The 120264-nt window shown below is 40.5% G+C and overlaps 2 protein-coding genes and 2 long non-coding RNA genes across 13 annotated transcripts; 1 reads left to right on the plus strand and 3 right to left on the minus strand.

Moving 5' to 3' along the window:
• Positions 1 to 1159: 1159 nt before the first annotated feature.
• CNIH3 (cornichon family AMPA receptor auxiliary protein 3) lies at positions 1160 to 56273 on the minus strand. 3 transcript variants are annotated; one of them, XR_010359565.1, is made up of 7 exons: positions 55871 to 56084; positions 34480 to 34548; positions 31156 to 31203; positions 15229 to 15341; positions 12619 to 12762; positions 10110 to 10946; positions 1160 to 7107 (listed from the first exon to the last, which is right to left on the minus strand). XR_010359565.1 is itself a non-coding variant. In XM_064415396.1 (6 exons), the coding sequence occupies exons 1-6, from the start codon at positions 55949 to 55951 to the stop codon at positions 10919 to 10921; spliced, it is 483 nt and encodes a 160-aa protein (XP_064271466.1). In that variant the 5' UTR covers positions 55952 to 56273; the 3' UTR covers positions 4021 to 10918. The 3 variants fall into 3 exon arrangements, 1 of the variants encoding a protein (XP_064271466.1); XR_010359564.1 differs by having other exon boundaries at positions 1160 to 9766; XM_064415396.1 differs by having other exon boundaries at positions 4021 to 10946; positions 55871 to 56273.
• Positions 56274 to 57549: 1276 nt separating this feature from the next.
• Positions 57550 to 89908, minus strand: LOC135297648 (uncharacterized). 3 transcript variants are annotated; one of them, XR_010359573.1, is made up of 3 exons: positions 89771 to 89908; positions 67880 to 67998; positions 57550 to 59010 (listed from the first exon to the last, which is right to left on the minus strand). It is a non-coding gene; the product is annotated as an uncharacterized LOC135297648 (long non-coding RNA). The 3 variants fall into 3 exon arrangements; XR_010359574.1 differs by lacking the exon at positions 89771 to 89908 and adding an exon at positions 68832 to 79810; XR_010359572.1 differs by lacking the exon at positions 89771 to 89908 and adding an exon at positions 68583 to 79810.
• On the minus strand, positions 80497 to 89207 carry LOC135297647 (uncharacterized). Of its 5 annotated transcripts, none has more exons than XR_010359569.1 (3): positions 88958 to 89207; positions 87644 to 87771; positions 80497 to 86451 (listed from the first exon to the last, which is right to left on the minus strand). It is a non-coding gene; the product is annotated as an uncharacterized LOC135297647 (long non-coding RNA). The 5 variants fall into 5 exon arrangements; XR_010359566.1 differs by having other exon boundaries at positions 88994 to 89195; XR_010359570.1 differs by lacking the exon at positions 88958 to 89207 and adding an exon at positions 88753 to 88951.
• On the plus strand, positions 89375 to 116856 carry WDR26 (WD repeat domain 26). Of its 2 annotated transcripts, none has more exons than XM_064415391.1 (14): positions 89375 to 90226; positions 91732 to 91831; positions 91948 to 92004; positions 98431 to 98567; positions 99135 to 99232; positions 100040 to 100196; positions 104709 to 104847; positions 108303 to 108443; positions 109737 to 109856; positions 110570 to 110715; positions 111204 to 111282; positions 111864 to 111993; positions 114583 to 114768; positions 116128 to 116856. In XM_064415391.1, exons 1-14 carry the CDS (start codon positions 89868 to 89870, stop codon positions 116151 to 116153), a joined length of 1875 nt encoding a protein of 624 aa, XP_064271461.1. In that variant the 5' UTR covers positions 89375 to 89867; the 3' UTR covers positions 116154 to 116856. The 2 variants fall into 2 exon arrangements, with proteins under 2 accessions (XP_064271461.1, XP_064271462.1); XM_064415392.1 differs by lacking the exon at positions 89375 to 90226 and adding an exon at positions 91197 to 91222.
• The last annotated feature ends 3408 nt before the right edge of the window (positions 116857 to 120264 follow it).

Here is a 120264-nt window from a genome sequence, read left to right on the forward strand (position 1 = left end):
TGGAAATTCATGCTTTAGCACATCCCTGGTGAGAATCACCGAGTCCCACCTTGGGAGCTGCAGTTCAAAATTCAGAGAACAGAACTAGAACATCTCCTTATGGACTTGTCAAGAGTTAAGCCAATCTTTCTGATAGCATAATAAATAGCCAGTATGTCAAGGGTTTTTTGTTTTTAACTGCAATTTTTTTAGCTAGAAATATAATGGAATTGCTATACCACTGCACAAGCCTAACTTGTCTAATAAATTAAATACTCCAAATGAAAATTAATGGGTTTTTGATCCACTATAAGAAATTGTTTCTGTAAGTCAGAACTCAACCTGCTGTGCTGCTGAGAGCAAAAAGTGCACTTTGGTAATTGAGATGACTGATCACTTGTCAGGCACCAATATTGGTTACGTGAGTTTTCATCCTCAGATGCTCCAGGGAATTGATTTCCCCAACCCAAATTACAGGAGCACTGTTTTACAGAGAGTCTTTGTCTCCCCCTTTGCTTGATGAATGTGAATAAAATGAGGTAACTCTGAGAACAGCCAGCCAAGTGTCATAACCCTGGGAGCCATCCTGCACTCAGACCTGGAAAACTTCTATGCCCTGTGGCACAACCCTGGTGTCTGTGAACTGCTCAGAACACCAACAAAATACACTGGTTTTCTTGCAAGCAGGATCTGAGCAGATGAACTTGCTGGGCTATTATGCAAATAAGGACTTGCAATTTATTAAAAACAATGCCATCATTTTCACAGTGCCATTTTTAAGACTTCTGCTGCCAAGGCAGTTTTCATAAGAAGACATGCAATTTGTTAACCATTCAAAATCCTCTGAAGGGTATGCAGCACTTCTGAGCTGTGATAATGTGCTTTCCTCTCTGGTATTCTCCATCTGGAAATTTCCTTATGCATTACAAAGCAGGATGTTTCAACACTCAACCAAATTTGGAGAGAGGGGGAAATCAGTGTCCTTAAAAATGAAGTGATGCCTCATTGACAATAAGTCACTAGGGTAATCAGAAATAAACCGAGGCTCCCCTGTGAAGTATTTGAATTATTAAAACATGTTGCCTCTCTTCATTAGAAAAGGATTTTTTTTTTACTAGTGAAATGTGCCACACTTGATGCATTCAAATTCTTTTACAAGCTATAGATGAACCTGACAATGTGGTGTCGAGACACTTTATTTTAATCTCCATGGCAGGGATGAAATAACAGCAGTGTAGAAATTTTAGGCCAGTTGGCCATCATCACACACTGAGCTTGTGTCAGCGTACAATAGCTCATCTGCTTCTCACATTTGCAGCAATGACACAAAAATTCTACCCCAAAAAAGGTTTGGTGGGCCTGTTAAAATGACCACCTACCCATAACATTGATTATTAAAACAAAGCAGCCTCCTCAGATTGGAGGAACAGAACTGGCTGTTTGAGAAGAACAGATGTTTTGCTTTTGTCATGCTGTCCTGCTTCCCTTCAAGGTTAATTTTCTTCATCCACTTCTGTGTTCCTCCTCTCCCTTTCCCACTCCCAAATCTGCATCTCCTGGCTTGAGGAATTGGGATGAGCAACATTTCCATTTGGGGGTGTACTTGTCTGCTTCTGCAGAATCAGAGGCCAGAGCAGAAATTGCGAGGTATTTCAGTTTTAAAAGTAGCTGTTTTGGATTCCAAATCCAAGTAAGGAATTGGTCCAACTGGACCAATCTCAGTTCAATCTGCCCAGCTGGGTATCTGCCCAACTGGCTGTCAGAGTTGGAGAGCTCAGGGAAGACTCCTGTATGACAGCTGCAATTCAAACATTAAAAAAAGAAAACCACACACAGTTGCATGTGAAGTAGAACAATGAATAACAGAGAATACGAAAATGTTGCTCATATCACCCCAGCTAAAAATATAAGCAGCTATGGCATCACAGAAAGAGAGATGAGGCATAAAAAATAGGTGTAGAAGCACACAGAATTCTGGTATTGCTCACTAACAAAAGATGCTATTCATCACAGAATTTGATAATGAATATTGTAAAGGTGATACATCAGGATCTTCTGTCTTGCCAATCTCATAGCCAGATTACAAAGACCGACCTGTGAGAGTTTTCTGAACATTCTGGAGAAACTGCAGACTCAAAGTCAGGCTTAGAAGAGAACATAACACTCCCAGTATCATTTGGTATCATTTAGTCACCTCTTTCACCCACTACTGATGAAGAAGTTTCCCCGATATATTCACCTCTGCACATAAAGTCTTAAGTTATCAGTGACTGAAACTGAAACATTCGTATTTGGGTAGAACTGAGAAATATCTGCCTGCCCTGAGAGGATTTAAGGAGTCTGTAGCCTCACACCAACCAGCAGAAACCCACTAAACAACATGTATATTTTTCTGCACCTCTCCAATATTGCTCTATCCCTTTGATATACTGCTGAAGTGAACCACTGTAGAAACACAGCTCGAACTGGCAGAGCTGATCTCAGCCTGGCCAGCAGTTCCCCATTGGGAACCATTCCAGCAGCCAGAATCAGCAAGGCAGGATGGAGTCCAACAAAGAGCACATTGCCCTCAGTCATTGGCAAGGACGTGGCAAAGCAGCTCTGCTCCGTTTGGGCTTTGCAGAGCGCCAGGAATCTTCTGTGGATCGGTTGTTTTGTCTTTTGGAAAGGTTTGAAACAGCCATGCTGATGTGCCTTAATTCTGGAGAGAAACTATATCCAGAGTTTCTGCAAGTCATAAAGTCTCAGAGCAAACTTCTTTTAAAAGGACAAGTTATTTTTGTAGCCAGCAATACTGGTGACTGCAAAGGTTGTCTCAACAGTAAACAAATTTCCAGGTCTTTCAGTGCTCAGTAGTTCCGACTCTAGCCTCTAGCACAGCAAGGCACAAAACCAGGATGACAAAACAAGAAATGACAAAAGTAATGTCCTCATTTGAGAACACACTCTTTATCTCTTGATAAAATCTGCACTCTTATCTGCTGGAGATAGAAGTGTGTTTCATGGGTGTTGAAACATGCTGCAGAGAGAAAACAGAGCCCTACAATCCAATGAAAAGAATCATCATCAATTCATAATTGCTCCCAGTGCTCCAGATTGTCTCTAGATACTATCAGTAGATGTATTATATATATATATTTAGAGGGATCTCTGTGGTCTGGCAGCTTTTATTGGGATTTCTCTGGAAAATATACTTGTAATATATGTTACATAGGTTTTCATTTACACCAGAACCACAGGGACAAGACTTTCTAATCTGGTGATGTATCAGTGCTGGGCTGAGTGCTCATAGATTAAAAAAAAAAGTAGATACAGTCATAGCAAATTACTTCTGAACTTCTTTGAAGCTTATAAAACTGCTATTACAATCCAAAGGAAGCATGACAAGGTTCATCAAAGATTCATTGCTTGTTGTTGTAGACTTCAAATGATGAATGAGAGAGGGTACATTAAAATTCTGCTGCTGCCACTAGCACTTCAGGAAGCTTTTGGAGGATAAATACCGCTTCTACTTAAAGGCAACAGGTTTTGAAAGAATGAGTCACATTTTCCAATACAACTTAACAATCTTATTTAATAATTAACATAAAGGGGCACTGACTGCTCTCATAAGGCAAACACATACTAGAAAATACAACAGATTCCTCCACAGACATTCAAAGCCAAAGCATTGCATGCTGCTGGGATTGTGGCAGTGCTCTGGGTGACAGGCAGGACTGATCAGCTCTTGTTTTCTCCTGCAGAGACCTTGCTAACTGCATCTTGGTTTTCAAGGCCAAGGAGTCAGAGAAGGAGCACATTCAGGGAATATCTTTGACATCCCATGAGAAAAGGCTCTCAAATGACCTGAGGTGGCATGGCTTACAATGACCCCACAGCAGCAATTCTGAACCTGCAGCAGCCCTGTCAAAAATGTATTCTAAATTAACATGTTAGAAATACAGCTTCCTTTTCTTGTTTAGTGTAACCCCATCAGTGATGTTACTGTTTGGACCTGCTTTACGTGGCAGATAAAACACAACGATAACAGAGGAGCACTTCCTTTGTTCATTATATTAACAGACATGAATTTATTCAGCTTTTAGATGGCCTATGTGGGTATGTGCATATCAAGGAGCACATAATTAAATCCTGAAGTATTTAAAAGCCTATAAACAGACAATAAAGGGGATATAAAACCCACTTTATATTCCTTTAGAGTTCATCTCATGCAATGTCTTAGACAATATAAACATGTATCAATATGTTTTAAAAAAAGCCTGCTTCAGGGCTGAACTCCAGGATCTAGAGCCAAAATGTTAGGTGGCAAAATTCAAGGGTGATATAATCTGTAGTGGATGAAACAAGGGTTAAAACAGGCCAAATGCCCCCAGCAACCTGCACAACTCCACACCATGGAAGGCTACACCAGAGCCTGTAAATGGGACATGTTCCCCGCCTTGAACACAGATCTGCTGCTCTGCAGCCTACAAAAATTTATCATCCTTTGCCAGTTTGAGGCAACTTCTGTGCTGCTGATCTAGGCCAATAACAAATTTGTGCTGTTGCACCTTTAAACATCAAACTCCTGTATGAATGAGGTTTTATTCATTTTCCAGGAGGAAAGGATGTCTATCAAAATAGCTAATTTCCATTTGTACCTAGTTACATCTGAACTAGAATAATTTTATTCTCAAATAAATGTCCACATCAGATGAAGGATTTGGATTAGAACCAGTGCCACTGTTTTAGTCTGAGCTTGCACTGGGCTTGCTTTAAATGCAGCACTGAAAAGATGCATGAAAACAGGATCTAGTGTATGATAGAGGATAAATGGGTAAAGCCAAAACGAATCAGGAGGGTTCAAAATACTGAAATGGGGAGCAGTTTTGATCACTATTCTTTACATTTTAGTGCTTTCTGGCAGCATCAAATTACAGCACACTTATTCAGAGGCTGTAGCACACTTCAGTTTGTCAGTAGGCCCTGAGGCACAGCACCAGCCCAGGTCAGGAACCCATCTTGCTGGCAGTAGAACAAATGCATTTTGACTAATTCCACTGAATTCCATTGTTTCCTCCATGAGAAAAAGTATTCATTATTTAGAATTATAATACCATCTAGATGTGTAATTCCCAATTTCAGCTGTGCAGTAGCAGGCACTACTCAGAGAGAGAAATGCCTCCATCTCCCAAGAGTTCAGAGAACACTGAGAGAAATCCTGCTTTGCTTGTTCTACAAGACTAGTACTCTATTTTACTTGTACTATGAAGTGCTTGGTTCTTTACATTACTATGCACAGGTGAGAGCCATTCCATAAGACTGGATTACTTCTGTGTTATTTAAAATGTCTCCATAAATCTTGGGGTGCTCTGTAAAAGTTGTTTTTTCCAGTCAGTGTTTCACACTGATGATCAGTGGCTGCAAATCTGTTTAAAAAGACTGAAACTGTCTGAACAGTGGAACAGGCAAATTTCTTCAGGTCTGTCAGGAGACTGGTGGTATTAGGGATAATTTATAGGAAAAAAGGAGCAGCATCTCTTTGAGATTTAGACTAAACAAGATATTTTGGCTTTTAATGCTTTATTCTGTTGCCATGACATAGTACTCAAATATGAGGTTTCATTATTAGGAAAAAAAAATTAAAAAGCACTTTACATTCCTCAGTTTTACTGAGAGTTTGACTTCACAGAGAGTCATGGAGTTGGGCCACAGAAGCATATTTTCTCTTATATGGGAAGTTGGCCAGCAATTAGAGGTAATAAAATAACTACTTCACGTGTGCAAGCACTAAAAAATATTTCTAGACCTGTGGTTTATTAAATTGCATCAGAATATTGTCCGCAGCAAAGAACCTCATTCTTTGGTTGAGGTGTACCACTGAAACACATCATCAGAATTTTGTTACAGCATGTTCACATTTTCTGTGAGAAAATAAGGGGAATATTGTATTTCATGGGAGAATTTTCCCTTCTTCCCACCTGCAACTGCATTACTGAGCAGAACAAAAATAAATCAGAACAATGTGTTCATGAGCAATGGATGATGGAAAAACTCACCAGAGCAGGAATCTGGACTGAGATCACCAATGTAAAGTTCAGCAGAGCATGGATGGCAGCCTAGTATTTGTTGCTTCCCAAAGAATAAAAACCTCAACTCTCAGGTTTTTTTCACTTTGTCATCTCCTGTTCTATTTGTAGCAACTCAAGCTTTATCTAACACCCAATAACATTCTTGATTAACTAAATTTATTGTATTTGTTTGGGGTTTTTTCTGTTTATAACTTCCACCAGCCTTTTGGTAGAAATTGTGCAATGTTAAGTGGGGCTCACATGAAACTGAAGGTGTGATTTCCACCAACTTCCATGTAGCGAGATTTTCACCAAGTTGGTATAACTTTCTGTGGTAGCTTAGCAAGAGCATTAACATTTTACCCTTATCCCTCAAAAATGCAGGTTCCTTTTCCATTAGCATAATTCAGTTTAATGGATGTGGTACCAAGATCTAAAGGATCCTGCCAACAAAAGTCTAGAGACTTTCCAGTGTGAACCTATTCCCCACATAGAGGAAACAACAAATTACCTCCAGTAAATTCAAGGATTTTGGATCATGTGCTGTGATTTTTCAATTTTTTTTTGGCAAAAATACCTGTGTGGAGTTGGAATGGAGAAATGAAAAGCAATGGATTGCTAATACCCTCGCTAGCAATATAGAATTACTCATGACCCCAACAGCATTGCCAGATCATAACAACCTCAGAGCAGTTTCTGTAAGGTGTAGGCTGAAGAACTTTTTCTTTCTCTTTGAGGGGCTTAGTGCAAAAGGAAGAATATGGCTCAAGGAAGCAGATGGAAAAACATTTCTGACAGCTTAAGTACAGTTAATTATTTGTAGGCGAAGCATTCTGCGATCAGCACTGATTTGCTGTTCTTGAAACTGAAACAGTCAGAGCAGCAACAATTTTATTCAGCATCACTGCAATTACCTGACTATAAATAGGAGACCTTGCCTTTCATCCCTTCCAGGAACAGGCAGCTAAAGGCCAGCACACTGTGTAGATGCCTCTTTGGGTAAGCAGCTCATCCAGGTTTCATCCTCTCCCATTTTTTCCACCTCTTACCTTTTTCTTTTAAGCAGATTCAACAGTTACTGGAAAAAGAAAAAAAAAGAGTACAACATGTATGGGAAGAGCTCACAAGGCAAGTATCACCTCTTTCACTTCACAGATAGTGCAGCTGAGGAAAATGAATACTCATTTAAGAACGTGCTCATTTCACACCTTCTCCTGAAGGGGCAAAGGGTGATGATGTGTTTTCTTGTGTCTTCTGGGATTTATCTGTACCATCAGATAAATCCCAGAATATTCTTCTCTCTATGAGAGAAGAAAACTCCGCTCCTAAACAATGACATTCAGCCTTCTGGGAAAAGAGACAGGAAGAAAGAAGGCTTGCAGAGGAAATCTTCAGCCTTCACTAACCAACAAGGAGGAACTGGAGACAAAAAGGATAGCATAGATTATTTCTCCCTCAAAAGTGTGACATAGGGAAGACACGTCCTTGTGACCAAAGATTCTTTTCTATTCTTCCCTTGCTTTGGTTAAAGCAGAATCACAGAATCTCCTGAGCTAGAAATGACTCACAAGCATCATCAAGTCCAACTCCTGGCTCTGCATACTAAATTCAATGAAAGGGAACGTAATATTAATCAGCTTTTCCATCAGCTTTAAGATTTGTATCAAAGAGAAACAAAATGCTATTGAGAGCTGTGTGATTACTTTTTTGAATAAGTATTATTGGAAAGAACTGAGACTGTTAGCTTTCATTGTCCACTCACAGCAAGGACTAATTAGAGTAAGATACTCTCCAGAATACTCTGAACAGCTGTGATTATCCACTCTTAAGAAAGATTAATTTGACTGGAAAGACAACAGAGAAACCCTTTAAAGAAGACATGAAGAATAGAGTTTTCTATGGGAGGACATGAGACAGCTCACTTTTAACAGAATGGAGGGTGAAAAGGACTTCTTTGTCTATATATTGAAATCTTAAGCAGCATGAGAGAAAGTGTACTTAGGCTAATGTTGGCTCAAAACCAAGTGGAATAAATTATCTAAGAATAAATTTATTCTGGAAATGCAAAAATTAAAAAAAAATTAAAAATTCAAGTACCAGAGCAGTGAAATCCTGGAAACACTCACTCAAAGCAGTAGTGTTCTGTTTTCCAGTGGAGTTTGGTAAGTGTATTGATGAAGTTGTTTGAAATAGAGAACCTCTTTCAAATAACCAAGCATATCCACTCCAGTCCTTCAAGTACCCTGAGGTTACATTTGGAAGACCCACATAAACAACTGCTTTTTGTGCAAAGTCAAGAATTACAGGTCAATGCCAGTCACAAAAACTCACAGAGCTTCTACTCAGCCCCGAAGGCAAATAATTGACCTCTTACCAGTCCAGCTCATCCCTGAACCTCAGGATTTGAAAATTGTGAGTTTTCAGGCAAGAAGCCATCATACTTTCACCCATCCAACCTCACAAAATTCCAAGCCTTTCAATGAAATTGACTTGAAAGCATGTATTTGGAATATAGGGAACCTGAAGTAATTTCTTTTCATCTCCTATGAAATCCTAGGAGATGCATGGAAAGATTCAATCACCTCCTCAGAGCTCAGAGATGGAAGTTTTATGAGGTAGCTAGACATCTAGAAGTTATTCACTGTGACTTGTTCCTGTGAATTTAGTTCTTATACTGCTGTTAGGATGCAGAGAAGAAATTCAGTTACAATCATCAGCTTTTCATGGGTTGTGCATTAATTATTCCACTGCAGCAGAGCTTCATCAGTTAGCTCTGTAATGATGCAGTGAAGCTCCTTAGCTCAGGCTCACTCCAAGAGAACATATCTGTATTGCCAGCAGGGTCAGTATGATTTCAAAAGCAGTTCAGCCACCTCTGTGGTGGGTGCAAGCCAGATCTATGAACCATCAGAGTCCAAATCAGCTTCCCAACATCCATAAGGATTTGGCAGCCTTATGTTCTAAAACTGGGTATACTACAATACTACATGGTATGAAGATAAAATGCATCCAATAAAAACTACCGAAAATTAAAGAATAAAACTACTGTAAATTAAAGAATGTCAGCCCTTGGGACAACTTCATATAAATATTGTTAGAATGATCCCAGAATAATGCTTGCAAAGGCCAGCTAGCCCCATTCCAAGCAATGCCCAGGCAGGATTTGGGAGCTGGTGTGGTCCAGGAGCAGAGTTAGCATGCAGCCACTGTGCTTTGCTGGTTAACAGGATTTAATTTTGTTACTTTGCACAGACCAAACCAGAGTGAGTCCTGGCACTGCAGGCACACAGTAACTCCAGCTCCACAGGGAACATGGGATGACTCAGCAGCCATTGTGAGACTGCATCTCTCCAGCTGAACTGCTGTGCCCAGCCCAAAAGCACCTCAGAGCTTGGTACAGGATCAGTCTACTGGCTCTCAATAGCCAGACCAAAGGTGGTGATCAGTGAGCTCGTGCCAACAGGACCAGCTGTGAACAAGCCAGGGGACAGATGGGCCTCTCCACACTGTTCTCTGCCAATCTCTGGCAGAAACCCACCTTTCCAGCTCATTCCCAATGCAAGAGCTAAGCAGTGTCTGCGAAGGCTCTGGTGTTAGTCTGGAGTTTACAGCCTTGCTACTACCCACAGCACCAGTGACTTTGAGGGAATGAGTCTGGCTTCACCTGGATCAGCAATGAAATATATTTAGCAGCAGTTCTGGACACTTGATGCCTTTGACCTGTCAAACAGATGGACCTAAAATGCAAATAGATTGCAAGTATTTATATAGATATGTATTTGTATGTATATATATATATATGTATAAAGATATACAGCCCATATAAATGAATTCGAATACGAATTCTATGACAAAATTTTAAAACCTTTAAATTATAAAAAACTGAACATCTTTCAATAGGAACCTCATACAAGACAAAGACATTTTGTGTATTTGTTCCAGCTTAAATTTTACAGCAGAAGTAAAACTGCAAAACAGAATTACAGACCACAATTAGCTGGTCCAGTATTCACTATCCAGCATTGTGAAGAATATAATAGCTATGTTCTACAATCCTCTTTAAATATATGCAGCTTTTACCTGGTTTGGTTTTTTTTCAGTCAGAGGAACACTATTCTGATAAGTGCTTGGCCTGATTAGGTTAAACCCAATGTATTTCTACATCTCACTGTATGGTGGTGGCGCATCACAAATGAAGTACAGAAATATACTGGATGTTCACCTGCAGGAATAGCATATAGTTAGAATACAGAACACTGAAACTGCAAATTCTTTTGTTATTGTTGTTTTGGTTGCAAAAAAAAAACCAACCCAATGAACCAAAACCACGGAAGCAGTTCCATGAGATTCGACATCCCTGTTTGACTAGTGTCACCAGAATAGCCCTGCAGGACAGTCACACATCTCATCCAAAGTCCACTCACTGCTTGTTTTCAGAATGTTGTACAGCTCTTCTTTCTGTGTAAGATCATCTTGTCCTGTGCTTCCTCAGTCCAGAATAGTCCTTAAGAAAAGAAATGTTGCTTCCTGGAAGACAGCAGGGACTTCAGGCATTAGAGTTTTAATGAATCCACTAAACCAAGCAGTGTTATCCCTGGAAAGGTGAATAGTTGTATAATTTGGCCCACGTTGTAGCAATTTTTCCTGTTTGCTTGGGTTTTGAAAATCATTTGCTGCAATACATTGAGAAACAGGAGACAAACAGAATTAACTCAGCCATTTTCCCATGGTATTCTGCTTCTCTTTGCTGGATGTCTCTTTCATGTACTGTATTTACTGCTTGGGTTCAAAGTTTTCCTCTTTGCTTTTTTTAATCATGCATCCCTTGGTTCACTCGTCCTTGCACCTCCAGCCTTTGTTGTTTTCAGTCCTTAGTGATGATCTTTCAGTTAAGAGCTCACCAGAGTGTAGATCATGCTGAATGTAAAAGAAAGACACAATATGAAAGTATCCCTTTGAAGCATGCCGAGCACTTTGATTTTTATAACCCTTTGCTGTCTGTTCCTCAGGTCTGACTGTAATGACCTGTGCTTTCCTTTGCATTCCTTCTATCTCTCTAAAGCATCTTAATTACGGTGTATTCAAGATGGGTATCAAAAGGCACTCAAGAAATAACAAATTCATTATCGACATCCTACTGCACCACAAGCTGTGTTTGAGCTTTTTAAAGCTCAGTCTGATGTCTGGATTTGAACAGCAAAGAAACAAAACCATTTTGCTTTAGTGTGTTTGATCTTTAAAACTTCAACCAGCAACTCTCGGCAGGGCAGGCAAGGTTTTCCATAAAACTGCATTGTTTTGATTCCTTTGGAAAAAAACTTTGTGCACTAGAAGAAACATAAAATGCAGCCACCGGCTGGACTGAATCCATACATACTAAATGCAACTCTGAAAAGCAGAGAAAAACAGTATATATTGCCACAGCTCCATTTTGTTGCAATTCTAATTCTGCCAATACCCAGGAAAGCATTGAAAAAATGTCTGTAATTTATACTATTTTATCTAGCACCAGGCAGTGGATTTTGGATGGTGGCCATGTTTTAGATTGAAGGGCTCAGAGGAATCTGCACAGCAGTAAAGTCTCAGGAGAAATGCTACACCACACTCCTGAGCTGACTTTGATCCCAACACAAAAACGTGGAGTTAAAAAATGCTTTTTTCCCACAAACCTCAATAGCATTTAAAAGGAATATTGAGAAACAACAATGTGCAGCAGTGACTCCTCAAGAGAGGTGAACAGCAGAACAGGTCAGACACCAGTAATCAGAGGAGAAAAACACACTTTTCTTCCACCAGCACACAAACCAGCCTTGCAGAGGGATGACTACATGCAAGACTGGCTTGAAGAGGCAATTCTATGCAAATACATCATGGAGGAAGGAGTAGAAGAAAGACAGCTAAAACATCACCTCCATTTAAAGTGTGTTAGAGGTCGTTGTCCAGTAGTTTTTATGGTGTGATTACACTGGGATCCTGGCAAATGATCCTCATGTATTTTTACACTGGGCATTTGTGACTGTGCACTGAGGACATGTGACAGCTGCAAGGGCCAGGGGGACAATGCCCCATTGGTGTGCATATCTCCATGTATGTACTTTAATTAGGGGTTTGGATCATGCACAGGATTTGTCCTGTCATGAAAGGGAGACTGTAGGAATGACTAGGGGCATGGTGCATCCCATGTTCCCACCCAACATCTACCTACCCATTTATTTATCATCTTGAGTATTACTATACCAAAGGTATAGTATTTTTCTTATGATCCTCTTGAATTATAAGGAATTAAAGCTTTGTATTTGATGTAATGCCATTAGCACAACATTCACTATTTTACCATCCTAAAAGATCAGAGAAGCAAAAGTTATTTCCTTTGGTTGGTGCTGGGGCCTGCCTCAGGCCTTAGGTAAACACTAAATATTCTGTACTGAAGTGCCAGCAGTCAGTGGGAGTGCTTCCCCGAATCAACAGCAGAAGCAACCTTTTATGAGACTAAGGAAATTGTCCAATGGATTCCAGTCATTCCTAACTGTAATTCCACAAGTGAAATGAAAAGCAGCTACTGTTCTCTTAGTGAAATGGCCAGACTTACCAGTAGAGATAGTAGAAGAAGGAAAGGAGGTAGAAGGCCAGCTTACACCAGGCCTCTTTCTGGCAGTAACTCAAGGTATCTGCGTTCATCACTGCAGGTGGATCATAGGCCAGCTCTGAGCTATCTGCTGGGCAACGAAAATACCTGAAAGAGCCAGAGAAGACACCTGGAATGACTCTGTAGTAATCTGTATTCACTATGTGCAGATACACACCTGACTACCATCTTCCACAATACAGCAGGAATTCCCCTTTCTTTCCCAAGTCTCTATTTCCAGACATTGTAAAAATCAGGATGCCAGTCTAAGCATTCCTTTCTTACAGAACCAAGCAATTAATGAATGTGGATTTTCTGTGTTCTATTAATTCTTCAGTTCAAAACATTTGAACTTCCTACAGAGTTATTTCTGGCTTATCCACTCATAACTTATGCATTGTGAGTGACAATATATGGTGGTTTGTGATCACAGAGAAGAGGAAGGATTACAGGGCTTTTATTGCACCTACACAACTGATTTCAGACATGATGAAAGGTGACAGTCCCAACCAACTGGTAGCTAAGTTCCTCCAACTCTGAGAAGGAAAAAAGCCAATATGGAGTAATATAAGAAGTGGCTCACCAATATTTTCTACATGTGGCACTGCTTAAGAATTTATCATCCAAATATTTTTCTTAAAAATTTTTCTTAAATATTTCTTAAATATTTTTTTCTTACAAAATAAGACAAATTTCTAGCTATTCTCAGCAATGGCTGAGTGTTTGAGAAAATTGTGACAGAAGAACTTCTTTGGCAAAGGAGCTTTTGTCTCAGTCAGTTTGCAGTAAAAAGCAAAAGCAAACCCAAAAAGTCCTCAACAAAGTTAATTAACTGCTCTAAGATCAGCACAAATCACAGGAAATATTGTTATTTCTGCTGCTTTGACAAAGGAAGCAGAAGATTGCTGATTGCTTACAGATGGATATACAGATAGACAGGAAGATTTAAAAACACCAAGCAAGTGACCAGCAGCAAACTTTGAAAGGAGAGGTTCTCAAAATTACTTTGCCTTTTTCCCTTCCAGTGTTAGTCACATCCACTTACAACCTCTAATAAGATTGCAAGTTCTTTTATGGAGAACCACAGGTGGAATCTTGCTTAATTCTCTTTATTTGGATGAAGATATTAGTGTCTTCCCATGGTTCTGTGCAGAACTTTACACAACGAACCCAAACCTGCCTGTGGTTAAAGCAGGAATAATTATGGAGTATTTCTAGCAAAGCATATGAGCAATCACAGAAAAAAAAAAAAGAACCAAAAGTTTTCTCCAAAGGTTGACATCATTACTCAGAATCTAACCATTTTCCTCTTGGGAAAAAAAAAATAAATTGTTTTTAGAAAATTTTTAATGGGTGTCATTGTCACACTAAGGGCTGTTAACCCTTAGCAAAAGAGCAGCACAAAACATTATCATTTTTATTGCAGCAGAACAATAGGGAGAAAAGCACTTGTAGCTTCATTACATTTAGCTTTCTAAGAGCTATACTGGCACTCTAATTCCTGAATAATACACTTTATCATATGACTGCATTACGACCGAGCTTTTGCAGAAAAAAAAAAAAAGTTAAAAAGCTACTGCTTTTTAATTCCTGCTTGAGATGATGATTTTGACTTCTTTACAGAATTATTCTTCTGCTACCATATGTACCTTTGTAACACAAAGAGACCCTGACAGACAAAAATCATCTGTGCTTTTACAAACATTGTGAAAATGCGAAACTAGCGAAGTCTACAGACTGACAACCACAAAAACTGATGTCTTTTAGTTATTTTCAGAAGCAACAGAAGGCTGATCCTCCACTAGAATGCAGAGGGAGATGCAGCAGCAGCAGCTGCACTGCCTGTCTGGAAAACAACAGCAAGTCTTACATGATCAACTCTGGAAGCCCCTCGGTGAATATAAACACAATTCAGAGGTCCAGAGTGGGAACACTCCCCATCCTTCATATGGGGAGTGTAAAGAAACAGCTCTTCACTTACTCCAATCCCTACTCCACAATTCTCTAAAAGAAGATTCTCTTGCAGAACAGAAAATCCCTACTGTACAGAAAGAAACAACTTTACACTGAAAAAAACCCAAAAAACCAAAAAGCTGCCAAAGAAGATGAGACAAAAATCTGTCAAGCTTCCCAGTCTATTTCACAACTACAATGGAAAGGTTTCCTTGCTAGGGCTGAATGAAGAGGTCCAAGCTCTTTCAGATATGAACTGTCTTGCAACTCCCCATCTGTGAAGTATTTAGAGCCTCACCAAGTTCCACATTCAGATTCCAGCCTATTTCACTTCCATGTTTTCACTTGTGATGAGTGCATCCTGACACCCTTCAGAATATTCATCCAAGTAACTGAGAGCTACATTGTATTATCATATGTTTTCCTTAGCCATTCTAAATCATGAAAAAATTTCCTTTTTCTCTGGAAATACAAGTTTCAGCAGCTTATAGGCAAGAGCCTCTAGGCAAGTGAAGCTCATCTACACTCCTATCACTGTCCTTCATTGTTCACACAACCTGCATGTGTGCTGAGCAGACAAGCAAGGCTAACAAGCAGTCAGCATATAAAAGAAGGGCTTACCTCCAGAAGTGATAAAAAAGCAAAGGAACATTTAACCCCAGTGTGAGCCACTCCTGAGCACATAAAAACATTATGCAGAAAAGACTGTGGATGGAGTACTCTGGCAGCACCAGCTAAAAGGAAAGGAACAGAAAGAAGTCAGTAAAACAAACATCTCTTTGATTTTAGTCACCTAGGTAGTTTTTCAGAGAACAAATCAGCTCTGCAAGTCTTACAAGTCTCCTGTGTGTCTGTCCCTAGACACAGCTCAGCTGGCAGACAGTGTGGCTTTGAGCAAGGAGCACAGGACCCAGGGCCAGGTTTGTTAAGGTTCTACCCAAGTTTGTACTCCAAGAGCTTGTTGAGAGACATGGGATAAATCACTTACTGTCCTATCTGGTGTTCCAGATCTATGTCTACAAAACATACATTACATTAATGCCTCCCTCACCAAAGCATTTCGAGACTAAATGAATACCAGTAAAAGAGTTTGCAAAGAACGAAGTTTTATTACTGAAGCATTCAGAAAGGAAACAAAGCTATTCCTGAAGTTTTGCTTCTGCATTGGAGGAGTGTCTTTGGAAAAACAAAGTGCTGCTTATACCATTTTGATATGTTATATACACCATAAAGAGATCAAATCCATTACCAAGTCAGTCTTGCAAGCACAAAACCACTAAGACAGGAAACTCACTTCCTAAGAAAACCCATGGCTCCCTACACTCGTTGTTTTAGAACCATGATGATTCTTTCTATTAAAAGAGAAAATGAGTGGGCAGCTGGCAGTAGCAGAAATGTATGTGATGTTGATTCAGAGTAGTTATTTCAAAAGGCACTTTGCTTTCTTCACTGCTTTCCCATTTCTTAGCTGTCTTTCTTCTCTTGTTTTCTTCCCAGATCTTTTCTCAGAAATCCCTGTTTCTTTCTTCAAGTCAGAGAAAAGACTAATTTCCAGCAGTGCATATTTCTCAAAGCTAGACAAATTCAGACACAACTCATCTGCATCCACTGCTTCACCTTGGAGATACACTGACCAAAATTAAATCACAAAAGGCATTTGGGGGCTTTTTTTGATGACAATTCATTATTATCTGTCAAATAATTAAAGTGACCCCTATTGTTTTTTAAACAAGGTAAAATTTACTACACAGCTTCTCCAAATACCTACTCCCATACAGCTGTGCTGCAAGGAATTCCATAATCTTGTCTCTAGGAGTCTTTCCACCTCACATGGAACATACTGTTTTAATGCATTTCACTTCAGTACTTGAAGAAGTTAACAAATTTGGGTATCTCCGTGACTGTGCCTTCAACTTAAACATTCTCAAGGGCTTATTTTATGTGGATGAGAAATCATAATACAATTATATACTTCAGATTCCAGATGGTACTTATTTATCACTGCTGGATCTTTTTTTTTTTTTCAGTTTGAGAATGTGATTTACAACATGACTATAACCTTTCTCCAAAGAATGATTCATCTTCATAACAAATTGTAGACAAGAAAGGTCTTCATGATGTACGTCTGCCCACTGAACATCACAACACTCAAAAGTGTATTACATTCATTTTCACATATTTGATTTCTGGATCCAACACAATACACAAACTTAGCGAGACAGCAACCCTGGTGCCTGATCAGTGGGCTGGCAGGTAATAACAGGGAAGGAAACCCACGGTGAATACTTATGCAGAGCTTGAAAAACAAACCAAAAATCTGCAGTGAAATTAGAAAGGAAACAAAGAGGACTCTCAGAAGTAGGTTCACTTTCCAGTCACAGTTTCTGGTGTAAATTAAATCTATCCATATTTTTGGTAGAACAGCAAATGGGTAATTTATGTCTCTTCAACCTTTTCTGGGAGTGGCATTTTCCTGTAGACACAAATAAGAAAGGATCATTGCTAATCACTGTTTGTGGAGGGAATTCATGCAAAGAAGCAAACAAAACCCAGCCTGCAAAGCCAGTTACATTCAGCTTATGTACTTCAGAGACCAAATCTAAAAGGAGGTGAGAGACTTGGAAGCATAAAGTATAGAAAGACACTAACCAACAGCAAGGCTTATGAGGTCAAGTAAGTAACTAAAATAAAACACTGCCTCAGTTCTTGGCTGTAAGAATCATCCTGCAATTTGACACTATATCCTCTGAAAACAATGAAAACTTGAAATCAACTTCAGCAAACGTGGGATTCAGCTGCTGGAGAGAAGAAGGCTGGCTGAGAAACAAGCAGCAGTCAATCCTTGTTGTTCCTGCTGAGGTACTCATCTGAAAAGCAACTTCAGTGATACAGATAACTGCAACAGGAACTAAACCAATGTCTTTAATTCATTCCTGTGAGAGCATAGGAAGCTGTCAGATGGTAAACATGTTATGATATAAATAGTACGCTTCTATTTTGAACCAGGAACATCCTGATTCAAATAACGACCTCTGCTTTCTGACACAGCTCAAGATAAAGCTTGTGATGATTATGAAACATGGAGAAGAAGGAGAAACTGGCATAGCAGCACAACTCTTAAGGGAGGCAAGTTGGTCACTTTGAGTCCCAAGCTCAAATGACACTACAAATTTACCACCAGAAATTCAGCTGGCTGATATTTCCCTGTGGAAAACCACAGGAAAGCCTGAAAAGGAAGTCAGCTTCTAGACAAAAAAAAAAAAAAAAAGCTGCTAATCAGAAATGCCTTTTGCTACAACATAAGCAAGGGAAAAAGAAACCACTGTAACTTTGTTAGTTTTGTTCTAACTGTACAGTTAAGTAAATGTCCACATCAGTAAACCCTTATTCCCACTTTATCATTGACATTTAAAATGTAAAACCTTAGGTGGGTATCATGCTCATTGCCATCTCACCACAAGAATTCATTCTCATACGCAGTAGTACACACACACTGCACATGTAGATTGATCTTTCTCTCATTCCATAGAAAATAAAGCAGGCTTTGCTATGGATAGACACCTAGGTTTGGCTGAGCTAAAGAGCAGGAAAACAAGCACTAAATTTAAGCACCTATCAGGAGCTTATTTCTGTTTATAGGAATACAAAGACCTCTTTAGAGAAGCTCAGTCCCAAATAAAGTTATTCTGTTTCACATTTTCTAAATCTGTTCTGTTGATCTTATACAAAAGATAAACCTGTCTTTTTCTGTCTGTATCTTTTCTCCTTATTCTGTTTATTAGAGATGGATACCTCTTTCTCAAACGTAATTTTGATTTTACAGGACACTGTATCATTTTTACATGGAATGACTCTTACATTTTGTCTCACCAGTGAGCAGGGCCCAGAAAATACCTCACAGAAAACAGAACTGGGAAGATATTATAGCAGGAATAATAATATCCCTTCATCATTGGTATTAAATACTCACAGTTAGAAAATCAATTGCAATAACTGAATCAGTTTTCCCCACTCTGAAGCCACTGAAATGTCAAGAAGCCACTGAAATGTCAAGATGCTTCTTTCCAGCACTTTGCTTGGACCAATGCTCCAAGCTGAGTGCTACACACTAATATTAATAATTCTCACAGAATTGCTGTTCCTTCCTCAAAACACCCAAGAGTCTACATCAGTCTCCATCTGTGCCTGTCAACCTCCACATTGCAACCACAGATTTTACACTGCACTAGAAATTGCCAGCCATTACACACTCTACCCTACCAGAACTTCTGAGAGTCTTCATAACACTATTAGAGGCTGAAACAACTTCCCTTCTTAATGCCTGCCTTCTCCTCCTACAGATGGCAGGAAAATCCTGCAGAGAAGTGGGGGTTGAATCTCCTGGTGATTAGCCCAGTTCAAACAAGTTGTTCAGCTTAAAAACACATAAGACCCTTCCCATCCACCTGAAAGCAACAGAACACTGAAAGCATCATGGATGTGTGGAATCACTGCCAGGCTCCAGATGAGGTCTGACCTAAGTGCACACTGCTTTATTGCAGTGGTTATTGCTACTGCATCTGCTTGCACTAGAGGATGGCTGCAGCTTGTCACTGTGGGGCTCATTTGCTGCTTTTTCCACCACATCCCTCAAAAAAGCTGACAGAATCGGTCCTCAGCAGCAGCAGGGAAAGAGGGGGTGGAGGTGTACCCAAGGTTTTCAGGACACAGGAGTTATTTCAATAGCACTTTAAAGCTCATCCCTACAGAGCCTGCCAGAGCTAACCTGGGTTACTGGGGAGTGTCAGCTGAGTTAAAGACACTGTGAGATCAAAGGGAGATTATTTAATGACTCCGAAATTCCCCTAACTGAAAAGCATAGACTGGAAAAATCAGAAGTGTAGTGCAAGAAAGGGAAAAAAAGAAAGCAAAACCACACAAAAAATAGTAGTAGCATGTGCCTTAGCCCAGACTGTGTATGTGGAATGTACATACTCTGAAACAAATCATCTGTTTCCTCCTGCTGTTGCGCAAACCAAAGAAGAAGGGTCAACTATGTGTAATTTAAATACACAGACCATACATCTTAATAATTCCAACAGTTTTAAACATACTGTTTGCTCTGATCAAACAGACAAAAAACTATATTTTACTCTTAAAATACAAGAAGTCTTCTCACTTTTCTAATCTACTTTAAATGATTTGGGTTACTTGACTTCCAAAACCTCTTCTGAAAGGCTGCCCTAGAGCCCAATACAGTGCTGCCACAGTAAATATACTAAGGTTTTCTGTCCAAATATTCAGGTCCAATTTATTTCAATTCTCCTGTTAAAATCCACACTTGCTTGTGTTTCTATAGATTGTTCCTTAGTTGCTAATTCAGTAGCATCAAATTGTTATAACACAAACATGGAACAAAACCATTTAAAGTAATTCAAAACCATGTTATGCAAACCTCTAGAAGTATTTAGCAGTTTGGCAGGTAGATTTGTGCATGTAGTTCAGAAGAAAATGCTTAGGAGATGGATTCCAGATCATCAAAAGGACAATGTGCAGTTGAACCTACTAAATTCATATATGCAGCTGTACATTTTACCTGGGGGAGAGCAGCAGCACACACATGTAAGACTTAATGTCACAAACAAAATGCAGAGGACAAATTTTAAAAAAAAGGGATATAACATCTGTGTTTTCACCCCTCCACTCACTGCTCAGGATCACAATGAAACAAAGTAGCAAAAAGGCAGTGCTTTGTGAAGGTAATTTAATTATTCTAAAGAGCTATTGGAATTTCTTTAAACATTTCTCTTAAGTGGATGTGAACATAAGTCACTCCACAGCACAAATACCAGACAATGAAATGAATAACACAAAGAGCCTAATTACTATTCTCACTTCATATCCATCTGTGACACAGTACAAGATCTAATATTAAAATACAGGATTTCTGGATGCTTTTTCCATCTCAGCTACTAAACACATTTATATTTAGGCCTATCATTTCACTTCTCATTGTCTCTTTCTCTCTTCTGCAACATGGGGATAATTATATTCAATTCTATATATTCCACTGGAGCTAGTTATGACTAGAATATTTAAGCTTTTTCTTAAGACCAGTAATAATTTCAGCAGGAGTGACAGACGAGAATCAGGTCTTTACAGGACACCCATCGGGAGTATCCATAAATATTTCGGTATTGCAGAGCCCATGGAAGGTCATAGCAGCCAACAGGTAAAAAGGTTATGAAACGGATTTAAAAAAAGACTGAAAGGTCTGCAGGGCACCGGCACAATTCAAGAAGTGCCCCATCCTTGGAAGGCATGTCATTAGGGCAGATGTGCTGTGATCTTACAAGTGTATCTCCTCTGCAAACTGCTCTTTTCCACTCAGCAGGGATCAGGAGACATCTTTATGACCTTCCTTTTTCTAACGCTAATTCCGAACCAGCAACAGAAGCTGGGTTAGCAACCCCGGAGTGCAAACTCCTCTAATTTCCACAGTGCTGGCAGAAAACAGGGTAATAAACCCCTTCTTGTCCTACCTCACTTTGGTATTTCAGGCACAAGCAGCCAGGACACCCCGCAGCTGAGCTGCTCCAAGAGCTCCTGCCGCCTTTGTCTGCTCCCCCAAAACTGGGGAGAAGGGCAATTAGCGCGGCAGCTGTTCGTTAGGAGCTACAAAACCAACCCCAGCTCACAGGCAGGGCTATGAATGCACAAACCTCAGGGATGATCAAAATGAAGTTCAGCCATCTGCACGGCTCAGGAAGGGCCCTCGGGCCTTCTCCTGGGGGTCTGCCCAAGACTGACACTTCCATAAATGCTGAAAACGAAGTGTTTGCTAAAGGGCTGTTTCCATACCGGGTGTGTAAAGACTGGCAGTCTGAGGAAGCAGATTTGGTGCAGTGCAGACGTGGCAAAGACATTTCCCTCCCTGGCACTACAACAGCTTTGTAGAAAACATCAGCAACGAGATGCAAGGCAGGACATTTAACTCTCAGCAGAAAAAAACCTGCATCCATAAACAGGTATGGGGTGAAATCATTGTGCTCTACATTTAGGAATTATACTGCTTTTTGTAATTGCACAGTAGCTTTATAGGGTGTGATTCCAACTTAAAGCCACACTTAACATTCTGCCAAACATAACAGTGACCTCTGGTTTAACTTCCTTAGTTTTATTAAAATGCAAATACTTACTTTATTGCATACTGAATTAGAGCAAATATAGGCCATTAGCAAGTCAAATTCTGCCAATATTTCAACACAGCTCTGAGGAACAGATGCATAAATCGCGTCACCCCAAGTGGCTGAGAAGTACACTGCTCTCAGGAGCACAGTACAGATGACATTACACATCTACATTTTTGCTGCATCTTCAGCTTATTCCACTGTTACTTGTGATGTTCTCCCACTGTAAGGACTTATGTTTACAAACCCTCCAGAACAGGACTGGGAGAAGCTGAATTGTGGAGCAAGAGGTCACCAGTTACAGAGTGACACTTTGTTTGGCACTTTGATTATTGACTAAACACTTAGAGATGAGATTAGCAGCAAAATATAGTCAGTTAAGCTAAAATAGTTTCATACAGAAATATTTTAATGAGTAATAGCACTGTGAATATCTCTCTTCAAAAGATATTCCAGTTTTCATCAGGCATCACTCTGGCAAATCCTACCTCCCCCCTGGAGCAGAAGAGGAATAAGAACCAAACTGTGGCTGAGTCACAAGTTGAACTCTTCACTCTTGCAATAGTTTTTTCCTAACTTCTCCCATTACAAGCTCCCCCTGCTATGAGCACCTGGCAGACACAGCAGGACCTATCTTCTCATTATCCCTAGGTAAGCACACAGACATCCTTAGGCAATTATTGCTAAAAATAACAATTGTTACGTTCTAACTTTTCAAAAGTGCTGAATTCAGGAACTTGTAAAATTGACTAAAAATAGTGTTGGCACAATTCAGTTAATCAATGAGTGTCAGTAGTGAATGAATTGCCTGCCAGAAATACTACACTTCCTCTCAGTTCTTTAGTCCTATTTTAAGGACTTTCTTTCCAGATATGATACTGTATCCAAAGAAAGGACAAAAGGGATTATATTCTGTATTTTTACTGCAATAGTAATACTTTTTTAGTAAATATGAATGTAACCTCTTTAAAACAAAACAGTGTGAAGAAGAGATGCACTATCTCTTGTCAAGCAACATTTATGGGATAATTTGTGTACGAAGTATAAATGCCAGCTCTTTCATCCCAATTCTATTATCAGTTCTGCAAAATAGCTTCTGGACCAAGTTCCATTCTTTCTGATGAAATTCAGACTATGTGGGTGCCCAAAAGACTAACTGAATAGGCAATGCCCAATTTTATCCCATTCCACACTTCACAGATAACAAATGTAACAAAAAAGTAGGCAGAAAAGACTTAAAAGAGGGAAAGAGGGAGCCTTAAATTATCTGTACTGAATTTTCTGTCAGAGTGCAGAATTGAAAAAGGCAGCTTGGTAACAAAGGTACTGAAGGCCTGGAAATCTATTACAAGATTCAGGGAAAATCATTATCCTTCATCCTTCTGGTGCAAACAAAACCTCTACCAAGTGTGAATCACTGTGAATATATTAACTCCCTCCTCATTTAGGCAAGCTGAGGAAAACAATTAAACCAACACAGAGCTGGTGAAAGTGTGTCATACTTCAGCTACAAATATTTTACTTGCTTTTCTTCTATCTTCACTTCTCCTGCCATAATTCTTTTCTTTCTTTCCTTTCCTTCCTTTCTTTCTTTCTTTCTTTCTTTCTTTCTTTCTTTCTTTCTTTCTTTCTTTCTTTCTTTCTTTCTTTCTTTCTTTCTTTCTTTCTTTCTTTCTTTCTTTCTTTCTTTCTTTCTTTCTTTCTTTCTTTCTTTCTTTCTTTCTTTCTTTCTTTCTTTCTTTCTTTCTTTCTTTCTTTCTTTCTTTCTTTCTTTCTTTCTTTCTTTCTTTCTTTCTTTCTTTCTTTCTTTCCCTTGTACAACCTAAGGACAGCCTCACTGTTTACATGAACAGAAGATTCAGAATTTATCTTCTGCCTCTTTTGACTAGTGAGAGATGCTGTGTGAAAGTTGTCTAAAAAGAACTTCACCATAAGTCATGATTTTCATAAACTCATAATCATGTACTAACACATTTTTAGCTAACTTCACATTTTACCCTTGAAGTATAAAAAATATTCTCTCCTAATATAAAAATATCTTGTCAGAGCCACTCTGAAGGCCAGAATAAAGTTGGTTTTATCATGCAATAAAAGTTTAGCAGTACCATTCAAAGAAGAATGGAGTAATGAAATACAGACCAGTTTTAGGTTACTCACACATGTCTAGAGTCTGATGTATTTTAAAAAGTTTTGGGGCACTTCAAACAAAGGAGAACTTAAACGAATTTAGTTTTATAAAGCATGATGCAATCACAGTCCAAATCCTAACGGACAGAGCATGCAGAGCATGGCAAGCTTACACCATACAAAATCTGCAGGTATAACTAATGCCTTGGAAACAGCAATATCCTTTATTCCAGTGGCTACCTGCAAACTCTGGAATTTCTTCTGAGGCAGTTTGGAAGCTAATTTAGCGTGTGCATGTATAGCAGAGGGGTGTAGCTCACACTCAGTGTGACATTGCCAGAGATCTAGCTCATCTTATTGCCTCTGTTCATATTTCTGTAGAGCAAACATCCCAAGCCTCTAAGCGTACAACACCAGAAAATTTCATTCCCAGCAATCTGATATCAATGTGACCACAGCAGTTTGAGTCTGACTCCAAAATGGGCAGGATTTTAACAGCTGCTGTAGAGTTACAAGACCCCATGCAATTATTAACACAACAAAACATCAGACCCCTCAAAAACAGCAAGGAAATTTTTACCTTCAGTTAAAAATAAATGATTCAAGCTCTGCCTGCAAGCAAAAAAACTTAAGTAGGTTTCCAAAACCAAGATTTCTATCATCAGAACAACTGTGCAACACTTCCTTTCCTGTTGTGCACATGTCTCGTGAGTATAAAAAAATGTTCTTCATATTTATTACCAGGTTTTTGTAGCATCTGGCACAACCAGGCTTTACTGTTTACCTGAGACCAAAAGCACCGCTGTAACACAAACACCAACACAAACATTATAGAAAAGGAGAGCCAAGTCTTGCTCAAAGTCATCTCTCAACACAACCTTTAAAAGATCAAAGTATCCAACTAAGAGAACAGAATGAAAAATTCAAAAAGTGGCAAAATGTAAGACAACAGAATATCCACCCAAAGACAACAAAAGCAGAGCTGTATTATATTTTCTTCCAGAAAGGCAAATGTGTAACAGCCTAAAACTACCCTTTTGACTTAAGACAGTTTTCAAACATGAAGTTTTCATCTGATAATGTTAATTAATAATATCACTGTAATCTCAATAACAGATCATATGCTTAAACCTCTAAAAAAAGGATTAATTAACATCTGTTTCAGATTCACACTGCTTATCAGGCCAGTTAATAGCAAGTTCAGATCTTGAAAAAACTATCTAATGTGATCCAATCAAAAGCATTCAACTCTGTACTGAAATTTCAGTGCAAAGATTGGGGAGGAAGAAAAAATGAAGGCATTTGAGATGATAAAAACAATCTTTAAAATACATAGTATTTACCTAAATAGTTTTATACACTGCCTGAGTATAACCTTCTGTGTTGCTCTGAGTCACAGGGAGACACTGAATAACAACCTGGGTATCTGCAGTATTTTTTCTACCCCCAGAATTTTATATTCACTCTTCTGAAGATATCCACATTGTCTATTGATTGGGGTTTATGCTCCCAGTCACTCTGGGGAAGAGTCTCCTGACAGTTTTCCTACTGCCCAGAAGATTACTCAAAACTCAGCAGTTTCATCACATTGATGAGGTGTGAAAAGAGAGAGCATTAGATACATCAAGAAACATGACATGTACTGAGAAGCCAGCAACAATGATGAACTCTTTGGTCTCTAATGAGAGTGGACAAAGTTCATGTGCTCCATCATTGTAACAATCACTGCTAACAGGAAAAATGTCACACGCTGCCATTTTTTGTTCCCTTTTGTGATCTTTGTTTGAGCAGCAGTTTGTCAGAACTCTGGAAACATCAGCCTCTTTCTCCTGCAAGGCAGAATATCACTGTCATTTCCACAGCCCAAAAATGCCTAATTATTAGACTGAAAATTCTGTTTTCCTCTTAGATAACACAAGCACCTAAGCTTCACAGACTAGTCCACTACCAGGTAAGAGGAAACCTGGAATATATTAACCCTGCACACTTATCCCTCTAAGTGTGGTTATGCTGCAACATTTTCTTTTTCTGTTAAGTCCAACTTAATGAGGAATTAAAGCATTTTTATTGAGGTTGTAAAAAATGTAAAGCACTATCAAGGTAAAACTATTGCTGCTATTCCCAGTTTCACAACCAACTAATTGTCTTGCTGCTGGAGTTTCCACTTAGGAGATTTCTCAGCTGCAGGGAGAAAGTGTGATTCCTTCTTGCAATATGGATGGTTATACGCCACTTCCAAAATTCCTTGTGATTATGCATCAAATTTGCTAAATTTGCTTATATAAGCTCACATTAAGCATTTTAATGAGCCATGCTATAGGCTTACAGAAGGGCTCTGCTAATGACCATTAGCCTGCAGACTGGGTAAAAGAATATTACACATCCACAAATCCCTAAATGCATGATGAAGCAATCAACAGACAGACCCAAACCCATGCTCTTAAAATCCTTCACATTATCTCGGGCTTGCCAGTGACCATGAGGCAGAACAACAGAGAGAGTGATCCTGGCAATAACCAGCAAATATATCAAGAAGAAAAGAATGTGATCAGTCAGTTGAAATGAGCTACTGGTACACCTGACACTCCTCAAAGGAGAGTGGCCACTGTAGCTGCTGCAAGCAGGGAATGCTAGGAGCCACTGGAAGGTGAAGGTCTGGAGCCTATCAAGGTCCATGTTAAAAAAAAAAATATTTATTATGGCAATTACTCCAGTGCATATTGGTCAGTCTCCTCCAGCCAAAATATGGGAGAAAAAAAAGTCAACTGGATAAGGGTAAAAAAGGAAAGATGGAGCTTTCTGACAAGGTTGATTTCACATAACATTTAGAGATCTATAAAGGAAAAGAACCTCCATACTCAAATATTCCTCTTCTGCTAGTAAGGAAAAGCCTAAAAGCTAACTTTCCCTGTTAGCTGATCCAACAAGCTCAGTAATCTTTCATTGAACATATTGTGGGGTTTTGTCCAAACTTTGGGAGTCTGCATTCACTGCTGACAAGCAGGCATGACACAGACACAGGACCAAGCCTTATCTCCATCCTCACAATGCTCTGTCCACAGCTGAACCTGTGGTGTTAATCCAAAACTCTTCAAGCTCCTGTTTGCTCATGTCTCTGGATTACTGTTACTTGCACATATGTGAGTAATTTTAACTTTTTTTACAGAATATATAAATGTTGAAATGTACCAAAATAAAACTGTACAGACACTGTGTCTGGAATTCTGTATTCCACTCACTAGGTTTTACATTTTATTTACACTATCTCAGTGTGATTGGAATGACAATTTTACAATCACTCTTTGAGGTACTGTAGGTTTTGGTTATTTACCAAAACCTGTAAATACAGTAAAACATAACTATCACAGGTATTAGAACATATAAAATGAGATATAAATTTAAAATAGACATTTATTTCACTCTTGCAAAGTGGTAAAAAACAGAACTGAACCTTGTAAACACTAGAACTACTGAATACAGAATAAATTTCCACCATTACCACAGCAGATCCAGCTGCACTGGAAATCACAGTGACAGAGGTACAAGACCAGACCAAGCACTGGCACTGCCCAGCCACCTGACTAAAACATTAAAACCTGCTTCAAAAATGTTAGGTGAATAGGTTTTTAGGTTTGTTTTGTTTTAAACACCCCAGTTCCTGATTCCCTATCTACTATACTACTGCTAATATTGCAGTGCTGAATGGGCTGAGTTTGGTTATTTGAATACAGTCCCTGCAGGGGTTTTTGTCTGTGTGTTTGTAGTCTTCAAGACAGTTCAAGTTCATCTGGAACATCTTTGAGATTAATGTCACCTTGCCTGTGGTTAGAATTCTTGCTGAATTTACTCTCTTCCCATCATCCCTTCAGGATTTGTAAAAACAAAACAAAACAAAACAAAAACAAAAAACAAAACAACAAAAAACAACAACAACAAAAAACCCCAAAACAAAAACACCACCAAAAAAAAAAAGAAGCCAAAAAAACCCAAATAAAATAAAGAAAAAGAATTGAGCTCTGGTACAGTATTTTCTTACACTTGCAGTTTTAGGAATTTTCGGCATAACTTAACTAAAATGCTGCACTACATTAGAAAAATGAGTACAAGTCTGTCTTTTATCAACTTCAACTCCCTCTTGACAATGTTCCAGTTCTGATGTTCAGAAATCATTCCTACTTTAGCTTAATGGGCTTTAAAAATAAATATCTGCTGATAATTGGAGAAGGATTACTTAAATTGTTGAGCAGTGTCTGGCATGAGCAAACTGAAATGTGAAATGTGTTCATTGAGCAAGAAGTTCAATCAACTCTCCTCCTCAGTGAGGATTTATTGAATTAATTAAAAAATTATGATGCATAACCTAATCAAAATTTAATTTAAATTTCCTCCAAGGTAAAGTAATAATATTGCAGTGCTTGATTAATAAATTTGACTGTATTTTAATCTAGGAAATTCCTAATTGTCCTTAGTGTCAACGTAACTACCAATTAGGAATTAAAAAATAAGGAATCAATTGGTTAGCTAGATTTCTTGAAATACAACTGCAATTACAATTAAATAATATGGCTGTCATCAGTAACTGAACATATTTTAACAGCCCCACCAAAATATTTGACTGTAAAAGTCATGGTAGACTTCACAGGCACATCTTGGCACATCAGAGGCACCCTTCAGCAGGGCTGATAAGCCCAAGAAGCCTGAGCTGCTCTGTACTGCTCTGCTCCCACCCACCACTGGTTTGTGTGCTCTGGACAGCACTGCAGTGAGCCATGGAATCACATCCTTAGGGAAACAAGGGCACTTCAGAGGGAAAAAGCCTCCACAGCATTTGCTCACACTGGTGTGTCCTGTGCAAATCACCTGACACTTGTATGGAACCGATGTCCACATGATGGGATATTCCACGGGAACACAGGAATACAGGAACACTTGTGATGTTCCTGATCAGGGACACAGGAACACAGATCCATCCCAGAAAACACCACAGCACTGGGTAAAATGAGGCACCTGTAGCCTGACAGGACCTCACATGGTGCTGGGTTCAGAAAAGAAGCCTTCTTCTCATTTAGTTCAGGAGAGATCTGACTGTGGCTGTAAAATGTTCACAGCTTCTTTATGCTGAATCAATCATTCTTCAGTAACCAGAACATTTAGGTTTATTTAATCCTACAGCACTGTAGAAACAAGGACCCATGTGTTCCTGCATGTCTACATGCCAGAACCATACATACCTGCTTTACACAAACCCTGCTTGATTTAACGATACAGAAACATTTTCCCCAAACCAAACATCAGAAAATGCCTGGCTGCAGAACAGTTGCATGCTCCATTCTATTTTGGAAAATGCAAATTAAGTTACATAAGTATATATAATATCTGGTGAAATATCACACACCTGGTCACAGTTTCTCCATAAACTTCTCCAAGTATTTTGGATATAAACCCAAAACCACATCCTTAAAAAAGTCTTTGCTCACCGGAATCAGATTTCTATGACATATTTAACAATTCCCAAGAACCCCTTCTAAAATCAGTGTATAATGAAATTGAACATACTTTTATAGCCCACCTCTAACCTCTTTAAAACAACAAATTTACATCAGCTCTTAAGCATTAAGTTCTACTGTCATAAATAGCAAGATACCACTGTTTTCAATGTCCTATAAAAGAACTTCCTGACTTCAAAACAGGTATGCTGTTGTTTCATAAAAATAGAAACAGACCCTAAAGCCACACAATATTGAAGGATATATTTAGTACTTGCTGGAAGATTCCTAACAGCTACTTTCCTGTATCAATATAGCTGGCACTCAATCCTCTACTATTTTTTTCTCAATTTTCCTCTATGCTACAATAAAACACAGCTATTTTTAGCAGTTGTCAGATTTGAAGGCTACAAATCTCTGTAGTTATTGCACCCTCCTCTTCTTGCATATAATCTCTCAATTAAAACAAATGTCTCCCTAAAGAACTTTGAAGAAGAGGCTGAATTAACAAACCATTTAAGTGAACCAGAAGCAAGCCAATCCCTTATGAATACAGAGTCTGCAATTAGCCAAAACGCTCCATTTTGCTGTTCACAACAAGGCCAACGTGCAATAAAAATTAAACATTGATGCAGGCAAGGCATTCCCATGGGGCTCACATATATTAAACCATTACCACTCAACAGTTGCTTTATGTCCAAGAAACTGGGACACAGCTTGAGACTGGCTGGCTGCCTATTGGATAAAGTGGAAAGCGATTGGTGATAAGTATTTTCCCTTATTTTTGTATCCCAAGTGGCCTAACCAGGCTCAGGAAGTACTCAAATGTGGCTCCCAGCAGCCACATACTCACAGTGGTGCCAAACAGACATGACTCAGGTCCTGACTGAGCAGAGGATGGCAGCCCATAGGTTCTGCAGGGAGTCACAGTTATGCCTTTGGATCAGCCCACAGTGATAATCCCCAGCACTGGCTTTCCCTAAACCTCTTAGGATCATGTTTCTTAAAACCCTATCTGAATTTATGTCTTAGCTTGATTAGGGTGTGTTCAGCAGTCCCCACTGCAGTGGTGACCTTTTAAAGGAAAAATCCAGGATTTAGGTGGCTTTGTTACCCCTCTGCAGAACACAATGTATAGAAACTTGAACGCAGAATAAAATAGTTTGGAACCGTGATTATTTTTACTTCAATGGGACATAGTCAGGAAAAACAAAAATGGCTTATTAAAAATCCTATTTGAAGCCACAAATAAGTAACCCACAATCTATCAGCTCCTTCAGATGTCTCAGAAGCTGAGGCACTCAGCATCTCACCTGTGTCAAGCTGAAATACATAGCTACCAACTTTTCTATTCCATCAACCAGGAACCTTGAACATTAGATATGTAACTAATAAAAATACTAAGCCAGTGTTCAAAAAGAAAGGGTATTTTTAAAGCCTGTACTACAACAGTAACAGCAGTTTAATAGGACTATAAAAGAACCTCCAGCTGCAACTGTAAAAGGAGTTGCCACCTTGGAAAAGCTCGTTCCAAAATAAATGGGATGATGTTCTGAAGTTCAGTTTTTATCCATATCCTCTGTTATGTCAACCTTTTACAATTTGTCTTGCTCTGTCCTTACAAGGTCATCCTGACGTTCACTTCTCATTTGAATCCAGCTTTCCATCAACAGAGTGTGAGGATCAAAGAGAAAATAAATGCACATTGCCACTGGATGGCTTTAATTCTCATAAACTTCACGAATCCTTGGCTGGTTCACGCTCACCTTTCGCAGGAGGAAGCAAATCCGCTCAATATTCCTCAGCCGCTCCCTCTGGCAAGAGAAAAAGGGGGAAAGGCAGGAGATTAGCTGGTGTCACAAATGGAGACAATATATCACAATTACAGGGGGTCAATGTTTTAATTAATGGCTGCAGTGAAGCAGCACATGTTATTAATCTAGATTGACAGCATTCACTTCTTACCCACTGCTTGCAAACCCAATGATTTTCCCATTTTAAGTCCCAGTAAGTTATTTCTCATTTGTTATTGGGTGTAACAATATCAGCTGGGGATTCAAGCCTGTGTTAGCCTTCAGCCAGAGGCTGCAACTCTTTTAAGTCATCATTTGTGGCTCTATCCAGTTATACCAACTGATGCCACAGAGACTTGGTCTTGCATTTTCAGGCACCCAACCTCTGGCTTCAAGATAAACCTGAGTGGGAAAAACAAAGAAGTTTGCATAGCAGCTCTTCTTCTGTCACTAAGATGGTGCCTGAACACGTGATACTAGAATTTAACACATTTGTCACATTCATATTTTCTGAAAAATCCTTTTGCCCAGGATTTTTCTCCTGGGAAGCTGAGAAGCCTCAGAGAAAAACGAAAACAATTTTATCTCATTTGCTTCTCCTGTGTTTTGCTGCTTTGGAATGTGGTTGGAAATTGTTTCATTGGTTTCATGTGAATTGTTTTGACTCAATGGCCAATCAGGGCCAAGCTGTGTCAGGACTCTGGAGAGAGTCACGAGTTTTCATTATTATCTTTTTAGCCTTCTGTAAGTATCCTTTCTGTATTCTTTAGTATAGTATAGTATTCTTTAATATAATATAGTATCATAAAATAATAAATTAGCCTTCTGAGAACATGGAGTCAGAGTCATCATTCCTTCCTGCCATGAGGGCACCCCACAAACACAATACACATTAGTGAAAAATATCTGAAATGGCCTAGAAATGCCACTTTAAACAACAGATGCATTCATAAATACTGAGAATCACTGTAATTAAGCATTGTGACTCAAAAAAATGTTCTAAAAACTCAATCCAGAGAAAGAAGACAAATCAAAGCCAGGCTTTCTTTTCAATGGCTCATAATGAGAAGCTCACCAGCAAAACCAAATTTCACTGCATAGCCCCTTGACTGGAGTTACTGCGAAAGATTCTACTTAGTATTAGTTACACTGAAAAGGCAGTGTGGGTTTGCTGTCCTCAGAAGACTACCTGATATTTTCATTTAGATATGGCAAAAATATTCCAAACAACGAACATTTTTAAACAGGTAATGTACTATAACACTGTGAGAAGCCAACTCTCCCTAAGATTTTTGCTTTTCAAATGTTTTAAAACTCAAGGTTGTGGCAGATTTAATTATAGTCTCCAAATAAATGTCTTTTTAGCTTTTCCGTCCCCAAGTTTAAGCCATTTTTTAAAAAAAAGTATCATTTTGGAAAGACAATAAGGCAGTGGCAGCTTGATAGGCCCCAGAAAAAATACTGTGCCTCTTTTTGGAGTCTCTGAGCTAAAAGAGAGTCAGAAATTTTAGACTCACAGTTGCAAACATGAGAATGGATGTGTGTGGATGTGCCTGCGAAGCTGCAGAAAGCTCCCTTGCCTTCCAAAGTGGAGAGGGAAAGACAGATGCCAACTGCAGCTGGCCTTGGAGAAGTGGCAAGTCTGTCTCTGAACTGAAGGTAATAGAGAGCAAACCAGGTCATTTGAATTAAATTCTCAGTACTGACATTGTTTTTGCCTCTGATTTGTCTTTAATTCAGCCTCCTCTTGACAAAAAGGCTCTGCCCTCTGTCATGAAAACATTGTGGAGGACACATGGGTAAACTTCAGACACTTACAGTGCAATAAGAGAAAACTACCCCACCAAATAAATGGAATATGGGCACAAGAAATGGTGCAGAGGGAAAAAGAAAATACACTTGACCAAAGATATAAGAAATCCCTGCAAAAAAATCTTCCTTTTATGACAATATAAAAGGCATTGACCTGTGTACTGTGCAGAAAAAAGGCAATCTGAGATTATTGCTTGAATTATCACAGAAGGTTTAATGGAAGTCAAGTATGTGAACCAACCACAGAACACTCTGCTGTGCTTCACTTCATGATTCACTTTTTGATTCCTCGACTCATACGACTGCAAATGGGACTTGTTAATTTTTTTTATCGTGGAGACCAATTCCATTACCATTTTAAAATAAAATGTGATAATCTCCATAGAGTATCTCAAATTTTAGGAAGTGAACAATTTACTGGAATTTGGTACATATAAATTCATTGTGCAGTTCTCAGATAGGAAGTAAAAACAGATAAAGTAGATTGAAAATCAGATTACTTCCAAGAAAGTCAAAACCAGATTACATTCACTGATGTCCTCTATAGGATTTCTTCATATAATTTCTTTCTTTTCTTCTCATTCTTTGCTTATGTGTTAGTGAACAGTAAAAAAAAAAATATATTCTAGGATTATAAAGTTTATGCTTAAAATCACCAGTGGTCTAAGCAGTACATGTCCTCAGCTGAGTTATGAAACAAAGTTAAATGGCAAAGTACTAGCTACTGCATCTGGTTATCACTTGTAGGCAATTCAACAACTTGATACTCTGTAGAGATCTAATTCAGCACCTGTCATAATCCTTGTCATTCCCAGTGAGGTGATGAGGAGCCAAGTTCTGCTCTCAGTTCTGGTGGTACAAACTGGCACGTGCAGCTGTAGTCAGCTAAATCACCCTAGATTACAGCTTTAATTAACAGAGGAATTTGGATATGCTTAAATCCAGGCTGCATTTCTGGTTCATTATTTAAAGGTGAGTTTACAGTCCAAAGTATTTAATGCTGTCCTATAGCAGACACAGCAGAAAATAATATTTATTCCTAAAGCATAGGAGAATCTAGAGGCCTGCCATGGGACAGAGAGGTTCAGGCATGCAGCTCTTAACAAATTCTTTCAAGTTTTTGGCTCATTGATACAGGCAGTATGGGAGAAAGTGGTCATTCCATGCTCGAACACAAAGAAAAAGTATTTCAAAAAGGAAAACTTGTGCCACAGAATGAAAAGGTGAAAAAGAAAGCATTAGCATCACATGACATTCTTCAGTTTTTGAATTTCCAAATTACTTTCCTGCCTCCTTCAGCAAAGAGGAAAGCCATTAACATGAAAATCGCCATCTGGCTTCCTCAGACTGGCCCAATAAATCAATTTTCCAAACCACAGCTGACTTCACAAGAGACTCCCTGTTCATTTCCACACTCATCCTTCACCAACAGCTCAGTGCTCCCTGTTTCTGGAGCAGCCCAGCCCCCAGGCTGGCTGTACTCACTGCGTGGGCTGGGTTGCACTGGTCAATGGGGTTCTTGAAGTCTGTCCGAAGCTCATCGAAGGCAATTATCTGAAAAACAATTTTTTCAAGTCCTGTAATGAATGCTCCTTCAAACACTTATTTTCCTTAAGGCACTACTCAGATGCATTGCCTGCCTTCCTTGTTTTCCAGGGAAAATATGGAAAAATAGCTTCCCTGACACACTCCCTTTAGAAGTAAGTAGTTAAAACAAAACATGGGATACTCCTACGTACGACACCTAGAACTCATTAATCTGTCACTCTGCAAAATCATATCTATAGCCTTTTCAGTGCTGCTATTTTCCATATTTCTTCCCTCATATCAGCAAGATTTCTTTTTTCAGATTTCCACATGATATAAAACTACTTCACAAACGAATACGTCGCCAAATTTGATGGAAAAAGTCATTAGCTGCCTAAAACACAGAGATGCATCTGATACGATGTTCCAGGTTTAGTACATAAACAGCTTTTTTATTAGTTGTTAAATTTACCTCAAATATTAGTTCTGAATTAGTATCAGCTTCACCATTAAGCTGCTATTCATTAACAAGCACAATCCTCAAAAGGCAAAGCACTCTAGAGCCAACATGCCCTTCCTAAACTCTGGCAGGTTTTAGAACTTTACTTCTGACCTCATTAATGGAGAGATGCTTTTTGCTCAGGTCCTTTGGTTTCCTCCATTAACAAATGGATTGAGACATCCTGGTAATCACTGGTGCTTTTAAAGTTGTCTTTAAAAGAAAAATTGTCTATAAAAATAATAGTGTTTGATAGCATTTTCTTGGAAGATCTTGTGTTAGAGCTAGTGAAGAGCTAGAATTTCTTGGAAGACTGTTTTCTTGGAAAGAAAACAGCTGTAATAATCCTCAGCACACTTCATTCAAAGATCTCAAAGCACATTCTTAACTTGGTGTTTGCATTCTAGTAATACCTTTTCTGCTGCTTTTGTCTTGCTTCACCGAAGGAAGGAAAGCTCCCTGACAGGCACCACATAAACAGATGTTAAAACAGTGATTCCTTTTTAGACACTTTACAGCCTAAAGTGTCTGTTCTTAATAAAAGATGATGGAAGTACAAGGCAGCAGGTCTGGTAATTAGTAGATGAGTGCAACAGCCATTCCTTGATGTGTAACAGCGTGCCTCCAGCCTGGCTGTTCAGAAAGAAACCAACTGGGTGTCAGCACAGACCTGCTGCATAGCCAAAGCACATTCATTTAACAGAGATGGAAGGCAGGAGCAGAAAACCTGAAAATGGCCTGTTCTTGATTCACACTAATATGGTGAGAATAAAACCCAGAGCTACAATCCATGAATTTCAGCACCGCTCCACATCCTGCTCTAATGCTGCATTCATCCCACTGAAACACATTTAAAAATCAAAAGTGTGGCATTTTACAAGAGCACTCCACAGAATTCAATTTATTCAACTATGACAAGTCAAAGTGGCAGAATAAACCACAAAGGGAACTATAAAATGTGATTACAAGTGAAGCATTTCTCCCTACGGATGCAGTATCTTTCCAAGTTAGGAATTAGATCTGCAGTGGTAAAAGAGCAACTAAGAGAAGCTGTGAGGGGCTTGCAGTACATTTGTGAAGAATAAGGCTCATAACACCTCTGTATTTAATATTTCTTGGACTTCATATCCTCCAGCTGGACCAACTGCTAAGAGAGTTACACATGAGCATGTGAGTTAGACACACACAGAATTGGGTATCTCTGCAACTTGATATCAACATCAGCACTGACAGAAAGGGGGAAGGATGGAAAAGAGGTTAGCCTCAAATATACTGCATATTTATGTTTACTTATAGTTTTCTTTTTTTTTCTTTTTTTCCTCCTTTTATTTTTTAACTTCACCAACATTCCCAACTCTGTAGCCAAACCCCTACTCTTTATTTGCTGGCAGATAATTTATGTTATGCTTGCATTATACCTAAGTGCACTGACACACATCTGACAGGTATTTCAGCACATGGTTTTCACAGAACCAGTAAGTGTAAATGCAACAGTCTCACAGACAAACCTGCAAGTTATGACAATGTTAAGAGACATTCCTGCTACACCTGAAAGAGACTGAGGTCTGGTTCCAAGCACACATGAGTGCAGGAAAGTTTCTTCAATAAAAGTTTCCATGTCTCTCTGGAAGGAGGCTGACAAAAATAAATCCTCCTCAATTTATTTCAAAAAAAGTTCCATAATATTTTTATATTTTGTTAAATCTCCAGAAATAGAAGTCTAGCGATGACATGAAAATACCTATTTTAATTTATGAAAAAGCACATTCCTGTTTCTTATTTCTCAGTTACAGTGAAAAATATAAAGCATAGGCAGGGTCAGAATTAGAGGAATATAAAGAAACTCCAGAGCATTTTGGGGGCATGCTTTTCTTCTGTTTTGTTGTTGGGAGTGGGGTGTGTTGGGGTTTTTTTCATTGTTTTTAGATCTTACAGTGTGGTTTGTCCTAAATCTAAAGCCACAACTGAGTAAAACTGTAGATTCTTAAGATTAGCAGTTGCTCAAAACACACTGAGTAACTGTGCAACAAATTAGATTATATTATATTACTGAAAATACAGCTGGGCTGTGCTGCAGCAGGGTTTGCATAATTAATTAGGAAACATCTTCCTCTTTCAATTATAACTCTCATTCTGTGGCAGTTTAATGGCGTGGGGCGTTGAGTGGCTGGAGCTGCCATTTTTCCATCCAAACCCCAAATAACCAAGTACTTGCATCCATGAAGTATTTCACAGTGCTCTCAGGGGAGCTGCAGTGCTCTGACCACAGCCAGAGGACCAGCCTCGTGCCTGCTTCCTTTTGAGCTGGATGCAGCTGATCCTGATTCCCACAAATCTGCTGAGCAGAGCTGCTCCGTGCTCTGGGACACACCTGGACATGCTCAGGGGCTGCTTCACCTCAGAGCCTGCCACACTTACTGGGGCCACATTTCTCTCCACAGAGAAAAGCAAGGCACAATTTTTCCCAAGGATTTCCTAGGAAAGGCAGAGAGAAGCCTCAGAGAAGAGAAAAACAATTCTTATCTCTATTCTCTACTCCTGTTGTTTTACACAGGTAGAATGCGTTAGAAGGTTATTTACCTAAAAAAATTTAGTAATGAAATTCTAAAAATTAGTTTGTTTCCTCAACCAATCATCAAAAACTGTATCCTGACTGTCAAAAGACAGTTATGAGTTTTCTTTAGCATTTTTCAATAATTAGAAATATTATATATATCTTTAATCATATCATATCACATAATATGATATATTATATGATATGATATAATTTTAATAAAACAAGTGTTCAACATTCCAAAACCTTGAAATCAAATACCAATCAATTCCCTTCATTGGGAGTCACCTGATTTTACCATAACTTGCAGCATCTTGAGCTGAGCAGTTCATCTCATTTCACCTTGAGAAAATGAAATAGATCCCAGGCAGGGCACTTCATAAGAAATGACATCTTTTCACCTCTGTAAATGAATGTATTTTATAAGGCATTCATTATCTTTCAGCTATCCAATCTAATTTGATGGAGGGTGGCAATCAAGACTACAAATCATGCACATGCATGGACATCAGCAACCCAATCTCTGCAAAGGCCACACAATAAACAGACTGTTCCAAAGAAAAATGACCAGCCCCTGGTCACAAAGCTGAACAGAATTTGGAAACACGTGCTAGGGGCTGGTTCTCACAAGAATGAGAGATTTATTTCTAGTAGTAAACATTAATGTTGTACACAGCTTCATAGACAGAGAATAAGGACCATCTGACATTTATTTAGGAACTTGAAGGGAAAAAAAACCCAAAACACCAAGTTATCTGTTGACTTGCAAAGCCCCATGGGGGAAAGAAAAAGTGCATCATGTTTAGCAATATTTTTTATAATTACTGCAGAAACAGGCCAGGGATTGAATGGACAATGGATAGTTCATTACCTTTTGTCTTGGGGAATTTTCCCTGTGAATCCACATTGCAAATCACTGCAGGAAGTTTGTTCTGCCTCTGCCCTAGCCATGCTTTTTCCTGGTGAGAGAAGTATACTTGTGTGTGTTTTCCACCTAATAAAACTGAAGTTCTATAAAAATACTGCTTGCAGTCTCTGGTGATTCACACCATCTGCAAATCTCCAAACTCCCAGTACAAGCCAAGGATTTTGCCCCAGTTTATACACATAATGCATCAATGAGATCGGGATGACAATACATGTTTCAATTGCAAGTATATCTATAAAATTTGTTTTAATTGCCTGCACTCTCTCTGCTTATCAGAGAGACCACAACAGCTTTGAATAAGGAAGTATTCACATAAAACCAAACAAGAATTTTGCTTTCTTTTTATGCTTATGTACCCATCAAAATGAAAATTTCACTTGATGTTAGAAATTAGCTATGATATCTCATTTTTAGGGAAGTTTTTTTTTTTTAATCACTGAGCTCTTACAGAAATTTATTTTAATTGAGAATGTGGTGGTTTAGGGTGGCAGTGAAGTTGGTGTAGGTGTGAATGCAGTGACAGCAAAGAAGTTGGATATTATTGCCTACTGGCATCTCAGGAAAGTTAAGATAAAACAGAACTTGATGACAACCACACCAACCACAGAACAGAACACTAACACCTAACATATGCTTCCTTGCCACCACCCTGTCAATGCACCACCACTCCATATTGGAGGAACTGTCTTTAATGGCTCATTTAGATAATTTGTCTGCCCTCCACTCTCCCAGGCAGCTTTGACAGCACCCAGGGCTGCAGCTCACAGGGTGACTGCAAGTCAGCACTTGGACAGAAGGGAGGCAGGATTAGGAGCAGGCTGTGCTCCTCAACTTCATGCCTGCCCAGCACAGGGATATTAACTGTGTTGGGTAAATGTGTTTGAACCATGAGCAGACTGGCTGAGGTACTTTGCTGGATTTTGTTGGGCAGAAGCAGCAACTGAAAAAATGTCAGTCAGGTAAGAGTCAGTCAGGGAGGAATGAAAAAGGACCTGGAAGGGAAGATAAGTCACTGCCTTGCTGTGAGGGAGCCCATAAAGAGCTACAGAGAACAGGGACAACAACAAAGTGACAGATTGAGAGAATGTTTCTTTTGCTACCCAGTTCTTATCATGATAAAAAAATGAACCTGAACAAGAAATTTATCTGTGAGGTGTTCTTCATCTCTCTTTGTTCTTTGGTTGAATTGATCTACTTAATGTTACCAAGTGTGAAAGATATTTCAAAATTATATGAATGGAGGGGCAACCTGTCTGAAATTCCAGTGAATTTTATGCTTTTTATCATGTTGTGTTTCCTGTCTATATCCATTTGTTAAGCATCTCCTACTAAAAAAGGAAAGAAGTCTCCAGTCTTGGTTTTCATCATACCTCTCTATGGAACACAGTAGCTTCCCAGACCAGTGGATCTGACATGCTGGTGTTGAGGAGAGCCTTAGCAATACAGCCAAATCAAGGGCAAAGAAAAGAGTGAGATGGAAAGTATTCCTTTCTTCTCTTCTCTTTCATTTTGGGGTATTACAGTTATTAATTCACCACATATTAATAAAAGTGAACAATAATAAATAACAATGCTTTGCAGTTATAAATCTGCCTCCAAGGCAATGAAGGTCTTAACAAAGGAAAATATAATTTCCATTTTTTATACAAGGGAAACAATGAAGCTCAAAGAAATTAAATTATTTACAGAATCAGTGGCAGAAGAACCAAAGCCTCTGGATTGTTGCACCATATAAAGTTTAAGGGAAAGAGAGAATACTGTCAGTACACTAATAACGTGAGAAGTGAAACCATGCACTTCTGCCTGATTATTGTGCTGTTGTTCATCTCCAGAGCAGAACACTGCTTTAAGCAGAGCCTTTTTGGATTAAGGTTGCAAATGGATTTAAGTCATTCAAGGGTAGAAAATTGTTCTATTTGTCAGATTTCACACTAACAACTGTACGGCATTTCCTTGCTCTACTTAGCTTGAATTTCACATGCTGCCACCATAAAACAACCCTCCACACAGAGATCCAAAATGTGGCTCTAAGATCCAGTGCTGCACAAACACCTGAGCACCCAGTCTATATCACTTTAGTCAAGTTCTTTTGTCTGTAAAAGGATGCTACATTTAGGACAACATTATTTAAACCTTTTAGGCTCTAACTAGAAGTTTAAGCTAATTAAAGTCATGAAAATCTCAGTGTAGTTTCTCCAGTATTTAAGCCAGATCCTAAGGCTTTTCCAATAGAAAGTCCAGTATGCAAATCTAGAAATGCATAATCTCCATGCTGTAAACACAACTCAAAATTATTTTCCATCTACCAATAGAAATATAGAGGTATAATTGTACTGCTGTACGTAAATACTGATGAGAATCCATAGAGGAAGGCTCCTTTGCTGAGAGCATGCCAGCCTGCACTGTTATATTTACACCTCTGTTTTCCCCTGCATAGATAAAAGCTATGCAATTGAAAATGTAACAAAATTAAAAAAGAACACCCCAACCCTATACAGATGAGCAAAAGCAATATTACTGCATCAGCTACACAAAATCAGATTTCCAAGCCTGCAGTGAGGTGCAGGGGAAACCACTAAGAATTAAGGATAACTATTTGGCAGTCACCCAAAACAGTGTCCACAAGCACAAGCATGAAAAACTCCATCCACATTGGGTAAAAAAATACAGAAATTTGTCTTCAGGAATACAACCACACTGTACAAAGCTTTGATTGGAAAGTTACTATGTCCATGGTACCAGCTATTATAGCAACACTGCAGATCACAGTTTGGAAAAGCAACCTGATTCCTGAATGTAAAAAATTCATGTTATTAATTTTGACAAAACCACTAAAAAATCTTCAGCAACTGCAAAATTCTGTTGTGCACACAATGTTTCCAGAAGGATGATTTGACAAGCATCTATTGACAGATTTCTACAACTCATATAAAATGGGCATTTTAAAATAATTTCATCTAACTGCAAGGTGAAACAGTTTTTACTGGCTAACAACAGGATTCTGGCCACAGATTTCACCCACTCACCACAGATACTGAAATATCTTCCCCAGTCATCCTGAAACTGAGATGTCAACCCCCTCCTGCAGCAGAGAGACAAATGTCCCACTGATTCACCACAGACAGAGGTGACCTGTGCTTTTATCACAACTTTATACCCACTCGCTGTCTTCCAGTCTACACCAGCTGAAATCCAGCCAGACAAAATTCAGCTGTGCACATATAAAGTGCATTTTGTTAAGAGAAAGAAGACAAGCAGCAAGCTGTGCAGGAGGGATGATGCTAATATAGCTGTACAGAGCCTGTTTCTAAATAGGTTAATAGTTTTGCTCCCTGCAGCTAGAACACATTTCTAAACAGACCGCAAGCGGAGGAGGAATTTTTAAGGTATGTCCAGACTGCCATCCTTCTTTCCCTCCCAAAGGATTTCATCATTTTGTTGTCACGATTCTTCTTTTTTTCCCTTTTTCTTTTTTTTTTTTACACCTTACTTTACTGCATTCACTACAGGGAACCAGCTCAGAAACCAGCAGTGTTCTGTGAATCAAACACCACTCAACTCACCCCTCAGTGGGACACAGACACTTGCTACCAACAGGAAGAAAAAAAGCCCCACATTTTCAATTAGCACCTAAACTGGTGAACACACCACATTGTTCTGAACAGAATGGAGGCTTTTTTGGACACAGAGATGCAACACTTCCATTTAATTACATTCAGTATGGTAGAAACTACTCTTCTACTGTTCAGCTGGCTGACGACTCCACGGGTCAGTGGTGAAGTTCATGTCAGGGTCTGAACCAAAAGCAGCAGGTATGGGGTTGGCATTCCCAAGCACTTGTATGTGTGCTCTTCTATTTTTCCCAATAAAATCTTACAGAGGATTTGACAGTGTTTTCCACCAGCCCCAAAGGCATAAAATCTATGCATCATTGTAGGCTGGGGGAAATACAGGTGGAATCTCTGCAGCAATAGGGAACAGAGTATAAATCTCCCACACTTCTTGTGCTTTTGACACAAGTATGCCGCCAATATTTTCTTCATGCATATGGTCTCCTCCTCCTACGTGCACTGGGGTATTTAATGTGGATTCCTTATAAAACAAACAGGTTTTTCGATTTAGATAACAAGATCAAAACCTTTTAAACATTGCAGTCTCTAACTGCTTCTGATCTCTTCAGTTCAGCACCAAAACCCCACGATTCACAGAGCACCAGTGACATCAAACTGACATGTCATTACTGGGAATGCTGTCACGGCTTAGTTAGGTATTAACTTGATTTGATGGTCAGGACTTGAAAAGCAAACAATCTGCTACAACAAGGATTCCCAGTCACAGCCACACATTCAGCAGACTAAGAAAAGGCATCACAGAGTCACAGAATGGGTCAGCTTGGAAGGGACCACAGTGTGTCCAACCTCCCTGCTCAAGGAGGGTCATCCCAGAGCACACGGCACAGGATTGTGGCCACATGATTCTGCAATATCTCCAGTGAGGGACTGAATGTCCCTCCACACCTCCTCTGGGCAATCTGTTCCAGTGCTCAGTCACTGCACAGGAAAAAAGTTCTTCCTCATAGTCCGTCTGAATTTCCTGTGCATCAGTTTCTGCCCATTACCACTTGTCCTATTGACTGGCACCACTGAGAAGAGCCTGGCTCTGTCCTCTTGGCACCCTCCCTGAGATACTGACAGACATTTGATGAGGTCCCCCTTCAGCTGTCCCTTCTTGAGGCTGAACAGGCCCAGCTCCCTCAGCCTTCCCTCATAAGGGAGATGCTCCAGTGCCTTGATCAAAGCAAAGGTCATCGTAACAAAGTCATACAGATTCCTGCACCAGCTTTTTCTTCTGTCCTGGAAAGGATGTAAACAAGGATCACATCTGCAGATAAACTGAACAAGCCTATGTATAAATTTAGGCCAAGACTTCACCCCTAGTCTTGATCTCTTCAATGGGCCAAGAGGAAATGATGGGAGTTTGGATCCAAGCTTTACAGCTGCAGTGTCCAACTCAGATCATGGATGCAGATGAATTGGTGTGCAGACCCCCAAAGCAAGCAGGGGGAGATGAAAGCACTGTTATTTTCTATCCATGTCCAGGAGAGGCTGCAGAACTCTGCTTTCAGCACAACAGCACTGCTTTGCCTTTGCTTCTCTTTATACTAAACTCCATATCAACTAAGAAAACACAGTAAGAAATAAAACAACTCCAATGTCTTTCTCACAGCCTCTGTGTCACAGATGCATCAGTACAGATATGTGCATCTGCTATTTGCATAGGCCAAATTCTTCACAATCCAGTTTTTTCCACACCAAACTGGGGACAGGCTAGACATGAGTTGGTGAAAGACCTGTACAAGAGGCTGGCCAGGTGCAGAAGGGAGGAGGAAAGGTGGTCTGGTTACAGTGGACCAATAGCTGGTTTATTCTGTATGGAAGCAACATAACTGCCTACCTATGGAGGTGAGAGGGTTTATTCTTCTAACCTTGTTCTTCCTCAAAATTACAAATACTCCCTAATCTATCTCACCTTAAATTCATGTGCTCCCATGCAATGTTTCTACTTATCTTTTAATTCTCATCAGAATTATAGGATATGCAAGGAGAAACACACAGATGCATTACAGAAACAAAGCTCCATCCATCTTCATAAGTTATTCTCAAAATGAACTGAAGCACTTTTTCTATTATTTAACAGCTCAAAGCTGATAATCCAAAGCTAGGAATAAACAGACTGTTTCTGCAGAATAAATTCAGGGAAAGGCTAGTAAACAGATAGGAAAATGTACCAAAATAGGTACAACTAGAAAAAAATATTTGCCCCAAAGAAGATGGTAAGAGAATGAGATCAAAAGAGAAGATTCATTTCAGTATCAGTAGACAAAAGTCATGGGTGAGAGACTGGCCAGCTGGCTGGTGCTGTCTCTAAGCAAGTATCCAATCTTATCACCACAACACAATTTGTTCTTTTCTTGAGCTTCCTAAGACTCCTACATATTGCTACAAGTTATTATTTTGATATTTTAAAGTTCTGTTATGCTGATAGATGCTTGGGAGAAGCATTACCTTCCTTTCCCCCACACACTCCTTGGTTTTCCTCTCATTGCTGCTGGTATTTTTCCCCCCACTCCCGTGTTCTCCATTCCTATGAGCAGCAATTTATGCACATTCACCAAAACCCAGAGTCGCATAAAGGAATCTGGGTTCTGTCACTAAAAAATCTGTTCAAGCATGTCACACATTACACCATACCCACACAGAAGACTCATGACACGGGCTGTCCAAAACCATCCACCACCTGAATTAACCACATCTTCTGGCTTCAGGCAGCCTCCTCTGCCCAAATAATTGCCTCCCAAATGAAAATGAGAACACAGCAATCTTCCCTCTTGTTAGTCCCCTGGCTCATACATGGATTTTCTTCCTCTCATTTCCTCTTTCCTTCACATCTTTCTCCCTGAAGTCCTCCCTCCCACAGTTCCATTTTCCCCCTTCCCACGTCATTTTTATTCCCCATTACCCACTCAGCAGTGGGGTTCTACTAAAGCTGTCTCAGAAAGAAGCCCGTGGGAGGCAGAAATTCTGCTGGATCTGTGCTTCCTGACTTTCAGGGGCACAGCAGGAGCCCACCTGGACCAGCAAGAGGCAGGACAATGGAACAGGGGCTCTTCTAATGCAGGCAGCATCAGGCAGGGGTCACCACATTAAAGATCTTCTCAAGTTTTCTTTCTTTGCCAAAAAAGAGGCCAGGCAGAACTTGGAGGAAATAACTCCAAGGCCAAGACACACACACAGACACATGTGAAATGGCCTTCAGCCACACAGCTGTGTTTGCAGGGCTAAGGCAAGGGGAAGCAATAAAGCAGCACTGGAATTGTGGTTGCAAAAAAGAGGCAAGGGGAAGGGACACAACAATGTGTAAAAGTGATCAAAAATTGAGATTAAAAGAACAACACCCAAAAACATTCTCATCTGTTCAGCCATGTTCTCATAAAACTCCTTAGTTTAATTACAGGAGCATGATTAAGGATAAAGATACATTTCAGCATAGCTCCAAACAGGCCTGTCACTTGGATGATCAGCAAATCAATTTTCTAAAGGATGTGCTAATAGTGTTTATATAATACTGAGGGAAGAACAACTCTGAAGCACATGCAATCAAATTGATTTCAGTGGAGCCTTCATTATGTTTGCTTATAAATGCCCATTCTGTGAATGTATAAAGAAGTTTCTCGTTAGATGGTGATACAATGTGAACTATTTAGCCCAAACTCATAGCATGACAAAATAATAATGCAACAGAAGATTGACTAAACAATTACACACTTGAAACCGTGACTCACACACAGCGTGAAGATGGTTGGCATTTAAATGCATTTAAAAAATCAAATGTCATTCTATTAAAAAAATGGTGCTTGTATCAACAATGCCTGGCACTTGCACACTATCTGGTGTGAGATAATTGCAACGGCTATAAGTTACTAATTATTACCATTTTACTGCCAGTTTCCTTAATTCTTTAAGCTTTGGTTTCTCCAGCAATGTGCTTAGACTTCTGGATGTATTTAAAAAAACCCCAACCTATATTTGACAGCTGGAATATAACATGACCTGCAAAAGCATAGAAATAGAAAAGGACCCAAGACCAACTCAGATTTTTCATGACCTTTTACACTTGTGAGGGAGTTGCAAGCCATGTACAATGGAAGAACTCAGTGATGGCACTACCTCTTCATCTCCCTTACGTTCTGCTTCATGTGGTCACATTATCAAAACTGGAGCCACAAGTTCAGCACTCCTGCAGTATCTTGCTGAGAAAACCTACTTCCATTGTAAATGTTTTGTGATTTTAATGTAACTTTCCACAATGACAATCCTAAAATAAATCATTGCTTTATAGTGATACCTTTTCAATGGGAAGCTGAGAAAAACGTAAAGACTTTTGTCCTGCCTTCACAGGCTCTCTGAATTTAAAGCCATTCTGCCTCTTGTTTAAAGCCTCTGTTCAAAGCCATTCCCTCTTGTTCTGCTCCTTGTAAAAAGTCCCTCTCCAGCTCTCTCGTAGGCCCCATTCCAGTACCAGAAGGTGCTATAAGGTCTCTCAGGAGACCTTCTCTTCTTCAGGCTAAACAATTCCAATTCTTTCAGTCTTCTCAGGGTGCTCCAAACCGCTGAGCATCTTCATGGAACTGCTCTGGACCCACTCCAACAGCCATGTTCTTCTTATGTTAGGGATTCCAGAGCTGGGCACAGCACTCCAGGTGGGACATCAGGAGAGCAGTGTGGAGGGGGAGAATCCCCTCCCTTGACCTGCTGGTCACCCCTCCTTTGATGCAGCCCAGGACATGTCTGGATTTCTGGGCTGTGAACACACATTGCCAGGTCATGCTGAGCTTCTCACCAAGCCACACCGCCGAGTCCTGCTCAGGGCCGTTCTCCATTCACCCATTCTCCACCCTGTCTGTATTTGTTCTTGGGGTTACCTGACCCAGGTTCAGGATGTGGTCCTTGCCCTTGCTCAATGTCACAAGGCTCACAAAGGCCCACCTCTCCAGCTGTCAAGGTCCCTCTGGATGGCACCCCTTCCCTCCCACATGCTGACCACACTCCATGGCCATTGGGTGCCATTAAACCCACCAAGGGTGACCTTGATCCCACGTTCTATGTCACCAGAGAGGTTTGACAGCACTGGTTCCAATTCCAACCCCCAATGAACACCACTTGTCACTGGTCTCAACAATCAAGCTGTAGACAACAACTCTGAGAGTGCAACTATCCAGCTGATTCCTTATCCACTGAACTATCCATCTGTCCAACCCATGTCTCTCCAGTTTAGAGGCAAGGATGTCACTCAGGACAGTGCCAAATGCTTTGCACAAGTCCAGGCAGATGACACTGTTGCTCCTCCCTCATCCATCAACACAGTAACTCTGTTGTAAACGGTCACCACATTTCTCAGTGTGATTTGCCCTTAGTGAGGCCATGCTGGCTGTCACCAACCATTTCTTTCTTTTCCATGTGCCTTAGTATGGCATTTCGGAGGATTTGGTCCATGATCTTGCATTCAGTTTCCTGGGGTGAGTTCCACAGAAGTTAGCACAAAACTTTGCTCAGGGGAATGCACCATGAGGACAACATAAAAGTCAGAAGCTGCACCACAGAAATTACAGCCACGTGTAAGAAAACAATGTTCACAGTGCAATGAGAGAAGTACTGGAACAAGTTCTCAGACTTGCAGAATCACAGAGTGGATCAGGTTGGAAGGGACCACAGTGGGTTTCCTGGTCCAACCTCCTGCTCAAACAAGGTCATCCCAGAGCACACAGCACAGGATTGTGTCCACATGGTTCTGGAATATCTCCAGTGAGAGACACTCCACAATTTCTCTGGGCAATCTGTCCCAGTGCTCAGTTACCTGCAAGTAAAGTTCTCCTTTATCTTCAGGTGGAACTTCTGTGCATCAGCTTCTGCCCATTGCCTCTTGTCCTGTTGACTGGCACCACTCTAGAAGAGCCTGGTCCGTCCTCTTCACACCCTTCCTTCAGATACTGACATGGATGAGGTTCCCTCTCAAGGCTGAACAGGCCCAGCTCCCTCAGCCTTTCCTCAGAAGGGAGAAGCTCCAGGCCCTTGATCATCCTTGTAGCCCTCCACTGGACCTACTCCAGCAGCTCCACGTCTCTCTTGTACTGAGGAGCACAGAAGTGGACACAGCACTCCAGATGAGCCTCACCAGGGCTGAGCAGAGGGACAGGATCATGGACCTTGACCTGCTGGCAACAGTTTTCCTAAGGCATCCCTTGACACCATTCATCTTCTTGGCCACGAGGACAAACTGATGGCTCAGGGAAAGCTTGCTGTCCAACCACACCCCCAGGTCCTTCTCCACAGAGCTGCTCTCCAGCAGGTTGGCCCCCAGCCTGTACAGGTGCCTGGGGTTATTCCTCCACAGGGCCCTGAATTTGCCCTTGCTGAACCTCAGGCAATTCTTCTCTGCCCACCTCTCCATCCTGCCGAGGTCCTTCTGAAGGCTGCAGAGCCCTGTGGGGCATCAGCCACTCCTCTCAGCTTGGTGTCACCAGTGAACTTGCTGAGGATGCATCTGCCCCTTCATCCAAGTCATGAATGGATGAGTTAAACAACACTGGGCTCAGTGTCAACCCTTAGGGGACATCACAAGCCTCTCCTGTGCCATGGGTTACAACCCTCTGAGATGTGCCATTCACCAGCTCCAAATCCACCTCACTATCCGCTCATCCACTCCACATTTCCTGAGTTTACCTACGAGGATGTTGTGAGAGACACTGAGGAAAGCCTTGCTGAAGTCGAAATGGACAATATCCACGGCTCTCCCCCATCCATCCAGGCAGTGTTTCATCTCTCCACCCATGGAGAGCTCATAAGTGATCTGGACAGGACCTTGAGCAGCCTGTCCTAACTTTAAAATTAAGCCTGCCCTGAAGAAGAGATTTGACTGGATTATTTCCTAGACTCTTTCCAATCACAATTATTCTATGAACCTTTTACCATTTCTTTTAACAGGAACAAGACATTTCTGAAGTTGTAATTACTACCAAGGAATACAGGAACCATTCTGTTAATAAAATTGCTTCTTGCTCTATGCACACCATCGCGGTCACAAGTTGAATTTTTAATGGGGAACTTCCAACTGTGAAACCCTGGAAGGTGACCTAGTAAATCAAACAGTATTTGACATTCTTCTGCCTTTACCCCATCAGCTGACTCTGCCCTGTGACTTTAAGTGACTCTTTTCAGAGTGGAAATAATAATAATTCTTACCTGTTTCATATGGGAGAGATACTTTGTTTCCACAGAAATTGGAAGTGTTTTCCAAACTATCATCACCAGAAGAGTAAGCCTCCCAGTATTCCCAGTTGACAACTTAAATGAGACCTAGTTCCATTGCCTGGTAGAGTCACCTCCAGCTGTCAGCAGCCACGCTGGTTATAAATGAGAGGCATGTCACAGGCACTGACAAAGAGGAATGGGTCAAAGAGATATCTGCAATCTGTATGGAAAACATTCTCTGCTGAGCTTCCTCCTCCTTCTGAAAAATGCTTTGCTAAAAGGATATTTATGTTGGGGTGAGGGTAATCCAAGGATATTTATGTTGGGGTGAGGGTAATCCACTGAGCCAGAGGTCTGAAGGCTGAATTCAATGTTTTAAATTTGATTTAATGTAGTATGTGGTGACTGAATAAACAAACACATGTAATGAGCTATAAACTCATGCCTCCAACTCAAAATAAGAGTTTTACTCATGGTCTAACAAAATATGACAGCTATATTGCCTTGCTTATTAACAAGCATAGCAGTTACTTAAAAGCACTAGAAATACATTCTTTACCAATTTGGATATAAATCCCTTTAGTAAGTAGATTTTACAAGTAATCCTAAGACCAAAAACCCCTCGGATATGTGACAACCAAATAACATTTAAATAGCTCTCTGCACATATTGTGGGAGGCACGAGACTCCACAGAATAATTTATTTTACGCAGATAATGGAGTCACTGTGACTTGTGAAGCATCCAGAATTACAGCCAGTGGCAAACACACACAATTTAAAATCTTTCTCCAAATAAATCTCATCATGACAGTTCAAGCATATACAGAAATCCTGCTTAAGTCTGCGCTGGAGCCCATAGACTGACTTCTATGATCTTTTTAATTATTATTTAAGCATGGCAAGGTTACTAAACTGAGATATACCTCTTTGCCAATATAAAAGATACAGTTTGCTCCACAGCCTGTGCTGCCTGGCCTAATATCTGTCTGTCAGCATTAATGTGACAAACTTCTGAAAGAAAAGTTGTAAGGGAACTGTCAAGCTATGTTATAGCCAGGGCAATCTGGCTGTGCTCTGTCTTTAAAAAGAGTGGAAATATCAGACTCATTCCTTAAACTGTCCTGACTATAAAACCTTGAGGGACAATGTGCTTAGCTGCTTAGGCAAGAAAAGACATTTTCAAGAAGTATGTATAACACACAGCAGTAGCATTTGTGCTTCCCTTCATCAAGCCTTAATCTGATTTTATTTTTAAGCATGTAATTATCCAACATTCTCAGAGAAATGCATTAATGACTCATTAGAGAACAGTACTGCACTTCAATGTCTGAAAAAAAATCAGGCTTGACCAGAAGTCTGTAAGGAAATTGCTTTCTTTTCAAGACAGGCTCTAAAGCATTGCAAAGAGGTTGAACTGAGATGACTGATAGCCTTCACCAGAGAGAAGCACAGGTTCAAGTCAGATCACAGATCTCTTTACAGGTTTCAGGTAGGGCAGAGCTCTCCTCTAAACCTAAATTACAGAAACAATAAGACACAGACACACAGAGAACATTGATAGATCAGCAGTTTGTAACCAAAGTGTTTTGCTCAACTGAATGTGCTATCAAGCCAAGCTTATGTGCTTTTTATGTATCTTCAAAATTAAGGCTGTACAATTTACCAAAAATTAGGCTAGGATTTTTATGAGGAAGCCTAAGTAAGTCAGAAACCAAATACTCATCAAATTCTACATCCATAACTCTTGGAGAGCTTTTGAATTTTTTACCTGAGCTATTGAAACTTGAGTGCTAGTAAAACAGAGTCCACATCACTAGGATGCTACAGTGACAAAAACCAGAAATGGCAACATCTTACATGTGTATAGCACCTCCTGTCAGAAAGAAAAGACATTTTAGGAATAGTCTTAAATAAAGTGACAGGCAGTACTTGCAGTTTAGTTCCCTTACTCACACTTAGCAAATGAGAAAACAGCCCATAGATAACTCAAGGTATCTGACAAACAACACACAAAGCCATTATCAGAAACAACACTCAATACAGATCATAAGGGCTTAATTCCCTGGTGTTTGCCAAAAAAAAAAAAAAAAAGAATGCTTTGATGAAAACTACAAGTCAATCTTAGCCTATATTACTGTGTTCAGTCACAGCCTACCAGTGTTTGTAATTATACTTGTGAACTTGTAACTTTAAGTGAAGCTAAAGTTATATTAAGGTAGTTTATCAAGATTAATACTATCCTCACACTTCAAAAGACAAATAAGGTGGGGGGTGGGGATAAACCAAAAAAAGCTCCATCTTCTGCTGTGGGAGTCCCAGTTGTCAGTTTCTCTGGGGCTGGATTGAAGGCACTTGAAACAGTAGTTCACGTTCAGACTCAGGTGTTTATTTCTCACAACCATGAGTTTGGCAGCTTTTCATTAGCAAGACACAAAATGGCTAACTATCTCTTGGTACAAGGTCTTTTAAGACTAAACCATCCAATTAAGAACTGACACCTAGATTATTTTCCCTTTTAACCCAATAACTGATCCCTGGAAATCCACAATGTGGACTTTCCTGTCCAATTACAAAATGCCACCCAAACCCATGAAGAGGAAAGAAGAAAAAGAAACCCAGGATGATCCTGCGCCACAACATACTAAAAATCCCAAAAACCTAAATTTCTCACCCAAGTGATACACCTACACTACTCTCTGTAATCTATTTCACACTTTTGTGGATTCTAGTCTATCTTGAAGTCTAGGAAACTTTCTCCATGAATAAGGGCCAAAGTCAGTGCTCCCCTGGGGGTCTGGGCACCCCAGAGCAGACAGAGAAATATTCCCAGTGCCCTGGGTTTTCACATTCTGCTGCTTTATTCTCCTTATGCTTGGCTCAAGTAGCTGCCATCACTTTCAACACATGCCACTCTTGTTGTGCCAAAGGTCTGTTCCTGGATTCATCTGCATTCTCAACTGCATCAAAATACCCCAGAAAGCATCCAGTGTGGTAAAACTTCTCAGACTGGCACTGCCAATTTTTTCACTGGCACGATACCCCTGATACTTTCTGGCAATCCTTATGTTATGAAGCAGTCACATGTAAAGATATGCTTGTAGGACTTGAAAAAGAGATGTCCCACCACGGAAATTAATTTGTTTTTAACAGTAATGTTCTTGGTACTTATGAATTGTTTTGCCGTGGTTTTATAAGACGGACCACTTTGAAAAGCTCTTTTCTTATACTTTCCTTTAAATAACAAATCTCAAAGCAAGTCTTTTCATCTTAAAATATCACCAGAAGGGAAGGACTCAGATTACTCAAAACCAATATGCTTTAAGAGAACATAGTGCTGCAGGACTCAACACAAGCATATCCCTCTCTAACTGAGGAGAAATAAGGCACAGCTTGGTCAGCTTCAGTTAACTTCACTTGAGACACAACTCAGTGGAGCTACACTAGAAATGAATGTGGTGTGTCAAGTCTTGTTGGGAGTTCAAACAGACTTGATACGGCTCAGTTCAACGTAAATAAGAAGCTAAAATCTTAGTTCAAGATCATTCAGAAATGGGATAAAACTGATTAGTAAAAAGATGCACAAAAAGAAGAAAAAGAGCTGAGGACAGCAAAACAAAGTGCCTGTGATAGTTCGGAGGAAGACTAACACTGTCCTTGAGCTTACAACAAGATCAGATGAGAATATCAAATTATGTAGTTAGTAGAGCAAATTCTGCTGTTATCACACGCTTCTCTAGGGTGTTTCTAATACTGTGACATTACAGCTAAAGGTAATGTGGTCACTGAACAACCTAAATGCTGTAAAAAATCCTGCACCACAGAGTGTCCCATGGGTTTAATGTACTACATGAAGATTTTCAAGTCCTTTTCTTCCATTTAATATATATGAATTAAATTGCAGCAATAATACATTAGGATAATTCTTGTGCAGAGTTTAAACAAATGTTTATGATAATATCTAATTTGGTTTCGTTGGGAGGTTTTTTGTATTACAGACACCTCTGGCTACCTATACAAGAAAATCACTCAGAGGCAGGAAAAAAATTACAATATATTCCAGGTATCTGGAGGACTGTGTGCATTTTGTTTACAATTCCTTTAAAATGCTCTGACCAGCTTCATTCTATCTGTTTCCAAAGAGAAAGGAGCACAGGAATTTACAGACAGTGTAACTTCGTAGAGGAAAGGTACCAGAAAAGCACAGTGCCAAAAAATAAAAATTCTCATCTTACTGTCTTGTTTTGGTTGTACAGTTTTTATTAAACTTATTAGATCAATATGAATGAAACTCATAATTCATCTGACTTGCCAGCAGGAAGAAAATGAAGTTTTATTTGATTCTCTGTTAAATCATTCCAGATACATGCCCAAATCTCATTCAGCTTCAGGTTAGAACAATATCAAGTCGAAATGCTACAGTTTTTTCTCATCCTTTAATATAATTTACAAAATATAAATTCTTGTTCTCAGAAATCTTCCAAAGTGAGAGGACACTCAGATTATTTATCAACTTATTCTTAGCAGCAGAATGTCTTAAAAAAATAAAAAGAACAATATAATTATTGGAACACTCCTCTGCCATTATTAGAACCTATGTGCAATATATTTACTGTCCCTTACCAGGATATTATAGTGGAAGAAAAATCAGGTCACAGGGAAGGAGTAGGAGTTTTGTTTCTTGGGAAGATTTTCACTACTGAGATGTTTGAGGTGAAAGAAGCTCCTATGACTCAATACATAACTTAGAGAAGAAACCAGACTGCACCAGTTCTTAGAGAAAGGACAATAAAAACGCTTGTGTTCTGTGTATGTGGATGACATGGACGCCTAAAAGTTTATTTTGGCAGGGTGTTAAATCTGTTATTCCATGACTTTCCTTCACAAACCATGGATTTTAATAGAATTTTTCTATTTACTAGAAAAGATAGTGCCAATTCTTTCTCTCTTACAACAGAAGAGCATTTCCAGCCATTTTCCATTTCAATCCCTCAACAATTTTTAACAGATGTAAGAAACATGCAGCATAAACGTATGTGTTTCAAGAAAAGGTTTTCTTTCCTAGTTGCCTTTAAAGAGCTCTTGTACTGAGGGATTGCTCTTCATAAGTTTATAGACTGAAAGTTAAAAAAATGTTTCACTAAGAGTAAATTTGCAGTAACCGCAGTCATTTATGGGAGAATTATTTGCCAGATTTGCTATAAGTCCTTTATGAATTCACATGACATCAACTCCAGTCTCAAAAAAAGAGGACACAGTGGCAGACTTCAAACACATAAAACAACCATTAAAATTGCTGCAGTTCAGTTTGTAGCTAGAGATTCAAAGGAGAACACACTTCTAACTCTAAGCCCCTTGAGAAAGCTGTGGAATTCTCACTTTTGGAGACCTAAAGGTTTGCAGAAGAGGAGGAGAGAAAACATGAGTAATAATCTAAATTTTACTACTCCTTTTTTCAGAGTAGTGCAGTAGCTGGCTGCTAGAGAACCTTTCCAGCCTTGCAGTGCTTGACATCACAGCAGCACTACCATCACACCTTTGTGGTTTCCTTAATAAAAAAATAACAAAACAAGAACTTGTAACAGTCCCACGAAGAGTAAAAAATAATCAAATTTCAAAGCATTCTTCCAACAGAAGGATTTCTTTCAGAGTGCAAATACAGCTAAGCTAGAAGCTTTTATTTCAATTTATTTCAATAAAAATAAATTCTGCAGCTCCAGTAACAAGCAAAGAATAAATTCTTTGCTTGTTGCTCAAAGGAGGGTTTTCTTTTAATCATACTCCATCAGGTAGCTGTAGAAGCATCCGTGAGACTCGCTCTATATTCCAGGTTATCCTGCTCCATCCTGAATGCTTACAGCACGGAGTTATCGTGCAGCACGCACGAAGTGTAATTAATTCTAAAATATGTAACAGTTCAAAAGAATTGCAAGTTATGCATTAGAATGATCTCACATCTGCTGAGTTACACGTTTACGCCTACCACAGACACCCAGCGAACAGTAAGGAACAAACCCTGTGGTGTTAAATCAACCAAGCTGGACCACAATACGCGGGTCACGTATCAGAAGGACGACAGAGTTCCTCATCCAACTTTTTAGGAAGTTATTAAGGGAAAACACCGTTATCTGCCTCATCAGACACGGGGCGGTTTCCCGGCCACATCGCTCTGTTCGCAGGCGAGAGAAGCAGACGAGGAGGTTACCTGGAGAGCTCCCGCCGGGGCACGGCCGGCGCTGAGCCGCCACCAGCGGGCACCGGGCTGCCACGGACCCCGGGCTGCCACGGACCCGGGGCTGCCACGGACCCCGAGCCCCCACAGACCCACGGCCGCGGCTCCTTGCGCTCCCAGCAGGGCGATAAACACCGTCCCCCACGCAGAGGGACCACGGCCAGCCCCGCCCGCCCCGGCCCCACCGCGGGACGCTGCGCCCCGGCTGCCCGGGGTGCAGGGGCTGCGAGCGCCCGCCTCAGCCCGCCCCGCTCCCTCACGGCACCGGGACCCTGCACACCGGGGCTGGAGCCGCCTGCAGCGCGGGGGCTGCGCGGCTGGGGTACTCACATGCCAGATGGCGAAGAAGATGAGGGCGGCGCACAGGACCAGCGACAGCATGTAGCAGAAGGCGGCGAAGGTGAAGGCCATGGCGGGGAGAGCCCCGCGCGCCCCCCTCCGCGGGGCGGGAGGTGCCGTGAGGCAGCGGGCGAGCGGCGAGCGGAGCGGGCAGCGCCTCACGCAGCCGGGGCCGGGCAGCGCCTCACGCAGCCGGGGCCGGGCGGCCGCCGCCGCCCCCCGCAGCCGCGCCCGGGCCCGCCCCGACCCCCGCAACGCCCCCGGCCCGGCCCGGCCCGGCCCGGCCCCTCGATCCGCTCCCCGCGGTGGGCGGCCACCGGGGGCGGGTCCGGGGCGGGATGCGCTGAGGGTCCGGGGCTCGGCCGGGGGCTCCGGCTGCCGCGGGAGCGTCTGCAGTGAGAGGGAGCCGCGTGTTTGTGACTGAAATGCTGTCACCACAGCGTGAGAGGAAGGAGCGTGGGCTGGGATCAGTTCAGGCCAAATCTTGAGAAGATAATTATGTGCCTGAACTTGATGTGCTTTGATGTTTTTTTTTTTAAGTTTTTGGGGTTTTTTCCTTTCAGGGACAGCTACAGCGGGTGAAGCATCCCTCAGGATCAGTGGGTGGAGTGTCCATCCTCTGAGGCACAGGGGACAGGCACCCAGCCCATGAACCAAAGCAGAGCAGCTGGGCAAAGCAGGATCAGCCCGCCCTTTCCCATCAGGTGAAAAAGGCATTTACTGTTGGAGTAAATAAATAAAGCCTTTCTTAACTGCCGCTGCTTTCAGGTATATGCAATATCCAAATTGCTGAAGTACATATGTAAAATAACAAAGGAAGAGCAAGCTCCTGCCTTCTCTTATTTTTAATGGATGGATCCATTAGTACCTTGTCTTTAACAGCATCCACAGTGTTTCCAGACACAACTTAGTGTTTCTGCAGATCTGGTTTAAATTTACCATCAAAAGTTCTTCCACTTCTTTGGAGCACATCAGCTGGCACAACAGAGCAGGTTTGAAAGCAAAAAGTTTTCATGAGAAAATACCACAGAACTATCAGAAGTCCCATTTAAAAATATCTTGAAAACCATGGATGAAAGCAATGTATTTGAAACATCCTTACAAAACTGAAACAGAATTTCAGCTCACAGCAATTTTTTCACTCATTTTATGGATTAAAGGGATTCAGTAACAACACTGTTTAGAAATTTGCCAGTGGTCACCTGTGAAAGTCAGACTTCATGGCACAAGAGAACATAATTCCATCAAAGCCAAGTCCAGTGGAAGCTTTCTTTGTAAATGTTTCCAATATATTTGTGTTTAAAAATACAGTATATTTTTTGTAACATAGTAACCACTTTTATCCTGAGGAAAGAGTGTTGACTGGAATCAAGAGTCAAGGCCAGCAATTAATAAACCAATCAGGAATAAACTGATGGATCTAACCTTTTCATAATTGAGCTGCTCCAGTCTGTACGTGTGGTCTGATATTTTAATTAAGAAGGACAGGACATGGCAAATAGAAATGAGATTTATGTTATACAGGGATGCAGTAAACCTATTTATTGTAATTCTCTAACCTTTTAATTTTTTTTGTGCCTGAAATCCTGTAGAGCATATACTTGTGGATGTAAATGGTTTGTTCATAACCATACATTTTGAAAAGAACAGTGAATGAGGTACAGGAGTCATCTTTGGAAACATTTATTTATTTATTTTGCCATGGTTACTTTAATATCTGGATATATATTACCTGTGCTAAGATTCAACACAGAAAACACCTGATGCTTCCGAGGAAATGAAAACAAAACATTTCTTTCTGGAGCACTTATATGTATACACCTCCACAAATATATATGCATACATATGAAAAATATAAATTCACTATAGCTATCATAAAAGACTGAAACAGAAACAACCCTTAAATCTCAGTTTAGCACCACACTCTAAGGTGAATATTCCCCTGGTTTTCACTCATCTTCATTAATATTCCAGCTATTTATTTGGAGCTTTTCAAGGAGCACACAGGCAAAAAACTTGTTTCTGATTTTGCAAGGAGACAGTTCCACAGCCAAAGACTTCCCAGATCACAGAGGCTTTCCTGATACTGATTTTGAAACATACATTGCCCCTAGCCATATTGCTAGCCATTAATCACTGCTAGTGGCTGTCAAATTACAAAAGATTCTGACATACAGAGAAGGCAAGAAATCCATAAAGATGCATTTAGAACATTTTTGTCTTACTGAGTTCTTCTTACATAATACCAAGAGAATACCTTAAGTATCCTCAGATGTTTAAGCCATGGAGAGTGATGGAGAGACATACCCCTCACTCAGCACATCTCTGATTTGCACTCAGAGATTTGTCTGAGTAATCACAAAAAATCTTCCTTATCTCCATCTCGTTACAAACTCATTACAGCTCTCTGTGGTATGAGGACCTCACAGCAGGGAGCTGTTTCTTTGTCATTTATGAATGAGACTACTGCAAATCATGAAGCAAAAGGTGAAAATAATATGGATGTGCCTGACTATTTTCTCGCTGGTTTAAGCCCCCGTGAGCACAGCAGGAACACTGGTCTGTCTATTAGCTCCTCATGCACTTCCATGGTCTTGGTCCTAACCTTCAAATAAACTAATGGACTTGATCTGAGCTGCAGGAGAAATTACAGTCCAGCACCCAGCTGTGCTCCTCTGAAATGATGTACAGCACAGCAGCCAGGATGGAGGGAGCTGAGGGTGGGGGGTGTGGGAGCTGAGACTGCAGCATTATCTGCTCAGGGGACCTGGAATGGGCAAGACAGATAAACACAGAGCATAAGATACATATTTTATACATATAAAATATATTTTTGCCTTTATGAAAAACTGTTGCTTTCAAAACCTGTTATTTTAACACTTCTTGAGACCCATGTGGATTTCTACTACTAGAAATAAAAGGCTCAGAGGTTCTGCAGCACTCTCAGGAAATGCAGTAATTCCTGCTCTCTGATGTTCAGCAGCTCATTTTAGCAGCCACAGTCTCAGATTTAGCACTTCATCTTTCACTCTTCCGTCCTCAAAATCTCACCAATGCTCCTGCTTCCTCCATGGTATTCCCAAGCCATTTCCAGCAGGGATTGCTGCTCTCTGTCTCCCTGTGGCTCACACCTGTAACTCAGGAATACAACAGAAAACATAGTCAGAAAGCTGAACCATGAGATGAATTGCAGAGCAAGTAGCAAGTCGGTAAGAAATGGAAAGTAAATTCTGTTCAGACTGATTAAAAAAGGGTTTAATCTTTAACTAAAGGCTCTTTCTTTTAAATATATTTGATGGGTACACAAGGCATTTCAAGCTTGACAACAGTTCCTAGCACAAGTTTTCACATGTGCTGGCTTTGTCCCACAGTACCCACAAACAGATCGTGACAGTGCATATGTAAACTGTGCAGAGAAAAGGGTTTTACAAAAGATTGTGAGGGCTCTTGCTTTCCTTGAGCAGATTAAATTTTGGAATGCTAGTTATCCCTCTTTGGATCTGGTGCTTGTAAACTGAAAGAATTTCTCTTTATTTTGCATATTTGTTGAAAAATATGATTGCAGTACAGTCTGATCCCAATTTCACACAGAGTCATCACAAGCAGATAGATGGTGGTGCTGCATTTGTACAAGTAGTACTGAGATGCTGATTTTCAAAGCTATCACTCTGCAAACATGACCATAGCTCAAAGCACAGACAGGATCGGGGACTTTTTTACTCTAGGATGGCTTTTTACTTTGTGAGGACCTCTAAAAGAGGAAAAGACCACAAAAATTCAGTCACTAGATAAATAATAGCAGAGAACATCTGGTGAGCAGTAGACAGCCCTCAAAAACAAACAACGCCCAATTGTGAAAACAGATTGTGAAAACAGATTTAATAGATTCACGAGTTCAGGATGTCCTTACATTAGCAGGTCTCAGAGCACTTGATTTTATGTGAAATGACCTTTAGTGCTAGATAATGAAAGAATTCGAAGGCACTTAAAGAAATTTCCAGTGGCTAATTTACAGAACAGCATCGGAGATGAGAAGGGACTGCTAATGAGTCCTTTCAACTCCCAAATAATTACCACAACTGGATAAACCTAAAGGACAGTCTTTATAAGGCTTGCAGTCCCTGAAGTGGGAGGCTAAAATCACCATTAATCCACCCACAAGGTGATACACCCTCAGCCAAAGTAGTTCATCGTTTTAAGATTTATGTATTATTGCTACATTCTTGTTGTTTAAGTGTAACGTCACTGAATGCCTGTTAGAGTAAAAGCCATTTTGTTAATTATAGTAGAGAACTCTCATTCACAGATTATTTTTTAATAACACATGTGACTCTCTCTTTTGTGAACCTTAAGTAATACTAAATTATTAACAATGCTTATATACAAATTGCCATCATTGGGCTTTACTGCTAATATCCCACAGAGATTAATAGAAGCATTTCATACCCTTGTGCATTATTATTTCAGATTATCTGCAGATTCTAGATGAAATTACTCTGTTATTTCATGGTCAGTTCATTTTCAAAAGGTTACCTTTGCAATAATAAAGGCAAGTGACATTTTGTTAATGAAGTCTCATTTTCAGACACCAAGAATAAGATAGTTCACAAACCCACTGACAATAATCTCATTTTACTGCCAGCTGTTCCCACTTTTTTTTGTAGGACCTGGATGAATAAATTTTAAACATATTATCATAAGATCACAGGAAAGTTTATGTCAGAAGGGACTTCGGGCCATCTCTAGTCCAACCTCTTGTGCAAAGCAGTGACAAAAGCAAAGTCAGGCTTATTGCTCCTCAAAGCCTCCATGGACAGAGACAGTCCAGCTTCCCTGGGCAACCTGTTCCACCGCCTGTCTCAGGCCATCTCCAGCACAATTGTCAGATCCCAGCCTGTTTCATTGCCAAGGCTTATTCCCTGCTTAGTACACAACTTTACATTTGTCCCTGGTGAAGTTTGTAAGGTTCCTGTTAGGCTATAACTCCATATTATAGAAATCCACTCTTATAGAAATCCACTCTTAAATACCCTTCTGTATTTCATTAATATGAAATACAGAAATGTTCCTAAAGAGCAAGATAAGACTGTTCAGAGCATGACACTATAGTGTCTTTGCTTCTACTGTTCCCTTGCCTGCCCATATCAGAATTGCACAGAATCCCACTGGTTTCCACAATGGCCACTGGCAAAACTGGGGCTTCAGGTTTGCAGCTCAGATCACCCAGCTGAAAACAAAGTGATCTCAGTACTGTTCTGTGCCATGCTCTGATAACCAGCACCACAGAGGCAGGACACTCATGCTGATTCTTCATGTCACCAGTGATCTACTAGCAAACAGAAGAGTGTTTGTCATCAGGGAATCTGACTGCAGGGTTAGTGAAGCAACTTTGTGAGCATAGATGCCATTCCACCTCTTAATTCTTAAGATATTCTTTTCTCCTCTATTGCTCCAGCCTCCTCTGTCACTCTACTGCACAGTTCTTTCCCATTAGCCTGTTTTTCCCTTATCTTCTTCTTAGCTCATAGTCTCAGCCTGGTCCATCTACTGCCTCTCACTTCCATACCTCCTCCAAATCCAGCTTTATCTCCTGGGAGCTCATCAAGACTGCTTCCTCACCAGTGATGAAATATCTGACAGGATATTAATCCCCCCAGAAAGACAGGATCTCTGCCCTTGGTTCCAGGACAGAAGAGAAAAAGCAAATGGAAAAAGCAACTGCAGGGGAGGTCCTGCTTTAAAGTGAAATGGATTGGGGAAAGGATTTGCTTAATTACAACACATCTCTAATGACTATGTGTGGAATTTTCAGAAGGATTAGAATTAGACAAAACCATAATTATTCATGGTAACAGTAGATGTCATCTTCATGATACAAAAGTTACTTCCTTCCAGATGTGAAATCCTTCCAATACATGGAAGGCAGGAACCTTCCATAAATTAGTAATGAAATTTTCAGCACTGGCAAAATAGCATCTGTGTGCTTTTTTCAAGAAGATTTTTCTGAACTGGTCAAGACCTTTAGTCTGGAGGGGAAGCCAAACATAAAGATGGGAGCCCATGAAGGGAATAGAAAATAAGATCTTAACATGGAATATCTGAAACAGTCTTAATTGCCTTTGACATTACCTATTTTGCTTCAAATCAATACATGGAAAGCATACAGAAGTAATTCTTGCTAACATTGCTTAATCCTGCCAAGAAGGAATTTAATTTGTGTCTGTGCTGGGGAGAGAGTGGGTTACAACTTCATCAATTCTGAATAACTGAATTCCATCAAAGAAATGAAAAACGAATGACAAATTTTCTGAATAAGCTTTCTCATAAGAAATCCTTCATTAGTCACTTAAGACCCTGCAGACCTCTAATAAGACAATTTGCATAAGATATGCATTTGTCCAAACACTAGAAATAACATTCTGGGCCAGATTCCTCTGATTTTGACAATGTTTCATTTTTCCCACCCTGTAATACTCTGCTAATCTCCAAGACCTGCTGGTGCTCCCACCCACTGCAGGCTGTATCAGATCACACCCCATGGCTCCATCACTCTGAACAGAGATGCCAGAACAAAGTCAAATATGCAATGCCCTTCAAAAGTTCTCCATCTCAGAGGATGATTAAATTATCTCCAATTAAACCAAATGCTCTTTCTCTTTGTCTTTCTGTACTGAGACTGATACTGAATGCTCATCCCTGCTGTCCCAAAAATAACAATCTGTTGCAGAAAACCTAGACCTGGTGTCTTTGCTACAATTTAGGAAAAAAATCAGTATTTCACCAAACTGACATATGTGTTCTCAGTGAATTAATGGTCTTAGTCATTTTTAACTTGCAGGCATAAATGAATCGCTACAATATGGTCTGCATAACTAACAGTGTTGACTAATGAATATATAAACATTAAATTATGGCTCTATTAATTCAGAAAGGTTCTTTTTGATGCAGTTTTATGACAGGTGGGCTCATCTATGGTGCAAAAGGAAGGAGAGGCCATGCAGGTGTACAGCAGCATGTGCTGCAGTAACAGTAGGAATTATCTGGATGCCATCAGCTCAGGACCCCTATAGCCCTGTCTCCTTGTCCTGTAACTCATTAAATTAGTATCAGGTTTGACTGATCTCTATTTAAAGATAATAAATAAATCAATTGCCAAAAAACATGACTTGTATTATTAGCACATCAGCAATGCAACTCTTTATCAAACACTGAATTTAAGCCCTCTCCAAACTGATCCCCTAAGCTTTTGTAACTTTGGAACATATTCCTCATGTTAAACCAGAGAAAAGAGAAAACCCATAAATAGGGATATTTTTAACTGTAGGAGTAAAACTAATGATTATAGCACTCTGTATCACTTAGAATCTCTAGTCACTTCAGATAAAATCCCATATAGAAACTATTTTAGCATTTGACAACAAGTACTGAAGAATTCATATTGTAAATTGGAAAAATACCAGAAGAAAAGGTTGGAGGTGGCAATGGAGGAGTTGGGAACATGTTTAGCAAGAAATCTCATGAGAACATTGTGCTGAAAGATCATTTTTATTCTAAATATAAATCTTTAATACATTTAATACATCCTGGCTTTAACATCCTAATGTATTTTTATTGCCAGTCTGAAGAAGAACAAGCAAGACAAGGTGATTCTCTGCAATTTACCTATCTCTTACAAAGAAGAGAAGGTTTGAAATCCTGCTTAAAGGTTCCAGTGCATTTTGTGTTGCAAGTATTTCAGTTTCTGTTCTGCCTTCTACTGGTGCCAAGCAATAGGACAAGAGGCAAGAGGCAGAAGCTGGAACACAGGAAGGCCCCCCCCTGCAAATAAGGAAGAACTTTTTTACTGTGCAAGTGACAGAGCACTGGAACAGGTCACCCAGGGAGCTTGTGGAGTCTCCTTCCCTGGAAATATTCAAAAACCATCTGGACACAATCTACCTGCTCTAGGATGACCCTAGGGAGGTTGGACCAGATGACCCACTGTGGTCCTTTCCAACCTGACCCACTCTGTGATTGTTTTTCTTTCTGTAACCTTGAAAAGTCTAGATAAACTTCCCTAAAACACAAGTTTGGGTCTAGATCTTTAATATATTCCATATGCTCTCTGAAATACTCAGTTTAACTCAAGCAATAGTTAGGAGAAAAATAATTTCTGATGTCATAAGTAAAAAACCTGCCCTTGAGCCTATTTTTATTGTGTCATTCAAAGTCACCTTTTCCCCAATCCTGTATGTTTTGTACCTACACTAAACAGTTAGTACAAGCTTTCTTTTGTTAAACCAATTGTCACTTCAATGTGACAAAAGTGGCTGAGCAGTGACAGGTTCCAGCTCTAGTCATCTGTGCTCTCCAAATGGAAGGATCTGTGTTGTTTCCTAAAGCTTTCACATGTCACTCAGAGCTCTGAAGCAGCTGCTCACTGGAAGATCAATGAAAACACAGGTCTCAGAGATTACTAGAGAAATGGAAGAGCTAAATGGGATCTTAACTAGTCATTACCTGGGAAGAGAACTATGACTCACATCAACTTCAGAAAGTTAAACAGCCTTTTAGAAACTATCATGACTCACAAGCACTGCACACACACGCACTCATACACAGTCTTCTTCTCTGTTCAAGGCATTTAGTTCTTCTGTAGAGAAACTCAGCTCTCATCTCCTTGAACCTACAACATCCTTATATCAATGTAATTACCTTGACATCAGCCAGCTCTCTGATTCAGAGAAGTAGATGCTATATGTGTGTTTCTTGCTGACTGGGCTACATAAATTGTTGACCTATAAACTTCTGTGAAACAACACATAACAGAAATTAACTTTTTTTTTTCTTCCCAAAGACATTTTGTAACAGTTTGCTTTGGATTGCAAGTAAAGCAACTCTCAAAATCAAATGAATGCCAGGTAGGTTTTCTTTGAGGACATAGTGTTCTAAAAGAAAAAAACTTTTTCAACAGTTATTCCAGTGAGGGGTTATTTTGGCTTCTGAAGCATTCATTTTAGTGACAATAATTCTGTGTCCATTGAAGCAATTAACATAAGCGAAGCTATTGAGTTAAGCCAAGCTAGCCAAGCTGAGGGACTCAGGCTTGAAATGGGAGCAAATACGACATTTTAGCAGTACAGGTGTTTCCAATCCATCAGTTACTGCTGTAATTTACATGCATGCTGCCTTCTGAGAGGTACTTTGAACTTTCAGGGAACTGAAAATCAGAAAGCACTTTTGCTCATTTGAACTGCAAAAGGGTTTTCCACTGTGATGCTCTCAGTATGACCCACGTGCACTCAGTGGAGATCATCCTGTAGGAAAAGGTAAAACACTGGACAACCTTCTGAGTTTCTACACATATTTGTTCTGGCCCGGATGGAGAAGCTAATTTGTGATAATTAGGGTGTAAATTTCCAAGCACTGCAGCTTAGCTGCCCTAGTTCCCACTAAGGCCACTTTGTCTTGCTGGGAGAAAGCAATCTGGCTTTGAAAGTACTGTAAGCTATTTTTCCTTTCACACTGAAGTGTCCCCAGCAAGAATAGTGTGAATCAGTGAAATGGAAATTCACACCCAATATGAGTTTCTATTAATTTCCTTCTGAACTCCTCTCACCTTGAAGAGGAGGAAGTAGTGCATCCCAAGGAAGGAAGGCAGAATTACTGCAAATGACCTTAAGTAGCTGAGCAAAGAGTTTGATGTGCCTGCTAAGAAACAGCTCACCTGAGGAGCCAAGAGAGCTGAGCATGCACGGTGTGCTGGGAGGAGCTGGCTCTGATGGCTGTTAAGCAGACTGACTGAAATGAGCAAATTCAATTCTTATCAGAAAAGTGTCTGCCTTGCAAAACTCAGAAGTATGAGATTCCCCTGCTAATCGTCTTGGCGCAAGCGAAGAGGAACAAAAAACTTAATTATCCTTCTGCTCCAACAAATGGAACCTCCACACTAAAATCCAGAGACTGCACCGAGGACTTTCCATGCCTTTGCTCACTCCAGAATCATCCTACATGGATTATTTCATCCTGAAGGGTTGCCAGGCCTGAACTGAACCCAAACACATTAGACTGTTTGCAGTTCTTTGATTGTATTTATCAGTATTCTTTGTTGTCAGGTGTAGGACTTTATTTTAAATCAATAAGAATACACTCTTAACTACAAAAGCACATGGAAACTGCATGAAATCTTCCATTGTTCACCACTACACAGCCAGGGTCTTCTTTAAAAAGATAACTTTGAGTTTAGAAATCCCAGTTGTAGGAACACTAATTTAACAGTGCTGCAAGGCAAAGATACATTCAGCTTGTTTGAATTCTGAGGCAAGGTGTGAAACCAAACTGGGGGGTGTCTCCAGACAAACCAAGAGCAATTTCCTGACTGTATTTCAGTCCAAAGCTGCACAGATCATAGTTGTATAAACTCATTTTATGTCTCTTTTCTTAACTTTAGTGTCTTCTGTCTCTGAACATCATACGTGCCTTCCAAACCCTGCAAATCTGAGGTATCTGAATTTACTGTCACATTATGTTGTGAAAGTGGATTGCCACACAACTTTATATCTGAATATTTCTCAAATTCACAAGTGCAGCAGATATTCTCCCTTCTGTCCATACAACTTCTTCAATGAGATTCTGTTTCAATATGCAAGTTTTATGGCATCTCTATATACTGTGAAAATGTGCTTCTCCACAAAAAGTAATATTTTACTATCTTTGACAGCAATAAAAATGTTTCTTACATACTATGGAACATAGTGAGGCAGTCTGAGATATGCATGAAATGTCCCCCAGAAAAGTGAGTCTATTTAAGGAGGCTGGCACATATTTCCAGTCTGGTTTATATTTCAGAAGTTGCTGTAATCTCAGACTACATATTTGAGAAATCCTGAAAGACAGATGAGGTTCCAGAAGACGGGTAAAGATAAAAACTATCTTAAGAAAAACAAATAGCTGTAGAAGAGTCAACATTTTGGCATGTTTATTGTTTATTTCATTATTTTTCCTCTTGATTTAAATTAAACAAGTATCTAGAAGAGTGCAATAAAAAATAGCAAAGACCAATGATTAATCAAAGAGAATTTGTGTGAAACTAAACAAATTTCTTTCTATAACAAACTAATAGGTCTTGGGAAAAATAATGAGCAATTAAAGCCATATATGCTAGCTCTGAAATGTTTCACAGTGCTGTCTGATTGTTCCCCTTCTTACTATTGTGTATTTAATTATTCCTACCTAAATGAAGTAGCTCTCACTTTAGTTTGTTGTGTACACTTTTCACACTGATTTCTTGAACTCTCATGATGATTCTCAGTTTACATCCTCCCCTTTCACAGGGATCCTCTGCAGCTGATGGCTGGATGCTATTTAATAATCATCTCTACCATGTTATCCAAAATATTAATGGAAGTCTTGACTAGTGCTAGACCTGAGGTGGGATCCTGCAAGTCCCATGTGCAGAATCCTTTCATTTTGATGATGAATCATGGTTATAAAACCAGCTGCATTTTCCCAACACCATGCAGCAGTACTCAGAAAAATAACTGCATATTTTTTTCACAAATGGAACAAACAGAATGAAACCAATCCAGAATGAAAACAGAAAACATTGTACTGGGATGCATAAGCCAAAAAGTAGCACTGAAGATGTGAAGATGTGACATTTTGGGACATTACACTTTTGAAAGCTGCATGCACACATTTGAGATAAATCAGGAGATATTAAAGCTATTGGCCTTGGAGATAAGCCAGAAAGAACTGAACTCATTCCACCAAAAGAAAACTCTGCAGACACACATGAAAACATAAATGTAAAGTGGTAGCAATCGTGGAAATACAATATTCTCTATCCACCACAGACAGGGTAAAATGTAATGGTCTGAAACTATAAAAAGCAACTTAAATTAGGAGTTAAAAAAACTACAAAGAAATGAAAGTGAGAATACATCACTGAATTTGCATGTTCCCTATATAATGTTAATGGTAATTTAAAAATGCCAACCAAACCATGCTTCCATAACCCACCTTCAGATCTGTCATGCAACAGATCCAGAGATATCTTCTGCTTCATCAGGCTGTTCAAAGGCCCACCCAGCCTGACCCTGGATGCTTCCAGAGATGTTCCAGCTGACAAGGTTTAAGAACTATGGAGACACAAAAACCACAGAAATCCTACAGATGATTAAGGAACTGTACAAATCTATTATTTATAGTCTTAGACAGTTTTTGACAGGTGACTGTAAAATACGGGTTTGAAATCATTATTTTAACTTGCTATTGTGAGAAGCCAAAAGTTCAGGGGTGTAAATTTTCTCCAAAGAAACCAATGGCAATGGAGAGTCTACCTACACAAGATATTTATGCAATCCCCATTATGGCAATATTAGTACTCTTCCCAATATTCAATGTACTTCTCTTTACAATAATGTTATAAGGTCAGTGAATCTGTGAAATCACAAAATCCAAAATACAAGATTTGTGAACCCAAAGAGAAAATGCTCAGTAAACCAATCATGAAGAGTAATCCAGTTGTATCTCCTTGGAGGAAATCACACTTCTAGCTCCCGCTTTTAACATTTCAGATCTGCCCAAGTCACTGAATTCCAAAAAGCTGGACGGACTGTGCATGCAGAGCTCAGTGGAGCGTGTGCCATCAGTCCAGCACAGGGCAGGACAGGTGCTGTTAGACACTTACCAAGCTGTTAATATGCACATTATTTGCTCTCACCTGAGTCTTGGTCATCTGACGAGATGTTCTTTTCCTGCTGACTGAAACAATAGCAACTGCCTCTAAGAACATGCTGTTCTGGAAAGCTTAGCAGGTCTGTTGTTTGCCTGTTTTATCCAATGAGTGATTACATTTAAAGCAGATAAATAAGTCTGGAAATGCTACTTATTTAGGCATGCAGCCACACAGCTGAACTTACAATTCAAATAACCAAATTATTTTATGAATTTGACACTAAAATGACTTTACCAGAAGCTACAGGATGAGCAGTCATATCTCAGACCTAGGTTCTCTTCTTAGATGAAGAGACTCTTTCTGTTCTTTATGGTCTGATTTTTCACAGCAGGATTTTAAATTTAGGAGAATAGAAATCCAAGACTGGGCATGCAGGGCAGAAAAAAAAAATCATGTGATGACCATCTCAGCAAGGCTTGAGTGCATTACAGAAGTACACTACCAGTGGGTCACAATTAATAGATTTCTAAAAGCGTCTGTCAAACTGCAATGTTACTTTTCTTTGCATGTTATCAAATGAGGATCCAACCCTGAAGCACTTCCAAAGTACAAATGATACTTATGTGTTATATACACAAATAATAGGATTTACTACTTTGAGTGTACCCACAGCTGTCTCATGAGTGTGAACCACTCCATTTAGGAATCCATGCTCACAGATTACTTTTAAATCAATACTCAAAGTACCATTAGAGAATATATTTTGTGTTTCACTTTTATTTTGCAGAGGATTTTTTCTTAAAAAAACTGTAAGACAGTTGAGTTCCAGTTTCTCCAAAAGAACAGAGGCAGCTACATCGGTTATTCTGGGCCTGAAAACATTTTGCATGGCCATTGAGAAGTCCTTTAGCTAGTCCAACACTGATTTCAGCACAAAATCTTTTCACAATACAAATATCAGGATACTTTGGAGCTGAAAAGCAAAGCCTTCAGTTAATCCAATTCTGCTAATACAAACAGCTTCCTGAATTAAGTATTAGAGAGAGTATCTTCCTGGGCATGAATTCTGGAGCCTACAGCACTAAGCAGGGAAGGAAATGGGATGCTAACAGGCAGGAGAAAATCTGCTGCTGGCCTAAATGTATACTTTTGGGAAAATTCAACCCCAACTTCCAGCACTGCAACTCTTGAGAAGCAAGGAGATATCTTAGAAACTATCGGTGCTAGAATGAAATGACAGATGTTAAATTGAAGGTATGCATAGTAACTGTTAAACTGAAAGTATGCCTAATAACTTAAATTTTATGAGCACGGACCTAAATGTTGCATTTTAACAGAATTATGCAGATTTGGTGCCCCCTGCTGTCTTTTACTACCAGAGTGACCCATGAAAAATATGAGTAAGTGATTAAACACACTGAACTGCATAAAACACCCCCAAAGGGCAAATTAAGGATGCTGTTCAAAAAGGCACATTTAAACTAGAGTGAGAGTTCACAGACTGCTTTGGTGAAGCACCCAGGAGCTGAGAAGAGCAGAGCTCTATGTTGGGAATGACCACAAAGAGGAAAAACATTGAGTGCACCATGGCCAACAGGAGCCACACAGAGAGCTGAGCTGCAGCCTTGGCACATCTCCATTGCTTCAAACCAGAACCACAGAGAAAACTCATTTTCTTGTGGGGATAAAACCAGACTAAATCCCTGTGGTCTGTCTTTTCTTGCTCAACACCAGCTCTGCCATATTCCTGCCTCTCACCCCCAGACAGGAGAGTTTAAACAGACTCTAAATACTTCCATATGATGGGAGCATCTCGACATCTCAAAAAACATGAGTGCCAGTGGTGTCCCCAGGTACACACTGGGTGCATCTACACAAGTTTGTGTTATCAATTAAAGTGGAAGGGACACACTCCAGGAGCACACCCAGTACAGCAGGCACCTACAGGGACAAGCCCAGAGCTAACCTGAAGCACAGCCTCTCTCTTGTGCTGTGTGTGGCAGCACAACCTGCTTCTCCCTCCAGAGCAAACCTTGGGCCACACTGCATGCTAAAGGGACTTCAAGTGAGACTCACCTGCTGAATCCCACTGCCTCAGAGGTGGTGGTCTCACCTCTCCATCCCCCTAGATCCTTGTTGCCACTCCACCCCTTTCATAAGCCCCAGCAACCTTCTGGCTTCTTGCTCAACTTTCTGACTTAAAAAAGTAATGTCTCCCTCTTTCCCCCCACCCCAGGCTGGTTTTCAGATGGATCAGTTTATTGTATGGTCATGTGGGTGCCTGGTCTGATGTAAGAGGGGGAGGAATGTCCCTTTGGCAGCAGTACAGTCTCAGATTGGCTTAAGCTAATAGGGAACCTTCTGTCCTAAATCAAACAAGACCATGAGGTGCCAATGGGTGCAATGGCTTGTCCAAACTAACAGAGCACATTTCCAGCACAGCTGGGTTGAATCCTGCTATAATCAATGGCCAAGATATTATATCACTAACTTCTGAAAATTTCTCTGTTGGTCTCTTGCCCGTTCTTTGCACTCCTACAGGAATACTACACAATGTAAGGGATGATGAAGCAAAGCACAGTGCTCCATCTGAACTTCTGCAAAGCAGCAAACAGGACTTTTCCAGGAAGAATATCCATTTAAGTGATTTCCTTCTGCAAATCAACAGGCTATCAAGTGATGACTTTGTCTGCTTAAGCTCAAAGATATTTCTTTAAAGGCGCCTTCGTTCAGTAGTCACAAGTAATCAATCAGTCAGTTACTTCTTCCCTTGGCTATCTGTGCTTGAAGATGGAAAAAAAAACAACCAAAAAAACCCCAAAAAACAAACCTAAACAAAAAACTCTACAGAAAAGGGACAGTCCTGTCTTGCCACAACAGGGGTGTTCAGTGACTCGAGACTGGTGCCTGTGTTGCTGAAATCATGGGTGCTAAAACAGCATTATGCTGTACTTCAGGCATTTGTGCAGCAGAGGATGCTTCATCATTGCATATTCTCCTCAGGTTGGAAGGCTTTTAGGACTGACATTGAATCTGTGAGTCACTGACTGCTCTGGAAAGGCTTACTGGTGAATAAGATGAAATTTCTGTCATTTATAGTGTCTGAGAAGGTTTTTCAACTTCAAAAGAAAAGAATTTATTCAGTTTCCCTGACACTTATTTATACACACAAGTTTTAAATGGCCATTTTCAACTCTTGAACTCCTGTGACTTAGTGAGATGTTATGATCTGTATTACATCTCCTGTAGCAGTATTTAAACAAACATCCTTAATAAAATCTTGCTCACTCCCACCATCTAGAAATCCTATTTTGTACTTCACACATTTTATTTTCATACTTCAGAATTCAAAACACCAGAAGGCAGGAGTTTGGTCTGGTAACTATTAAATAAGTTCCACCCTGATACAAAACCAACTTGCTTACTACATCCTTTATACTTGTCAGTTTATTCAGTAAGCTGGCTGCAGGGACTGTCTAAAAATTTACTTCTATCTCCTCTAAATGTTATTTAAGTCAGAGGTCTGTCCTCTATTCACCTCTTTTCAGTGTGAAACACAGCCACACACAGCCATGCCAGGGGTTGTGCAAGAAGAAGATTATGAGGGTGGATCCACTTGTTTTGATCTCCCGACAGAGCACTGTGGCTCACCCTGCTACCACCAGGCTGTGGGGCTGCTCCTGCAGCCACCTTCTTGCTCCTTTTCCACCCCTAAGCTCTCTTCTTTCTCTCCTTTTCGTGTTTTCTCCCTGAAATTACTAAATTAATCTGCATGTCTAGCAGCCACCACTTGCAAAGAGCCAGACCTCGATGTTCTTGAGAGTGAGGAGACGAATTTTAACAGTTGAAATGAACTTGAGTGCTGGAAGAGCTGCGTGGACATAGAAGGGAGGCGTGCAGAGGGATGAGTGCGGAGGTTTAAGTCAGATCTTATTATCACAAGACCTCAGGGCACTGGCTAATCAGCAGGGGTGTAGCTTTATTGGGAAAAGTGTCTTTTATGATATTCATGTCTGTATCTGAAACATTCCATTTCAGTGAGACACCAGAGACACTTCATGAGCCACTGGAGTGCTGCATCACAGCCATAAATAACAATTACTGGGAGACTCTCTTCCAGGGCATGCCAAGCCCAGTGTGTGGGAAGGGATAAAGCACATCACTCCTCATGTCTTTCAGGTATGCTCTTCCCAACACAGAAACTAAGGTGAACATCAACATACATGGCAGACTTCTTTCTTCTCTCAGCATACTCTTTTTCCTGTAATCCAAGTATTGGGACACATTTCTTCTACCTACTGCATATCTTTTACCTAAAAATGCAGATTTGTGCACTGTGAGCTGTAGTTTTCTCCTCATAGGATAAGAAATCACTTTTGGGATAAAGAACACAGAACTGGGAAGCAAAAAACTCCAAATTCAGTTCATAGTGTAAACAGAAGACTGCACTTCATTTGTTGGACATCCTGTCTAGAATAGGATGGCAAATTGCCCTAGGCTTTGTTTATGCTGGCTAGCAAAATATGCCATAAACAAAGCAGAAGACAAACTGGTTTCTAACATGAATTGTCCAGTCTTTGAGGAATAAAACCAAACTTTTTGACACTAAAACCCAACACAATCAATTAGCCAAACTAGTGGAAGGGTTGAAATGAGCTATGTATAGTTCAAAAAACTAAACCAAGAGTAGGCATCAATGACCCGCAGCCAGAATTCAAGTCATTTGAGTATAGAATAAACAGTGGAGGGACACCAAGCAAAACCAAATTTCTGCATATTCGTATTTCAGGATTAGGTTAAAGAGCAAAAGGTCTGTTCACCATCTCCTGGAGACCAAACCAGGATTGAGCCAAGGATATAGATATGCTCGTATATCAGTAAGCATCAGGATATATTCCTCTGTTAGAACAACATTTTATCACATACATTTGTTCTTATCAGAAGCTGGAAGACAAAAGCACTCTCCATCCTGCACTTAACATCAACGGGTGACAATCTGTTAGCAACAGAGTAAACACTGCACTTTATCAAGCATTACTTCATTTTCACTCTTCTGTTTCCATCTTTTTGTGTCCTTGTAGAGACTGGGCAGCAGGTGTGAAACAAGGACTACTAAATGTTACAAATTCCAAGTAATAACATCCAAACCCTGCTTTTTTCATTATAAACAAGTTAAGCTCCAACATGTGCAGTTGTTTTAAGGTATTTTTATCCTGAATTCAGCATTGAAGGATCTTATGACAATTAGATATTTCATGTGATCCTATTAAATATGAAACACTGATGATCATAAAAATAGAGAAATAGTGTGAAATAGATAATACTGATGTTCTTCCAAAGTGATGCTGTAGCACAGCCATTCAGCTTGTGTTTCTGTGTGTGTGTGTGTCTTGGTTCTCTCCTCACCCTGATATGGCTGGACTTGCCAGAATGTCTCATTTCTGCCCTTCTGGCTGCAGTTTCCCTGCAAGAAAACTGGGTAGGGTAGAGATGAATAAAGGGTGGGAATACAGATGTCACCCCAGTTCTGGATGAAGACAAGACACACACTTGGGGAGCTGAAGAGCACTGCTGAGGCACGCAGTATAACCACAGCTGATGCAGCCAAGACAGGGCCTTGGGCAGCAAATGACTTTGCAGCTCTGTCTAATCTCCTGGCTTGTAAGGGAATGCCTTCTGACATTGCTCCTTTTGCTGTGCAACTCTTCCTACCTGTATGAAAAAGCTTCAGCAGTTCCCTGAGACATTCCCAAACAATAGATATAGTAATCTGTTTATAATGGGCACCTGCTGCTTGGTCCACTGCATTGATATTCTGAATTTTAACAGCATTCCTTTATTTTAAACATGCCACCAAGAGTAAATATTTAATAGTCAGTGATCCCTAAACAATAGGGTTTAATTTCTCATTTACCAGGTATATGGGAGTAAATCTGTATTCAGTGCCCTGTAATAAAACACAGCTCATAAAGTAATATTATGCTCTGGAATATAAATATGAGACATTATACACAGCATGTAACTTAATCATTCCTGACTCTGGCATAAACGGTTGGAGGTGAATGCCACCTAGATTAGTACTAATTACACCTTGCACCTTTATGAACAGACTGAAGCACTTATCAGCCATGCACACAAGCAATTTGTTCTAAGCCACACAATGAAGTCAGTGGCAAACAAAGGAGAGGAAACAAGGTTCCTTTATCTGCCAGACTTCTTCTGAGCCAGCTTCTCACCAACAAGAATTAAAAGCCATTTCATACTTCATAACTACTTTTTGTCAGTGTTTCACCAGAGTTATAAACTCAGCCTCACAATGTACTAAAAAGCTTTGTACAAGTAAATACATAAATATATTTATATGTGTGTATGTATATGTTTTAAATATGACAAAACATAAACCTAATGGATTAAAGCCTCACAACTCCTAAAGCAGCTTAAATTTAGTATCTGAACACATTACCAAAGGAAAGAGTACTACTCTAAAAGCACACATTTATTACATAAACCTCAGTATTTTGTGCAGCCTTTAGGTTCACTGCAATCCTACTGTACTACATTTTTATACTTCTTTAAATAACCACTGGGTGTCACAGTTATCAACAGAAAATGCTTGGGGGACTTTTCCAGGTTCATTTCAATTGGGATTCATATCATCAGAGTTAATCCCAATTCCTATACCTGTAATGTTAATACCCACTCCTATTCCAAGATGAGAAAATGGCTTCCTCAATTAAAAAAAAAAAATCAGAGTTAATACAAACTGTGTTCTTTCAGAAAATGTAGCAAAATGGAGATTTATTTTTCAAATTTAGCCTACAAGTAAGATTTTGCCATACTGCACATTTGTGAAGTTCACTACTGGAGTGGAATGAGGCAATTCTAGACTTCATGGACTTGAGGAAAAATTTCCATAGGCTTTCCCTTTCGAAAATTAAGTGACATGAGAAACAATTATTTCCTCTCCACTTCATAATAATCCCATTCACTCTAAATATTTTGGCATTATAAACAGCATTATAGCCTTATGCTTCAGGTCCCAGCTCTCAGAATCACACAACCAGCAGAAGAACATGAGTTTTCTTAATTTAAGAGTAAGAGAAAATAAAATGTGACCCCAGTAACTATTCAGATTTGCAAATAACAGCTTTAAATCATGCCAACTGCTCAGTGTCTTTGTTCAGCTGTCAGCCCCAAAGGAACAAAATGCTGTTCACCTCCCAAAATCCCCATGAGATGAGGATTTCACCCACCCACGTGTGTGTCTCACACCTGGAGAACTGGAGAGCTGCTCTGTGCACCCAAAGCATGGGCAGCACCAGGTAAACCAAGCACCAAGTGAACTTGCAATTTTAGAGGCTGTATCACCATATAGGTGATCCAAATGATCCATGAGGAAAGGCTGGCATGGCTGGGACACTCGGGAGAAGACAGAGTGGACAGCCAAAGGACTGGTGCTCCTAAGTGCCTGGGAATGTCTGCAGGATACTTGGGAAGCCTCTGTCGTACCCGTGCTAAGGGATCCTCCTCCCCTCTGGAGGAGATGCTAAGAGCACTCAGGGATTCATGTTTGGGATAATTCTGGACAGCAGAGTTTTGGGGATCTTTGCCAGGACCTGTAAGATGTGAAGAAAGAAGGAGGAGGGTATTTCATGGATATGTCCTGTATCTTGGAGTATGACATTTGAGGGCTGAATTAAGGAGTGTGGGTCAGTTACCAGCTGCCACATTTGTCATTCCCTACTTCTTCTTATCCATCTTCAAAAATGGAGGCAAATAAAAATGGAAGCACTGACCTAATCCCTGAAAATCAGGCTCCACAGAAGCACCTACAGTTCCTGGCCACAGTTCAGGTGAGAGATGCAGGCTGAGACATGGGCAGGTGAGACAGAAATGCCAAGCAGGCACTGTCATGAGAGATGTGCAACACATGGCAGGCACCAGCCTCTCTCTCTCTCTCGTGCCCTGTGTTTAGGGCCTCAGATTGCCTTAAGCAAATCACCCTGCCCTGCCCAGCATTTTCTAACTCCTCCATTTCAGCCACTTGCTGCCTGAGCAGCTAAAATGACTGTCTCAGCCAGAAATGTGATTTTTTTTTCTTTTTCTTTTAATCTATATTCATCCAAGTCCAGCTGCACAGAAAAAGGCACATGCAGGAGAATGCAAGCATTATCTAATACATAAAAGATGGATGCAGAGAGGAAGAGAATTAAGCTGTTCTTCATGCCCAGCATGGCACGATAAGAAGTAATGGGTGTGAACTGCAGGTGGGAGTTTTAGACTAGACATTAGAAATGGCTTATTTTACCAGTAGGCATAATAAGGACTTGAATAGATTTCTTGAGGAGGCTGCAAAAGACTTCAAAAACAGGTTAGACAAACATTTATCAGGAATCATATTGGTATGATTCATGTTTGCAGACTGGAGCGAGGAATGGATTGTTTACGGAGTTCTGTTCTGTGATTTTTTGATCCAAAGATGCCTAATGACTTTTTTTTTTTTTTTTTTTTTTGCTAGGGATTGGTCTTAAACAAATCTCACAATCTTAAAAACCTGCCAGCAAAATAATAAGAAGGACTTCTTAAAAAATAAACACTATTCCAATGCCTCTTAGTCAAAAAGCCCTCCCACTCTGCAACACATTCAACTACAAAGCTGAATACAGTCAGTAAAATGCTGAAAGCATTAGCAGCACTGCTAACACTGTGACAATAATACAGCAAGTGATCTGAAATCCCTATTTCTTTTGACCAACTTCTTGCCACTTGTACCTTTCTGTCCTTCTTGGCACCCCAACACAATGCATAATTTTCTAAATTACTTGAGCTTTTCTGCACACTTTCATTAACATAGCAGGTGCAGTTATTTAGACCATTAATGTCCTAGCAGTAGTGGAAGCTGGGAGTGACCCCACTGCAAATTAACAGTCCAGACACAAGAGGTGAATGGCGCTTTAAAATACAGCTGGAAATCTTCCACTGTACCCAAACAGGACTCAGTCCAAGGTCCTTGTCCCAAAGCTGCCCTCTTAACACAAGTCACTTGAGTTGGAGGAGAAAAGCATTACAGATTAATTCTGGTTTGTGGAGAAAAGAGGCTCTTTTCTTCCAGCTGAAGTTAAAAGCTGCCAGCAAACATCAGCGACCTATTTGGAAATTTTGGACTGACTCCTCATGTGATTTGACCATGGACTTTTTCTCCACTTTCTATTGTATTATTTCTATGAAGTCAGTCACCAAAAGCTTCTCTGAGTCAAATTCATTCTTTCTGCTCTTTCTCTTTACACTGCTGTGCCACTATTTGTCTTTCCTGTCCCATTCCCATCACTTCTCAGCAATAATTTCCCTTCCAACAGTTTGAAAGACTGATGCCAACATTAAGAATAAACCTACTGGGGGAGGGAAATCCCCCTATTCAACCTGTCCTGTCCATGTTACCTTTCCATTTTGTCTCCTCTTTCTAAACTGTAAGCTTGCAGGGGCATGGACAGACTTAAATTCAAACTAAATATCTACAAAAGTAGGGCTCACTTTGCCTGTGCCTTCTGGGATTACTGGTACATGGACATTAAAGACATTGCTTTTATGTACTGTAAATAATGCAATGTAATGTAATGTCAGACTGTGGCTACTACTGCATACCTCAGGAAACAGAGGGAATAATCGAGGCATTCTTCTTGGAATATTACAACAATTTATGAAAAAAAGATGCCAAAAAAGGACAGTGTGATAAAACATATTGAGAATGTGCTGGTCACATGTCAAACCACACTGACAATTACTGAATGCAGAACTGGCCACAGAGTGGGGTCCCACAGCGTGTGTTTGGTAATTGCATCACCTGTGCTACATATTCTGAATAACTTTGGTTGAACTGCCTGAATTATTACTCATGGAACCCCATAGTTAAATGCAGGATATGGCTGCACAGCTCAGCACAGCACTCCCACCAGGTAACTCCAAAACAAGATGCTGCAGAGGTGTGTCACCGGGGTGCTCCACCCCGGATAATGAGCACAGCAGCCAGCTGGGAAGGAGGGCTGAGGTGGGACATCTGCATCTTCCACAGCCCCAGCCACAGCCCAGGGTCCCTCTGGGAATGGGGATGAGGAACAGCACAATTGTTAGATCCATCTCACTTCAAAGACACTAAGAAACAGCCTTCTGATGTCTGTGTAGCATAAATGGATATAAAGATAAGATCTGCTTCTCTTTTAACTGAGAGACCTCGCTAAGATTCCAGTCCTTCTTGTTCACAACCACCCAAATTGCTCTTCTTCTGCAGAGCTGAAAGGATGGCAATGTGATCAGAAGTCACAGCAAATTGAGTGTTACATTATTATTGATTAATTACATCATTAAACGCATTCTAATTTGATTCAGTGGACCCTGGCCCCACACAGGTAAGAATCACAAAAAATGTGCACTGAAGCCAACAGGTGTAAGCCAGTCTTGAAACAATGTAAATCTCATTTAGGTAAAGAAACAACAGCCCAAATTTGTCATTACCTGAATGCACTAAAATAGCAGTCTGTACCAAATACTACTTGGACTAACCACCATGAGTCATACCCAGTGAACCTCATTTTGATATTCCTTGTTCTTCCTCACAGAAAACTTCTGCAGTGTAAAGAGAGCAGGATTAGGCCAAACAATTCCATGAGCTCATTAGCTTGACACCACAAACACAAATCAGACACGCGTAAGAATAAAGAGCCAGTTTGGCAAGATACCATGATGCCAAGTCAGGTCAGTCAGGTTATAATAATTCTTAATTAACACTCTTCCAAGTTTCAGTGTTATTTATTTGCATGCCAGTGTCACTCAGAACAATCCTCCTTCCTCCCTATGAAAACCTTGGAGAAAACTGAAAGAAAAATTTTCAGCCTGATCTGGACAAAGAAAAATCCAGTGTAATGACAAATGAAAATGATAGGTGAACTTGAAAACCTTTAACAAAAACATCTTTAGAAAGGAGAAGACTGATATCAGTCTGATATCCACTGATAAAGAAACAAAAAGCACAAATCAGCACAGGTTGAACACCACAGAAGACATGATTTCTACTACTCTATTTTTGATTATGTTTATCCAAGCAGCAAAAATTTCCCATCTCAGAGGTTTTATATTGCCTTGCCCCTGAAAATGCTCCCTTTTGAAACACTGCTAGTGTTACTCCCTAAGGAATACAGAGGTCTATGTAAAATTCAGCAGGTTGAGCATTCTAGATGGTTTCATTTAAAAAAAAAATTACTATTTTAATTATTTTTTGAAAATGCAATAACTATGCAATATTATTCATCAAGGCTTGTTTCAAAAGCCAAGTCATGGAAGCAGTTGTTGACAATCTGAATCTGCCTCAATTTACTGTCTTCTAGTCAAAAAACTTCAGACTGAATATCCATAGGGTTTATATATAATTATATATATTATTTACAATTTAAATTAATGTTTATAGGTATTTGTGTTATATAGGTAAAATGATAAAACCCATTAAAGCTGTTGAAAGACATAGCTAAAATTGCTATCCCTATGACAAACTTTTGAACATATGTGAAGTAGCATAGTCTTATTATTCACATAATATTTGCAATGTATTTCATTATCAATATTTTGTTAACAATATTGATAAAACACAAATATTTAATACATTATAAAAGTAAGATGTAGAGTAATATATTAGTTCTGTGTAGAAGACATATTATGGGTGTTTTAGCATCAAATAACTCACAAGATTTCAGGGAATCATAATGTGTTTATACAAGATATTTTAGGATAACTGCATATTAAAACTTTTTTAACAGTGAAGTAGATGATGCTAAGTCTCTTCTCAGGGTTGATATAATGCTACCAAAATACTGTTGAGGAGGCATGCAAGTTTGTGTTATGGGGTAATTGACCTTAAAAAATATAAAAATTAATAGGAAAAATGAATGGGCTTAGTGAACAAAAGTGCCTATTTTAGAGTTCTGTTGAAAAGGCTTTATTTTCAAGATGGATTACTTGTATTTCTTCCTTATTTTTACACAGGATGAGAGATGGTGAGGAGAGAAACTTCTGGCAGTTCTGTATACACAGAATGCTTACTGCACTTAATCAGGAAAAGTTTTTAAGCTTTCACCTTGCTTTTTCTTCATCTGATCATTATTTCCATAATAATTTTAATGGTGTGCATATTTTTAAAATTAAGCATCAGTGACTACTATCTAATGAACTGCACATAGGCTTTCTTTAGGCCCAAGGGTCACAAGATGCATAACCTGAAGAATCAAGAGTCTGGAGAGCCCTGGGAGCAGCTTCAAGATAAAATGTGGTAGGTCTAGACCCTCAGAGATCCCCAAAGGTCATCCTGGATCCTTCCTGCTAACATCCCTGGAGACCTTCTGCTTCTTCAGGTGTCCTGTCAGCACTGGCCTGAACATCCCTGGCTGGCTGGTTTCCACCCACAGCTGGGTTTAGGAGCCATTATGACCTTGAGGACAGATGATGACAGATCACCAAGAAGGGATGTGATGGCACAGCTCCACAATCCACGAGCCACAGGCTGGCCCTCCAGTAACACAGGAGTGAGTGCTCCACTGCCACAGCTCACTGCAGCTGTCAGTGGCATGCTGACATCTCTCAGCCAGTGTGACACTTTGAATTTCCAAATGTACAATCACAGTGGTAGAATGTAGGCCAGGATTCAGCTCTTTTAACTCTACTCACCTACAAGTTAGTGATGTGCTCTAATGTGGCTGGGCTAGGCTCCCACAGTGTCACTGCAAGACACCAGAAAGCAACACATCCCATCCTATGATAAGGATCTGGGATGAATCACCTTTGTGGCTGCCTCCACCTCTCCAGAGGAAGCCCAGGAAAATAGCTAGGCCAACTGCTTAACTTAGAGATGTACAAAGTCAGGCTAGATTAATGCCATGAACTATGCTTTTCAAAAAGAAAGTTCTATCAAGGTTTTCCTGCTCACACTGTTGTTACAATAACAGCAAAGCAGATTTATCAAGCTACCTACTTTGCATTTGTGTCAATGCTCCTGGCAAAATGAAATTAGTTCTGTTCAGCTGTGTCTTTGGCACGGCACATCCTTGGCAGGGGACTCCTAACAACACATGGGTATTCTTTTAGCTTCAGGGAGAGGAGTCTTTGTCTTTCAGGACAGAAAGCTTGAGCTCATTTCAGGATGCATTTGTGAGGTTTTGAAAGGCCATGGTGTGCAATATAATTAGTTACTCCAAGGTGACAGATTTGTTATAATCTATAAAACTAGGTTCCAACTGTGAAAACGCAGTAAACAGTGCTGCCCACAGAAGTATGTCTATGCATGCACTGAAATATTTAAAAGACCCAGCCTTTGATGCTAATTTTACAAAACTCCCCTTTCCTCCTTCCAGCTGGAACTACTTCCCACCATGCCTCCCAGCACTGCCAGCATCCAGCAGGACACACTCCTCACTCAGAAGAAGCGCCATTAAATCGGAGTTACTGACAAAGAAGGTGTTGGTATTTATAGAAAATGAGGAACTGCCTTGGAAATTCTACAGATGTAGTTGTGTCTATTGTATCAATGTGTCCTGCTGGATAAAAATAGGAATGACAATATGTAGGGTGTCCTGCCCATTAGTCCAACTGGTGATGAGTAATGCAGCCAAATTCATGTCAGTAAATCCTACCTACCACACCATGCTTCAGAAACCCTCTTGGCACTCTTCTCTAAGAGAGAAGACACAAAAGCATAAAGGTTTAATCTGCATGTATTTGAAATTATTACACAATTTATGAGGCAAAGATTCAAATAAGGTATATTAGTTGCTCCAAATACATCTCAGTAAAAAATTATCTCTGCCTACATTCCACAGATTGTACCCTCTTCAGAAAACCCCCAAGTGTTATAGAAAATTTGGTGAATGTTACACTTTCAATTGGAGAAATCAAGTTGGTTTAGTACAAAAGACCCAAATACACTAGACAAAGACAAAAAAAAATAAACTCTCTGATACTAAGAGCCTTTGGAAAAGGATCTGAAGAAACTCTTCTGGAAATCAAAATTTGATGTTTAAAAGTTATTGGATCACATGGATTTAACATCTTACTGTCTGGTGTTAGCCTCAGACAGAACTTGTGTCTTGCATGAGCATCCTCCTGAAAGCCTGAGTGATCAGTCTCCAGTACCATGCAATGCTCTTGCCCACTCCTGCATCTCAGGCCAGTCTAGTTCTGGAACACACCCTCTTTCAAGCATGCAGAAAAAGTATTTTTGTGCTGGACTAGTGCTGATGCCTTGAGTTCTTTATCAGAGCAGGTATTTGAAACTTCCTGAGGTCTTAAGTCTGAGAGTAAGAGCCAGAGCTGATGTACCAGAAAATATTAGATGAAGTGGTGAAGACTTTTTACTACATAAATCTATGGAGCCACAAAAAGGAATGTTTTTGTCTAATTTTGTGGCTCTTTATTTCTGATATAAATACTACTGACCAACAAGGGAGGAGGAGCTTGTACAGGAAGTTGTATTTTAAGTAAAGTTACAGTTACAAGAAAAACTAATTATTTCCATTAAAATAAGGGGCACTTAAATAGTGCAATGACATTCTTGTGACACTAGCTTTTCATCTCTTGCCCAGGATAGGGAGGGTCTGGTTCACTTGCTTTTTTAAACACGGACTTGGAACACCATATATTTTTGATTAAGAAGGGGAAAAAATTAGCAAGTAATCCCAGGGCTCCAAGGAGCTATTCACAAGCCTAATGTTAAGATGTAATCTTCTGGTGATTACGTAATAGTTTCCCCTCTGCCCATTCCAGAGTGGATATGAGATACTACAGTGTGCATGCCTGGTCTTGAATGTTTAGTTCCAGGTGTGAGAGCTTATTGCAGTTGCCTAGAGAAAGGCCAAGTGTACATATCATTCTGGGAGAGACAGGTCCTGATTCCAAGGATAGGCAATAGAAGGTGGTGTGCCACCCCACTCAGGGTTAGGCTCTAGGAGCTATGTGGGAGTTGGCAGACACAATTAACAAGCCTGAAATAACAATTACCTTGAGAGCAAGCACAAAATAAAAGGCAGGGAGCAGCCCTCAAGTAGGAAAAGTAAAATAACTGCAACAACAGCAGGACAAATCTAATCTCACGTAAAAACACTGAAAACCCATCTGAGACCTGGACATGAAATCAACACACTGATATTAAAGAACACAGACCACAAGAAACAAGAAGCTTGGAATCCTCCATGGAATAAAATCAGTGATTGGCTTTTCTGTGGAATATCTGCCAGCTCCTGCTGCACACAGTGGTCAGAAGGGGATTTCATAAGTGTTAGAGCGAGCATTTACATCTAATAAGATCTGGAGAAAAAAAGGAGAAAATCCAAGCACGCTGTTATTCTGTCCAGTGCAATCCATTGCAGCACTGACATGGTGGCCTACTGTCTTTTCAAATCCTGGCCACACCTGGCTTCTAAATAGATCTGAAAAAGCCTGATCCATCAGAGGACACATACACAGATTCTGCAAGGTGATATCTAGAATAGTCCCAGACAGATAAATCCTGCATGCAATGCAAGTCTGACATGTCAGGTTCACAGCATATGCACTATTGTCTTGCTCAGAGAAGTTCCAAACTAAGTACCAATCTGGCAGCACACCCCTTGCACATGCATATTTTATCTTACAGAAAAGTCTGAGCTCTCCCAATACATTCTGCACATCCAGAAAGACACCTATGGCAATGGAAATATAGAGAAATCCATGCCATGTATGCTCTTCCTATGAGAAACTGCACTGACCATGCAATGATACAACACACCCTGTGTTAAACAGGACATTCTGTACCACATGGGATCCCTGGCACTTTGTGACATTTATTTTTGTGACCACAGCACGCTGTGCTTACCCAGGAGAGTTCAGAGGTCAACATCAGTGTATGCACATGAATTTGGTGGACAGAAGACACTGTGTGATTACCTAATATTTAATTAGGTTGCAACAATAACATTACTGCCCTTATCCTCACTATGCAAGCTCAGCTACAAAGCAACATGATGGCTGTACTGAAGCTTTGGGATGTAATATCAGTAACCCCTGAGACATGACAATTATCCAGTCACCAATACTGTTCCCCACCAACACAAGGACAGTCTTGTAGAACGTATATTTATAATCACAGCATAATTAAAGCTGGGCAAGGTCACTGTTTCAACCTCCTGCTCTCTCCACAGCTATCTTCAATGATAAACTAGGTTGCTCAAAGTCTTTTCCTCTCTAGTTTTGTTTCCAAGGATGGAAAAATCCACAGCCACTCAGGGAAAATGTTCTGCTACTTGACCACTCTCACTTTGAACTTTTGTTTTCTTACACACAACTGGAATATCTCTGGGTGCAGCTTCTCACTTTTATCTGTCATCCTGTTGGTGACTGTCTCAGAGAGAAGCCTTGTGCCATCTTCCCTATAATTCTCTTTGGGAAGGTGCACATTGTAATTAGATCCTGCTGTGGCCAAACCCACTTCCTCACACAGCATGTGCTTCAGCCCCTTACAGCCTCAGCTGAACTGGCTGTTCCCAAACTTGACAGTGTGTATGCAGTGTGGCCTCACCAGTGCTGCACACAGAGCTCCTATCTGCTGGCTATATGGAGAATGCAGCCCTGCAGGTGTTGAAATCCCATGAGGAACTTCTTTTGTCCACCAGGATGGCCAGGCCCTTTTCTGCTGGGCTGCTTCCAAGCCAGCTGGTTCTCAGCCTGTAGCATCCTGTAGTCTGTCCCACATTCAGGACTTTGCCCTTGTCTCTGTTGACCAACTCAAGGCTCTCACTGGCCCACTCCTGCAGCTTGGCAAGCCTGCTCTGACTGGTGGCCTCCTGTGTATCCCCAGCTTGGCAAGGGGAGCAGCTGAAAACTTGCTGAGGGTGCACTCTGTACCACCCCCTGCACGGTGACCTTGTCAAACAAGACTCGCCCCAGTACTGATCCCTGACCCCTCCTAACGGGGCATCAGACAGGACTTCAAACCAATGACACACAACCTTCAAGCCTGGGGGTACAGCCAGTTTTCCACACCCAGGCTCTGCCCAGCTCACCCACATCTCCCCAGTTATAAGGTTATTGAGGAAGTCCCTCACAAAGACAAGCTTGAATGACATCCTCTGCTTTCCCCGTGCTCACTAAGCCCAAAGTCAGTGACACTGGGTGAGACACAACTGAACTAAAACATGTAACATTAGCCTTTGTTCAGTCACCTGCAGTCTTTTAATGCCATGGACTTTCCAATGTCACAGGGTGTGAGCACAAAAATAAACTGGCCAGCTCTCAACACTCAAATGAGTGTTGGTCATCTGGTCCAGTGGACTTGTATATGCCCACTCTGACAGAGTGGATGTTCTGTGGGGAATTTCCCTCCTCTGCCCAAACCCTGCTACCAGCCACAGGAGCTTGGGAGATGGGAAAGGTTTTTTTCCCAGCAAAGCCTAAGATGAAAGAGGTCTCTTCTTTTCCTTGACCTTTATGGCCAGTTTAATCACCCAGTCCTGCAGCAGGCCCACATATTCTTTATGTTGCCCTTCACGTCCTTCAGTTGCAACTCCAGCCAGGTTTTGGCTCTCCATATTCCACTCCTCCACCAAAATACTGACCATCCTCCTCTGCAGGAAGTGATGAAGAATCTCACACCAGTGTAATTTGCTTGCTATCTGCTGAATGATTTCTAAAAATGCTGTTTAAGGAAGGTGCTTATCTTTCATCCTTATCTCATTTTCTGGAAGTGGCAAGCATATCCAGGTGCCTGTTTGAGCATTTATTCAGCTGGTTCTGTGGAAAATGTGATTGTTCTAAATTATTCTTTCTTCTTTTGTTCTTTGTTGTTAGTTGGTTTATTTCCAGTAACCTCAAATTTGACGTAGAAGAAAAGGGAAAGTATACACACCTGATAGGGAATCAAACAATTAATTACCTTCAGCATTCAGCTTTGACTGCTAATCCATCTCCAACATTTTGTAGTATTACAGCTCTGCTGAAGCAGCCTCACATGGTTATTATCAAATAACCCAGGCCCTTAATGAGAGTTCCTTCCTATTATTCAGATCTGGACTATGTGCTCCATCCTCCACTAAAACAAAATGGTGGGGGAAAAAAGTTTAAAAAAAATACCTAAATTAGCCAAAGTTTATTAGTTCTAGCCAGCTCATAAACAATAAATTTAAGGGTTGTTTTTTCTGACTTTCCAGACCTAGAAAATAGAAGTGTTTCTTGCTTCTCAAGCATCTGTATTTAGTCTAGAATGTCCCAAGACAGGTTTCTTACACTTAAGAGTAACACTAGTTAAAAATATCATACACTGGTAATTTCATTTATTGTTTTTGACAGGAAGTGATTGGTCTCTTTGGTTTCTTAAACTATCACAATAATTAAGAAGTATTTCTGCAACATTTTTTTTCTATTAAAGATGTGGAACTATACAATAGGAAGTTGTCTGAATTACAATATAGTCAGAATTGTACATGTTCTGCACAGTTATGTATTGCAACTCTGCTTTAGTAACATGGCTGGTACTACAACTGTATTTAAGGTTGCCAAAATTTCTCTTCAAAATTCCTCTTCTGGGCGTTTATAAGTTTGTCATTTTTTATAGCTGAATTGGGGCATTAATTCTCTACTTTTGGGAAACTTTAAAGATGCCTGAATAGGATGAACTCATGCTTCTGTTATTGTAATAGAGTCATCTGTCACAAGTGAGACATGTTTTGTATTTACCAGTCGATTCTCTAATTGCTCAAAAAGCTGCACACTTATTTGGATTATTAAATTTGCCCTCTCTCATCTAGCTGCAGAATAGAATCAGATCCAAATCAGGGCTTAGCTGATGAAAAACTGACAAAGCATGGAGCCATTACCCCTTTCACAATTCTCTTTTTCCTGTGACTGTGCCAGCCCCAGATCTGTCATCCAAGATCCCCTCCTGGTGACTACAGCAAGTCTAGAAGTAAAAACCATCTCTGCAACTAGGAAAGGCATAGGTAACAAAGGACAACAGGAGCAGATGGTGGGAAGGGGTTTTGACCATCCCCTTCCCCTGGACTCTGAGGCACAGGGCAGGAAAGAACGATGAGCAACTTTACCTTCCTGGAAATCTAGTCTTGATCTTTAAAGTTCACTTTTAGGTGCCTTCACAGGGTCTGTGCTGCCCTCTGCAACTGTTCCTATCATCTTTACCCAAGTCTTTGAATTATGGATGCAGTGATGACATCTGGGGAAGACCAAGAAAGAACTCAAGAATGCTGAAAACACAAGCCTTGTGTTCTCCAGCAATGGTTGGTGAGCTAAAAACACAAAATCAACATTCCTCTCTCTGGAAGACTGATGTTGAATATAACCCTACAGCCACACCTGGGCAGAGGTCAGGGACAAAGCCCTTTCCAACCTCTCCCTCTGATGTAAGAGTGCTTTAGCTGTTATCAGCCAAACATCTTGTGCAGCCTCTGAACAGGGCCAAGGTATCTACTTCAGCTGGCCAGACCTCCATGAGGTCTCACGTCCTTCTCTGGTGTCACTCCTTTCATGCATTTTGTCCCTCCATGGAGTTCTCCACTGGTCTCGGGCCTGTGGTTCCAAAGTTCCACTCAAAACAAAGCACTGTTGTTCAAACTTACTCGTTTAACCTAAGCCAGTACTCCTAAAACCTCAGCTTCTGAAGGGGAAGATGTTTAGATATTAACCTCAGCTTTCAATGCGGAAAAAAGAGTTTTGTTATTTCCCTTTGGGTTTTGGAGAAAAGTTCGAGCATACCAAAGATAAAAATTCTAGGCTCTAAACCAAATAACATAAAACATATTATTTCAAGATGCTATTTTTAAAGACCAAGATTTCACTCATCTCATGACTTTTGACCAGAGGCTTGGCTCAGGATTTGAGTTTGCCTTCCACCACACAGGAGGGTTAGCAGAGAGAGACCACAGGGCAGAGATGGGGACCCTTAAAATTCCCACTGTGTGTCGTGACAAATGTGCCCCAACTCTCAACATTCCTGTGAGATCTACAGCAAAACTGCTGTAGATTTCCCCTCTTTTTCCATGCCCATGCATGCAGTGACTACAAGAGACAAGACTGTCAGCAGGTCTGAAACCTTCCAGTGACCAACCTGTGCAACACCAGGATGCGACTTTGTTAAGCATTTTCCTTTTTTACAAACTCCCAAATGCAGAATCATAAGATCAGGGTTGGAAGGGACCTTAGAGACCATCCTGTTCCAAACACCCCTGCCATGGAATGGGACACCTTCCACTAGACCAGCTTGTGCAAAGCTCATCCAGCCGGGCTTTGAACATCGCCAGGGCTGGGGCATCCAAACCTCCCTGGGCAACCTGCTCATCACTCTCATATAAAAGCATTTCTTCCACACACCCAACCTAACTTCCCCCTCTTTCAGTTCGCACCCTTTTCTCCCCGTCCAAACTGCATCAGGAAACCACCTGAGGCCGGAAATCACCCGGTCACCTCCTCGGTGCCACCACGGCCGGTCCCACCGGGACACGTCGGGGCAGCGGGCACCCACCGCACCTCCTGCGGGACCACCCTGGCCCCTCTCGCAGCCCGGCGCTGCAGGGCTCGGGCACACACCGGCCACAAGCCCGGGACCCCCGGCGGCCCCTCGGGCACGACGCCCGGAGCCCCTGAGGCGCCGCGGGACCCCGCGCGGCGAGCCGGGCGCTGCCGTTGGGGCGTCCCCGTCCCCGCCGGGGGCCGCCCCGCCGCCGCCCCCCGGCAGCCGTGGGGCCGTGCCCACCGCGGCCCCGGGCGGCGGAAGTGTGTGTAGGGGGCAGTGCAGGAATTTCCTGTGACGTCCCGGCCCGGACTCCATTAGGTGCAGCTGGGCTGAGAGGAGACAAACCCGGCGGGCAGCGAGCGGAGCGGGCCGGGCGCCTGGGGCTGCCGGGCGGGGGCTCAGGGCAGCGGCGGCCGCCATCGCCAGAGGGAGCCCCGAGCGGGCGGCGGCGCTGCCTCCGGGACCCCCGGCGGGCGCAGGGCCCCGCTCCGCCTCCCCTCGCCCCCGCCGCCTCCCCCTCCTCGCCCCCCCGGCTTCCCACCACGGCCGCTCTCGGCGAGGAAACTCTGGCCTCCGCTTCCTCCTCCTCCGACTCGGACACCGGCGGAGCCTCCCCGCCCCCGCGGAAGAAAGCCCGGGCCTCCCCGGCGGCGGCGGAGGGAGCAGGAGAGCCCGGGGCTTCCGCGGGCAGAGCAGGCCTCACCTCGTCCCAGTCCCCCTCGGTGCCCGCCGGGCTCGCCCCCGCCGCCGCCCCGCTCAGAGGCAGCAGCAGCAGCAGCGGCGGCATCGCCAGCAGCGCCATGCAGGCCAACGGGGCGGGAGGGGGCCAGCAGCAGCAGCAGCCGCCGCCGCAGGGCCCGGAGCTGGGCTGCCTGGGCGCCCAGAACGGCGAGGCCTCGGCGGGCACGGCCGCCGGTGACCAGCTGGCCCACGCCAACGGGCTGCTGCCCTCGGCCAACAGCGGCGGCCCCGGCGGCGGCAGCCCCGGCGGGCTCGGCGTCAACAACGGGGTGCCCGCCGCCGGGGGGCCCGGCCCGGCCGCCGCCGAACTGGGGGGCGGCGGCGGCGGCAGCGCCCTGAAGAAGAAGAAGCGGCTCTCGCAGTCCGACGAGGACGTGATCCGGCTGATCGGGCAGCACCTCCACGGGCTGGGGCTCAAGTAAGTGGCCGCGGTGGGCGAGGGGCAGCGCGGCCGGGGCGGGGGACAGGCTCCTTCCTTGCTTGGTTTCCTGCGGCGCCCTGAGCGGAGGGTCCCCCCGGGGCCGGGCAGCCCCGCCGGCCGCGGGGAGGGTCCGGGCCCCGTGGAGGATGGGCAGCCCGGAGCGGGGAGGAGGGGAGAGGAAGGGAGCCCCGGCGGGGAGGGGGGGGTTGGTGGCCAGAACTGCCCCGTCGCAGCCCGGTGGTCTCCGGCCGGGGGAGAGCAGTGCCCGGCTGCGGGGCAGAGCGGTGGGGCAGGCCCGCTCCCGGAAAAATGGAGCCGGAGCTGTGTTTTGCGAGCCCGTGCCGGTGTTGTCTAGCGAAGGGGCAGGACAGGAGGTTCCCTAGACAGGGATGGCAATATGGAAGTCGAGCTGCACACCGATAAGGGTAGATCAATACGAATGTGTTAGTGGGGGAGAAGTTATCTGGTAAACATAATGGAGCCCGCAGCTGGGCGTGGGGGGGCGGCTTTTCGCAGATGAGCTCCAAGATTTGGCTTGTCAGCTCGGAGGAAGCGACACAAAGTAAACTGCCGCTTAAGCAGGCCGATTGGTTTCGCTCTGGAAACCTTTGGCCCTCTAAACGGTGAAGGCCTCTCTAGATTTGTGCTGGACACGTGTTTTTGCTAATAATCTTACTTGTAAACAAGAAATGAGAATGTTGGCCCTTCCTTAAAGTCGGAATAGAGAAAATAATTTCCCCGTAGAATAGGGGAAGTCTTAAGTGTTTAATCATAGTGCTTTGTGAGTAAAGCTGAAGCTAGCCAGTATGTCATCATTTTGGAAGGAGGGTAGAGAAGTCCTGCGAAGTGCTCATGTAGCCACAAAAGAAGTCTTCAAAACACTGCAGAATGGGTCAGCTATAAAGAACATATTCCATAAAATAAATTGCCTCTGACACAAGAGGCAAGTTTACAGCAGCAGACAACTCGTGACTATTCATAGATGACACCACAGTAAATAAGCTATTTTTAGTATAAAAGGGGGAGGGCTACAGGTTCCTGAGTTTGTTTATTTTTTTTTAAGGAGGCAGTCCTTTAAGAAGTGATGAAGAAGAAAAAATTAGGCCTGTGCCAGATGTTGTAGCTCTCCTTGTTCTTTTAGGGGGGAGGTAGGGAGGGGGCAGGGGATGGCAGCCAGTAGCCAACAGCTTTTTAGACTGTGTCTTCCTTCATGAAGTTTATCTTCTGTGCAGGGCTGGCTGTTTGTGGTGGCTGGTAAGTCACATACTTTATGGTACTTCAGCAAAGCTTTCAAGCTCCTTGACAACTTGCCTTAGGTAGAGGTAGCTTTTTACATGTCTCAGGCCACTGAGATCACCTTCTTGAACAAGCATCTGAATCTGCTCATCATATTCTTGTTTTATTAAAGTTACTTTAAAGTACGGTAAACTGTTATCATGGCAGGCGGTGTATTTGTGAGGGTGAAACTGGTCGGGTTTTTTTACACTGTATCTCTCCTGCAGCCAGACTGTTGATCTCCTCATGCAAGAGTCAGGATGTCGTTTAGAACATCCTTCAGCTACCAAATTCCGCAATCATGTCATGGAAGGAGAATGGGATAAGGTAACGTAGGGCTTATAGGACTGTATTAACCACTGTTGAAATTTATAGTATCTATGAGAGAATTCAAAATTCATCCTCCTTATATACTTTTTTTTCTCTTATGCCGATTTCTGCAGGCTGAGAACGACCTGAATGAACTTAAGGCCTTAGTGCATTCTCCGCATGCAATTGTGGTAAGAGGCACACTTGAACTCTTTCAGAGCTCTGTAGTTGGACTAATTGTAGTGGTGTAATCTTTCGCTATGGAGTTGGTTGTCCATAGTTCTTGTTTTCTCTTTTTTGTTTACTTTAAGCTGCTTGCATGCTATCTCAAACGTCATACTAATCTGGACTTTTTTTCATTCTGTTGTAGAATGTGAGATAGGCAGCCCAAAAGTATTGAGGCTAAGATTTGGTGTACTGAATGTTAAAACTCTATTAAACGTACCTAACTGATAAAATATAAATCCTGTCACAGTCCTAAAATAGGTCAGTTTCTGTAGAAACTGCCTATGTTGAATACTAATTTCAACCTTGAAATACTTCTCACAATCTCTGTGTTTATAGGAGTTAGGTCTTCTTGAGGGAAGAGAAGTTTAGAAATAAAATGCACTAATAATAATGTGGAGTTGGCATTGTTGTAGCACATTACAAGAATATAGAGGCTGCTATAGACCATGAACAATACTGTTGCTTTTCCAGATGGCTTTTAAAGAGCAAATGCATTTGTATTGCTGTTTGGGATTTTATTTAGAGCTTTTTCTCTTTGGGTGGCTTTAAAAAAAAAAAAAAAAGATAAACCTAGAAATAGAAGGTTGGTGGATCCTGTGACTTGACACTACAATACGTGTTGTTATGATTTCAGTTGCTTTGAGTAAAGTGTTTCTTGTTTTGATTTTTGGATCTCAAGATATAAATCATCGCTTGGCTCTTCAAAGAGCTTGTTCTCTTGTGTGTGAACGTTTATTTTAATGAGATGAAGTTACAACAGCTATGGTCACTTAGGAAGCAAACAGTATCAAGGCTTTTTGAAGTGTCTGTGACTGTAAACAATGAGGAATCAGCTGATGGCTGCTTAGTTCCACTTCTAGCTGATTCATTTGTTGTCAAGACAATTTCCTGTCTGGTGGGGGAGGGAGAGAGAGAGAGAACAGGAAATGAAGTAGGAAAAACAGATGTTTAACAAAACATCAGCGGGTACTTGACAGAAGTTTACATTTGGTTCTATTACTTTGGTCAAAGCTTAGCACCTCTTAATTAGACCGGCCAGTAGTTCACTTTCTCTTTTGTCAAAGACCTGAAGGAGGGGAGAATATTGCATGCAGCCTGAAACTATGGAACTGATATATTGGAATATGAATGGTCATTTGAAACAAATTGTCATGTTTTTGACTTCTGAAGTTACAAAGTTTGTCTGTAGTATTCAAATGTTTTGCATATTAGTGAGTCAAGAGATATAATTGAGTTCTCAACACTGTACTCTTTGGAGACCTCAAGTTGAGAAAAAATAATGTTTTTCTTCTGTTGTTCTGAAGGGCTCCAAGAGCATTCTCTAATATTGATATATCTTAAGTGATTCCGTAAAGCTTGGTGCAGTAAACACATTGGTTTAGGCTGAACTTTACCTGAACCAATATTAACTGTTTTCTTTTTAAAGTTGATCTTCTTTATATTAACTTGATATAATTTAAAACAGATAACAGTTTTGAATATCTTACGTGTGCAAGACAGCGTTATTTGCGAGGATAAGTTGAGCTTGTGTGCATGGAGTCTCCTCCTCCCTCCCTGTCCAGCTTTTGTGCACATGGTTGAGGTTCTGGGTGGGTATTAGTGCTGGGAAGGTAGAGAAAGATCATTACAGGTAAGGAGGGATGCTTTATGCTCTGTAGGTATTCCCCACTGCACTAAAGTCAGAGCTAATGAAGGTGATAAATGTCTTGATCAGGAAAAGTCCAAACAAGGTGCTGCTGCAGGTAGCTCTTTAAAAATAGAAAATTGGATTTTGAGTTTCCTGACTTGTGACTCACGCTATGTGACTAGATGTTTTAAAAATGTGTGCATACAAGAAGAATGGGTACCTAAAAATTTAGATGACACAGAGAGTATTTAACTAAGTAGGGTGTGTGTTTTGTGGTTTGTTTTTGGTTTGTGGTTTGGGTGGGTTTGTTTTTTTTTTTTTTCTTACAGTTAATATGACCTGGACAAAATAACCAGGATACACAGTTGCTTTTGAAATGTCTGGTCAGTGAAGGGAGGTGCATATGTATTAAAAAAATCTTACTTGTGTTTAATTTCCTGATTTCTGCAAAATGCTTTTAGTTCTACTGGTGAAAACACTAAATATGAAGTGGCTGATGTTAATTTTTAAAGCTCTGATGCAGTGTGTTGATATGGGGGGAGGAGGGTGTGGCAGGACACAGGACAGTTTGCTATTTCTATTTCTGTTAACACATCTGAGTGCTGTACAGTATGTGATTAGTCATGTTTACTTTTCCAGCATATAAGATACAGCTGTCTTAGAAAATCTGTAGGAAAACTTTATAATTGAATCAAGCATGATGTTTTTTCTTCAGTAACAGTTAGAAAACATCAACTTCAAGCCAGCCTGAGGTTTTGGTTGCTTTGGGGCTACTCAGGCATGTGATGGCATCTGTCTTGGGTACTCAATTGCACCTAGGAAGAAACTTTGGGATTATTCCTCTACAGTTATCCAGAAAATACCTTCAGATTGTTCTCTTTACTTATTCCAGAGGTATACAGCCTGCAGCAGGCAATACAATCTCAAAAGTGAGTTAAATATTATCATTTGAGTAAAGTGCTCCACCTGCCTGCATGGTGTCCCTCTTGCTACCAGCATTAAGGGCAGCTCCCTACTGGAGTTAATTACTCCCTGTGTGGTAGGACTTGGTATGGTTGAAGCCTCATTAAATTCCTTGCTGCATTCTGCAGAGCACAATGTTTTCTGCCCTTTACATATCAGGGCATTTAAGTTTTGGATTTTTTTTTAAGTGCTTTCATCAGTGTTGTGTAAAACTATCAGGATAAAAGACTATAGGGTAGAGAGAACTGAGGTCTTAATTCTGCAGACTGTAAGCAGATAGCTGCTGTCTTGAGGTTGTTTTGAAAATCTACTGATAATTTCACCATGTATTTTAGTTACCTATTTAATTTCAAAGAGCAGTTCTTTCAGTAATGTTTACTTATTTTGGACTCCTAGTACATTAATAAAACTGTTGTGGAGCGTGTTAAGTTAGGCAGGTTGAAAATAACACCAAAATCTAGACATAAACTTATTTATTTTGCATTTTGTTCATTAAACTTGTGAAGATTCACTGCTGGTTACAGTTACTGATCAGAATGACCCAATTTCTTGCCTGTGGCAGTATGTTTGTCCTGTTCCTTTCACAGCTTTGGTTGCTGAGGTTTTCACCTTTGGGTAGGTAGTGATGGTGAGTTATGGTACATGCCAGACTTCATAGGATTTAGGATTCTGGAAGGGGTTTTCCTACTATCAGTTAGGACAGAGAAGGAGTACAGTACTAAGCATTCATGTTAGTAATCCAAGGCTGTAGTTTAAAGGAAGAAAAATGCTAATAGTTCATACATTGAAACAAACAAAAAACCTTTTAAATCTGTTAACTCTTAGTTTTGCCCCGGGGTAATCAGAGTTCAATTTACACTTAAATAATAGCTCATAGAAACAACAAAGTAATGCACTTTACCCTCATCCTTTCTGTAGAGGTGAAAGACAGGATGAGGTATAATAACTGAACAAAACCAGCCAGACTGCAGTGCTGACACTTGGATTGGGCTTTTCCAGGGGTCCATCAGGGTGAGGAATCTTGGCTATAAACTAAGCGAGGTGGTGTCTGAATTTGAAATTGTTCAGCAGTCATGAGTGTAATGATGTTGAATTTCCTTTGCAAACACTGAGATGATAACAAATCCCAGGCACTTGTGTTACTTTGGTATGGTTTTCATTATGGTCATTTTTATTTCCCTTCTTTGTAAGGCAGCTAAAAAACATGGAGAAAGAATAAGCTACTGAATCAGTGGAGTTTGTGCTTTTGCTTTACAGTTGTCAATATTTTAAACAGTTCTCATTCCTACTAGAAGAGCTTGTTTGGGCTTTAAAAGAGATGATGTACCCAAAATGGTCTTGGATTTTGTAGAAGGTGGTGTTGGAAGAAATTAGAAGTCCTATTAGGAGGATGTAAAGTAGTTGAGAGACATTTATTTGCCAGCAAAGTCACTAATTGCACAAAAATGAGACAGTGAGTGTCCCAATGTTAAAAAATGACCTGCAATGTAATATTACTGGAGTGTGACTCTTGCCTTAAGGAAATTCATGCCATTGTTTGAGTATGCTGTAGGGCAAGTTTTGGAGCAGTTATCAAAATAGCTTAGTAATTCAATTTAATTTCCCCATCAAGACTTTAGTCCCTGCCCTCTGCTGTCGATAAGTTACTATTTCAAGTTGCTTATCTCTTATTCTAATTCTCCATTATGGGAACACTAGATTGCTGCATGAAATGTATAATACTTTGTTTTTCTGGGGACCTTTATATTCCTAATGTGCCTAAGTCACACATGGCCTCTTTTTTTTAAGCCATACTTTGTAGCCTAGAACTGAAATTACACCTCTTTGGCAACAGCATTCTGAGTGGTAGTATTTCTGTAATGCTTTCATGGAATTGCTGGGACTGATGTTATAAAACCCATATTATAGGGTTTTTCTGCTCTTCTTACTTTTTCCTCTAACAAAATGAAAGTAATGTTCCAAGTCCTGAAAGTAAGGAGAGTGAGAAGGTAGGTTATCACATTTAATGGAAATATGATATAAATTAAGTATTCCACACAATGGATGGAGAAGGAAGGTAGGGAGGGATTACAGTTTTTATTACAGATAAATATCAGTCTGTTTTTGATCTGGTGGTGATCATCAGTGTGAGGTGACCAAAAGCAGTGAAATATAGTGTGTGTCTGCTACCTGGGCATTTCCATGTATTCTGGAGAGCATGTGCACAGCTGGTGGAGGAAGTTCTTATCCCTCCTGCTGCTGCTATATAAGCAAACAGCGTGGGGTCTGCTGGCCTGCTGCATGGAGCCAACCACTGGGCTTGTAAATAATTGGGATATCTTTCATTTGGTTTTTCACATGTCAGAACATCGAAAAAAGTTGTCTCACCTGGAAGAACTGTACAGTAATGGTGTAATAATTCCAAATTCAAATAAACTAAAGAGCTGGATTGGGAGTGCAATACAGGTTTGCCTGTCAGATACAGGACAGCAGAGCACTACAGACAAGTTTGAACATAAATCATCTTTACTGTGTCATGTTTTATGCTTCACAGAGCTGTGTGGTAAGTTAATAGCACTGTATGTGGAAACTTCCTTCTTTTGAAGAACTGAGTGTCTCTGGAAATGAAAATGGTTTATGTTTTAACTTTGAATTTAACATCTAGTGAGCCTTAAACTTTCATGTGAGCTTTAATAGGACAGGAACATCTTACACTTCCCAATTATCCCTCTACTTAAGGAGGCTGGCACTGTGTTGGAAACTAAGTAAACATTGACCAAATATGAGCATGAAAATAGTGAGGTGCCTGAGGTCTGGTGAAAGCAAAGGAAACTGGTAATTGAGCTGGTGGTGTATTCATTAGGAAAGCAAATGTAGTTTGCTACACTTTATCTCCAGTCTGTGTCTTCCCAGTTTGTCTAAGCATGAACATTTTCCTCATTTTTCCTCTTCAACCTGGTGAGTTTTGTGGACTAAACCTGTCATTTCTGGTAGCAGTAAAGAATGTGTACAAACACAAGATACTTGATTTCATTCAGAAACAGCCAAACTGTGTTTGTACTAAATTACTATTAAAAATTTTGATATAGTAAATTAATGCCTAATTTTTTATTTTTTTACCCACAGATATTTTTAGGTAGCAGGCTTGATTATTTTTTTGTTTAAAAAACTGTAAAAGTGAAAGGAGCACTATGAAATAACAGTGCTTAATTCAGAGTGTTGAAGTGACTTCTAAATATACGAAATTGTTTTTTTCGGTAATCCTGAAAACAACACTCAAGGAAAACAAGTAAACATGGCACTACAAAAAACCCCAAAACCTCAGGCAGTGTCAGCTTGTTACTGTTATATGTTATGCAGCTATGCAAACAATCCATGTCAACACCTCTGTAAGCAGCGTGAGAACTTGATGAGTTTTCCTTTTGTGTTCTGTGCTGTTGTGCAGTCTGAAATATGTGAATAGCTGATTTGGGGCCCTTTCCTTGGTAGAATCTTTCACTGGAAAACCTGAGTAATGCAGGGTTTGAAGGATGATGACTAAAGAGAGAGCAGGTGAAAGTGGGAACAGTTGCAAGGGAGATCTGAGGAATGAGATAGGAACTACTCGGAGCCCCATCAGGCAGGGAAGAAATTCATGGATAGCTTAATTGCTGCAATGTTGTTGAAAAGCCAACAAAAGAAATTGAGTAATGAAACATTACTTAGAGCTGTCTTTCTGAAGGGCATAGTAGAATGGTTTCTACTGTTCTGTTTAGGCTCAAACGTTTTCTGAAACTTCAGTCAACCTTTTTCCCCTGACTGCTGCTTTCTGTCATGTCAGAGGATGAAGTTTTTGCTGCTGCAGCAGAAGTACCTGGAATACCTGGAGGATGGCAAGGTCCTGGAGGCACTTCAGGTTCTACGCTGTGAACTGACGCCTCTGAAATATAACACAGAACGCATTCATGTCCTCAGTGGGTAAGTGTTTGGACTTTGAGAGCTCTTGCAGAGAAGTTTTTTAAGGAACTCTGTAGGTTTTGATAGCTGATATTGTGAAGACTCAAGCTGTATTAAAGCTACTGTCCTGGTGGATAATAAGCTGTACTGAGATGTGATAAAATGCTGAGTAAAGAATGCTGTTCAGTAGACAGTATTTTGTTTCAGATGCTTGAAAACAGCCTGGTGATGGATTTACTTTAATACTACTAGAACCCAAATTAATTCATATGTAGATATGTATGGTTATCTGATCTTGAGAATTATTAGCCAGTTACCTTAAATTTGAGTATAATCTAGTTTGTTCTTAGATGAAAATAAGACATTTCTACCATGCTAAAATTGCTTGTGTTTTGTTTTCTTTTTGTATGGGCAGTTTGCAGACATTTGTTCAGAAGATGTGTGTTTATGTGAAATAGTTCCCTGCCTTTTTCCCTGTTTGTCTCAAGCTTGTTCATTAAAAATGTTATGATCTGTAGCATACTTAGAAGTGAAAAGAATGATTCCAAAAAGACCTGGTCTGTTGGTGTATGTGCCCTTTTGAAACAGGTACCTGATGTGTAGCCATGCAGAAGACTTGCGTGCAAAAGCAGAGTGGGAAGGGAAAGGAACAGCTTCCAGATCTAAACTTTTGGACAAACTCCAGAGTAAGATTTTTAGATGTTTAGAATTTCTTCTCATCTCTGTTAAATCCAGTATAACTTACACATCCCAGGGAATTGACTGTGTTTGCTGGTTGTTTGGTTTTTTGTATTTCTTGGTTCACGGGGATACCTTTAGGTGTCTTTACCCTTTGGTCTTCTGTACTTAACCTTTTGCTGTCTCTGATAAACTGTTTGTAATAAATACTGTTACTTCTTAGCTCTGCTGCATGCAGTAGTGATATAACTTGGTGATTAAATGTGTGGTTTAGGGGAGGTGTGTGTGTTATAAATGAGTCCACAGTGAGTGGTGGAAACCACATGTGGCCTATAACCAGTAGTGATACTGGTGCTGGTTGATAGTGGTTTCATACTTTGCTCTGAATTATGGTTTCTCCTCTCTCTTGTGGCTGTTATAATACTCTGGACCAAAGTTATAAAACCCATGGTATTCTTTATTTTCATAGTGCTGCTAGAGAATTCCTTAAAGGAACCCAGCTGATGGTGTTGTTATGCAACATTATAGATAATGTAAAATACTGAGTTTTGAGTTAGCTTGTGTAAATGGTGCTTGTTGGCCAGGACAATGCACTCTACAACAACAAATACCTTACATACAGCTCTGCTTCCCAGGAGTTCATGCTTTAATTCCAGGTGTATAGCTGTACATTCAAATTCAGCAAGCTGTGTGCTATTATTTACTAAGGTCTCTTCCGAAACCACTCAAATCAAACTATGCTCTTACTTATAACTTGCTTTTGATAAGCCTCTTTTCCTTCATCTGTTTGTTTTCTCTCCCTAACTCCTCTGAAGCCTACCTGCCCCCATCAGTGATGCTTCCTCCGCGGCGTTTACAGAACCTGCTGCGCCAGGCTGTGGAACTCCAACGGGACCGGTGCCTATATCACAACACCAAACTAGACAGCAACCTAGATTCTGTCTCGCTGCTAATAGATCACGTTTGTAGTAGGTAAGAAACCTTCCTGACTTCTGAAATGGGCTGTCTTTTCAAATAATCTGCTTGTCAGAAAGGTGAAGACTGTTCAGAGCTGGTTTAACAGGATTTTAGTGGGAAAAAGCAGTTCTCACTAAATGAGGAGTGGGGAGTAAAGAAGGTGTGTACAAGAAATTTTGGTAGCGGGATGTGGGGTAATGGGATCAGACTGAAGCTTAAAAATTTTAATCAGGTTGGTGTAAAAAGAAGATACTGCTATGCTAATCCATAGCCATTTGTTTCTAGTCATTTTGGGCAGCCAGTCTGTTCATCAACATGGGATTCCTGTTTTTTTTCACTGGAGATTCTGTGTGCTTACCCAGACTGTCTTTAAGGTTACTGGAGTGTAGAAAGCCTGCTCAAGCATGCTCCTATGAACTCAACTTTCAGCTGTAATTTTAAGAGTGGACACAGGTGCTTTCAGACACTAAGGTTAAGACAGAGGAGGAATGTGCAGTAGATTTTTCTGAGTTACATAATATATAACATGAGCAATAAAAGGAACTATTTTCTCAGATTTGTAGTAAGGTAGTAAGAATTGTCTCTTATACCTTTGTATTGGCTCTTTAGACTGTCTGGGTAACTTTTTTTTGGTGACACAATGGACAAAATGGAGGCTGCTTCTGAACCTTCAAAATACTCTTAATAGACATGAAACAGGAAGATGTTTGTTTTTAACAAATGGCTGACTTGAGCAGTTTTTCCTCATCCAGCAAAACTTGGCTAAGGACCTAAAACTCAGTGTGGCTTTTATGGAAAACTGCTGTGCTGTGCATGGTGGATTAAGGGAATAAGGGCTGTATGGGATATCCTTATATATTTGTCCATGGAACAGGCTAACACTTGGGCTTTCAGGGGAATTATTTTCAGTTAAGTTTGGCTCATCTGAGGAAGTTAATTAAGAACTGATAAAATTGCTTACAGAAATTTTCTGAACTCAACTGCTTTGACTTGTATTCTTGGGTTACTTGGAATCAGTTTTTAAAGATGCAGACTTCCATAGTACTTCACTGTAGCCATCTTAAGGTTTGAAAATTGCTGTCTTTGGCACTTTATATATTTAAGTAGTCTTCTAGCTTACAGTTTTGCTGCATTGCATTGTTTCAGCAGTTGTATATGTGTGCACAGACATTTGAATGTTGCCCATTTTAAGAGCTATTGGAAATTATCATGTACTGGTATTGTGGCTTCCTTCCTTCAGAAGTGAGTCTTAAAATCAGACTGCCTAGAAGAGATTTAACCTTTAAGCAAGGCCATGAGTAATATTGGCTGTTGTGCAACAGGTTTGATATTACTAATCAAATCCCAAGGAGCATTCCAGATCACTGTGAAGAGCTTGATTTACTCAAGCCAGGCTACAGAGGGCCAGACAGAAAAGATACTGTATGCAACAATCTATTTGCTGATGTAAAAGTTTGGCCATAGTTTGGGTTTTTGTTTTGTTGGTTCCTTTTTTTTTTGGCTAAAGTAGTACTTCCTAATCTTGCATATTTGCTGTGTATATACATACCTAGATACTCATGGCTACTGTAATTAAAAAAACCCCAACATGAACCCCAACCAAAAAAAGGACCCAAAAATCCACTTGAAAAGAGAGGCTTCCATTCTGTCCTTATCCTGTTGTAGCTGCCTCTGGCAGGGGTCTGGCTCCAGTTTGTGGTGTGCTGTGCATGCTGCCATGCTTGGGCATAGTCAGGCGAGTTGGACAGTGGAAGCCAAATTTTGATGAAGGTGACAGAAGTAACAATAGTCTAAAAGCTTAGACAGTTGGAGTCCTGTGCTGCTTAATTGATGGAACACTGATAAGTTTCTCCTTTTTAGTTGGAGCTAATCCCTTTTGGACTTGTGGCAATATTTTGGTTAAGCATGCTTGAATTGCACTAATGGGCAAAATGATTTTTAACTACAAAACTCACTTGATAAGAGTAGGAGATATGAGTGAGGTACTGCTGGGAGTGAAAAGAGAAGAATTTCATGTTATTGTGCCAGAGGTTTTGATAGTAGGCAATTGATGCTCTTGGGGATGATGGTTTCTGGTTTTGAGAACCTTCAGCCTAGTTGGGTGTGTTGGGTTTTTGTTCATTTGCTTTTTTTTTTTTTTTGTTTTCTTTGTTGAGGAATAAATTGTTCATTGTATGTACAGGGAATAAAAAGGTAGCTATTTAATGTTTTATTCTGTGATTTTGAACTTGTGAAAATACAACATCAGTAAACTTTATTAGCTCCTTTATCCCAGTAAGTGACATAATTCAGGTGTTTTGTGCTGAACAGAACAAATTGTAATGAAACACTTCAAAAAAGATGAAGGCAAACCTTTGAGCTTCAGTAATATCTAATTACCAAAACCAGAAGCTGTTAAGACAACTGGTTCTGGTTTCTTGTTTCAAGACTGCTGCTATTTCCTTCTGCAGCCAGGTTATTGAATGTGGCTTTGCTGTCTGTGAAATCAAACTTGCTGAGTTCTGTTTCACTAGACCTTTTGTGGGAGCACTTTGGTCCAACTGGGTTGTGAGCAGCATAAATCAGTATTGGGATGTGTCTGCAGCAGCCCTAATAACTGTGTCACCCCTTTTAGGAACTGAAGGTATCTTACTATGAAAACAGTGGGCTCCAGCATTAACCTACTTGCTTTTCATGTCTACAAAACCCTGGCTGCTTTTCTTAAGTTTTAAGATGGAAGGGCTATTGTTCCATAGAGTATTATTTTGAAATGAAATGTGCTGAAAAGATTTTCCTGGGACACAGCGTGCCCCTTGTACTTCGTGTGAATTCTGGATGCAGCCTCACCTAGGGCAAGTTGCTGCTCAGAGCAAAAACATTAATTTATAACAGTATGGCTAAAATAATAATGGAACACTGCTCCTGTAGGTGCGCATCTCTGTGTAAGGGCTTGGCTGCTTCCCTCTAGACTTCAAGGGAAACAAAGTCTTCTTTCATGGGTGGGGCTTTTTTTACCTTGAGTTCAGTGTTCTTCCAGGGGCAGCCAGGCAGTTCCTGGTCAGCTGAAAGCAGGGGCAGAACACACTTGTGTTTCTCTATAAACAAGTATAGACATGTCCAAGGAAGCCACACATACATATATATGTACATTTTATCCTTTTCTACCATAAGACTGGAGATGAGACTGTATGGTTGTTCAATGCTGCTTGATAGTCTTGAAGTACAGACTAGGAAATCTCTTCTAATAGAAGAAAATGCACTGAGAGGGTACAGACACTATGTGAAGCAGAAATTTTTCTAGCTTCAGGGGAAAAAAATTTTTAGGTGTCTGTCAGCCTGGCTGCTACCAAACTGTACTTTTGTAAACATTAATGTGAAGGAAGTAAGTTTTCTGCTTAAATTAATTGGGGAGAGGGGTTGTTCGGTGGGTGGATTGTGATGTGTTTTTGTTGTTTTTTGATTGGTTTATTTGAGCCAGTTTATCTGCCATGATGAATACAACTGTACATTCAAGGGCACCATCATTCCCTTAGCATCACTGTGTCCCATTGGAGTTGTGTTGCACTGGGTTCTGTAGAAACTCAGCCTAAAACTAAACCATTTCAACATCTCTGCAGTTGAAGAAAATGGTCCATGGTTATAGATTATCTTTTAGTGCATCTGTACAATGAACTTGTACCTCTTGCAGTATTATTTCAAAATAAAGACATCTGCTGTAAAAGCCTACATTTATTTTATCTTAGCTCTGAAATTCTTATTTGAGAGCTTGTAGGTAAAATTTAAATCTTGTCTCCAGTTCTCACCTAATTAATAATTTGACTGTTAGCTTTTCTTTGTGTGTAACTAGAATATGAAGTATTGGCTCTAGAGGAATGTTTGGGTCTTCTGTAGTAGTTTATCATGTATTATTTTGTTTGATAAACTCAGCATTTTATGAAATATTTTAGATTTGTGAGAGAGAACTGTTCAAGCTGAAAGCTCAGTGGTATCTTGCTAGTTATGCTTAGATATTGTATGTGGTACACTGCAAAGGTGAAAAATGACAAAGGCAAAGAAACATCTAGTTTATTGCAAGGTCACATTCAGGAAAAGGAAGTTCTATGTAAGAATCATTTCTTAGCAAGATACAGCTGAGTTAGACACCTACAAAAACCTCATGAGTAAAAACATTGCACCTATTGTTCAAAGAGACCTATACTACAGGATTTTCTGTACAGTAGAAGATGATACTGTGATGAACTGTTACACTCCTGATGAGGTCAGTTTAATTCCAAGTTACATGAAAGAATAACAAATTATGTAGGTGAAATAAGAACAGTTCTATGTTCTTATGGTTAATTATGATGACTTAATGGTGTGAGCTTGTTGCCAGATAAGACACTTCATTCTGTACTTACTTGAAGCAGCTGTTAGTAGAGGGGTTTTCTAAGTTGTCTGGCCTTGCACTTCAATAAGGTTTTTGTTTAACTGTTTTTTTTTAATAGCTTGACTTAAAACAATCTTACTACTTTCTTATTAATCTGTGACTGCATCCCTTTGTTTTCCCAGGAAACAGTTCCCATGCTATACCCAGCAGATCCTAACGGAGCACTGTAATGAAGTGTGGTTCTGTAAATTCTCCAACGACGGCACTAAATTAGCAACAGGATCTAAGGACACAACTGTTATTATATGGCAGGTTGATCCAGTAAGTGTGAAAATGTGAATGAGCTTGTCTTGCCCTTTCCTTTCAGCTTTCTCCTGCTAGGATGGTGTGATTTTTGTAGGACAGGCTGACATGTACTGTAGCCCTGTTACATCCTGTTCCCTGGGATGTAAGTCTGGTAAATCTTGTAGCAGTAGGATATTTCTTACATATTTCCTACATATATCTATTGGTACTTAAATAAAGAGGTTGATTGATGAGTCTAAGCCTGTTTTGACTTGTAGAAGTCATTATGAAAGTGTGTCCATATATTTCATAATAATTGAAATTGAACATACACACACAGCATTTGAAGTTGCTAATGCTTGTGAAACTCTATCAGAAATAAGATCCTGCTGCAGGCTGGTATGTGAGGTGGAAAATGAAAGGTTTCTGCAGTTCCATACTGGTATTTGGTGGGGTTTGAATCTGAGTTTCTTTTCTTTCACTTCCGCTTAGGAAGCCATATAATCTAAGTCCTTTATCCTGTTAAAATCATGGAAGGACTTTAAACTCCTGTTCCATGTGCATAAATTTTATGTAGCCCCAGAACTAACAGCAGGCACCATGGCTTTCTCAGGCATAAGACTGCTGTGGTTTGTGTCTTACTGGGGCCAGTGTGCTCTGGGCCAGGAGCTGCGTAGCAGCAAAGCTGACTCCTGTTATTTAGTTTGGAAATTATCTGTGTTTTGTTTGTTGGTTTTGTTTCTGTCTTGTAATTTTTTTTAACAGAGTAATTTAGGTGAATTAAGGATCAAACATTTTTTCTGTTAACTTGTCAGTTGACTGTAAGTGCACACCTTCCTTTTATATTGATGGGTTTTAATACCAAACATCTTGATTAGTACATCTTAAAGTGATTTGTTAGCTAATAGCTGCTTACTAAGACCACATAAATGTTTTGTGAGTGTTTAGACTAAGCCTTTTGACCAAGTTGCTAAAGAATAAAAATATCTAAAAAATAGTTAGTGGGAAAGTGGTTTTGTAGAGTTTTATTGGTTTGTCTCCTTTTCTGAGTGCTTTAAGAAAAATTGCAATGCTTTCAAGCAGGTGGATACTTAAATAGCATTAGGCCACATCAAGTGATTCACTTTCATATTTGCCAGAACATGCTTCTCACATTTCCTGGAGCAGTTGACAAGGTCTTTTGACCCATAAATTTAATCTGATTTGCAAGGCTTTAGGTATACAAAATTATTCTAATTTGTTTGCATAAACTACATGGAAACAAACATCCAGCAATGTCTGGGCAAGTGGTGGGAGAGCAGTGTTTTAAATGAACAGTGTTTGATTTTTCCACACACACATCACATGTGTGAGTCCTTCATTTCTCCCTTTCTTCATTGCCCCTCTTGAAATGTAAGGACACTGCTCCAATGTCTTTTCTTACTGTCATACCTTGAATTTCTTACTCTTTTGTAAGACCCAGCCACATCTAGACTGCCTTAACCTGTGCGTCTGTTGTCGTTTCCGTGTGCTAATTTCAAAGCTCTAAGGAAGGCTCGGCAGCATTAAATGGTGTCTGAGTTGACTAGGTTTGTGTGGGATGCATTATTTGACTGTCAGGAAGTGTGGAAGAATCTCTGTGGAGCACAAAGGATGAGCACACCGTGCATCACCTTGTCTAACATGCATCTTCTTTGTTAAGAGTTCTTCCTTAACGGGCTCCTTAAAAAAATCCCTTCTGCGTTTTCTGAAAACTGTTGACAGGTTTTTGGTGTTTCAGCCAAGGAGCTCAGCTACTGCAGAATTGAGCTGATGCCTGAATAGTTGCTTGTCATACACAACAAAAATTTGGGAAGCTGTATGTAAGGGATAGAAGTGCTGATATTTCTTTTGGTGGTGGGTGGGAGGCAGGTTGACTGCATTTGGGGATGTTTGCCTGAAATACCACTGACTGCTGTTTTAGAGCAGCTTTATGGTATTTGGAGGGAAGTAAAGCAGTATGGAAGATAGTAACAGCCACAGAGTGCTATCATTAGAAGAGGAATATCTTATGTATCTTGTTCGTCATGAGTTTCAAATATGCTGAAGTGACAAGCTTTTTTAATCCTATTGTAAAAAAAAAAAGTGTCTGTTCCAGACAAGCTCCAGGATGAGATGATGTCAGACATGACTCAGTTTCCTTGAAAATCACTTTAGCTATAGACACAGCGGTGTCTAATGCAGTCTGGGAATAATTATTAGAATGGAAAAGGGGTCTTGAGGAGATCCATTCATTTGCCCCTCTTTCTCTGCACTCTGAAGATTATTCTTAGCTTACTTTGTTTTGAGGAATTTTCTTTTTCTAGCTAGCAGAACCCCCAGTGCTGCAGGCTGGCTAAGAGTCACCAAATCCCTCACTGCTGATCCCAGGAAACAATCCTGTGTGTCACTCTTCCTCTGGTCTTTCTCTTCAGAATCAAGAAGTGCTCTGTTGATTAATACTGAAAAAAAGAGAGAAGGGACAATTAGAGAAATCAAGCTAGATTTTCAAATTAGTCACGCTTTTTGAAAAAGAGGTGGAGATATTAGCATCTGCCATGCATAGAAAAAAACGGGGGAGGGTGGGTAGAGGAAGGACAATTTGATTGCCCTTTCCAAGAGGCTTCAAAATAATTATTGTCAGTGTTTTAACAAGCTCTGTTCTGCTTATGTATATGCTGTTACCAAGAATCAGTGCTAATACTGTACTGAAGCATGTTTCTGTATTTAGGAAGCCAGTGTGTGGTTGTTTCACAGTATCTAGCTGTACTGTTTATTTTTACAAGCTTCTTGAAAAGTCAAGTTCCTCTGACGAGGCAGCAGTAAAACAGTTGTAATATAGAGATGATACAAGATGCTGCATGTGCCAAGTATGCTTCATTCACTAAATCTGGCAGAATGCTGTAGGCACTGCTTCTGAAATAAGAACACCTCTCAAGGAAGATTTTAAAAATATCTTTCTGTATATCTCCTTCTTTGAGCAGCACACACAAGATACATGCAAGTTTATAAAAATCTTGGCACTTCAAGGTTTTCCCTTGTCAGCAGCTGTGAAGGTTTTGGTTCTCTGTTTAACCAGAACAGGTTTCCAACATGTCTTTACTTTTAAGAAAGTGACTTAATTCTATAAAATACAGATGATAGTACTTTCATATTCCAGTAGATGTAGAAAAACTTGACGCTACAGCAATCTTCTGTACTAAGGAAAATCTACAGAAATCTTAATTACTTTCTGTACTAAGTACAGAAATCTTCTGTTCTTCTGTACTGTAATATGAAACTTTGTACACAGTGGTATTTCTTGAGTTTTATGTTCAGAATCACAGAACATTGGAACAAAAGTACCTATGAGTGTTCTTGTTTTGAAGGTTGAAGTTAGGAGCTTTCATTTGCTGGCCCTGTAAACTGTCAAACCTCTCATGCTGTAGATGGATGCTGTGGAAGTGTGAAATGTGGTGGGAGTTGATTTGTCTCAAGAACCTCTCTTGTTCCAGGACACTCACCAGCTAAAACTACTTAAGACGTTAGAAGGTCACGCGTACGGAGTCTCCTACATTGCCTGGAGTCCAGATGACAACTACCTTGTTGCCTGTGGCCCAGATGATTGTTCTGAGCTTTGGCTCTGGAATGTACAAGTAAGTGGTGGCTAAGAGTGAAAAAGAAAACTTTGTGCTCAGCCTGCTGCTTTTGTTTCAATGTCTGAATACTGCAGGTGTGAAAGAAGGAATCGCTGCAGACTTGTGCCAGGGTGGGAGTGTAAAGAAGAGATGCTGATCTCACTGTCCTCCTCTCAATCAGAAAAAATAATTATGGCAGCCTGCTAATGCTCTTTGCACTTTGGACAGAACTGAAATTGGAGTTTAAGTGTCTGGGATTGTGAAGCAATTCTTGTGTGTGTGGTTGCTATAATTTCTGAGAGGGGATGGCATAAATGTATAGGATGTCAGAGAACTCCTGAAGAGAAGGACTGCAAATGAATCAAGAGAAGCAGAAGGCAGAAGTATCATTGAAGGGAAGCAGTTGCTCATTGATGATTTTAACAAGTAGGAAAAGTTAAAGATGCAAACTGTTCTGCTTCATGTGACCCTCCCAGTGATGTCAGTGAAAGAGGCTTCAATTTATGATTTCAGAACTTCATTTTTCCGTCAGGCACTTGGGCATTTTGCCATTCCCTCCATGGATTTGAAAATTACTTTCTGCTGTTGAATTTTATGGTCACTTGAGTTGATATAAAAGCCTCCCTTGCCTTGGTTGAGAGCTGTGTAGACTTCCTTGTGCTGTCTTGGGCTCTGAACTGGTGTAGTTTTCTAAAACAAAAACGTTCCCTTTCTTCACCCTTGGAACACTTTTCTTCTGTTTAATTGACTAAATTGGCTCAGTGAGGAGCACTGCTGACAATGCCACTCATTGGTGTTCTGTCTTGTGAAACGGTGGCTTTATACGCTGGGCATGAAAGCTGAATTTTGGCATGGAGAGCTTCAGCTCAAGGAGGAAAACATTCTAACTGCTGTGATATTCCTAACTTGTTACTGAAATACATTTTGTTACCTCTTTTCTTCTAGTCTCTCCCTGCCTCCTTTCTTTCAGTGTTTTGGTTTTTTTTCATTTGGTAGTGCTTGTCACTCTCTTGGCTTGTTCATGTGATTTCCTTTCATTCCACTCAAAATCTTGTAGTTGTCTGACATACCAACTATTCCATCTCTCTTGATTTGAGAGACAAAAGGAATTGTCCTAAATCAAGTGCAGATTCACTGGATACGCTAAAGTATTCTTGCTTTTTCATTACATTATTCATAAATATGTGTTCCTTTTTAATAAACCTGTTGAAATATATGCACCTGCAAACTATTCATGTCAGATAAAATTACCAGTGCCCTTTTGGGAAAGGGTTCTGGTATAAGGGCCTGCTGCCTTTGCTTATTTTCCAGACAGGGGAGCTGAGGACAAAGATGAGCCAGTCTCATGAAGACAGTTTAACAAGTGTGGCCTGGAATCCTGATGGGAAGCGTTTTGTAACGGGAGGGCAGCGTGGGCAGTTCTATCAGTGTGTAAGTTCTCTGCATCTGTCCCTTTGAAAGCAAAGCAAGAAATTAAAAGCTTGGTCCATGCTTTTTTTGGGTTTTGTATATGTGTACTCTAAAGCTTCTGATCCTTTGCAATTCAAAGAAGCAATACATTAATGCAGATATTTCCGCAGCACTTCTGTACAGAGCAGTTTGAAGGGTTTGAGTGTCTTTGACCTTCCTCAAGGAGGATTTGTGATTGGTATTTTTTTTCTTAGGTGCTTCAGAAAAAAACACTAATAAAAAGCAGTACCTTTGTCCACAAGTGTTTTTATTCCACAGAATTTTGACTACATCTTTCTTAGTTTTTGCATGCTGTCTTTGCTTAGTGAAAATAGACGTGAAACCCTCATTACTTGACTAATGCTGATCTGGGGTGGTGGTCCACCCACAGTTTCAGCATATTCTTGATTATTTTCTCAACTGGTTCCCAGAATGATAATGTAGTATGCAGACCTCACTGTGAGTCAGCTCAGTGATGGGGTGCAGGTGGCATGAGAGAGTGACAGAAGGGATTCTCTGCTCTCCTTGGTTAAGACAACCAACTCCTAATTCATTAAGTCCTACCTTGTAAAGGGTAAAATTGCTTTCTGTAGCAATTGTCTGAAGAAAAGGGGAAAAACTTATTTGTGTCACAGCTCCTCAAAAACCTGAGACTAATGGTTGAATGTTTGTTGTTTTTTTTTCCTTCTGCTCAGGATTTAGATGGTAACCTCCTTGACTCCTGGGAAGGGGTGAGAGTACAATGCCTTTGGTGCTTGAGTGATGGGAAAACTGTTCTAGCGTCGGACACACACCAGCGAATTCGGGGTTATAACTTCGAGGATCTCACAGACAGGAACATGTAACTGCCTCTTTGTTTGTTCTCAATGCCTGCTTCTTAGTGGCAGAGCAGAATTGAGGAAGGGTGTGGGGGACAGGATGGCAAACGAGTTGTTAAATGTTCTCAATATTAAAGGATGGGACAAGAATTAGTAAGCAGCATTAGATCAAGTATTAAAAATAACTTCCTAAGCACCGGAGTAGGTTTCTGGTGGATGTTTTGGCATTTCTGTTATCATGAGTACTTGTAGTCCTCTCAATTCCTGACATAATTTAGTAGATTCTGCCTTGAATTTGGGAGTTGAGATCCAAAGTCCCTTTTGGTCTTGGTGTTTGGCCTAACTATAAACAAGTATTGCAGACCTGGCTTATACTGGTTTATAGAGTCATACCTTAATTTCAGATTTGGAACTGTTTTTCCCTGATCATACTGCAGAGACAAGACATGCCTGTTGTCTTGGTGTTGCATCATTATCTGCTTATCTTGACTCTCCTGTGTTACTATTTCAGAGTACAAGAGGATCACCCTATTATGTCGTTTACTATTTCAAAAAATGGCCGTTTAGCTTTGTTAAATGTAGCAACTCAGGTGAGTTGGGGATGTTGAAAGGAAATGGAAATAAATCTGCTTATAAATCAACTGTTACCTGTTTTTAAATATTTAGATGTGAGTTGGAATGTTTGATATTAACTAGTTGTATATTGTGTAATATAAAGGCCTTAATATTCATGAATACAACATGGAATTAATTCTCTGACAAGAAGGCAGTGCTATTCTTGAGACCTGTTTTTTTTTTTTTTTTTACTGATTTATAGTCAAGAGTTTAATATTGGGAAATATGTACTATTAAATGCTGTTGTCTGGCTGTTGCATTGAGAAGCCAGGTATAGCAGAACTATTGCACTTCACATGTCTGGGGGCACAGATTATATTTATCTGTTTCTGCTTTTGAAACCTTGGGTAAAAATGAAGCTTTCAGAGTGGAAGGGACCTACAGTGAAATTTTAGTTTAGTAATTTGATACATCTTTGCTCTTTTCACCCACTAGCAGTACCAAAGTTGGCTCTAAAATAGTGCACTTCCATGTCTAATTTTTTTTAATTGTTCAGAAGAATGCCATTAATAATACTTAACGATAAAGTAACATTCTTTAAATTTCTTATTTCCAGGGAGTTCACTTATGGGACTTACAAGACAGAGTTTTAGTGAGAAAGTATCAAGGTGTTACACAAGGATTTTACACAATTCACTCGTGTTTTGGAGGTCATAATGAAGATTTCATTGCGAGTGGCAGTGAAGGTAACACCATTCTCCTTTGTGCAGAAAACTGGAACACTGTATCCTTCCTATACCTTCATCTTATAGATGACAGTTGCTAATAACAACATTATAAAAGCAAACCAACTGGCTCATGAAATAAATTTGAGGCGTGCTGAGATTGTGGCATACTTCAAGAAGTAATTGTGGGCTGGCAGACAGAATCTTCTGAGAGGATGGCAGAGGTAGAACGCATTAATGACTCCTTTGTGTTCCTCCTCTACAGCAAAAGCATCTGCACAGTTTTAATTAGAAGTGGGTGGGGTGTTCTTGAGGATTTTTTTTTTTTTGTGGTGTGATATTTAGACTTCTGGTTTGAATGAAATGTACTTCTGGGGAATAACAGCTTCATTTGCCTGTTGAAGATACAGGTGTGGTGAGGTTATTTTAATTTCCATAGAATCATTTTAATTACAGACAGACTAGCCTCAAATTAGGCAGTTGTTGACGTAGTCTGGTAGAGTTTCTTGGTGAGTAAAGGCTTTGAAGTATGTTTTTATACAGCTGTCTGTGGCAAGAGTAGAAATTTGTTAAAAGCTTAGGTGTTGAATTGGTTTGGTTTTGTCACTGGTGTAGTGCCATCATCTGCCATGGAGGTCAGGTAAAATTCAAGCTTATGCAAGGCTAAGAATTACACTTGTAATATGTAAACAAATTACTGTGAGTACTGTGTAACTCACAGTTCTTAGGAAACAAGGTTGGCCAAGGCATTTCCTACTCTGTTTTTGGAAAATATGAAAGATATCTAAAATAAAATGAAGTTTCACTCTCTGACTATATCCAGTGGAATATGACTGAAGGACAGCACCTCCAGTCCTCCAATCCAGTGTGAACCTTTTTCTGTGGCTGGACAAGCTTCTTTGTTTCCTGAAAGTTCAGGATTTAGCCATAACTGTGTGCAGATGTAGCTACTGTAGTGTACCAGTCGTTTTTGTCCCCCAGTTTATTGACTTTGTTTAAAAACCACTGTAGTTGAAACCAGTGGTAAGGAACTGATGGTTTCTTGGATTTGAAGCTGTTGCCTTTGTGCAAATGTGGCTACTGAGACTATTTTTAAAAAACAAGCAAACAGTAATAACAGGTTACATCCTCATAGCTGGCTTTAAAAATTGGTTGATCACGTTGTCATAACCTCTTAAAACATCGTGTCAGGTTAGGTAGGGGTTTTCCTGGTAATTGCATCCATAGGAAGAAAATAGAGGCCTCTGTCTCAGAGGGGAATTGACTGCTGCCCTAAAGTAGTTATCTTCTTTCCAGACCCAAGTACTGGTTTGTCTTTAGGCTTTGGTTACCTGACAGAGCAGAGGCTTGTGTGTCTAGTGTGTGAATTTTGTTGGTGAATGGCATGGATGTAGAGTCCCCTTGAAATCCTAAGTGGAATGGGAGCCCAGCCAGAACATTTGCATCAGCACAAGCACATGTGAATGTGGTACCTCAAATGAGCTGTTCAGCACAGGACAAGGGAGTTACCATGCAGGAAAAGCCATGAGGCTTTTCTGGCAGGAAGGTCAGAGAGCAAGTTTGTTTTATAAAGGGCAGGGAGGAGGAATAGAGGAAGATTGGTTTGTTTGCTGAGCCTTCAGTGGCATCTATGTGAAAGCCTTTAAAATAGATCAAAATACTTTAATTTGATTGCTAGACCCCAATACTGGGCTTTTGTGTAATACTAGCAATACATACATGTCCAGTTTATGTAACTCTGTTTGGAATGTTCCACAGACAATCCTAGACAGGTAAACCCACAGACTTGTTACAGGCTGCTGGTCTACACCTGGGAAAACCCCCCTCCTTCTCCCCACTCCCCAATTATTCTTAAATAAGGTTGGTTATAAAGAATGACTCTTCTCTAAACAGTGCAGCAGAATGTCTAACCAGTTCCCTATTCTATTTCTAGCATGTTGCTAGAAGTAATTAAAAGCTTCCCATCACAAAATAGGATATGCAGGCTTTATTTGCATTTACTTCAATATGTACAAATTGGTATTTTTAAATACCACACAGTAATTGGTTGTCAAAGATAGTAATAGCTCACAGTTTGAGCCATTAAGCTTTAGCCCTCCCTCGCTTGCTCTGTTTGCACTTTCTCTGGAGTGTTACAGGTTTTTGGTATTAACATGTTTTTCATAAACTACAGAGCTGTGATCTTATCTGGTACTCATCAACAGGAGGTGGTTATAATTATTCTTAGTACTCATGACTTTATAATGCATTTACTAATTTGCAAATACAATTCTTTGAGAGGGAGAAAAAAAATCTGCAAGTCTTCCTTTGGAATAAGATTACAACTCCATACCTGTAATTAAAGAGCAGTTTAGTTTCTCTTTTTACCCTTGTATTGACTTATTTGCATTACAGTCAAACAGTTTTTCTTCAAACACCGAGTGTAGTAGACTGGCAGGTGTTAATGGAAGAGCTTTGCCCGCATCCTTTTGATCGCTTTTAAAACAAAAATTTTGTTAGTGCTGTTGAGTTTTACCGAGAGCAGGTGTGAAAGCTCTGTCCCCACGGGTGTGTGTGTGTGTGCAGAGCAGGGCTGCTCAGGCTGCTCTCCCTTCCCTGTGTTTGGTGCAGATCACAAAGTGTACATCTGGCACAAGCGCAGCGAGCTGCCCATCGCGGAGCTGACGGGGCACACGCGCACGGTGAACTGCGTGAGCTGGAACCCGCAGCTCCCGGCCATGATGGCCAGCGCCTCCGACGACGGCACCGTCAGGATATGGGGACCAGCGCCTTTCGTAGACAACCAGGATATTGAAGGTAACAAAAAGGCCCTGCTCAGAAATTAGTCACTGCTTTGGTTTGGTTTTTTTCTCGTGTGCGACTGGTGGTTTCTATCTGAGGCACTCATTTTGTGGAATAAAAAAGACACAATCGGTGTTTTCAATATTATTCTGACTGTGGTGTCACTAAGAGCCTAGGATTATATTAATTTATTTATGCAGACTCCATGAAAACCTGGCTTTCAGTGCTTAGATTTAGTAATGTACAATGCTATTAAAATTTAAGCAGTGCATTCTAACCACACTGCAAATTGAATAATGGTATTGGTTACAAAAGAAATTTCTAATGTCTAGAAAGAGTGTAAAGTTTTACCCTAAAGAGCCTGTACAAAATTTTATCTTTACTAACCATCAGTAACCACATGTGTCCAGGGGAGATGGAGAAAATGCTCATTTTTTTGCTGCCAAAATGCACCCAGGTGTTCCCAGCCCTTCTTGCCTCCCCCAGATTGTTTAGGAGATGACTGGTGGGGACTTCTGTCATTATGTATTCAGCCTTGCAGTAAGAATTTACAGGAGACATTAAAATGATATATAGTATATCCTCTTGCCACAGGACCTCATGGATGTGACACCAAGGGGAACCTGGGCAAAGTAATCAAAGAGAAATCCATTAAGGGCTGGTAGATAAGTTAACACCTCTAGTTCAGAATGTCCCTTAGGTAAAAATGGCTGAAGTTGGAAGGATGTTAGGAGGAAGAATTACCTCTTCTCCATGCTCCAGTGCTTTGATACATGTGCTTCTAGTCTTGGATTAGGTGGACCAGCCTGGCTAATCTGTAAGACCTGGAATGCCCCCATAAAGAGTCAGAGCCTGTCCTCCAGCTGGTTTTACTCATGGCTTTGTTGTTTGGTTTTCTCCAGTGAGCTGCTTGCTCACTCTTTCTTAGTTCCTCCAGAAAATGAACCAGTAAGTGCCATCAAAACCAAACCAACCACAAATGGATTTCTCACAGCAGTGCTTTCACAAGAGGTGTAGGTGCACACAGTAATACCTAACCACTTAGGAATCCTAAATGGGTGACAAGACAGCTCTGTCATTAGCACACTCCCTATGAACTTGTATGTCAATGTGTCTTCTTGGACCAGATGCTTTTTGAGTACCCACACCTAACATACTAAAATAATGTCAAGATTGTTATGAATAATTTTATCTAAAATAAATAATTTTAAGCATGGAATTTAGCTACAGTGTAAGATCCATTAACTAGTGCATGTTCAGTTAAAATTATGTAAATACACTGTATTAATTACCTTCTGATAGAAATATGAACTGTTGCTAAGATCTTCAAGCTGTGATTTCTTTCTCTCTCTCTATGTTTTTGTTTTTGCTCAGAGGAATGCAGTAGCATGGATAGTTGATGGCGAATTTGGAGCAGACGACTTCAGTTTAACTTAATTAGTCGTATTTTAAATGGCTTGGGATTTGGTGCAAACAAACATGATTGATAGCTGGACAGACATGCTCGTCATGAAAAAGAACCATTTCTGAAGCCCGGTTGGGGCCAAACATTTACCACCTTTGCTTCATAGTAACCAGTCGAGATGAAGCACGTCTTTAGAACTTTGTTGGACACCGTGTTGAAATTACCCCCCCATCGGTTGTGAAGAACTGTGCTACATTCAGGCTAACCATTGAACTCAGTATATATATTTTTCCCTCCTGCCTTTTTGTCTGGCAGGCTACTGTTCTTGTTGCTCTTCTGTGTAATGAAGTTTAAATGCTTGTTTGGAACACTTTATTTAACAGTTTAGAAGGCTTGATAGAAAGAGTGCTTTAGTCTGAAGAGTATACATTGGATAGGAAAGTATTTCCTTCTCTTGTTTCTCAAGTCTCTCTCCGCCTTACTTAGCTTGAGATCTTTGCAGCTTGGTTCATGGATTCTAGCCTTGCCCGTTGCGCAGTATATCTATCAATTGAGAGGATAAACCAATGAACTATGTCAAAAGCACTCTCAGTATCACATTTGACAAAAAGTTTTGTACTTTTCACATAGCTCGTTGCCCTGCAAAGGGGTTAACAGCACAATTTTTTAAAAATAAATTATTTATAGGATTAAAATGACTTCATTTGTATACATTTGGAATTAAAACAATGCAAGAAGTGTCGTGAAACACGGTATCACTGATGCTTTTCTGGAGTGTCCTGAGACCCAATCAGAAGCAGTGGCTGGAAGGAGATTCATGTAGGCAGTGAAGCTTGTTTCAGATGAAGGAATTCACTGTCCATCTTAACAGTTAAACTGTATTAGCTAGGAAAAAAAGCATTCAGACTGCACCACCAGTCTAAGAGCTGAAACAAGAAGAGGTCTTTTGGTTTTTTTAATTACATAAATATATGCAACAATGCTGGTGTAAAAGGTAGACTACACTTTGAGGGAAGAATGTGTTGAAAGAGTCCTTTCTTCACAAAGTCAACACTTTGTATAAGTAATTTACGTACAAATCATAATTAAACACTTGTATTATGATGGAAATTTTTTCTTTATTTGATAAACAGGGGTGGACAGATTTTGTTGTTGAGAATATACTTTTAAGTTTGCAGATTTAAATGCCTCTCCCAGACCTTGTTGCAAGCTGGTGCTGTGAACATCTTGACACATCTAGGAGTAGTTCCACTAATGGCCCGTATTAAGAAAAAGGAAACATTTATAGTTTAAGTATTTATTCTTTTTGACATAAACAGATGGCCTGGCATCTCTGTGCTTCTGCACTACACACAGATCCATTATGGGATGGCACTGGATTCCCTTTTGCCACCTTGGGTGGAAAGGTAGTGTTGGTACTGCTGTGAAGTAAGGAAGGAGCAGGGAAGGGCATGCCACCAGAGTCATGTGAGCACAAGTGTGGACTTCATCCTTTCATGAGATAATGATTTTAGTGTCCTTATTAGTCACGTGTGGAAGAAGGGTGGGGGAAGGTTTGCTGGAATTCCTGGGAAGAGAGGCGTAGCCACTTTGAATGGGAGTGTGGTGTTTCCCAGAAGAACAAAGGTTAGCAGGTTAGACTCTTTTTTTTCTTTTAGATTCCAGCCATCTGATGTGTGTTTGTCTTGCCTTGTGTGCAAACTTAAGCATGAGTTAAGATTCTGATACTGTGGTTGAAACCAGCCCCAAATCTGACATATGAGTCATCTAATACCTCCAAAACCAGGTAGGAACTTAATGTTCAGCCTTAAAACTAAGGTGAATGCTTTGATAGCAATTACTGTTTCACAGCACTGAAAATACATGTGTAAACTTAAGATTATACAGCAGTTCCTTCTTCCTTTAATCAGTTCTGGAGGAAGCTTTTATTTACCTTCCTAGTTCAGAAAGTGCAAAATGAGTCAGGCCCGTGGCCTTAATGTTGCAGGAAAACAAACAAGTTCCCATGGTCAAATTTGAGTAAGCTAAACCTTGGGGTTTAAGGAAAAATGAATTACCTAAATTGTAAAGTGTTTTACATGTTCAAAACATAGTACAATTCATAAGCACTGCCAGCATGTGAATCTTTGGAAGTTACTCTAGTATTGTCTGACTCTGGAACTTAGGTTTTCAAACCAAATATTGTTAGGAAGAGTAAGAATAATGGTTTTGATGGTCTCTTAATGTCTCATGCAGTAGTCTGTCATTACATACTCATGGAAATAAAGTGGGAACTTGAGGCAGGTGGTGAAGGCTGGATCAAATCTCAAGTGTAGATTTCAAGTTTTATATGCACTTCAGGCATTTCCAGTGTGGTGGCCATAACTAACCAGAGTGAGACTCCTTCCCTGGTGCAGCTGGGGGAAGGTGTGGGCTGATGCCTGCTTCCCACAGCAGTGCAGGTAGGGATTTCAGTGTAGGACCTCTGCAAAAACACTGCCCCTCTCTTCTGGGCTTGGTTTGTCCCTCTGGGGTACTTTAGAAGCTGAGTTAGGGAGAAGCACGTGTGGGACCTCTCTCCCTCAGTGTCCTGCTGCAGCCATGCCAGGTAAAGGCGAGCTCCAAGCAGGTGGCACTGCTTCCAGAGTGTCCCAGTGCCAGCCTGTTGGCATCTCGGGGCCATGAGCAGGCAGGACAGAAAGGTGAGATTCATCTTCATTTTGCCACACTACTCAGTCCCACAGCAGCTGCCATTAGAGATGTAGCAATGAGTACCATCCCAGCCTGGAGGTGAAAGACCAACCTAAATTATTTCCAACACTATGTGGATTGAAAAGTACCAATACTTTTTGTGCACAGACAATAAAATGAGACTGGGGTGGGGGGGTAAAGGGGGGAAACCCAAATTAGTTTGCTCATTTGCAACACACTGATTTCCATGTGCTTAAAAATGTTCATAGGCTGGAGTGTAAGGCTGGAACAAGTACACACCCACAATAAATTACTGTATTTCCAGTCAGCAGGCCCATGGTTTTAGAGAAGAAAATACTGTAAGTGTGTACTCATTTTGTAACTTTCTCTGGTCACCTGTTGGCTTCAAATATTCACAGCAGCCCCAGGTTATTATCAAGGCAGATCTCAAAAAAAAAAAAAAAAAGCTGAAGCATTTTATTATCTGAATGTTCTTTAGCTGTTCAGGTAAGTAATTTTCAAGGCACAATGGAACACAAAAGGGAAAATGGTAGCTCTGTTCATGTTTTGGAGGGGAGGGAAGTGGGGGAAATGACACCTTTGTTTTTAAATTCCCTCTGTCTTTTCTGAAGTTCTCCAACTTTAAAGTTAACTTCTCTTTATGATTGGAGCAAAGATGCAAGCTAGAAATCTGCCCAGATCTTGCCAGTTACTTCTCAACTTGGCTTCAACCAGGTAATGTTCAATAAAACTGTGTGCTGTTGGGAGTTGGTGTCTAGTTGTGTATTTTTACACTGCTAAGTGATACTCCCACCCACCATCAGTTGTGGAGGCTGCCTTAGCAGGAAGCCAGGGCTCCTACAATTAGCTGTAGCTCGAGGGGATATGTTGTAGATCCAAATGGGGAGGGAGGTAGAGAAAAAATAATGGACATAAAAAGCAGGATTTACTGACCAACAAACAAACTACTGTAACTCAAGGGGGAGGAGGAAAAATGCACTTTCAATAGTTTGTCCATATTTTTAGCTACAAAATACACTTGTATCTAATTTCTTTTTGAGACGACTATTAAGAGGAACACCCATCCCATAAATGGCTAATCCTCCTTTTGCCCTCCTCCTGTCTTTTCCACATTGGCTTGAGTCCATTTTCAGCTGCCATACTTGATTTTTGAAAACTGCTACTTTTAACGATGTCTAGAAAGCAAAATCATTAACTATGACACTTTTTTTAAACAGGGTGGACTTAATTGAAGTGTGCAGTGTTGAACTACTGCTGCAGTAGCTGCCTCTAGTTGAAATAAACTGTAGCCAAGTTTTCTGTCTATTCCTCCAGATAATCTGGATTCAGTCAAACATTGTGAGAGTGTTCCTCCCATCTGGTGTGAGTGTGTGTGTGCGTGTGTTCCACAACAGACAGAGAACCAAATGTTCTAG

The sequence above is a fragment of the Passer domesticus genome, chromosome 3 (assembly GCF_036417665.1).
Source record: "Passer domesticus isolate bPasDom1 chromosome 3, bPasDom1.hap1, whole genome shotgun sequence".
NCBI classification, from domain to species: domain Eukaryota; kingdom Metazoa; phylum Chordata; class Aves; order Passeriformes; family Passeridae; genus Passer; species Passer domesticus.

Coding starts and splice junctions, on each gene's coding strand:
- WDR26 (XM_064415391.1), top strand. CDS start 89,868: ATGCAGGCCAACGGGGCGGGAGGGGGCCAGCAGCAGCAGCAGCCGCCG. Junction 108,444..109,736: donor TTTGGCTCTGGAATGTACAA/GTAAGTGGTGGC, acceptor CTTATTTTCCAG/ACAGGGGAGCTGAGGACAAA. Junction 110,716..111,203: donor GATCTCACAGACAGGAACAT/GTAACTGCCTCT, acceptor TTACTATTTCAG/AGTACAAGAGGATCACCCTA.
- CNIH3 (XM_064415396.1), bottom strand. CDS start 55,951: ATGGCCTTCACCTTCGCCGCCTTCTGCTACATGCTGTCGCTGGTCCTG. Junction 34,549..55,870: donor TCTTCTTCGCCATCTGGCAT/GTGAGTACCCCA, acceptor ATTGTTTTTCAG/ATAATTGCCTTCGATGAGCT. Junction 31,204..34,479: donor AGTGCAACCCAGCCCACGCA/GTGAGTACAGCC, acceptor TTCTCTTGCCAG/AGGGAGCGGCTGAGGAATAT.